The sequence below is a fragment of the Gorilla gorilla genome, chromosome 9, assembly GCF_029281585.2.
Source record: "Gorilla gorilla gorilla isolate KB3781 chromosome 9, NHGRI_mGorGor1-v2.1_pri, whole genome shotgun sequence".
NCBI lineage: Eukaryota > Metazoa > Chordata > Mammalia > Primates > Hominidae > Gorilla > Gorilla gorilla.
The window spans coordinates 126,937,989-127,059,884 of record NC_073233.2 but is presented as its reverse complement, the minus strand read 5'-3'; the positions used below and the strand labels follow the sequence as shown (position 1 = coordinate 127,059,884).

At 50.4% G+C, this 121,896-nt stretch overlaps 10 protein-coding genes and 1 long non-coding RNA gene across 45 annotated transcripts; 6 read left to right on the top strand and 5 right to left on the bottom strand.

Annotated features, from left to right (window-relative positions):
* Positions 1 to 527: 527 nt before the first annotated feature.
* On the bottom strand, positions 528 to 16,854 carry C2CD2L (C2CD2 like). 3 transcript variants are annotated; one of them, XM_063693599.1, is made up of 16 exons: positions 16,730 to 16,854; positions 11,955 to 12,010; positions 10,978 to 11,706; positions 8,876 to 8,971; positions 8,395 to 8,514; positions 8,117 to 8,227; positions 7,906 to 8,022; positions 7,700 to 7,811; positions 7,445 to 7,553; positions 6,682 to 6,746; positions 6,465 to 6,592; positions 6,200 to 6,374; positions 5,360 to 5,461; positions 5,084 to 5,217; positions 4,707 to 4,992; positions 528 to 3,038 (listed from the first exon to the last, which is right to left on the bottom strand). In XM_063693599.1, the coding sequence occupies exons 3-16, from the start codon at positions 11,329 to 11,331 to the stop codon at positions 2,827 to 2,829; spliced, it is 2,121 nt and encodes a 706-aa protein (XP_063549669.1). In that variant the 5' UTR covers positions 11,332 to 11,706; positions 11,955 to 12,010; positions 16,730 to 16,854; the 3' UTR covers positions 528 to 2,826. The 3 variants fall into 3 exon arrangements, with proteins under 3 accessions (XP_063549669.1, XP_055211064.1, XP_055211068.1); XM_055355089.2 differs by having other exon boundaries at positions 5,084 to 5,220; positions 10,978 to 12,010; XM_055355093.2 differs by lacking the exon at positions 6,200 to 6,374 and having other exon boundaries at positions 5,084 to 5,220; positions 5,360 to 5,435; positions 10,978 to 12,010.
* Positions 16,855 to 17,220: 366 nt separating this feature from the next.
* On the top strand, positions 17,221 to 22,599 carry DPAGT1 (dolichyl-phosphate N-acetylglucosaminephosphotransferase 1). 6 transcript variants are annotated; one of them, XM_004052258.5, is made up of 9 exons: positions 17,221 to 17,610; positions 17,967 to 18,087; positions 18,262 to 18,475; positions 18,697 to 18,843; positions 20,623 to 20,707; positions 21,066 to 21,254; positions 21,558 to 21,645; positions 21,812 to 21,967; positions 22,046 to 22,599. In XM_004052258.5, the coding sequence occupies exons 1-9, from the start codon at positions 17,450 to 17,452 to the stop codon at positions 22,109 to 22,111; spliced, it is 1,227 nt and encodes a 408-aa protein (XP_004052306.1). In that variant the 5' UTR covers positions 17,221 to 17,449; the 3' UTR covers positions 22,112 to 22,599. The 6 variants fall into 6 exon arrangements, with proteins under 6 accessions (XP_004052306.1, XP_018892360.1, XP_055211071.1 ...); XM_019036815.4 differs by having other exon boundaries at positions 17,226 to 17,610; positions 21,812 to 22,599; XM_055355096.2 differs by lacking the exon at positions 22,046 to 22,599 and having other exon boundaries at positions 17,226 to 17,610; positions 21,558 to 21,664; positions 21,812 to 21,924.
* A 496-nt stretch (positions 22,600 to 23,095) lies between these two features.
* H2AX (H2A.X variant histone) lies at positions 23,096 to 25,233 on the top strand. Its single transcript, XM_031016517.3, has 2 exons — positions 23,096 to 24,649; positions 24,848 to 25,233. The coding sequence occupies exon 1, from the start codon at positions 23,713 to 23,715 to the stop codon at positions 24,142 to 24,144; it is 432 nt and encodes a 143-aa protein (XP_030872377.1). The 5' UTR covers positions 23,096 to 23,712; the 3' UTR covers positions 24,145 to 24,649; positions 24,848 to 25,233.
* Positions 25,234 to 25,571: 338 nt separating this feature from the next.
* On the bottom strand, positions 25,572 to 34,254 carry HMBS (hydroxymethylbilane synthase). Of its 6 annotated transcripts, none has more exons than XM_063693600.1 (14): positions 33,983 to 34,254; positions 30,819 to 30,872; positions 30,279 to 30,492; positions 29,995 to 30,044; positions 29,854 to 29,909; positions 29,366 to 29,443; positions 29,059 to 29,136; positions 28,861 to 28,936; positions 27,600 to 27,713; positions 26,959 to 26,997; positions 26,599 to 26,718; positions 26,311 to 26,364; positions 26,101 to 26,187; positions 25,572 to 26,010 (listed from the first exon to the last, which is right to left on the bottom strand). In XM_063693600.1, exons 2-14 carry the CDS (start codon positions 30,852 to 30,854, stop codon positions 25,837 to 25,839), a joined length of 1,176 nt encoding a protein of 391 aa, XP_063549670.1. In that variant the 5' UTR covers positions 30,855 to 30,872; positions 33,983 to 34,254; the 3' UTR covers positions 25,572 to 25,836. The 6 variants fall into 6 exon arrangements, with proteins under 6 accessions (XP_063549670.1, XP_055211075.1, XP_018892355.1 ...); XM_055355100.2 differs by having other exon boundaries at positions 34,050 to 34,254; XM_019036810.4 differs by having other exon boundaries at positions 30,420 to 30,492; positions 34,050 to 34,253.
* A 2,899-nt stretch (positions 34,255 to 37,153) lies between these two features.
* Positions 37,154 to 52,138, bottom strand: VPS11 (VPS11 core subunit of CORVET and HOPS complexes). 2 transcript variants are annotated; one of them, XM_004052253.4, is made up of 16 exons: positions 51,670 to 52,138; positions 50,334 to 50,482; positions 50,100 to 50,235; positions 49,270 to 49,433; positions 47,816 to 48,063; positions 46,256 to 46,457; positions 45,705 to 45,856; positions 42,566 to 42,752; positions 41,499 to 41,645; positions 41,079 to 41,267; positions 40,811 to 40,972; positions 40,441 to 40,580; positions 40,148 to 40,350; positions 39,846 to 40,017; positions 37,810 to 38,032; positions 37,154 to 37,665 (listed from the first exon to the last, which is right to left on the bottom strand). In XM_004052253.4, exons 1-16 carry the CDS (start codon positions 51,854 to 51,856, stop codon positions 37,501 to 37,503), a joined length of 2,826 nt encoding a protein of 941 aa, XP_004052301.1. In that variant the 5' UTR covers positions 51,857 to 52,138; the 3' UTR covers positions 37,154 to 37,500. The 2 variants fall into 2 exon arrangements, with proteins under 2 accessions (XP_004052301.1, XP_055211061.1); XM_055355086.2 differs by having other exon boundaries at positions 50,334 to 50,505; positions 51,478 to 51,925.
* Positions 52,012 to 57,344, top strand: LOC129525306 (uncharacterized). Its single transcript, XR_010129205.1, has 2 exons — positions 52,012 to 52,183; positions 53,142 to 57,344. It is a non-coding gene; the product is annotated as an uncharacterized lncRNA (long non-coding RNA).
* A 5,063-nt stretch (positions 57,345 to 62,407) lies between these two features.
* HYOU1 (hypoxia up-regulated 1) lies at positions 62,408 to 75,420 on the top strand. Of its 10 annotated transcripts, none has more exons than XM_055355079.1 (27): positions 62,454 to 62,501; positions 63,236 to 63,375; positions 63,487 to 63,584; positions 63,811 to 63,904; positions 64,083 to 64,161; positions 64,306 to 64,460; positions 64,585 to 64,661; positions 64,972 to 65,153; positions 65,411 to 65,526; positions 66,812 to 67,004; positions 67,212 to 67,346; positions 67,469 to 67,551; positions 67,690 to 67,822; positions 68,005 to 68,192; positions 68,457 to 68,595; positions 69,777 to 69,837; positions 69,979 to 70,058; positions 70,411 to 70,596; positions 70,728 to 70,900; positions 71,051 to 71,138; positions 71,244 to 71,366; positions 71,534 to 71,667; positions 71,796 to 71,880; positions 72,801 to 73,041; positions 73,136 to 73,186; positions 73,770 to 73,820; positions 73,947 to 75,420. In XM_055355079.1, exons 2-27 carry the CDS (start codon positions 63,251 to 63,253, stop codon positions 74,006 to 74,008), a joined length of 3,132 nt encoding a protein of 1,043 aa, XP_055211054.1. In that variant the 5' UTR covers positions 62,454 to 62,501; positions 63,236 to 63,250; the 3' UTR covers positions 74,009 to 75,420. The 10 variants fall into 10 exon arrangements, with proteins under 10 accessions (XP_018891677.1, XP_018891675.1, XP_055211054.1 ...); XM_055355082.2 differs by having other exon boundaries at positions 62,480 to 62,501; positions 63,236 to 63,386; XM_063693596.1 differs by lacking the exon at positions 62,454 to 62,501 and adding an exon at positions 62,730 to 62,849.
* An 11,561-nt stretch (positions 75,421 to 86,981) lies between these two features.
* SLC37A4 (solute carrier family 37 member 4) lies at positions 86,982 to 93,607 on the top strand. 11 transcript variants are annotated; one of them, XM_063693592.1, is made up of 11 exons: positions 87,043 to 87,071; positions 87,185 to 87,777; positions 88,383 to 88,724; positions 89,534 to 89,766; positions 90,088 to 90,331; positions 90,868 to 91,026; positions 91,275 to 91,360; positions 91,883 to 91,996; positions 92,203 to 92,268; positions 92,631 to 92,769; positions 92,884 to 93,607. In XM_063693592.1, exons 3-11 carry the CDS (start codon positions 88,577 to 88,579, stop codon positions 93,048 to 93,050), a joined length of 1,356 nt encoding a protein of 451 aa, XP_063549662.1. In that variant the 5' UTR covers positions 87,043 to 87,071; positions 87,185 to 87,777; positions 88,383 to 88,576; the 3' UTR covers positions 93,051 to 93,607. The 11 variants fall into 11 exon arrangements, with proteins under 11 accessions (XP_018891667.1, XP_004052292.1, XP_063549664.1 ...); XM_019036122.3 differs by lacking the exon at positions 87,185 to 87,777 and having other exon boundaries at positions 86,982 to 87,071; XM_063693594.1 differs by lacking the exon at positions 92,203 to 92,268 and having other exon boundaries at positions 87,012 to 87,071.
* Positions 93,608 to 94,283: 676 nt separating this feature from the next.
* On the bottom strand, positions 94,284 to 99,205 carry TRAPPC4 (trafficking protein particle complex subunit 4). 3 transcript variants are annotated; one of them, XM_004052247.5, is made up of 5 exons: positions 98,964 to 99,205; positions 98,617 to 98,791; positions 97,678 to 97,781; positions 96,048 to 96,174; positions 94,284 to 94,637 (listed from the first exon to the last, which is right to left on the bottom strand). In XM_004052247.5, the coding sequence occupies exons 1-5, from the start codon at positions 99,136 to 99,138 to the stop codon at positions 94,559 to 94,561; spliced, it is 660 nt and encodes a 219-aa protein (XP_004052295.1). In that variant the 5' UTR covers positions 99,139 to 99,205; the 3' UTR covers positions 94,284 to 94,558. The 3 variants fall into 3 exon arrangements, with proteins under 3 accessions (XP_004052295.1, XP_030872324.1, XP_055211052.1); XM_031016464.3 differs by lacking the exons at positions 98,617 to 98,791; positions 98,964 to 99,205 and adding an exon at positions 98,510 to 98,614; XM_055355077.2 differs by lacking the exons at positions 97,678 to 97,781; positions 98,964 to 99,205 and having other exon boundaries at positions 98,617 to 98,790.
* Positions 99,206 to 99,511: 306 nt separating this feature from the next.
* Positions 99,512 to 102,234, top strand: RPS25 (ribosomal protein S25). The gene is made up of 5 exons (XM_019036121.2): positions 99,512 to 99,660; positions 99,889 to 99,984; positions 100,394 to 100,577; positions 102,007 to 102,105; positions 102,188 to 102,234. The coding sequence occupies exons 1-4, from the start codon at positions 99,658 to 99,660 to the stop codon at positions 102,099 to 102,101; spliced, it is 378 nt and encodes a 125-aa protein (XP_018891666.1). The 5' UTR covers positions 99,512 to 99,657; the 3' UTR covers positions 102,102 to 102,105; positions 102,188 to 102,234.
* Positions 102,153 to 112,969, bottom strand: CENATAC (centrosomal AT-AC splicing factor). The gene is made up of 11 exons (XM_004052251.4): positions 112,691 to 112,969; positions 112,415 to 112,578; positions 111,899 to 111,997; positions 106,973 to 107,039; positions 106,520 to 106,582; positions 105,802 to 105,866; positions 105,551 to 105,656; positions 104,540 to 104,570; positions 102,865 to 102,954; positions 102,507 to 102,639; positions 102,153 to 102,408 (listed from the first exon to the last, which is right to left on the bottom strand). The coding sequence occupies exons 1-11, from the start codon at positions 112,808 to 112,810 to the stop codon at positions 102,348 to 102,350; spliced, it is 999 nt and encodes a 332-aa protein (XP_004052299.2). The 5' UTR covers positions 112,811 to 112,969; the 3' UTR covers positions 102,153 to 102,347.
* Positions 112,970 to 121,896: the final 8,927 nt, after the last annotated feature.

The window sequence follows — 121,896 nt, the reverse complement described above, 5'->3', positions numbered from 1 at the left end:
CACAAAAACTGAAAGCATAATTCATACTCATTAAAAGCTGTGGATCTCTTCTGAAAGTGTGAAATGGATTAAGTTGATGAAAATATGTTTCGTATTTTTTTCATTCATTTAAAAATTCCCTATTTTTGAAACGTGATCAGGCTCTTCTTCACTAAAATATGTGATTCCATGGAACTCTGGGCAGCTCAGTACTGGAAGCTCAGTACAGATTCCAGTTACCATCTACTCATTCCCCAGGTCCTGTAGAACTCTGAATACCTGTTCTCCCATCAACAAAAGTTTCTTGTGCAATCACAAGTTCACTGTGTTTGGTTGTCGTGGCATACTGGTAGAAAAACTGTTCCTCTGTGAGCCACTAAGAGTTACATTTCTTAGACTGGGGAAACAGCTTGAAAAATCTCTTTGAATTTTCATGACCTAGAATTGAACATTTCACTACATAAAAATCAACCAAATCGATGTGTCCATCAATGGAGGATTGGATAAAGAAAACGTAGTGAATGTAGTGAGTGATAAAGAAAATGCAGTTTATAAACTCCAATTTGACTTTAATAAATTAAATTCCAAGCTGTCACACAGCAATGGACATCATTATCATCGCCCAACACACACACACACAGTGGAATACTACTCAGCCATAAAAAAGAATGAAATCATGTGTTTTCCAGCAACATGGGTGGAACTGGAGGCCATTATCCTCGGTGAAATAACTCAGAAACAGAAAGTCAAATATGGCATATTCTCATTTATAAGTGGGAGCTAAATAATGGGTATACATGGACATATAGAGTGGAATAAAAGACATCAGAGACTATGAAAGGTGAGAAGGTGGGAGGAGGGTGAGGGTTGAAAAACTACCTATTGGGTATGATGTTCACTATTTGGGCGATGCGTACACTAAAAAAAAGCCCAGACTTCACCTCTATGCATGCAATATATGCATGTAAGAAACCTGCACTTGTCCCCCCAAATATATAAAACTAAATTATCTAATTGAAAAAAAAAAATCTATACCCTCCATTCTTCCCAGATATCTCGTATTTGGTGAGTAGTGTGGACAGGAGCATGGGGAATAGTAACAATTTCCACATGCTATCTACCCAAAGGCATGTGCCCTAAACACCCTGAGATATAGGTAGTCATAGAATGTCAAGGCTGGAAGTGACCTGAATGTTTATCCAGGTCACCCTTATTTTAGATATGAGGAAATTGAGGTCCCCAAAGGAGAAGTTGCCTGCTCAAGATCACTTGGTTTGTCTGTGGCAGACTCAGTTTTCTTGCTTCCTGGTCCTGCATTCTGCCCAATATCCTGTAGCAGCTTACCTGGTTCAAGTCCTGTATAAGATCTCAAGCACCGGAACCAGGGACACAGTTTGCTAGGACCTATCAATCCCTGAAATTTGCCCACATTTCAGAATGAGAGAGCTTTTATTATGTTGAAACACTTCTAAGACTTCCCCCTCCCAGTTTCTTCTGAGGCAACAGTTAACACTTACTCAGCACTTCATTTACTTCTCATCCACAACCAAATGATAGCCATGATGATTGAAGTTCCCATTTTACAGATGAGAAAACTGAGGCACTTAGAGGTTACATAACTTGCCCAAGGTCACACAAGTAATTAGAAGAGCTGGGACTCAAACCCAGGCAGGCAGTCTAGTTACAGGGTCCAAACTTTGATCTCCATTACATCCTAGAAGGAGCAGCCTGTTCCAGAAAGGGGAATGAAGACTAACCTGTACTAGTTGATTGAGTTTTTTGCTACAATTTCATACTCCAGAGCCTCCTGTCTCTTCCATCCTTTCTCTGCACACCCCTTCTTCCCTGCAGGAACTTCTTAGCAGATCCACAATGTGTGTCATCACCCAACCTCATTATCCGGGCCCCTGTCTCATCCTCCCACACCATCCATGTCACAGCCTGGCTGCCTACTGCCTTTCAAAGGATAACCAGTTGTCCAGTTTATAAACTCCAATTTGACTTTAATAAATTAAATTCCAAGCCATCACACAGCAATGGACATCATCATCGTCTCCCAACACACAGAGGTGCAGCCTTGCGTGGCTCCATCATCACAGTCTTTAAATAAAGCCCCTAAAGCCATCTCTCTGGGGAAGGCTTCCCACCAGGCTCCCGGCTCCCTCCTTCCCACAGAGCCACTGCTCACAGAGAAGGCATCAAGTACAAAAAACGGTAATAAAGGGGGAGGGAGGGATGAGGAGCAGGAGGGGAGGCAAGAAGGTGGGGAGTACCTGCCCCCCATCCCGGGCCGGCCCTGCTCTCTGTGAGCTGCCAACATTCTCAGAGGCAGACACTGGTGCTGGTCTGAGTGGGGACCTGAGGGAGGTGTGGGAGCCCCATCCCAAAGGGAATTACCCACCCTCCTGGGACAGAAAAGAAGGGTCACCTGGGAGAGATGCCCTCTATCATCTGTTCACGGAGGGTCCTAAGCCACACATATAAATAGAAAAGAGAATAAATAAGGGAAGAAGGGTCAGCTGAAGAGCTGAGCACCCTGGGACTCCGCTCAGGGACCAGGCTCAGCAGGAGGCAAATGCTTCTGGGGAATACCCACACATGCCGGACAGGGCCCTCCTCTCCCTCCCAGCCACCAGTCCCTCGTCCATGTCCTCGGCAACGGGTGCCCACCTCTCATGTGCTTCCCGTTCCAAGTATCCTTCCAACCGGCCCCATGGCCCAGGGTGGACAGGGCTTCCGGGAACCCAGAGGGCTTTCCTGGCCCAGGCACTGGAGATCCAGGAAGGGGTATGGAAGGGGAGGTGGGGAATGGGCTGAGAGAACTCGTGCCCTTTCAGAGCTGGGTCCTCAGAGCTGGGGGCTGGGGTTACCATTGGCCTTGGGTTTGGATTTGAAGGAAAAGCGCTTGATAAGGCGGCGAGAAAAGCTGCCGGCCTTCTTTCGGACACTGGGCGTGGCCGTTGCATTGGAGAGGTCATCGTGTGATTGGCTCAGGCCAGCTTCCTTCTGCCTAGGCCTCCGGCGGAAGATGAGCTTAGTGCCGCTGCGCAGGAAACTCACTGCAGGGGAAGAGGGGAAGCTGAGGCAGAGAGGGGCACGGGGTGGGGTGAGACGGGGGCAGAGACACGATGGAGAATGGAGGGAAAGAGGATGTGGACAGGATCAGTCCTGTGGCCCAGAAGCCAGGCTTCCTCAGGAAAGAAAGCAGAAACATACTTCTCCATAAGGCTTCGTGAAAAAAAGAAAAAAGAAAACGAAAGCAGAAACAAACATGTGCTTTATCCTTCCTGAGGCAAAAATCGTGGTACTTGTGGGGATCTGTGTACAATCCTAACTCTGCCCGCAAAAGAGATATCACGGAGCTGGCTGCTTTGTGAGGACAAACTGGGATTGGGCCTCTTTCCTATGGGAAGACAAAAGCTACCAGAAGGTACTCCCAAAAGTCTATAAATCATGAAGGGAAAGGCAGGTTGACACTGACTTGTTAACCGAATTCCAGGCTGTGAGCAGGAAGTGGTGCATCTAGAAACTTCAAAGAGGTAAATTCAGAACCAGTATAATGAGCAAGGTGCTCACCCAGCAGGCTTTGGAGGTAGAAACCTCATTATCTCAAGAAGTGATGCAGGCTTAAAAAATAGATAGATCGATCCATGGTTGATAGTCTCACTGGTAGAGGAATGAAGATGTTTTAGGGTGAGCCTCTCATCTTTTAAAGTTAGAAGAACTACCACCACTGGTCACTGCCTGTCTTGCTGCCAGATGGATAATCCAAGGGTAGGATTTCTTATACTCATGGGGGAGAGGGTGCAGATTGAAAGGGAAGAATTTTTTTTTTTTGAGACAGAGTCTCACTCTGTCACCCAGGCTGGAGTGCAGTGTCATGATCTGGGCTCACTGCAACCTCCAACCCCCCAGTTCAAGCGATCCTCCTGCCTCAGCCTCCCAAGTAGCTTGGATTACAGGCGCCTGCCACCATGTCTGGCTAATGTTTGTATTTTTAGTAGAGATGGGGTTTACCCATGTTGGCCAGGCTGGTCTTGAACTCCTGACCTTGTGATCCACCCGCTTTGGCCTCCCAAAGTGCTAGGATTACAGGCATTAACCACCGTGCCCAGCCATGGAAAAAAAAATTTTTTTTTTGAGACAGGGTCTCACTCTGTCACCCAGGCTGGAGTGCAGTGGCACAATCACGGCTCACTGCTTCAACCTCCTTGAACCTCAACCTCCCAGGCTCAAGGAATCCTCCCTCCTCAGCCCCCTGAGTAGCTGAGATTACAGGTGTGTGCCACTATGCCCGGCCAATTTATTGTATTTTTAGTAGAGATGGGGTCTCGCCATGTTGCCCAGGCTAGTCTTGAACTCCTGGACTCAGGTAATCCACCCGCCTTGGCCTCCCAAAGTGCCGGCGTGAGCCACCACACCCTGCCTAGGAATAAATTTTTATAATTTTTTTTTAAAGGGCAGGAAAACTGGCACTTAGACTCAGGAAGAAAGAACAATGGAGGTAAAGGGAAATAATTTGGCATCCCTTCCTATCACAAGCACGTCAGATCTAGGCCAGGAACCAAGGCACCAAGATCCCCCTCTGGGCTAGCTTGGCTGAACTAGGCTGGGAATCCAGCTATCTCTTAGGGGAGGAAGGAGAAGGCACGCTGGCTTGAGGTCCCCCAGGTCATGATATGTGTATAAAAGAAGAGATGAGGGGCACCCTGCCAACGTCCCCCTACCTTTGTGATCCTTGAGGCTGCGGGTCTCCAGGGCACCAGTGGACCCCGTTTCCGACTCAATGTCATCCACAGATGGCCTCTCAGAAATATCCGAACGGGTTGTCTCGTCTGCTTCCTGGACACTTGTGGGACTAGAAAGGGCATCTAGCGGTCCTGGAGACATGGCTGGTGGGTCTGAGGGAGGTGAAGAGGGGCCTCCGCTGGTCCCTGCATCATCCTGCACTGAGGCTTCCAGGGATGCCGCATAGCCCAGGGATAGCGCCAACTCGTCCTGAGCAATGGGCACCTGGCAGGAGGGACGGGTTTTAATGGGCAGGAATGACCGACCCATTAGGGCTTTCTCCCCATCCCAGCTCCTCTCCCCAGAGCCCTGTTACCTTGGAAACACCAGAGATGATGAGAGTGCTGCGCTTGGTGGGTGTCTTCTTGGCCACCCGCCCACTGGGCTCTGTCAGCTGGCGAATCGCTGTCTCTGCTACAGGGTCCAAGCCGTTGGAAAGGTGGCTGTCCCCTGCTAGGGGTGCAGAGAATGAATAACCTGACTTCTCCCTGGCTCTTTCTTGGATTGGAACTCCTCCTATCCCACCCAGAGTACTTTTTGATGCTGGGGCACCAGGGCCAACCCACACTCATGCACCCCATTCCCCACTCACGGCTGCTGCTATGGGAAGTATTGCTGGGGCCACTGCTCTCACTCAGCACAGTTGTCGTCTTCTCGGTCACCTCCACCTTGGACGGGGAGCGGGAGGGGGAGTCTGGTGGGTGGGGGAGGGTCAGTGAGCTGGGAGGTGCTTCAGAGTGGCCCCCACCCCTACTGTCTTTGTTGAGATGCAGACTTTGGGTGACTCAGAGGGCAAGAATGATTAAAGGGTGATTAATCACAAGGGTGATTAAGAAGATGCCGTGGGGACTAAAAGACACCCCAGGAGCTAATGGGAGTGTAGGAAAGTGCCATGGGGCCTGCTGAAGGTGTGGGGAGATGCTATGAAAATATGGAGGGGGGACAGAAGGGGTACTGGGGCTCCCTGAAGTTGGGGCAATTCAATGGGGCCCCTATAATGGCAGAAGTGCCATGGGGGCCCACTGAGTGGGGTAGAAATGCCACAGAGGCCTCTGGGTTTGTTGGAGGACCCCAGGGGGTGCTGGAGGGCTGAGGGTAGCAGGATGGACAATTATAGTCAGCTGGGGCTAAGGACACCTGTAAAAAGCCAGAGGGGAAGCTGGAAGGTAGGAGTGCAACAGTCCTGTGTGAGGAGGGGCAGGAGGATCCAGAAGGGTGGCAGAGTGAGAGGAATTGCTGGGGAAATGGCAGGAGGTAAGGGAAAGTTTGAAAGAGACAAAGATTGGGAGGAAGATGCGGTAGGACTGGAATGGAATGTCTGAAAACAGGGGGAGTTGGAATTAAGGCTTTCTCTCCTCTTTCACTGTCCTGCCTTGGGTCTGCAGTCCCGGGCCCCTGGCTAGAGCTGGGCTCCCAGGCTCCTTCTCTTTACCTAATTTGCCGTCTATACGGGGCCGGGACTGGACAGTGGTGACTGTGGTGACAATGGTGCCATCGGGCATGATGGTCCGGTCAAGCTCAATCTTCTTGGTAGGTGTGATGCTGGGGCGTGGAGTGGAGGAGGTGGGAGTACCCAGGTTCCGGGGAGAGCCCTCCTCATACTGAAGCTGCCCAGGGGTGGGAGAGAGAAGAGACAGAGCCTCGGAGACTGCCCATCCCCTGTGTCCTCCCACCTATCCCAGGGGTCAGCTTCTCACCTCCACTGCCATGGTGGCTGCTGGTCCCAGGGCTTTCCCTGGCCCTGGGGTGAGTGGGCACAACTGTCTTCGAGACAGTGGTCTGGAGGGGGAGCCCACAGGCAGTGTGGCCTGGCCTAGGAGTTCGGCTGGGGAAAGGGATGGCACTGTGAGCTGGGCCCATGGCCAGACCCCACTCTGTACCCACCCAGGGGTGCTCCTCCCACCCCTCACTTACTGTCTCCACAGCTGCTGCTCCTCAGCACTTTGAGGGTCAGCTCCCGGCTCTGGGGGCCCAGATCCCTGTGGGACAAGAGGAGATGGGGCAGGAAGGAGAAAATTAGCAAGCTGAACCCACACTTGAGTGGATCACAGGCCAGAGGCAGAGAGCTGTGTACATAAATAAAACGGCACAAATGCTCCAATCAGATTCTCCTGGCCTCCAAATTCTCTCTTGTCCCAGGAGAAAGGGACAGGGCCTGAGTGGAAACCATGCTTCTCAGCTATGCATTCAAATCCTCCCTGGTCCTGCTCTTCCTGTCTTGCCAGTCTCTCAGTTGCAAGCCTCCCTCTTTCATTTGCTCCAGCTCTTCCCTCTGCCGAGAATACTTTCACACTCTGATGAAATCCTACTCTTGCTCTAAAGTGTGGTTTAAATGTCATCTCCTCCATGAAGCCTACTCTGATCCTTATTCCCTCATGGGAATTAATCTCCCCCCCACCTAGGCACTCTGACGGCACATTACATAAACCTCAACTGGAGCGGTTTTACCATCTTCTTTATGTACACCTGTCTCTGCCTCAAGCTTGTCATTGACCCAGGGGTGGGGGCTGTATCTTGGTCAAGTCTGTATCCCTAAGACCCACGCCAGGGCCTGGCATACAATAGGGGCTCACACCAAAGGCTACTGAAAACAGAGCTGATTGCTGCAAGGACTGTGCTGGAAGGGTTTGATCCTCTCTGCTCTGGAGCATGGGGTCGGGGCAGGGTTACTCCTTACAGTGCCAGGTCTTCTGTCCACTCCACCTCGGATCCAGCCCTCGCGGGCTTGGTCCACTTCTGCTGCATGGGGTTGTCGAGTTCAGCTACACAGCACAGTTCCTCGGTGCCTGTGATGAACCAGAAGTTAGAAGATGCTCAGATCAGAGATGGGAAGTCACTGCAGAATAAAGAGGCTGTACCCTTGGCAGAGGGGCAGAGAGCATCTGCAACCAACCATAGCCTTGGCAGTCCCGCAGCTACTTCCAGCTCTCACCTTCCAGCTCATTTCCCAAGTGAGATGCCCGAAGCTGCCGTAGGAATAACCGGTTAGGTCTGGGGATGGCTGGCTGAGCCTGGGGCATCATGGGTGGCTTCTCACTGGGTACCTAAGAGCAGAAGAAGGTCCAAAGAGCAAGAATCCTGACATAGCACCCTAGGAACAAGGTGCATGCAAATCTTTTGCTTTGGGTGCCAACTCACCAGGCCTCCTGGGGCAGAGCAAGCCCTGAGGTTGACCATCATGGCTGGCTGGGTGCTGACTATGGCATCCTTGATCAGTTCCTCAATTGTGGAGAGCTCCACTTGTTCTTCACCTCTCTGCAGAGAGAAGAAGGGAACAACAAGCAGGTGCATCCCCCACCTCTGCCTCCCTCCCCGTTCTGCCTCTTCTCTGCCAGCTCTGCCTCCTTACCTCCCTGGCCTGAAGCTTGGGAAGCACCGTTAGGCTGAGATCTGGGCGATCAGTGAAGGCCCAGGATATGAGCAGCCCCTCACCAGGGACTTCCTCCAGGTTGACTTCCAACTACAGACAGGAAAAAAGTGACTGGGCTGACTTGCCCCATTTCCCCAAGGACTCCTAATTCAAGGACCCTCCCTTCCTGAATTCCATCCCAGAGAGGAAACAAATGGAAGAAGCTGAGCCAATGGAACCGCCCCCTGCCCAACTCAGTTTCCCACATCCCCTTCTACCTGTGTTGGTGGCAGTGTCAGAGTGACGTGGTAGGTCTCCATGGAGACGGCAGCGGGGGACTGCTGGGTCACAGAGACTGGGAACTGCACCTCCTCAGCAGAGAGCTGGCAACGCAGCACCTGAGACCGGCGAGGTGGGTCAGATGTGGGGGAAGGGTGCTCACCCTGCTTTGAACTGCCCTGTAATAGTTCAGCAGACCCCTCCCCACTTCCGTTTTCCTAAGGACTTCATGTTTTCAGGATCATAAATCCCTAAAAGAATCAGATAAATGCCAAAGACTCCTCTCCCCAGAAAAATGCATATAAACACACATCCAACATTTTGCACATAACTTCAATGGGATTCTCAGACTTCCTGAAGCCAATCCTTAGATCCATAAGGCATTCACAGACTCCAGGTTAAGAACCTCTGGACTAAAGGGAGCCCTTGGGGTCAGTCCTTCTTGGACCCCAAAGAGGGCAGTGCCCATCAGACCCTTACCATGGTATGCTCAGATTGGTCTACGCAGGTCACATGACTGATGCTGGCTCTGGGTGGGAGTTGGGGCACCTCCTCAAAGGCGATTTGGATGGAGCTCTGAGGGAGTAATGTGGGCATTGGATCAGGTCTCTGGAGCTGCCCCCCACAGGGTTGGCCTGCTCAGTTGCTGGCTGGACTCTGCCACTGCGGAGGCCTCAGCTGCAGGCTGGCTTCTGGCCCCTCCTTGGCTCAGGGCTTTAAGACAGGAGGTAGTCCCCTCAAGGCCTGCCTCTCCAGGGGCCTGTAGCTGCTAGGAGCCACTGAGCAATGGGGAGTTAGTCCACCTCAGAGACTAGATCACCTTAAGCTGAAGACCCTGGCTTCCTCCTGGAATACCAAGAGCTTCCTTCTTCTTCTCCCTGCAATCCCTTTCAACCCCTACCCTACCCCCTAAAAAAACAAATAACAAACAAACAAAAAATCCTACATAGAAAAAAGTTAAGGTGCTGGTTGCCACCTATATATAATAGCTGGGCAGAGGGAAAGGGCTAAGCCCCGGTAAAGGTGGTAGAGCCACCTTGTTCAAGATAAGAGCTGCAGAAATGAAGCTAAGCCTTCTTCCAAATAAATAAGATGTGGAGGCTTCAAGAGTATGATGCTTCATATTCTTGGAGATGAAGATGAGCATGGCCTTGGGGATCTGTACCAGGGGGACTGGGAAGAGATACAAGCTCAGAGGACCCAAGAGTCCAGGGGCCTGGCTAATTCCTCAAGGCAGATAGCAGGACGGTATTAGAGAGCAGAAAGCTGCTTAGATCTCAAAAGAGCTGCTCCCTAATTCGTCCACAGTAATGGAAGCAACCTACCGCAGCCCCACCTGGAGAGCAGTGCGGACACAGAATTGAGGAAGGGGCACAGAATTGGCTGGCAACTCTTCCTTGGGTCTTGAGATGGAGGAAACAAATCCATAGGGTTCATTTGCTTGGCAAATCAGGGGAAGCCAACTCCTTTGCTCTGGTAGCTGTCTCATTCAAAGGCTAGGCCAAGGAAGATGGGGAGATGGATGCTTGAAACCTCAATCTCCCCACCCTCTGCAAGGGAGGCCAATGTCCAGTTGAGTCAGCTATCCTGGGGAGTTGCTTCTGACCGAGGGACAAGGTACAGGGAGAGTTGGATGAAGAGGTGGGTTCAAGGTGTAAACTGACAGATGCCATCTGGCTTTTAGCCAGCCAGCTGGACAGAGTAAATAGAGCAATTTCTTGTGGACATTTCTGTTTCTGGCATCTGGGGAACTAGTAAGGTAAAGCCTCCAAACTCAGTGGCTGGAAATAGAGAACCCTCTGAGCAAGGAGCTGATGGACTGTGAGAGCAAGGAGAGATTGCTGGGTCAGGATGGGAGGGAGCTCCAGAAAAGAGAGACTTCTACCTCCCACCTTATCTCCATCTCATGACCACGCTTCCTGCCCCACTTCCTGGGAGGCCAGATGCCCATGGTGCAATGGGAGGAAGTAGGCTGGACTGGTTTGTGACTGACCCTCAAGGGGCAGTTCCAAGCTCATCTACTGGTAGGGGCACTGTCAATCTGCTCTCCACCTGAACACTCCCCAACCCCCAGTGAACCACAGGCCAGCATGGAGGAGAAGGATGTGTTTGACTGTAGCAGTGAAATTACTGTCGGGTAGGGGGGTGATTCAGGCTCCTTGGGGATCTGCCTGACCACACCAGGGATTTGGGGCATGAAATGTTAAATGGGTGTGGTGGCATGAGAAGCAGGCATATTCCTTCTGCAGGTGCACCTGTCTCCCATGCCCCAACACAACCAGCACCCAGGCAAGGCGGAAGTGCCCTCAGGCACAGGGATTAGCGTTGCTATGAGAACAGCAACTTGTGCATGGGTTTGGAGCCAGAGTACCTTGCCCACAGAAATGGAAGTCTGGGGACCCAGTTGGATTTCTACAACCCCCAGCCTTAGCGGCACCCTTTTCTCTGATCCGGGAGAGGAAGAGAAGCCATAGGGTTCCCCAGTTTATGCCCACCCTCGTCTGGCCTCCTAGCACGAGCAGTCAGTCCCTCCCCTGGAAGGAAAGGCTGAAGGGACCACCCAAGCGCTTGGTCCAACTCACCCCGTCTCTGCAGGCCTGCTCGTTCAGCGCTCGCACCCAAGCCCGCTGCCAGTTCTCCCGGAAAGACTTGAAGGCGAAGAGTGACGCCAGGAGGCCCCGGACTCCTGGCTCCTCGGCGGCGCCAGCCCGAATCGCCCGCAGCCGCAGCAGCGAGCGCCACACGCCCAGCTCCCGCAGGGAACCCGCGGGTTCCCCGGCTAAGGCGGGTCCCGGGCCCCGGTCCCCGCGGCCCCGCGCCAGCCACAAGCCCCGGGCATATTGCAGCAGCCAGGCGAACACCGTGAGCAGCGAGGCGGCGAAGAGGATCAGCAAGGCCGCCCAGCCCACGTCCCTCTGCCCCCAGCCCGGATCCATGCTCCGCGCGGGCTCCGGTCCCGGTCCCGGTCCCGGCTGGGGCTCAGCCGCTGCCCCGGGGGAGCATGGCCCGGGCGGGCCGCGGGGCGGAGGTGGGCTCCCCCGGGGCTGGGCGCGCGGGGTCGGGGGCTCTCCGCGGCTGAGTGCCCAGGACTAGTGGGTGCCACAGGGCGAGGAGAGGAGGTCCTCGGGGGTCGCGATGCCGGGGTCTCTGTCTCCGTGGTCCGGGTCCCTCCTAGCTTGGTCAGCAGTCGGACCCCAGTTAGTCGCCGGCCAGTGCCCGACTCTTCCCACCGCGCGGGCCCCGCCGGACCCTGGAGGGGACTGGTCTGCAGAGACGCTGGGGCTCGCGGGCCGGCACCGGCTCCGGGAGGGCTGCGTGCGCAGAGCTGACACTGACAACACCGCCGGCGCCCCGCCCCCACCCGCCCTTAAAGGAGCCGCACCCGCGCCGGGCGGGGCCAGGACAGCCTGGCGCTCCCTCGCTGGAGGAGGGCGGGAGGGCTAGCAGCGAGCGGAGGAGGTTCCGGGGTTGAAAATAGGCGGGATCTTTGATCACCTCGCCCCATCTTGCAATCGCGGTGCTCCCACACTCAGCTCAAGGCAAGAGTAACTTCACTTACCTAAGATGCTGCCTTTGCTTTCCCCTATGCTTGTTAGATTTCCACAGGTCGGACGCCTGTGAGGTTAAGAAGGAGGTGACCCCTGTGGAAATCACCGCCCCCTTCTCCCAACACCCCCAGACTCAGCGACTTCTAGCTTCCCATTTCCTGGGGGAAGCTAGGCCCAGGGTAAGGAGACGCAGAGCGTCCCTCCCAGATAGAAGTGTCTGGCAGAGGTCCAGCTGATGTCAACAGAGAGAAAGCAGAACCTGAAGCTGGGAGAGGTTGAGAGTAGAACACCGAATTTGAATTCCCCCCACCATCATCACCCTCCTTCCTCTTGGAGCTTGGACCCAGAAACAGCCCCATTAACCTCCTTGCTCGTGTAGGTTTGTTCTGGAGATTCCCAAGCCCAGGCTGTGTGTCTGTTTTTAAAAATAATGTATTTCCATAGTAACAGCTCCTGCCTATGGAGCACGTGTAGAGGGGGTGGTAATGACAGGGGAGCTGGCAATGTAGCACTGGACTATCAATAGATTCAGCCACAAGACCTTGCCACTCTAAGTATATGATATCCCAAGAAGCTCCCAAGAAATGGTGCTGTAGGTACACTGCCCAACCTCTGGCCTCAGGAGCCATCTTTTCCTAGACTCAAGGAGTTGATTCAACCTCTACAGGACTGGGGCTCATCAATGCTTGCTGAGGACAGGGGAAGGAAATACCTGCAAAAGGATTCAAAGGAATCCTGGGGGAATTCACATTCTCCCAAGAGCCCCTTCTTCATACATGTGGGAAGGTCTTTGGCACACAGTCCGTGTCTTAAAGAGGTAGGATGGAAAGGTGTTAAGTATCTTTCTCCCAAACCCAAGTAGTTGTCTGAGGAATGAGCACATGAGAATAAGAGAATAAACAATGCCTTCTGAAGTGTGGGGTTGCAGGGCTAGACAGAAACTGACAGGTCAGCAACAGGTTTGTCTGAGCCAGAGGAGGTGGTGGGGTAGCCTGGGCCTCCCTAGATTTCCCTGTAAGGAATGATGGGGAGAGGTGGGGGTGAATGAGGTAACCTCCTGTGGCCCTGCCCATGCATTGTCACTGGACTGCCAAATCAGTGGAGATTCCTAGAGTCTGGGTTTCTAATCTCAAAGGGAGGAGAAGACATGAAATCAAGGGAGGAGAGAACTCAGGGCCAGAACCAGGGATGCAAGAGGAAGCTGTCAGTGGGAAGAGCAGCTAGGGTTTAGGGGAGCAGGTTATGCAGGAAGTTGTCCAGGTAGAAGCTTTCCCTATGAAGCCCCTCTTCCCCCAAGAATCCTTCAGGAACCCTCAGACCCCCCAGTGATCTCCATTCTCTGACTTCTTTGATTTATTCCCTCAACTTCTCCACTGAGTGCTTGGTCCTATGCTGCCAGATACTGCTTCACAATTCAGTATCTGAATTGTGAGTCTCCCTAGTTACATGAGTCTCCCTAGTTACATGAGTCTCCCTAGTTACATGAGTCTCCCTAGTTAGTCCTCCCTCTTTTTTTTTTTTTTTTTTTCTCTCTTCTTGAGACAGAAAGTCACTGTTGCCCAGGCTGGAGTGCAGTAGCGAGATCTGGGCTCACTGCAACCTCCACCTCCCAGGTTTGAGTGATTCTCCTGCCTCAGCCTACCAAGTAGTTGGGACTATAGGCATGCGCCATCATGCCTGGCTAATTTTTGTTATTTTTAGTAGAGACAGGGTTTCACCATGTTGGCCAGGCTGATCTTGAACTCCTGACCTCAGGTGATCCTCCCGCCTCGGCCTCCCAAAGTGCTGGGATTACAGGTGAGAGCCACTGTGCCCAGCCTAGTCCTCCCTCTTTCTTCCATTACTTAGCCCTCTAGCACTTACATTCTGCCTTAGAGTCTAGCTGATTGTTTATATGTCTGCTTTTTCCATGCATCAGGAAGCTGCCTAGGGGTGGGAACCATGTCTTAGTCATCTCTCTTCCCTCAAATTCAACCAAGATACTCTAAATATGCTGAAGTAGACTCCCTGGGGGCAAGCAACTGCAATTATATTAGTTTGTATCCTCCACAGTACTGAAGAGCTTCCTATGCACATAGTAGGGATTAACAAACTTTGTAATTTTAAGAAGTCTAACAGAAAATACTCAAGTATGCTTTGAGAATTTCTATGCCATTTCTGTCTTTTGAAATATCATTCATGCCATACCAGTGGAATGGGAAATCCTGGGGCTTGCTTTTAATTAACAACTTTTTTCTAGACTAAGAGGGGAGAGGTGGGAGGAAAAGGAAAAAGAGTGATTCAGCTGCCTGGACAGAGCCACAGATAGAGTCCTGCAAGTATCACAGCCCCGGACTATCCAGAGGGGTCTCATTGTCTTTGTGGCACTATGAAACGTTTTTGGGACAGGCTTTGTCTAGCAATCAGATTTAGTGGATTGGCCTTGCTCATTGGGAGCCACTCACGGCTACTTAGAAGACGTGTGCATCTCAAACACTGTCTGCTCAGTCCAGGGCCACTGACAAGTCAACTGGTCTGTGAATCCTAGAGCCGGCTTCAGCATTCAGGAAAATGCTTTGAACTTTTACCAGGAAAGGCACACAATTTCAAGTGAAGCCAAAAGTCATGTGTTTGTTTCTCCTTCTGATTAGTCTGATCATCAACTGGGACTTTATCATCATGGGAACAAAAATACTCAGATTATCTGACAAGTATCTTAGTAACCATTTTCTGATAGTAACATGTATATGTGGATGATGAATCCTTAGTATCTCTTGTCTTTGATTACGTCCTCCCACCCTCCCCAGGAGGGTGGTGGTAGGGAGGGCTAATGATCTCTGGAGAAGAAAGAGACAAAGCTTCCCAATACCAGGCTGGGAAGGAAGATTTATTAGGATTGGCCTCCTAATAAAAAAGGAAATAGATACAGACTGGCTCTCAGACCTCCAGGGAGTCTCAGGATACTCGTCATCAACAAGATAACTGAATGCTGCCTCCTCTGGGATCCCACAAGCTCCTCCTTTCCACCTGCTTCTGGCGTCCCACTGTCGCTGCCTGTGAAAAGTCCTTCTACTCTTATAATCTACTGAAATGATACTTCTCTTCCTCAAGACCACTTACTCTGGTCACAACTAATTGCTCCCTCCATATGCACCTATTGCCCTCAGTCCTCCTTTCAGCCTCAGCCTCATTATGTGTGATGATGCCTTCCTTGTACACAGATGTCTGTGTTCCTAGCCCCATGGGGACACCCTGTGGAAGAGAAAACACTTGCCTCCTGGGAGTTTCTAGTTTAAAAGGGGCACACGTGCATACACACAACACACACAGAAAAATAATAGCAGTGGGATAAGTACTGAAAATCTGGTGGAATACTAGCAAGTAAATTACGAAAATTTATGTATTTTATACATATCTGGGTTTTTGTTGTTGTTAATTAGAGCCATTTTCAAGTAGAAAAGCCATTTCACATCTGATTTAGTTTGTTTGTTTGTTTTGAGACAGTTTCCCCTCTGTTGCCCAGGCTGGGGTGCAGTGGCATGATCACGGCTCACTGCAACCTCCACATCCCAGGTTCAAGCGATCCTCCTGCCTCAGTCTCCTGAGTAGCTGAGATTACAGGCATGTGCCACCACACCCGGCTAATTTTTGTATTTTCAGTAGAGACGGGGTTTCACCATGTTGGCCAGGCTGGTCTCGAACTCCTGACCTCAAGTGAGCCACCCACCTTCGCCTACCAAAGTGCTGGGATTACAGACGTTAGCCACTGCGCCCGGCCTCACATCTGATTTTGAGGGAAAGAAGAAACTATCTTCGGCTTAAAAACAGTCAACATGACCCTGACTCCTTGAACATGCCATAGAGGGAAGAGTGGACAAAGCGCTAGGCTATTGGAGTCCTTTCCCTAACTCACTGGTGGTGACTTCCTCTCTGACAAATGGAAATCATTTGCCGCCTAAGAGCCTGTCGGGGAATGAAAGGTAATAAAGATGCTGGTGAACTGGCTGGGCGTGGTGGCTCACGCCTGTACTCCCAGCATTTTGGGAGGCCAAGGCGGGCAGATCACCTGAGGTCGGGAGTCCCAAACCAGCCTGACCAACATAGAGAAATCCCGTCTCTACTAAAAATACAAAATTAGCCGGGCGTGGTGGCGCATGCCTGTAATCCCAGCTACTGCCTGTAATCCCAGCTACTCGGGAGGCTGAGGCAGGAGAATCGCTTGAACCTGGGAGGTGGAGGTTGCGGTGAGCCGAGATCGCGCCATTGTACTCCAGCCTGGGCAACAAGAGCGAAACTCTGTCTCAAAAAAAAAAAAAAAAAAAGCTGGTGAATTGTTGTTTGCAGGGGAACAGGCCAAGCAAAATGCACAGCGACCTGCAGGAGGCCAAGCAAAATGCACAGTGACCTACAGGAAGAAACCTGACTGGGAGTTCCTCAGACTCACAGGAAGTCAGTTGTGGGTCTGATTCCTCTCCCTCCTCAGCTCTTTCCAGAGCCTCAGCCTGGAAATCTCCATCTCCTCCTTGTGGGAGCTAGGTACAATGCAGTGATCCACGGCCAAGCTGAAGTCTCGAGTTAAATCCAAGACCTGAGGGTACTCCCAATCCCTCAGTGAAGTGCTGCGCTGGGTTGCCGGGCAACTAACTGCTACAGCTGGGGCAGAAGGTGGGTGGGATGCTGAGAAAAAAATACCAGAATCGAGGACAAGAAAAACAGAGTGCGAGGGGCTTTTCAAGGATCTACGCTTTAGAATTTACACCGTCCTTCCAAATCGTGGCTGCGTTTCCGGGAACTGAGTTGTGTTTACCTTGGCTTCCGACTATGTTGGCAACAGGTTTCCTGCAAGAAACAGGCGCGTCTCCACACCCTCGTCCCTCCTCTCCACCCCCTGCCTTTCAATAGCCATCTTCCTGGAGCCGGAGGCATCCCAGATTAAGGGAGAGGTACGGGCCCTTTAAGCTTGACCTATGGAGGCGGACGGAGCTAAAACTGACGTGGAACCGGAATGTGAGCGGTGTCAGACACGTGGTACAAGGAGGCACTCATCTTGGAACCGGGCAATTGGCATTTCCGCTCTGGGTAGTACATGTTTAACATAATGTTAGGGAAGTATCCGTTCTTGGCTGCCTTTCTTTAATTGCGTTTCCAGTACTCTCTCGGTGATTCTACTCTTGAACATAGGATGAAATTTGGAATCACACTTCTCTTCCACTTCCATCCCCACCCTCTAATGCCCATATTAAAAATGGCGGCCGCCGCCTTCCGCAGTAATGGTTGTTCAGCGAACAAGATCCGGGCGGAAACAGTAGATAGGCGGGTGCAGCGGGGCAGAACCTAGGTTGCCTTAGAGAGGTTCTCCGGTGTCCCGAGGGCGGCTCAAGTCAGAGTTGTTGGGTTTTGCTCAGATTGGTGTGGGAAGAGCCTGCCTGTGGGGAGCGGCCACTCCATACTGCTGAGGCCTCAGGACTGCTGCTCAGCTTGCCCGTTACCTGAAGAGGCGGCGGAGCCGGGCCCCTGACCGGTCACCATGTGGGCCTTCTCGGAATTGCCCATGCCGCTGCTGATCAATTTGATCGTCTCGCTGCTGGGATTTGTGGCCACAGTCACCCTCATCCCGGCCTTCCGGGGCCACTTCATTGCTGCGCGCCTCTGTGGTCAGGACCTCAACAAAACCAGCCGACAGCAGATGTGAGCAGCGGCACAAGGGTCCGGGCAGGGGGCAAGGGCTAAGGAAGGAGTGGCTAGGGCAGGGGCGGGGACCGGGGTGCTTGACCACACGTGAAGACTCAGAACTAACCCAGGCAGCCTGGAACTCGGAGAGGTGATGAGCAGAACTTACTCGCATTGGGGAAAGGATGGGTAGGGACCCTTGGGTATATCTGGGACTCTGGCAGTGGTGCTTTCCTCCCTCCGCCCCCCTCACCACTTACCAGAATAAAAAACCGGGAATGAGAAGACCACTTTGGGTTATTGTAACACCTGCACTAGTGAGTGACCACGCCCCCTTTCCTCTTCCCCCTCGCCCCCTTGCTGCTGGGCCACAGCCCAGAATCCCAGGGAGTGATCAGCGGTGCTGTTTTCCTTATCATCCTCTTCTGCTTCATCCCTTTCCCCTTCCTGAACTGCTTTGTGAAGGAGCAGTGTAAGGCATTCCCCCACCATGAAGTAAGTGGGTTCGTGGGGGTGATTGCCTGTGGCTGGGACCTGGGAGGTACCTGAGAGAATTGGGGTTATTTGGGCTTGTGGGGAGGGGCTAAGAAATGGTCAGAAAAGACAGGAATTCTTAAAAGGTGGAATGGGAGCAGGCTTGAGTCATGGACCTGCCCGAGCCTCCCCCAGTTTGTGGCCCTGATAGGTGCCCTCCTTGCCATCTGCTGCATGATCTTCCTGGGCTTTGCGGATGATGTACTGAATCTGCGCTGGCGCCATAAGCTGCTGCTACCCACAGCTGCCTCACTACCTCTCCTCATGGTCTATTTCACCAACTTTGGCAACACGACCATTGTGGTGCCCAAGCCCTTCCGCCCGATACTTGGCCTGCATCTGGACTTGGGTAGGTAGTCCTACCACTGCTGCCCCTATGGCACCTACTTCAGGGAACCCTTCCTGGTGCTCCACATTCTCCTCCAAGTGTTCCTTTTCTGTCTCTGTGTCTTCCCAGATCCTTTCTGGTAGCCCTTCATCCTATCGTACGTCCTCACCACTTTTCTAAAAATTCTTAAATCCTCCTCCCCTAGGTGGCACTACTTCTTTTCCTACCATCTCTCCCCGCAGGAATCCTGTACTATGTCTACATGGGGCTGCTGGCAGTGTTCTGTACCAATGCCATCAACATCCTAGCAGGAATTAACGGCCTAGAGGCTGGCCAGTCACTAGTCATTTCTGCTTCCATCATTGTCTTCAACCTGGTAGAGTTGGAAGGTAGGTGGGATTGGGGGTGGGGAGAGAGAAGTCTGAGTGTTAAAGGTGTGGCCTGATATATGACTTTGGGAAATTCAGGGAAAAAAAGCAATATGCGTAGTAATTATAGAAGATAAGGGACGCTACTTACTTTGCAAATAACAATGCAGATTTATTAAAAGTGAGAAAGAAAAATAGCAGCCCTGTCATTTATAGCTGGATTGGCACTAATAGCTAGGCCATGATCTTCTCCCATTGAATATAAACAGTTTCACAGAACCCCAACGTTACACAGGGTCATTCTGTGACCATGATGGAGCAAGACTAAAACTAGACCCCTCCCTCTGTAATCATGTTTGAGCACAGGCAAAACCACAAGAACACTGAGCAACCCACAAAATGGCCAAGATCCCCTCTCTCGGCTAACATGAGCGACTGCTGCTGCCCTCCAATAACAACTCAGTTCCTACCACTTCTTTTTTTTTTTTTTTTTTTTTTTGAGACACAGTCTCCCTCTGTCATGCAGGCTGGAGAGCAGTGGCACGATCTTAGCTCACTGCATCCTCTGACTCAAACGATCCTCCTGCCCCAGCCTCCCAAGTAGCTGGGGCTACAGGCATGCGCCACCACACCTGGCAAATTTTTGTATTTTTTGTAGAGACAGGGTTTCACCATGTTGCCGAGGCTGGTCTTGAACTCCTGGGCTCAAGTGATCTGCCAGGCCTCCCAAAGTGCTGGGATTACACTCTTGAGCCACTGTGCCCAGCCAGTTCGTACCACTTCTTAGATAAACATTAAAATGCTTGATCATAGAATTACTCTTGCTTTCTTTTCTTTTCTCTCTTTTTTTTTTTTTTTTTTTTTTTTGAGACGGAGTTTTGCTCTTGCCCAGGCTGGAGTACAATGGTGCGATCTCGGCTCACCGCAACCTCCGCCTCCCAGGTTCAAGTGATTCTCCTGCCTCAGCCTCCCTAGTAGCTGGGATTACAGGCATGTGCCACCACACCCAGCTAATTTTGTATTTCTAGTAGAGACGGGGTTTCTCCATGTTGGTCAGGCTGGTCTCGAACTCCTGACCTCAGGTGATCTGCCTGCTTCAGCCTCCCAAAGTGCTGGGATTACAGGCGTGAGTCACCGCACCCGGCTATGAATTACTCCTGCTTTCTAACAGCACCCAGTCCAGAGCAAAACTACTTTCTTTCACCCTCTCCCAAAATACCCACAACAAACGCTACTACAAGCCCCTCCTAACACCCTCTTACTGATACATTCCGTGGTTCCCAATGGTGTGTGGTTTCTGAAGTCTCCCTTTTTACAACAAGTCATTAAACCTAGCTTTGAACTATAGATGTGTTTCTGATGGTCTTTGGCTGATGAATGTCAACAAGTGTTTATTAAAGCTAAGTACTTTTTAAACACTATCTTATTTAAATCTTGTAATGGTTTTATGTGGCAGATGTTATAATCAGCCCTGTTTTACAGATGAGAAAACAGGCTTAGGGAAGTTAAATGTGTCATGATCAAGATCAAGGTCACAAAGCTAAGAAGTAAAGTTGGTATCCAAACTTACATCAGAATGGGCTAAACCAAATTTAAGATAGTAACTAGTTTGGAAGGCTGCACGAAAGAGGTGGAATATTGGGAATTGCCTTGGGTGACATAAAAGGAGTATTGAGTTCTTAAAAGTGACTTGGGTGAGGTGGATGATACAGCTGTAAACAGAACTTAGACAAAAATAGGACCAAGGTTTGCAGAGGAAGTGGGTATTAACTTTTCCTTCTTTCTTCCTTGCTTCCAAAGGTGATTGTCGGGATGATCATGTCTTTTCCCTCTACTTCATGATACCGTTTTTTTTCACCACTTTGGGGTTGCTCTACCACAATTGGTAAGTAGGCCTGTGGATAAGGGGACAACTACCTGAACACATGGCAAAGATGGCCCTTATCATAACCCACCTTGTGGTGGTGAAGCTAAACCTGCGCATACCTCTATGGAGTTTTCTGCGTCTTCAGTTGGTCATATTCTGAAATTTCTCTCTACCCAGTAGTAGTTAGGGATGAGTGCGTGGAGGCCCCAGGAATAGATGAATTCAGGGCCTTGGATCCTGCAGAGTTGCTGCACAACTGGAGTCTCCTCTGAGTCAGAACTAGGGTCAGGGGTAGTCCAGTGCCCATAGGGTGTGATGTGAGAGAAAGGATTGGTAATGCCTCTTGCCACTGGCTCGGATCCTCTCCCCCACACAGGTACCCATCACGGGTGTTTGTGGGAGATACCTTCTGTTACTTTGCTGGCATGACCTTTGCCGTGGTGGGCATCTTGGGACACTTCAGCAAGACCATGCTACTATTCTTCATGCCCCAGGTGTTCAACTTCCTCTACTCACTGCCTCAGCTCCTGCATATCATCCCCTGCCCTCGCCACCGCATACCCAGGTAGCCGCTTTGGGGCTTGAAATGGACATCATAGCCTTTTCACTTGGGATATCTAATGCCAGCCTATACATTTGCTGTGCAAAGGGAGTGGGCCCAAAGAAGGGCTATTTCCATGTGCGTAGCCCTTTATAACTTACAAAGCACATTTATTTGCATAATCTGCTACAGTGGTTCTGATAACAGTAAGCAGCAGAGCCAGAAATAGATCTCAGGTTGACTCCACATTCAATGCTCTTCCTATTAGCCACAGGGAGGAGGGTTCAAATAGTGGCCCAGTCACATGAAGCTATCTTCCCCCCGCAGACTCAATATCAAGACAGGCAAACTGGAGATGAGCTATTCCAAGTTCAAGACCAAGAGCCTCTCTTTCTTGGGCACCTTTATTTTAAAGGTAACAGGGTAACAAGGAGGTAAGGCCCTAGGCTGCCATCCTGACCTTGAGGAATGGGGAACCTAGTCCTACATCAGATCCAAGGGGAACTTGAAAGCATTAAATAGATCCACATTCCTAAAGCATAGGTATTAGCTGAGGTTCTCTTCACCTCTGGTCCCTCCAGGTGGCAGAGAGCCTCCAGCTGGTGACAGTACACCAGAGTGAGACTGAAGATGGTGAATTCACTGAATGTAACAACATGACCCTCATCAACTTGCTACTTAAAATCCTTGGGCCCATACATGAGAGAAACCTCACATTGCTCCTGCTGCTGCTGCAGGTGAGGATGGGGATCGAGTTTATACCTCCGTGTCTCCCTTTCTGCGTGATTCTTACTCCAGTCCATTTCTCCTTGCAGATCCTGGGCAGTGCCATCACCTTCTCCATTCGATATCAGCTCGTTCGACTCTTCTATGATGTCTGAGTCCCTTGATCATTGTCCTTTACCTCACAGTCTCTAAGATTCCTGACTCAGGCTGACCTCTCTCTCTGGTCCCAGACTGCCTCCTTGCCCAGGCCTCTCTCACTCTTCATACTCCTACAGATTTTGTTCTCAGCATTTTCCTTTCTCTGTGATCATTGGCATCCTGGGCGTTTCTTGCCCTCTACTGACTACTGATTGGATTTTACCCATGGCTTTCTGCAACTTGCTACTCTCTCCCTCTCCATCCCATCTTTGCAGCCTCATAGGGTGGGATACAGCAGCTTTTTTTGCAGTTATCCACACTCACATTTCAGAGTCCTGACTCTCAAGGAACCACTGGTTTTTGGGATAGAACTTGGGCCAGGGCTAGGAACACAGGCTCCACGGTGACATGTCATTTGATTGTAAATTAAGTGTTCTGATTAGTAAGAACTAAGCAGGGGGCCACATGCTCTCAATGGAGACAATAAAGTGTTGTCTTTTTCCTATTGTTTATGTAGGTATATTTCCTATATGGGCATTTTGGGGTAGATGGGGAGGGGTGTTGGGGGTACTTCCTCCAACAGGATGCCTATCTCTGCCCCATCAGACCCCGTCTAACAAGAAGTGAACAGAACTGAGACCAAACAGAACATATTGAATAAATATTTAAATCCTGATACTTCAGGTGGCATGGAGGGCCACAAAATTGAAGTTATCCTGTTTCCTGGCATGGGATCAAACTTTCAAAGAGTCACCGGGTGCAGTGGCTCATGCCTGTAATCCCAGCACCTTAGGAGGCTGAGGCGGGAGGATTGCCTGAGCCCAGGAATTCAAGACAGCCTGGGCAACAAAACGAGACTCCATCTCTACAAAAATAAAATAATTAGCCAAGTGTGGTGGAGCACTTGTAGTACCAGCTATGAGGGAGGTTTAGCAGGGAGGATTCCTTGAGCCCAGGAGTTCGAGGCTGCAGTGAGCTGAGATCACACTACTGCACTCCAGCCTGGGTTACAGAGCCAGTGAGACCCGGTCTATTAAAAAAAGAAAGAAAGAAAAAAAAGAAAACTTTTAAGGGGTCTAATTTCTTCCCTTTTCCATTCTCCCTTTGTCAGGTAGGAGAAGGGAGTAGGGAGTGACTGGACCTGGAAAGGAGGGCTGCAGTAGCTATAATATTGACCCCTTTCCTTTAAAAATCCTACGCCAGCGCAGATTTCCCAGACGCTCTCTAGGTGGCCTCAGACTCCACCCCTTTGGTCTTCCGGTTCTGGTTTCCGATTGTAGTGTTTAAATCTCGCGCGCTTTACAAGGATTGGCTACGTCAGCGGATAGTTGGCAGTCTGTGTGCTACCCCTCCTCCTCGCCTTTTCTCCCCGGGCAAAAGGTTTTCAAATTCGACCAATCAGCGGGCGCGCTCCCTCAGCCGAGCCGCGACACCCAAGGGTTAACCGCAACCAACCGGAGGCGGGTATTGGAGAAAAGAGCCAATCAGGAGGGCGCGGAGGTGTGTCCTGGGGGCTTATAAAGGCGGCCTCGCGGCGCGCGCGCGACAGCAGTTACACTGCGGCGGGCGTCTGGTCTAGTGTTTGAGCCGTCGTGCTTCACCGGTCTACCTCGCTAGCATGTCGGGCCGCGGCAAGACTGGCGGCAAGGCCCGCGCCAAGGCCAAGTCGCGCTCGTCGCGCGCCGGCCTCCAGTTCCCAGTGGGCCGTGTACACCGGCTGCTGCGGAAGGGCCACTACGCCGAGCGCGTTGGCGCCGGCGCGCCAGTGTACCTGGCGGCAGTGCTGGAGTACCTCACCGCTGAGATCCTGGAGCTGGCGGGCAATGCGGCCCGCGACAACAAGAAGACGCGAATCATCCCCCGCCACCTGCAGCTGGCCATCCGCAACGACGAGGAGCTCAACAAGCTGCTGGGCGGCGTGACGATCGCCCAGGGAGGCGTCCTGCCCAACATCCAGGCCGTGCTGCTGCCCAAGAAGACCAGCGCCACCGTGGGGCCGAAGGCGCCCTCGGGCGGCAAGAAGGCCACCCAGGCCTCCCAGGAGTACTAAGAGGGCCCGCGCCGCGGCCGGCCGCCAGGCCTCCCCATGCCACCACAAAGGCCCTTTTAAGGGCCACCACCGCCCTCATGGAAAGAGCTGAGCCACTTCAGACTGCGGGGCAAGCGGGCCGCGGCTCCCGGCTCCCTTCCCCTCCCCTCGCCCGCCTTCGCCGCCCGGCCTCGAGTCCCCGCCCGCCCCCGCTCCTGTCCCGCACCGCCTGCCGCGTCGGCCTCGGGCCCTGCCCTGTCCGCCGTCCGCCCTCCGGTAGGGTTCGGGCCTTCCGGATGCGGCTTGGGCGCTCTTCGGGGACCTCCGTGGCGCGGAAGACCCGAGCCTGCCGGGGGGAGGCCGGCGGCGCCGCACCTGCCCGCCTCGGCGTTCGTGACTCAGCCGCCCCATCCCGAGTCGCTAAGGGGCTGCGGGGAGGCCGCAGCACCTTCTGGAAGACTTGGCCTTCCGCTCTGACGCAGGGCCGAGGTGGGCAGTCCAGGCCGAGAGGCCGGCGGCCCTGAAGGTGAGTGAGGCCCTCGGCAGCTGCAGCCGGGGTGTCTGGTACTCCCCCGGCGTGGTGCTTAGCCCAGGACTTTCAGACGTGGCCGCTGGCCTGGAGGCTTTGGTGGGAGAGACGCGATCGCTGATTTCGGTCTGGCGCCCCTTCTGCGGCCGGGACCCAGGCCTTTCACATCAGCTCTCCCTCCATCTTCATTCATAGGTCTGCGCTGGGGCCGGGACGAAGCACTTGGTGACAGACACATCTTCCTCCCGAGTGACTGCCTCCTAGGAGGACATTTAGGGGTGGGCAGAGGCCTGCAGTTTGGCTTCACGGCTGGCTATGTGGACAGCAAGAGTCGTTTTCGCGGAAGCCGACTGGCAGCCAGGCCTGTCGGGCCCCCCGACGCCGCCCCATTTCCCTTCCAGCAAACTCAACTCGGCAATCCAAGCACCTAGATACCAGCACAAGCCGGTTAATCCCTGTCTGGACTGAGCCTCCGTTGGCTTCCGAACTGGAATTTTGCAGCTAACCCTTCCACGACTAGAACCTTAGGCATTGGGGAGTTTTAGATGGACTAATTTTATTAAAGGATTGTTTTTTTTAAATGGAGCATTTGTTTTCATTTTGCAAGAGAGTTGTAGGATTAGTGACTTTCTTTACTTTCCTGATAATAGGGGTGGGAGGGGCCATGCAATATAAATAGGCTCTACTGTTAACTGAAGAAGGGGCAAACCATAGGAATTTAAGATTGTGGCTCAGTTTCTTGGTGTTTCTGGGAGACAGTTTATTCTGTGTGAAATGAAAACTATTGAGGCAGAAGCAGAAAGCAGGTACCAGGAGAACTCCGAGCAAAAGTCCCAGCCTCTGAGGTAAGGATGAAAGGGCTTTGTGTTTGTTCCTATCTTCCCGCCAACCCCACACGCGCGCACACACACACACACAACACCTTCAGAACTGGTTTATTAGTAGAGTTGGTTACATTCAAAGGCTGTTGCTTGGACTTCTCTAAAGAGATGAAGCCCCCACATACTGAGGAGGCAAGGCAGTCATCAAGGCCCCAAGGTGAGGCAAATCCCTGGAAGGCTTGAACCCTGCAGTTCAGTCTCCTGGGGTAATCACTCCCCGGATAGCAGTGAGAATGGGGCACTGAGGCCCGGGATGTAGGCACTGGACAGCAGCAACCCAGGCATCTGTGCCCCACAAACCAGTTAATGGGCATCGTTAAGCTGCCGTGCAACATCCAGGATGTTTTTGGCTCCTTTGCTCAGCAACAAGTTGGCCAGGCTGATGCCCAAGTTCTGGGCAGCCAACTGGGGCCCTCGTGGAATGTTACGAGCAGTGATGCCTACCAACTGTGGGTCATCCTCAGGGCCATCTTCATGCTGTATGAGGGAAGGAGGTGGGATTTGGTGAGAACAAAAGAGATTATATGCACTCTTGTTTATTACCCCCTCGCTCTCCAGCTTTGGTACCTGGGCAGGGACATGGATGGTAGCCTGCATGGTCTCTTGTATGCTATCTGAGCCGTCTAGACTCCAGACTCCTCCAGTCAGGTACAGCTGGGGAAGAAAACAGTTGCCTCAGCACAGTCTGAGAGGGGACTACTTAGAAACCTGGGATGCACAGGAAGAAATGCCACAGTCCTCCTTTTCCTGGCTTCCCACCCATTTCCCCCCACTTACTTGCCCATCCTTCATAGCTGTATGCACGGCTACTGGCACACTGCAGCCTCCTTCCTGTAACAAGAAGTTCTTGTGAGCTGTAAGGGCTCTTAACACCACCCTGTGACCACAGACCTGAGGACATCACTGAAAAGGCAACTGTGGGCCCAGACCTGGTCCTATCCATACACAACATTCAACAAGAATGAGTTAGCACTGTATACAGAGCATTCATGTGAGAAATCTTCCCTACCACCTTTCCCAGCTCTCCAAGTCCCCAGCCCTCCACAGGTGGAGCACAGGCCCTACCAGGTGCCTCAGGAAGGCCCTTTCAGCGATGCAGCGAAGCAGAGTCTCGGGATCGTGCAGCACACCCACCAGATCCAAGATGTCCTGGTCCTTGGCTCGGACCTCCACGCCCAAGGCCCCCTGGTGGAAAAACATCCTAGGACATCAGGCCTGATCTTTCCCCAACCAATGGCGCAAAGCATGGGACCACCTCTATCTACTTGCTCCCCAGCGCCTTTTGGACCGGTAGCATCCCAAGGCCTGCCCCTCCCTGAGAATGCTATTCTGGGGAAGCAGATGCAGAAGGTTGTGAGACCAGCTTCTTGGTTGAGAACAAAGGGAAGGCATATGTCACCATGTGGCTTCCCTGGTCAAGTGTACCTGGCCCACAGCATACATGCATTCCTCAGGGTGCAGGATCTGTGGAGGCGGAACAGGTAGTCAAAAGGGTGGACACGGGGGTGTCTAAAAACACCTGGCAGTGAGATGGGGGTTCCCTATCATCTAGAAAGCCTGGGTAGGCCTAAGTGTGAGTCTGGCCTCTTTTTTTTTTTTTTTTTGTAAATTTTCTCCATGAAAGCCTAGAGTCTGGCCTCTGATTCACAATCTTCCCAGCCTACGGTGATAGAGGTGGGGTGGTCAAGAAGTGAAGACAGATGGTCCTTGACTTACAATAGGGTTACATCCTGATAAACCCATTATTAAGTTGAAAACATAAGCTGAAAATGCATTTAATACACCTAGCCTACCTTACATGTGCTCAGAACACTTAAGATTAGCCTATTATAGTTGGACAAAATCATCTAACACCAAGCCTGTTTTACAATAAAGTGAATATCTCATGTAATGAATACTGTACTGAAAGTCAAAAACAGAATGGCTGTATGGGTACTAAGTACAGTTTCTACTGAGCGTATATCGCTTTCACACAATCATAAAGTCTAAAAATCCTAAATTGGGGATGACTGTAAGGCAGAAAGGAGATGCAGATGAGCTGGGGAGAAGATAGGGGCAGGCCCTACCTGCCCCACCCGGTTGTGCCAGCCCATGCGCTGCAGGCCAGCTGTTGCCAGGATGATGGCACTGAACTCCTGCTGCTCGTCCAGCTTCCGAAGCCGGGTGTTGAGGTTTCCCCGCTGTGGAGAGTTGCTAAGGACCACAGTGTCGGGCAATCTGGGGCCTCATGCGGTTCCCTCTGCCCGAGTCTGTCTTTCCCTCTCTAGCTGGCTGACTTTCAGTCATCTTCCAGCTCTCAGCTTAATGGCAACAGCTAACAGTTACATCATACTTACTACATGCCAGACACTGCTCTAAAAGTACTTTCCATATGTCAGCTCATTTCATCTTCACAACAACCCTGTGAGGAAGGTAGTATTATTATCCCCACTTTACAGATAAGGAAAATGACATAGGGAGGCTAAATAACTTGCCAAGGTTACAAGACCTCTGAGAAACCTTCCCTGACACCCCAGACTTCTGTGTTTAGATGTTCCAACTAGAAGTTTCCAGAAAATTCCCAACTTCACTTATTGGAGCACTTAGCACATACTATTTTTAAATTTAGTTTTATGAAATGTACTACATATTCATTGTAAAAGTCAAGACAATATAGTAGCATATAAAAATGGAAGTACTGACTGGGTGCGGGGCTCAAGCCTGTAATCCCAGCCCTTTGGGAGGCCGAGGCTGGTGGATCACCTGAGGTCAGGAGTTTGAGACCAGCCTGACTAACATGGTGAAACCCAGTCTCTACTAAAAATACAAAAATTAGCCAAGTGTGGTGGCACCTGTAATCCCAACTACTTAGGAGGCTGAGGCAGGAAGATTGCTTGAACTCAGGAGGCAGAAGTTGCAGTGAGCCTAGATTGCACCACTGCACTCCAACCTGGGCAACAGAGCAAGACTCCATCTCCAAAAAAAAAAAAAAAAAAAAAGGAAGTACTCCCTATCCCTCCAGAAGTAGTCACTGTTCAGTTCAGTATAACTGCATTATCCCTAAGTAAGACGTAAACTCTACATATGCAGGGGAATGTTTATCTTGCTCACCATTATCCCCAATGCCTTGCACTCCGAACACTTGTCTGGGGCTAAGAAAACATTAGACTATAAATGAGTGGACGGATGAGTGCATGGAAAGACAGACAGGCCACTGACCCCACGGGCTGCTTGCTGGAAGCCCCTTCCACTCTCCGGACTCCCAGAGCCCTCTAGACCTTGTCTTTTTCCTTGGCTGCTGTCTCCGTCACTCTTCTAAAAGGATCCGTCACTCTTCTAAAAGGATACAATACTCCTGAACTCCAGATGCGGGAACTTTCTCTGCAGCTGGGCTGCTCTTCGCAGGGAGCTGGTTCCCACCACACTGCCCAGAGAGAAGTTACAATGAGATTTTAACACTAGGCGGTCACTGTTCCTTTCCTCCTCCTCCCATCCCTGCATCTTCTGGGCACATCCCACCAAGCTGCCTAACCAGGCCCCACTTACCTCTTCTCTGGCAGGGTTTCTAGGGTCTTCCCAACAAATTTTGGGTGAAAGACAACAGCATCATGAGGGTTTTCCCGCCTGGGGGAGGAGGGAAAGGCACAGAATGAGGGAAGAGATTTAAGTTCAGATCACTTCTATTCTCTCTCAATTGCCAACTCACTGGTATTTCTTGAGTTTTCTGCCACCAGTCAACACTCCTCAGGGCAGAGGAGATAACCCTGAAGCAGAGGGTCAGGTCCCAAAGGGAAAGGCAAAGGTTCACATGATGCCTACCCCTGCCCAAGCCCCTTACTTGCAAGACTCTTACTTGCAGATGGCTCCGATGGTGAAGCCAGGAGGAAGCACAGTGGGCAGGTCCTTCAAGGAGTGAACAACCAGGTCCACTCTATAGAGATGGGAGAGGGGGGCAAAGAAAAAGGGTATGAGCAGCCAGCCTTCACCCCTTCTCCACCCACCCCTGCCTCTACTTCAGTGGTGGAGCCTAGGGCAGTTCAGGAAGCACGCCTTCTCAAGATCTCAGGAGCATGAAAACTGCTCTCCTCTCACTCTCCCTCCTACTCTCCCTCCTACCCTCCCTCCCCCGGCCATTCTTGCAGTCCAGGCAGCCAGATGGCTCAGAACCAGACACTCTCCTTTTCTGAAGCCTGAAAAAACCCACCTATGAGCCGCCTTCAGCCTCTCTGAGGGTTTAAGCCCAGCAGCCTATCTGACACCCGGGGTCCCAGCAAGAGACCTAGCATACTAGGGTCCCAGCAAGAGACTGGGAGGGCACCACACTCTCCTATCTTTACTTACTCATTCTTCTCCAGGGCATGTTCAAGCTCCTTGGTAAACAGACTTTTCTCTCCAATCTGCCGGGCAGAAAGAGCCTGAGTGAATCCCTTCAGGGAAGGAAAGAAGAGTGGGGACAAGAACCGGGGAGGAAGATGTTGTTACCTTAGAGAGTGCAGTATCAAGAATCTTGTCCCCTGTGGTGGACATAGCAACTGAGGAGAGAGTCAATCAATCAGGTGCTCATTATTGATCAGCATTTACTGGGCCTAGCACTGTGCTACGATTCATGATGGGGACAGAGGCACATAATCCCTGGTTCCTGCCCTCTGAGTATATACAATCGAGCAGGAAGACCAGAAACACTCATAAAAAAGACCCAAAGCTCAAGATGTTAAATGCCAGGCTAATCCAGGTAGTCAGAGCTGGAGGTATTCAGAGGAAAGCACCTTCGGAAGTGGGAGCAGCCCAGAAGGAATCTTGGGGCAGCGGGACGGGCTTTAGGTATAGGCAAAGCCAGAAATGTTGTGTTCTCTCCTCTCGGGGTACTGGGCTTCCCATTAGCTTCCACTCCTTTCCAGAAAACTCACTGATTTCAAACTGCAGGCCAGGGTACGAGGCTTTCAATGTTGCCACCACACTGTCCGTCTGTATGCGAGCAAGCTGCGGGTAGAGATTTGGATTAGTCCTGCCCTTCCCAGCCACGGCTCAGACTCTTTAGACTGTCACAGGTTAGGCAGATCCTGAAGGGACTGGAATTTCCATCTGAGAATGAGAAGGGGCTTGGGAGCCCTCTGCACTCCAACAATTTTCCCAGCCTAGGGATGATCTTGTGATAGAATGTAATCTGCCATTCCCCGGGGAACTTAACACCCAGCCACCCCATCTCCTTCATACTAGGAACTAACCCTCTGAGTCCCCCAATTTGTGATGCTGTGAGCATCATAACTGTTCTGACAAACCTCCTCCACCCCGGCTCCTGCACCCACCTGGCTCTTGCGGGTACCCACGCGAATCACTCTCATCTTTGGGCTGTTTTCTTCCTGCAGAAAAAGTCCCCAGGTCACAGTCCCCTCTGTTTCTAGTGTTCCTCAACACCTTGTCCAAGAACCAGAATCACTGGCTTGGAAGAAAGGAACTTCAGAACCTGGCCTGTGGCCAGCTGAGTCTCAGAGTGGGGAAATACTCCAAGGCTGGTCCCTTTAACCTTCCTCAGTACCTTCTGCCCTCCTCAGGGATCCAGAGAAGCAGAGACTAGAGGGAGGCGATAGTAGGACCTGCTGTTGCTGCCGCTGCAGTAACCAGGACACTGAGCCCTGAAGCCCACCTTGACCAAGGCAGTTGTCAGTGGGAGTGCTGTGCACAGCCAGGTGGGTAAAGAGATAAGGCCCATCAGCCTGGCCACAGGAAGGGTGGGGCCTGCAGCTGGCAGGGGCAGGGCAGCCAGGACCACACTGGGGAACCTGTGCTGAGTCACTGGAGGATAGATTCATTATCTACAACAGACGAGGCACTTGAGAAAATTTCAGTGCCATCCAGATGCCACATGGAGTAGACTAGAGTCTAAGAGCAGCAAGCTGCCACCTTCTCCAGCAAGAGGCCCAGATGTCTGGCTACAAAAGAAGTCAAGAGGATGAAGATCCCACAGTGGGGAAAGCTGACAGTATTAAGGGTCCCTTAATCTGGCTGGACTGCATTCATTAAGGACTGAGGTAAACAGATCTGATATACAGTCCTGCTCAGCCTCTTGGCTGCGTGACCTTGGGTACACTGTCCCATCAGGATCTGTTTGTTCATCTATAAAATTAAGAGGTTGGACTCAGGTTTCTTCTGCCTCAGATGTTCCATAAGACTAGGAGGCTGCGCTGCCTAAAGTTCGTTCACCTAGAGTGCTGCCTCTGGTTTCACCAACATGGAAATATTAACAGGCCAGAGCCCAAGTCAAGAACTCAAGAGGACACGCCTCTTCCTCCTGCCAGAGTACCTTGGACAAAAGTATTCACTGCTAAGCACGTAGAACTGAATTCTTCAGTTTAAGACGGAGGTCCCATTTCTCTTTTTTTTTTTTTTTTTGAGACAGAGTCTCACTGTTTTGCTCAGGCTGGAGTACAGTGGCATGATCTAGGCTCACTACAACCTCCACCCCTGGGTTCAAGCTGGAACTACAGGCATGTTCCACCATGCCCAGCTAATTTTCGCATTTTTAGTAGAGACGGGGTTTCACTGTGTTGGCCAGGCTGGTCTCGAACTTGTGATCCTCCTGCCCCAGCCTCCCAAAGTGCTGGGATTACAGGCGTGAGCCACCACGCCTAGCCTGATCCCATTTCTTTCTACATCAGACAGTAGCCACTGTAGATACTGATACTGTCAACAGTCGACATTCCCTGATCTGGGATGTTCATCCTATGTAGTTCCTTTTTTTTTTTTTTTTTGAGACAGAGTCTCCCTCTGTTGCCCAGGCTAGAGTGCAGTGGCATGTTCTCAGCTAACTACAACCACTGCCTTCCAGGTTCAAGCGATTCTCCTGACTCAGCCTCCCAAGTAGCTGGGACTACTACAGACGCACACCACCATGCCCAGCTAAATTATATATATATATATATATATATTTTTTTTTTTTTTTTTTTTTTTTTTTTGAGGTGGAGTCACGCTCTGTCACCCAGGCTGGAGTGCAATGGCGCGGTCTCGGCTCAGTGCAACCTCCACCTCCCAGGTTCAAGCGATTCTCCTGTCTTAGCCTCCCAAGTAGCTGGGACTACAGGCGCACGCCACCACGTCGGCTAATTTTTTGTATTTTTAGTAGAAACGGGGTTTCACTGTGTTCCCCTAGGCTGGTCTCGAACTCCTGAGCTCAGGCAATCCACCTGCCTCGGCCTCCCAAAGTGCTAGGATTACAGGCATGAGCCACTGTGCCCGGCCTAATTTTTATATTTTTAGTAGAGACGGGGTTTCACCATGTTGGCTGGGGTGCTATGGAGTTCTTTTGCACCCAGACATCTGGGGCCTCTATTGCCGGAGCAGGTGACAGCTTGCTGCCCTCAGACTCTGGTCTACTCCATGTGATCACTCCAATAAATTAACCCTGGGAGACCCTTTGCAAATTAGGCTAGGCTTGATATTAAACGTGGCCACCAAAATTCTGGGCCACAGGGAGCCCACAGAAAGGACTCTAAGGTCCCAGAACTACTAGGTTCAAACAATTCCTTAAGTTCATTGAATGTGCACAGCATATCCAAGTCAAACCGTTTCATTAAAAAATAAAACACTGAGAACTTCTATGTTGAAGCTATTGCTTTTGCATATTGTTGTCCTCTCAAAAATCGTATCAGGTGGACAAGACAGGCACCTTTGGGACCATGTTACAGAAGCAACGGGTGGCATCAAGGGATGAGGTGACTTGCCTAGGGTCACAGAGCTAATAACCGAGAGAGAGTTGGGGCTACAATTCAGATCTTCCTACTCCTAGTCCAGGGCTCTGGAATGACTGCAAGAGCAAAGATCCCAGCCCTCACCAACAGGCTGGACAGGGGGAGATTAGCAGCTCCCCATCTCTTTCTTATCTCGGCCTGGCAGTGGCCTCCACCAGCTCTGCAGTTTGTCTGTGCACAAGCCCAGGGCTCGGCAAGCAGGCTCGTAATGAAAAGGCCCACGGCGGCCTCCCACCCACGGTAGTAATTCAGTAGGTGTGTCACAGCTGGGGACTTGGAGCGTTGGCTGTGGCTGGGAGACCACTATAACACAAAAAGAAGGCGCACTTCTAAGACGTTTGTGTGCAGTTCGGAGGCTTGGCTGATACTCTCTCCTATGAATCAAAAGTGGAACGTGTCTTCCCAAAGGGGCCGTATCTGCATCCGCCTCGGCCCAGCCTCGAATGAAAGGACCCCGTCTGTGTAGACGAACGTTCTTGGTCTGGGTCACTAAATCTAGAGCCGTGCATCCCAGGCCTGATGGGAATCCCACCCAGATGCCCGCAGGGACCGGAGTTCCGTTCCAAACAATCCTGCCACTCTTAACCCAGCATCACCGCTCTCTGATTTCCCCATTCCTTCCGGAGGGCAACCGAGCTACTGGCCCTTTAAAAGCTACTCGGACCAAAAAAAAAAAAAAAAAAATAGATAGCCGTTCTGACCAATAGACGACTGAGGATGGCAACCTGGGGCCAATCGCTGCACGGCTCGTCCAGAAGCCCAAAGTGTGCTGGTCACCGGCTCAGCACTCACCGCCGTTGCAGCCGCATTGCCGTTACCAGACATGGCTCCGCTTGGAAAGTAGGCTGTGTGTGGGTGCCGCTAAGGTCCCCCGGCCCCGGGAAGCCGGGGGCTCCGGCCGGCGAGTACCGGGGACACGTGGGGCCCGAGGTCGTCCTACAGTCTGACTCCTGGTCTCCGCAGAGCCTCGCGTCACTTCCGGCGCCCTCCCTCGAAGGGGAGGTCCCTCCCTCTGGGCGGGAATTGGAACATTGCGACAGTGGACCTCCCCATTCGACCTCCGCATTCCCCAGCTGTGACATGAGCAAGTAGTGCAGCTTCTATGGCGCTTCCTTTGCTCTGTTCAAACTTAGCTTTGCTACAACCTTGAAATAGGCAGCATTTTTCTTTTTGATACGGGGTCTCACTGTGTCCCCAGACTAGAGTGCAGCGGCATGACCACGGGTCACTGCAGCCTTGACCTCCCGGCTTCAGCGATCCCCCCCATCTCAGCCTCCCAAGCAGCTGGGACTACAGGCGCACATCACCACGTGGGACTAATTTCTAGATTTTTTATAGAGACAGCGGGGAGGTGGCCTCACTATGTTGCCCAGGCTAGTCTCGAACTCCTGGACTCAAGCAGTCATCTCGCCTTGGCCTCCCAAAGTGCTGGGATTACAGGCGTGAGCCACTGGCCCAGCCAGCATTTCAGTTCTTAAAATGAGGAAACTGGTTCAGAGAGATTAAAGGTCATGCCTAAAGACAAGTAACTGAAGTGGGAGCACAAACGCTACATACTTGTAGTGAGAAAAGGGCTTGTTAGGAAAAGTGCTTTCCCATGAACATAGTTTTTTTTTTTTTGAGACGGAGTTTCGCTCTTGTTGCCCAGGCTGGAGTGCAATGGCACGATCTCAGCTCACTGCAACCTCCGCCTCCCGGGTTCAAGCAATTCTCCTGCCTCAGCCCCCCGAGTAGCTGGGATTACAGGCATGCACCACCACACCCGGCTAATTCTGTATTTTTAGTAGAGATGAGGTTTCTCCATGTTAGTCAGGCAGGTCTTGAACTCCTGACCTCAGGTGATTCGCCCACTTCGGCCTCCCAAAGTGCTGGGAGTACAGGCGTGAGCCACCGCGCCTGTAATCATGAACATAATTAACAATCATGATTATTAATAATCACCCAGCTGGGTGCAGTGGCTCACACCTATATTCCCAGCACTTTAGGAAGCCAAGGCAGGAGGATTGCTTGAGCCCAGGAGTTTGAGACCACCCTGGGCAACATGGTGAAAACCTCATCTCTACAAAAAATACAAAAATAGACAGGTGTGGCAGCACACACCTGTAGTCCCAGCTATTCAGGAGGCTGAGGTGTGAGGATCGCTTGAGCCCAGGAGGTCAAGGTAGCTGTGAGCTGTGGTGGTGCCACTGCACTCTAGCCTGGATGACAGAGTGAGACGCCCATTTTTTTTTTTTTTTTTTGAGATGGAGTTTCACTCTTGTTGCCCAGGCTGGAGTGCAATGGCGCAATCTCAGCTCACCGCAACCTCCGCCTCCCGGGTTCAAGCAATTCTCCTGCCTCACCCTCCTGAGTAGCTAGGATTACAGGCACCTGCCACCACACCCAGCTGGTTTTTGTATTTTCAGTAGAGACAGAGTTTCACCATGTTGGTCAGGCTGGTCTTGAACTCCTGACCTCAGGTGATCCGCCCACCTCAGCCTCCCAGAGTGCTGGGAATACAGGCATGAGCCACCGCGCCCGGTGAGACCCTGTCTTAAGAAGAAAAAAAAAATCACCCATGTGCTCAGCACTGTACAAAGAACTGAACACCTATTTGATCCTTAGGCTTTCATAATAGCCACACGGCGTAGGTGTTATAATCCCTAATGTACAGATGAAGACACAGGTTGAGGGGGAAAGGGTGGGAGTAGGGTGAGGGATAAGAGACTACACATTGTGTACAGTGTACACTGCTTGGGTGATGGGCACCAAATCTCAGAAATCACTACTAAAGAACTTATTCACATAGCCAAATACCAACTGTTCCCCAAAAACCCACTGAAAAAAAATACATCTCAAAAAAAAAAAAAGAAAACAGGTTGAGAAGGTAAGATGTGCCTTAAGTCAAACAGCACAACTTTGCATCAAACCCAGCTCAGTAGATGCAAAGTCTACTCATAGCATAGCAGCTACAATACTGCCACTGTTTTTTTTCTTTTTTACTTTTTGAGACAGGGTGTCTGTCACCCAGGCTGGAGTGCAGTGGTGTGATCAAGGCTCACTGCAGCCTCAACTTCCTGGGCTCAAGCAATCCTCCCACCTCAGCCTCCTGAGTAGCTGGGACCACAGGTAAGCGCCACCAGGCTGGGCTAGTTTATTTTTATTTCTTGCACAGACGGGGTCTCACTATGTTGCCTGGGTGGCTGGTCTTGAACTCCTGGACTCAAGCGATCCTCTCACCTCAGCCCCGCAAAGTGTTGGGATTACAGGCATGAACCACCGCGCCCAGCCCATGGCAATCCTAAATACTACCTAAACCACAGTGTCAAACTTACTTCCTCCAATTAAACAACATAGAAGATGAAATTAGGTGAGGCTGTGGGGAAAACAACAACATAGGAGCAATTTTCAGACAGGCAGCAAGGCAGCACCACCCAAATTACACAGGGACACCTAGCAACATAAACTTTAGCTGAAAATTTCAGAGAGGGAAAGGTGTTTCCAGAAAGGACCTTTTATCCTGTTTATCAGCTGGTATTAAGTATAGCAAGACACCAACCTACCCATTATTTAAGGTAGGTTAAGCCCAAAGCTCCCTACCAGAATCTGCCTCCTGCTTGAATATTTTGCCCAAACTACAGCCATAGAGACCAGGAAGAGGAAAGAGTAAGAGCTGTTTTGGGGGTCTTGGTCCAGGCTGCTCCTGGAGCTCAGTCATTAGGTCTTTTGCAGAGGTTCTTCAGTAAATTGAACTGTATGCGACGCCACAGGCCCCACCCATTACCAGAACGAGACTGAGTCAACATGGTCTCCAAGAAAACCGTAGGAGGGAAGTGGAATGCCAGGAGAGCAGAGGGAAGGAAGTCCATCATGCAGTTAAGAATCACCAGGAAGTCCCCAGAAAAAAATCCTTAAGCTCCCAAATCATTATATTCTTTTATTTATAGACTGAGAGCAAGGACCCAAGCACAGCCTGGTGCTCTTGGATAGAGAAGAAAGCAGCTATTGTCCACACTCAGAGGTTGCTGAGGTGCCCTCCCCCACTGATCTGGAATGATCTACACTGCTAGTGAAGAGGAGGGATGGCAAGCTGACTAAATAAGAAGGCAGGGAAAGAAAGTCCGCTTTAGTTCTGAGGGCTGTGACATTAGATGAGAGTGGAGCCCTGGGCATGTCAGCCAGCCTTCTGTGTAACGCCCGCCCAGGTCCCATTGTGTCTGTTCTCTCGGTCCTCCACTGTTGCCCACATCTTTCTCCAGGCTGCTTAAGTGCCCCTCCTGGAGTGCATGAGCAGGTCGCGTTGCAGCCCAGCCTCCAGGCTGGAGGTCAGTCTGGCTGTGGGAGGGTCGGTCAGCAGAGTCAATTTGTTGAAAACACCTCTGCCAAAGTAGTCAGCAATCACAGAAAAGCTGTCATTGGAGCACTTGAGCTGCAGGAGAAGAGGAGGGAAGGAGTACAAATCAGAATCAAAGTGCTTGTTTCTTAAATGAGGAGGAGATAAGGAAACAAGCCCTCCAGTGACTCTGTGACACTAGTGGGAATCCCCTGGCCCATCTAGCCCACTCATCCCCACCTGATGCTGGAATTGATCATGGAGATCTCGTTTCTGTTCCTGGGCCCGGATCATATCCATGACCTTCCGGTTTTCAGGGAGGCAGGTGGGGCAGTCAGCATCACTTTCCGAGTAACTTTCAAAGCAGTGTTGGTGGAAGGAGTGGCCACACAGGAAGTGGACTGAGGGCAACTCCAAGGCACTGTTACAGATGCTGCACTTGGTCTTTTGGAAAATCTTAGGACTACAGGGAAGAAAGACCAGAAGTGAGTGGCAAAAGTGAGGGCAAGGCCAGGAGTCAAGGATGAGAAAGAAGGCAGCTGAAGTGCACAGGGCAAGGTCCCTGGTAAGGCCCCTGAAGGCCCTGCCCTGCTCTTCTTATCGCCTTAAGGGAGTCAAATGATTACAACAGCCCTGGACCTGCAGTGAGTCTCAGCATGCTCCCAACAAGGCCAACTCAGCCTGGGGATTGTTTCCTCTGTCTCCATTTTCACAACTGCCACTAAATTAACTTTCAGGTCTGTACTCAGATGTGACCCTTTCACTGAGGCCTTTCCTGGCCACCTTCTCTAAACTTGTTAACACACTTCTCCCACTCCCCTTGCTCAATTCATTTGCCACTCAGAACTTATCACCACCTAACATACTACAAAAGTTTGTCTATTTGGCTGGGCACAGTGGCTCACACCTGTTATCCCAGCACTTTGGGAGGCCGAGGCAGGTGGATCACCTGACGTCAGGAGTTCTAGACCAGCCTGGCCAATATGGTGAAACCCAGTCTCTACTAAAAATATAAAGATTAGCCGGGCATGATGGCAGGCACCTGTAATCCCAGGTACTCGGGGGGCCGAGGCAGGAGAATCGCTTGAACCCAGGAGGCAGAAGTTGCAGTGAGCCAAGATCGCGCCATCACACTCCAGCCTGGGGGACAAGAGCGAGACTTCGTCTCAAAAAAGAAAAAAAAAAAAAAGAAAAGAAAAATTTGCCTATTTGGCCGGGTGCGGTGGCTCACGCACGTAATCCCAGCACTTTGGGAGGCCAAGGCAGGCAGATCCCCTGAAGTCAGGAGTTCAAGACCAGCCTGGCCAACATAGTGAAACCCTGTCTCTACAAAAATACAAAAATTAGCCAGGCATGGTGGCAGGCGCCTGTAATCCCATCTACTCAGGAGGCTGAGGCAGGAGAATCGCTTGAACCCAGGAGGTAGAGGTTGCTGTGAGCTGAGATCGCGCCATTGCACTCTAGCCTGGGTGACAGAGTGAGACTCTATCTCAAAAGAAAAAAAAAAAAAAGTTTGCCTATTTAACATGTTTGCTGTCTGTCTCTTCTACAACATAAAGCTCCATGAAGGCAAGGCTTTTTGTCTGTGCTGTTCAGAACAGTGTCTGGGACATCACAGAGGCTCAATATTTGTAGAATGAAGAAACTGTTGTTCTCTAATAAATACTTCACAGAATGTTAAGGGCAGGTAAGATTTCAGAGTTGGGATTATGGCCGGGCACCATGGCTCATCCGAGCACTTTGGGAGGTCAAGGCGGGAGGATCACTTGAGGCCAGGAGTTCGAGACCAGCCTGGCCAACATTATAAACCCCATCTCTACTAAAAATCCAAAAATTAGCTGGGCTTGGTGGCACACGCCTGTAATCCCAGCTACTTGGGAGGCTGAGGCGGGAGAATCACTTGAGCCCAGGAGATCAAAGCTGCAGTGAGCCGTGATCACACTCCTCCACTCCAGCCTCAGTGACAAGATCCTGTCTCAAAAAAGAAAAACACCAGAACGGCTTCCAACCACAATACGGATGTGTTTAGAAATGGTAGAATACAGGCATATAAAGAACAAAAAGTACCTGCTACAAAATAATATCATCCAAAGCCCAATAAATAATGATCTATGTAATAAACCATTTTTTGGAATTCCTCAATTAAAACACATCTTGAAGAATCAAAATGCTCAAAAGCACTCCACAGAATCCTCTACAGAAAGTACTTAGTAATGAATACCCTGTGAAGGGCAAGTTATCCCCTGGACTCCTCCACATATCCACGCCCCGGGTACCTGGCCTTGAGCTCTTGGATCTCCTGGCGGATACGGGTGGTCTCCTCCCGGTACCGCCGCACCCGCAGCTCATCCTGTGCAATCTGCTGGCTCTGTTTCTGTAGTTTTTGGACCAGGTAGTCCCTGATGACGGAGAGTGTGGCTGTGGAGTTGTGGGCCAGGGTCTGCACCACTGAGATTGGGGTCCAAGAGGAAACAAGACAATCAGCCACGTGTGGCACTCTCTGGATGAAGTTGAAGGGCCCCTGCACAGAGCCCAGCTGTCAGCAGCTTGTCACCCACCCATCTGTCTTCCCAAGTACCTAGAAGAGGCGGCATGAGGTTCTTGTTCTCGATATGCTTGAGGACAGCTGCCACGTACTCCTTGCAGTCCTCCTCCTTGCGAGCGAAGTAGCTGAGGGCCTGCTCCCACAAGGAGGGGTCCTGCTCCCCATGGCGCTCACACACGCTGATGACCTGCCGGTACTGCTCGTGCTGCATGTGGTAGTGCATGATCTGCTGGAACCTGCGGCCGGGGCAAGGGCACACCTCAGTAGCTGTCTCTGGAAAATGACTTGGATTCTTCCCCTTTCCCTGAAATTCCCCAAACTCTTACAGCTTCCCCTGCTCATAAAGGTAAAGGACACCATCCTGGAAGTCGTGCATCTGGCACAGGACCAGGGCCTTGTCAAAGACGTCGCAGAAGCGACCACTCTTCAGCAGGGAAATGGCCTCTGAGTGAAGCTTCTCTTTGACCTGGAGAGGAAGGAGGGCAGAGCTGCTGGACAAAAGGGGAAAATCACAAGGTCTCTTGGGATAAAGCCAGTCAACTCTTTCCCTCAGTCCGTTCCCTCTTCACAGAGGACCACTGAGCCCCGAGGTAAGGTGTTACTGGCCTAAGGAATGCAGTGAAAGGCAGCCACCAAGACGGAAGAATGGAGACGGCACGAAGTGTCTTTTCTCATGAAGCCCTGGCCAGGCCTCACCTGTGGATCCTTCTCGTGGGCCCAGTTCTGCAGTCGCAGCTCAAGGAGTGTGTCGTAGATCCCCTGGGGTGAGTCTGGCTGCACTTCACTCATGTGCTCTAGGAAGGCTTTCAGCTCTCGCGGGTTATTGGCAAAGATGGGGATGAACTCCTCAGAGTTGGCCTAGGATGGCAAGGGAGGAAAAAGGAGGCTGAATGAGTGGGCGTGATATACAGCAAGGCCTTAAGGTGATCCCCACAGTCTGAAGCTCTTTTCCCTGCAGCCTCACCCTGCAGCCTGGGGCCTCCCTATCGCTGCGGCCTTCGAGGCTGGGCCGATAATCAGTACAAAGTCCCTTCAGCAACTGAGTTGTCTGCTCTGGTATGTGGTGCATGAGGATCTTGCCGTAGCGCTTCATGTTGCTCTCTGCCTGCTCAAAAGGCAGCTTGCCGATGTATCGAAGGGCTTCCTGATAATTCTGTGGAAAAGTAAAGCGCAGAATAGTGTATACTCCTGCCTCAGCCACCAGGAAGCACTTTCGTCATTCTGGGGATGTCTTCAAAAACAACAGGGCTCTGCCCAAGTTGAGAGTCTCACCTCTACTCAGGAGGATGGGGTGGGAGGATCACCTGAGCCCAGGAATTCAACTCCAGCCTGGGCAACATAGTGAGACCCTGTCTCTTGGGGAAAAAAAGACAGTCTCACCTACCTTAATGTCTTCTAGCTGGATCTTCAGGTACCACTCATGATGTGCATGGTTCTCCGCCAGATACAGGGCATGGGAGTAGTAGCCAGCCTGCCGGAGGACCTTGATGGCTGTCTCCACATCAAAGTGGACTTCACTCTCACTCTTTGTCTGCCAGGGAGACATGAGACAAAATCATTTACACAGAGGGAGATAGAGAAGGGAGAGGAAACAGGCACCTGACTTTCAGATTCCTAAGGTGATATCATAAAGTTCACGCTTTGAAAATATTATGCTACTCAGCCTGTGGGAGTTTCTGACTAAAGTTTTCCTCTGCCCCTACCATTAGAGGGACACCGCTAGGGACAGGACTTCCCCAGTGCCACCACCCTGGGCTTAGATACCATGGGGATTTCTAGAATCATAAAACAGGCTGGGCGCAGTGGCTCACGCCTATAATCCCAGCACTTTGGGAGGCCGAGGTGGGTGGATCACCTGAGGTCAGTAGTTCGAGACTAGCCTGATCAATAGGGTGAAACCTCGTCTCTACTAAAAATACAAAAATTAGCTGGGCATGGTGGCTCATGCCTGTAATCCCAGCTACTTGGGAGGCTGAAGCAGGAGAATCACTTGAACAGGGGAGGCAGAGGATTCAGTGAGCTGAGATGGTGCCACTGCACTCCAGCCTCTGTGTTAACAAAAAAAAAAAAACAACAAAAAAGTCTTTCTTAAGCCGGGCGCGGTGGCTCACGCCTGTAATCCCAGCACTTTGGGAGGCCGAGGCGGGCGGATCACGAGGTCAGGAGATCGAGACCACGGTGAAACCCCGTCTCTACTAAAAGCTTGCGGTGAGCCGAGATCGCACCACAGCACTCCAGCCTGGGCGACAGAGAGAGATTCTGTCTAAAAAATAAATAAATAAATAAATAAAACAAGAGGGGAGATGGCACAGAACTAACAGGAACAGCCACTCCTCTAAATAAGGTCAGCCCTTTCCTCTCCCTATGTCTTGCTGAAACGAACAAGTCCCAGTGGAGCCACCTCATGCTCAGTGGGGCCTCCAAGACTTCCCCACCAACAACATCCTGCACCTTGATGAACTCCTCCAGCTTCGAGCTGTCCTTGAGCTTGGTATAGCAGTTGAGGAGCAGGGTGGTATGGTCGGCATTGGCCAGGGATTGTCGGTGCAGGGTCTGCAGGTAGGCAGTCAGGTTGTGAATGCGCTGGGCATCCAGAAACTTGCGGATCACGTAGGATGGCTCCAACTTTCCAATGGTTCTAGGGAGACATGTGCACCAGATAGCATCTGAATCAGTGTACTTCTCCAGCTCATGTACACAGGAATCACTTGCAGATCTTCTCAAAATGCAAATTCTATTTCAGTGGATCTGGAGTGGGGCCTGAGATTCTACATTTCTAACAAAGTCCCAGGTAATATCAGTGCTACTAGACTGTTGACCACACTGGGTAACAAGGCTCCAGAGCACTGCTTCTTAAATTTGGCTAAAAATAGGAATTCTAAAGAGAACGGGGAAGAGGCTAAACAGGTTTCTTTTTATATTATTACTATTTTGTTGTTGTTTTATTGTTGTATTTTTGTTCTTTTTCTTTTACATTCTTTTTAAATGTAATTAATTTTTTTTTTTTTTTTGAGATGGAGGTTCGCTCTTGTTGCCCAGGCTGGAGTGCAGTGGCACGATCTCAGCCCACCCCAACCTCCGCCTCCCAGGTTCAAGTGATTCTTCTGCCTCAGCCTCCTGAGTAGCTGGGATTACAGGCATGTGCCACCATGCCCAGCTAGTTTTGTATTTTTAGTAGAGGCAGGGTTTCTCCATGTTGGTCAGGCTAGTTTCGAACTCCCGACCTCAGGTGATCCACTCACCTCAGCCTCCCAAAGTGCTGGGATTACAGGCGTGAGCCACCACGCCCGGCCTTTTTTTAATTATTATTTTTTTGAGACGAAGTCTCGCTATTTTGCCAGGCTGGAGTGCAGGGCACAATCTTGGCTCACTGCAACCTCCGCCTCCTGGGTTCAAGCTATTCTCCTGCCTCAGCCTCCCGAGTAGCTGGGACTACAGGTGCGTGCCACCACACCCAGCTAATTTTTGTATTTTTAGTAGAAACAGGGTTTCACCATGTTGGCCAGGATGGTCTCAATCTCTTGACCTCGTGATCCGCCCACCTCAGCCTCCCAAAGTGTTTGGATTACAGGCGTGAGTCACTGCCCCTGGCAATTTATTTATTTATTATTATTATTATTATCTACTATTATTTTTTTGAGATAGAGTCTTGCTCTGTTGCCCAGGCTGGAGTGCAGTGGCACGATCTTGGCTCACTATAGCCTCTGCTTCCCAGGTTCAAGTGAATCTCCTGCCTCAGCTTTGCGAGTGGCTGGGATTACAGGCATATGCCACCACACCCAGCTAATTTTTTTTTTAAGATGGGATTACAGGTGCACGCCACCATGCCCAGCTAATTTTTGTATTTTTAGTAGAGATGGGGTTTCACCATGTTGGCCAGGCTGGTCTTGAACTCTTGACCTCAGGTGATCCACCTGCCTCAGCCTCCCAAAGTGCTGAGATTACAGGCGTGAGCCACCACGCCTGGCCTTGTATTTTTTTTTTTTTTTTAGTGGAGACAGGGTTTCACCATGTTGGCCAGGCTGGTCTCAAACTCCTAACCTCAAGTGATCCACCCGCCTTGGCCTCCCAAAGTGCTGGGATTACAGGAATGAGCCACGGCGCCCAGCCATATTTTTAAATTTTATTTATTTATTGTTAGAAATGAGGTCTTGCTATGTTGCTCAGACTGGGCTCATGCATTCCTCCCACCTCGGTCTCCCAAAGGGATAGGATCACAGGCACATGCCACTGCACCCCAGCCTTAGACAAACTTTTTTTTTTTTTTTTTTTTTTTTGAGACAGTCTTGCTCTGATACCCAGGCTGGAGTGCAGTGGTGGGATCTCGGCTCACTGCAAGCTCCGCCTCTGGGGTTCAGGCCATTCTCCTGCCTCAGCCTCCCAAGTAGCTGGGACTACAGGCGCCCGCCACCACGCCTGGCTAATTTTTTGTATTTTTTAGTAGAGATGGGGTTTCACCATGTTAGCCAGGATGGTCTCGATCTCCTGACCTCATGATCCACCCTCCTCAGCCTCCCAAAGTGCTGGGATTACAGGCGTGAGCCACCGTGCCCGGCCACCTTAGACAGATTTCTAAAACCCCTTCTTAAGGCAGAAAATTCCAAGAATTAGTACTGATGGAAGGAATTATGGAAGCAAGAGATGAATACCTTTTCCCCCTTAAAGAACCAGGTCAAAGTGAATATTTACAAAGGCCAAGCTAAAGGTTAAAATGAGAGGTAATCATCGGCTCAACTGCATACTGGTCATATAATATTTGACCCTAAAATTCCCTTTTCAACAAGGAATCTTGTCCTCTCATTTAAGGCATCATAGTTCTTGTAAAGAAAATTAAAAAGGCCGGGCACTGTGGCTCACACCTGTAATCCTAACACTTTGGGAGGCCGAGGCAGGCGGATTGCCTGAGCTCAGGAGTTCGAGACCAGCCTAGAGAACGTGGTGAAACCCCGTCTCTACTAAAAACACAAAAAATTAGCCAGGCATGGCAGCATGAGCCTGTAATCCCAGCTACTTGGGAGGCTGAGACAGGAGAATTGCTTGAACCCGAGGCAGAGGTTGCAGTGAGCCGAGATCACACCATTGCACTCCAGCCTGGGTGAAAGAGCGAGAATCCGTCTCAAAAACAAACAAACAAAAAAAGCAAAGAAAAAAACGCCGGGCGCAGTGGCTCATGCCTGTAATCCCAGCACTTTGGGAGGCTGAAGCGGGCAGATCACCTGAGGTCAAGAGTTCATGACCAGCCTGGCTAACATGGTGAAACCCCGTTTCTACTAAAAATACAAAAAATTAGCCAGGTGTGGTGGCACGCGCCTGTAATCCCAGCTACTCGGGAGACTGAGGCAGGAGAATCATGTGAACCCAGGAGGGAAGGTTGCAGTAAGTCGAGATCGCGCCATTGCACTCCAGCTTGGACAACAAGAGCGAAACTCCATCTCAAAAAAAAACTAACAAAAACAAACAAAAAACCAAAACCAAAAACAGTTCCTGGTAGAATTCTAGCCCCTACCTGGAGCATGGATGGGCTTTAGCTATCTAGCTGCCTGTCCCTGCATTCACTTTGGGCTATATCCCAAAGTGCCTCCACACTGACCGGATATACTGCTGGACAGCCCCATCATGGTTGCCCTTGCTGTAGAGATGGTCTCCATACTGCATGAAAATCTGGGCCAGCCCATCACTGTCCAGATGCTGGCTCTTGGCAAGGTTAATCGCCATCTCAAATAGGTTCTTCTTAAACAGCATCTAGAAGGGAAGAAAGATTAGAAAATTGGTAGAAGTGGTCCTGGGAAGACACTTTCCCAAAATGTGCGCACAACACACAAAACAGAAAGTCCTGGATTTCTGATCTGCCTAGATCCTAGACAAACCAAGAGCTACCAGATATCCCCAAGATCAGTATCATCTTATTTCTAAGGTTCTCTGGAAACAAAGTGAACCCTTAGAGTGGGCTCAGGCTCCCAGCCACTACTTCCCTCTAAAGCCCCATCCCAGGCCATTTACCTTATAATCCTACCCTAAGGAAGCTGAGTAAGGCTGTGACCCACAAGGAGGGAAACACCCTGGCCAATATGACTTGGGGAACCTGCTCCTGCAGCTGCTTCTAGGTGCCTGTGGCCAGCTCTGCGAGCCTGGTGGCCTTGCCTCCAGTTTGGTCTGTGTGTCCTTCTCCTGCAGTGCGTGGACCCGCCCATCCCGCGTCAGCACGTACAGGGAGCCCCACTCAGCAAGCACATCCACTACATCCTCAAAGACGGTGCTATAGGCTATGAACTTGTTGCACAGGTCATAGATGTTTAGAATCTGCTTGTCGGAGCTCTGTGAATCCCTGCTGGTAAACTCTGACCTGCATAGGAAAGAAAAAGCACCAGATGTTTGGACATCTCTGTCTTATCTCCCCTATTTCCTTTCCCATGATAACTTTGGTGCACATTTCACCCAGCACAAATCACCTCTCTGGTCCCTCTCATCCCATAACATGCAGCGCTGTGCCGGTAGTTGTACATAGAGAACACATAAACCTGATCTTACCCTTTAGGATCCTACAATTAACCCAAGTAACAGATTAGAAAATTAAGTACACTAACATATCCATTCATTTAGAAAATAATAATCCAATACATGGTATATGTAAAACATTGTGCCTGGAACTGAATGAAAGCAAAACAAACCAGTATCTAACAGGGAGTACTTTCATCATGCAGACGACCCCACTTACCCCTTAAAAAAACAAAACCAAAACAAAACAGAAAACTTGCATCCTACATTTCCCAGCACTTTCTAATTTCTCCACTGCTGAATCCCTTGTTCCTCTGCCCAACTTATTTTGACAAAAGAGTTAGAAAAACAAAACAAGGCCGGGCGCAGTGGCTCACGCCTGTAATCCCAGCACTTTGGGAGGACGAGGCGGGCGGATCACGAGGTCAGGAGATTGAGACCATCCTGGCTAACACGGTAAAACCCCGTCTGTACTAAAAATACAAAAAATTAGCCGGGCATGGGGGCGGGCACCTGTAGTCCCAGTTGCTCGGGAGGCTGAGGCAGGAGAATGGCGTGAACCCGGGAGGCGGAGCTTGCAGTGAGCCGAGATCGCGCCATTGCACTCCAGCCTGGGCAATAGAGCGAGACTCCATCTCAAACAAAACAGAACAAAAAAAGCAGGTCCAAATTCCCTGGAGCATTCTAGTATGCTAGAGCTATGTAGCAAACACCTGCAGTAAAAACATCCATTTTTCAGTTAAAAAAAGCATTATAACCAACTCTAGCTATAAGTGTCACCGGCTGGGTGCAGTGGCTCACACCTGTAATCCCAGCACTTTGGGAGGCCGAGGCGGGCAGATCACTTGAGGTCAGGAGTCTGACACCAGCCTGGCCAACATGGTGAAACCCCGTCTCTACTGAAAATACAAAAAGTAGCTGGGCGTGGTGGCACATGCCTGTAATCCCAGCTATTCAGGAGGCTGAGGCAGGAGTATCACTGGAACCCAGGAGGCGAGGCTGCAGTGAGCCGAGATCACACCACTGCACTCCTGGGTGACAGAGCGAGACTCCATCTCAAAAAAAAAAAAAACCAGAAATGTTACCTACATAACACCGGAGTAGGAGTAGGAGATTGGCAGGATACAGGCATTAGGATTTTAAAATCAGGCAGATTCTGGGGAACGAGTCCAGCCCTCTCCCTGTCCCTTCTCACTGAGTCCTTACTTGGGAGAAACCTTCCGGTCACGGGAGACAATGATAAGGTAGCCTCTAAACCAGTGGGCAATGAGCTTATGGCCCTCAAAGGCGAAGCAGGGCCCACGTTCATCAGGCTGGTACAAGTAGACACACTCATCCCCGGCCACAATGAACTGCAGGTCCTGAGAAGGGTCACTTAGGGCTGAGCAGCGCAGGCCACAACCATGGGTGTCCAACTCCACGCGAGGGTAGTCTTTTCCAGAAACTATATAGGACTGCCAGAAGTAACAAAGGGGTTAACAGGCTCCTTTGAGGAGGTAACACTAAGCCTTTTCACAAAGATATTCCCATCTCCATACTGGCTCTTTTTTCCCTCTTGGCATTCTAAAGTCTTTCTCTTGGCTGCTGGCCTTCTTCATTAACCATTACCCATCTATTAAATATATAACCAGAGATCACAATTTCTTTCTCTGTATATATTATCACTATCTAGCACAGAAATTCTGCAAGTAAGAGAAATGTAATAATCTACTGTTTTATCAAGAGTATTCCTGAGAGAGTAGACTGTTGTAAATCTGGGGCACCAGGAACAAGAAAGGTAAAGATACTTGTCCAATGTCATTTAAAAAGTTAGTTAGAAAATAGGCCGGTGCAGTGGCTCATGCCTGTAATTCCAGCACTTTGGGAGGTTGAGGCAGGTGGATTGCTTGGGCCCAGGAGTTCGAGATCAGCCTGGGCAACATGGTGAAACCCCCATATCTAGAAAAAATACAAAAATTAGCCAGGCATGGTGACACGTGCCTGTAATCCCACGTACTCAGGAGGCTGAGGTGGGAGGATCACTTGAGCCCAGGAGGCAGAGGTTGCAGTGAGCTGAGACAGCGCCATTGCACTCCAGCCTGGGTTACACAGCAAGATCCTGTCTCAAAGGAAAAAAAAAAAAAAAAGCTAGTTAGAAATAAAATTCAAGGCCAGGTGCGGTGGCTCACGCCTGTAATCTCAGCACTTTGGAAGGCCAAGGTGGGTGGATCACCTGAGGTCAGGAGTTCGAGACCAGACTGGCCAACATGGTGAAACCCTGTCTCTACTAAAAATACAAAAATTAGCTGGACATGCTGGTGTGTGCCTGTAATCCCGGCTACTCAGGAGGCTGAGGCAGGAGAATTGCTTGAACCTGGGAGACAGAGGTTACAGTGAGTCAAGATCTCGCCATCACTGCACTCCAGCCTGAGCAACACAGTGAGACTGTGTCTCAAAAAAAAAAGAAGAAAGAAAATTCACATCTTTTTACTACAAGCCCAGAGTCTAACTCTTTCCAGCTTCCTAGGCAAAAAAACAAAATACAAAGCTAGGCAAGTGATTCGAATTATATGATTAAAACTTTAACACTCCCACTTTTCCTGTCACTTCATTACCCTATCCCCCTGAACAATGGAGAAGCCCTCCCTGCCTGCTCCTAAGAGTGGAGGCCTTGGTCATACCTGGACGTTCTCTGTTGTCACAACAAACAAGTGAGTGGTCTTTCCTGCTTGGCGAAAGGCCAATCCAGTTACAGGATAGTTGCCCTTGTGCAAAATCTGGGTCTTGCTATGCCGGTCCCGGGTGATGTCTCCTTTGTTCAATGTAACACTGCCATCTGTGAAACCTGTAAGAAAACAAGAAAATTACTTCAGTGAGGCTGAAAAGATCAGGAAGTGGAGAGGGGAAAAAAGACCACTTGAGGCACTCAGAAGTGACAAGCTTTCTCCATATACCCAACCTCTCTAATGGTTAACCTGAATATTGGTACTCACTGACACATTTTCAAAGAACAAAATTAAATGCCTTCCCATTCCAAACTTTATTTTATTTATTTATTTATTTATTTATTTATGTATGTATTTATTTATTCTGAGACAGAGTTTCGCTCGTTGCCCAGGCTACAGTGCAATGGCGTGATCTTGGCTCACTGCAAACTCCGCCTCCCAGGTTCAAGTGATTTTCCTGCCGCAGCCTCCCTAGTAGCTGGGATTACAGGCATGTGCCACTACGCCCAACTAATTTTGTATTTTTAGTAGAGATGGGGTTTCTCCATGTTGGTCAGGCTGATCTCAAACTCCCAATCTCAGGTGACCCGCCCGCCTCAGCCTCCCAAGGTGCTGGGATTACAGGCATGAGCCACCGCGCCTGGCCCCCATTCCAAAATTTAATATCTCAAAGGCCTCAGTTCAGTACAAAGTGGTCTCCTGAAAACAGTAAAGATGAGAGGCAGAAGCAACTCTGAAGAAAATCTATAACAAATCTAGGAGTGTTAGTTTTGCCTTCTGTTTACCAATGGCCATAAAGTTGAGATTTTCATGGACAGTCAAACAAGATACAACAGTTGGCTCTGTTCCTGGAATAGCAGGGAAGATTCGAGTGCAGAGTGGATTGCCACCATCTCTCTTCTCCAGGTTCCAGATCTTAACCTGTGGACAGACCTCAGAAGTGTAAATGCTAGTCATCCTCCAACAAAAAAATCATTCCTAGGCTTCTGGATCTTTCCCATTTCCCTGCTGGGACTCACCAAGGGGTTGATGCCCTCTTCATCTTCTCCAACAGATGCCAGAATATTGTGCTGCTTCAGTTGGTACAGGTGTGTCACCCGTAGTTTGTAGGCTTGGAAGCCTGTAAGCTGTAGGGAACGTGGCAAGAACCAGATCTGGCCTTCCATATGTGCAGGGTAGTCAAGGAACCTCCTTTCCAAGGAGAGATAGTTACATTCAGACCAGAACTCAGATAACAATTACATGTATATAACTCTAAAATTTTCAAGGATTTTCCCACATACTCCTTATCTTAAAAAGAGTGAGGCCAGGCGCGGTGACTCACACCTGTAATCCCAGCACTTTGGGAGGCCGGGGGGGGGGGGGGGGGGGGCAGATCACCTGAGGTCAGGAGTTCGAGACCAGCCTGGCCAACATGGTGAAACCCTGTCTCTACTAAAAATACAAAAATTAGCCAGGTATAATGGTGCGTGCCTGTAATCTCAGCTACTCAGGAGGTTGAGGCAGGAGAATTGCTTGAACCCGGGAGGCGGAGGTTGCAGTGTGCCCGGATCATGCCATTGCACTCCAGCCTGTGTGACAAGAGTGAAACTCCGTCTCAAAAAAAAGAAAAAAAATTAGTGCGCCGGGCGCGGTGGCTCACTCCTGTAATCCCAGCACTTTGGGAGGCCGAGGCGGGTGGATCACGAGGTCAGGAGTTCGAGACCAGCCTGGCCAATATGGTGAAACCCCGTCTCTACTGAAAATGTAAAAAATTAGCCGGGTGTGGTGGCAAGCGCCTGTAGTCCCAGCTACTCGGGAGGCTGTGGCAGGAGAATCGCTTGAACTCAGGAGACGGTTACAGTGAGCCCAGATCCCGCCACTGCACTCCAGCCTGGGCAACAGAGTAAGACTCCGTATCAAAAAAAAAAAAAAAAAAAAAGTGAAAAAGGCCAGAATTTAGTAGCAGCAACATGAAGATGAAAGCAACAAACCGCTAGGCTCATTTACCTCCTCGCCAACGATAATATTAGGGCAGGAGAAATCATGTCACTTTACATATTCATCTTTTAAAGCCAACTTGCATTCTTTTTCTTATTGATCTCAAATTAACCTCGTCAAATTGGCATGCACACTTCTCTTACAGATAAGGAAATTAAAACCCAGACAGGTTAAATGACTTGCCCAGGATTGCTCAGCTGATAACAAGTTAGGAAATGGACTTCCTTCTTTCTTCCCGTAGACCACAGAACAACTCTGGATGACCAGCTAAACCAAAGAGGCGCGCGGCACGGACCCCTACGACAAACAGATTTCATCCTAACTCGATCTCTTCGGGATCCCGGGAGGGAAAAGACAGCTCCAAACGAAGGATATCTCCAAAGACCAGGCTCCCTCGGCCTGAGTCGCAGACAGTGATGCCAGGAGGGAGGCAAAGGAACTTGGAAGCAGCGGATCCAGAAGCAGGTGTGGCCCCGGGAGCGGCCCCATCATTGCTCAGCGGCTCCTTCACCAGCTCCTTGTCGAAGAAAACGAAGCGCCGCCACTGCAGGTAGGCCGCCATTTTGGCCGAGGGCTCCCACCTCCGGGAGCTTTGTCACGTGAGCTGAGCCAGCGAATCACGTGGTCGGCAGCTTCCGGGAGCCCGCGGGCCCAGGAGCTCTTGAGTCGGGGTGAGAGCGTCCCGCTGCTGGGAAAGTGGGCGGGGCCGCGCGCGGTAGTTCTAGTTCTGCAGTGTGCGACTTTGCCGGATGTGACTGTAACTTCGCTAGCTAAAATGCTTGAGAGCGGACCCTTCATCCCTTTGAGCATGTTTCTTCCTAAGATGCGCGGGTACTGGGAGATCAAGATGAGGGATGTCATGTGCCTTGTGAACTGTCACCCGCCGTGCGTAAGTGAATGACGTTTTGACCTCACAGGACTGTTTTGGGGCATAAATGAAACAGTGTATGTTAAACCAGGTTTTCGGCTGTATGAGAGGAGAAATAAAATTAGAAGTTTGTGTCTGCCACCACGCGGATTGTGAACCATAGTCAATGTTTTATATTCGTTTTTGTTTCCCCCGTCAGAGCGTATGACACCTAACAGACGCTCAAAACGTTTCTTAAGGAAACGGGCTGGGCGCGATGGCTCATGCCTGTCTGTAATCCCAGCACTTTGGGAGGCCGAGGTGGGGGAATCACTTGAGCCCAGGTGTTCGAGACCAGCCTGGGCAACATGGTGAAACCCCATCTCTACAAAAAATACAAAAATGAGCCTGGCATGGTGGTGGACACCTGTGGTCCCAGCTACTTGGGAGGCTGAAGTGGGAGGATCGATTGAGCCCGGAGTTGGAAGCTGCAGTGAGCTGTGATCGAGCCGCCGCACTCCAGCATGGGCGACAGAGCAAGACCTTGTCTCAAAAAAAAAAAAAAAAGGAAACTGGGAAATACTGGTGGGGCAGGAATTCCCAAGGCCCTGGGCTTTCTCCCCCTTTCCATAGTGGCAGGGTAGGGGACATAGAACTGAGCAAAAACCTGGAAGTGGCAGCTTTGAGAGCTGAGTGTTTTAATGAGAAGTGGCAGGTGTCCAAGATATTACATGGTCATTCTCCACTCCCAACTCTGGCTAAACCATCTTTGAGTCCAAGCAAGATCTATCCTCATGGACAACTACTGTAGGTTTACTGTTTGTGTGCCATGAGAAGCTATAGACAGAAGTGACATAGCATCATTTTGAGATGGTAGGGACATATGGAAAAGTGACCCTGTGGTATTTGTGAAGTTTATTTTTGCACTCCCCCAACTTCCTTTTTTTTTCTTTTTTCTTTTTTTCTTTTTTTTGAGACAGAGTCTCTCTCTATCCCCCAGGCTGAAGCGCAGTGGCACAATCTCAGCTGACTGCAACCTCCGCCTCCCGAGTTCAAGCGATTCTCATGCCTCAGCCTCCTGAGTAGCTGGGATTACAGGCGCCTGCCACCACGCCTGGCTAATTTTTGTATTTTTAGTAGAGATGGGGTTTTGCCATTTTGGCCAGGCTGGTCTCGAACTCCTGACCTCGGGTGATCCACCTGCCTCGGCCTCCCAAAGTACTGGAATTACAGGCGTGAGCCACCGCACCCGGCCCTCCCCCAACTTATTTCAGAATATTTGATGCTGAATTTCCACCAGCCAGAGTTCCCTGAGAGCGGGGGCTACATCTTGTACTGTGACTGTGAACGAGGCCTAGCAGAGCCTGGTAGAAGTTCCATGTTTGGTTGAAGGAATGAATGTGGATGCCTCTCCTCTTATCCACTCCTCTCCTCAATCTGGTTGATGGGCAGGTGGCGTCCATTTGTCTGAAGAGGTAAATGATAGGAAGAAACTCTAGCCACCACCATGCACACAGATTTCCTGACTTCCAACTCAAGTTTCTTTCCTCTTCATCACACAGGATATCTCCAATTCATTGCAACTGTTTCAGGATACCAACTCTTGGGCAGAAGCACAAATGGGAGCAGGTTGAACCCACTTTCACCTACTGAGCATATTCCATACTAGTCATCAGAATGTTTAGATAGTATGTTAATATGTCAGTTGTTAAGCCTATGAAGAATATATGTTAAAAGAAGCAATGTGGCCAGGCAAGCTGGCTCACTCTTGTAATCCCAGCGCTTTAAGAGGCTGAGGCAGGAGGATCCCTTGAGGCCAGGAGTTCAAGACCAGCGTGGGCAACAGGCTTCAAAAAAGAAGAAATGTAAAAGCAGAGATGTGAACAAGAGATAGAGTGCATCTTTGTTGCTTGGGTGCTCCCCCTGTTGTCCAATGGCAGAAGCTCCACGTCTTCCTCTGAGGGCTGAATCTGGTTCTACTTGTGCCCATTGGATCCTCTTATTGATGAGGGTTACAAAGGCCGAGATTGGCCTGCCAGAGAGACCCACAGCACCTCTTCAGACTTACTACCTTCTTTCCTTTCCTTCTTTTGACAAATATGTATTGAGCACTCCTAGTCCAGGAATTGTACCAAATGCCCAGAATATAAATGAACAAGACATGGTCCTCAACCACCACCCTAGAGACAGGCATAAAAAGAACTGACAGTAACAAGCCCCTAATTTCATGTAGTAAATTATATCTAATAAAGTGCCTTCGCTTTTCATGGAATCTTCATAGCAACCATCTGCAGAAGAGGTATCATTATCCCTGATGAGAAATGGAGTCTCAAAGCGTTTAACTTAAAGTGGCTCTCTCTGGGCAAAAACTTCAAAGTTCTTTGGAAACAAAATGAGTAATTCAGTCCCCTACCCTCTAATTAGATAGTTTGATGGGTGTAAAGCTAGATTATGCTTGTCAGAACATACACCAGGGTTTGTCTCTTAGTTACACTGGTCTGAACCCAGGAATTTCAGGATAGTGAGGAATATAACCAAGCAAATTACACAGAAAATGACTGTTCACTTACAGTTAGTTCTGCATACTGAGAACTCGAATTCTGAATGGACTAAAGATAAAGAAGAAATACAAGTCTTTAGTTTCGAATTAGAGAGGTCATAACTCAGAATCAAGAATGCAAGAATTGTCTTGCAGTGTTTTCTTTTCCCTTTAGCAAACTGCTGCCCATGGTATAAAACAGTTATATCCACTGGAACAAAACAGGAACACTTCTTGTCCCAAATGCAGACTTTAATTTATTTTTATTTTATTTTATTTTATTTTTGAGACAGAGTCTCGCTCTGTCGCCAGTCGTCAGGCTTGAGTGCAGTGGCGCGATCTCGGCTCACTGCAACGTCCGCCTCCCGGGTTCAAGTGATTCTCCTGCCTCAGCCTCCTGTGTAGTTACCTCAGCAAACTTTAATTTTCCGTTTTTCTCATCTGGCTCTCCAGGTAGAAACTACCTTCTTTTCTTTTTGAGATAGAGTCTCCCTCCATTGCCCAGGCTGGAGTGCAGTGGCACGATCTCGACTCACTGCAACCTCTGTCTCGTTTCCCAGGTTCAAGCGATTCTTGTGCCTCAGCCACCCAAGTAGCTGAGACTACAGGCGCACGCCATCATGCCCGGCTAGTTTTTGTATTTTTTATAGAGACGTGGTTTTGACATGTTTCCCCGGTTGGTCTCAAACTCCTGGCCTCAAGTGATCCACTCGCCTCTGCCTCCCAAAGTGCTAGGATTACAGGCATGAGCCACCACGCCCGGCCTGTTGTTGTTTTAATGTTCTTCCAGTTTTCATCAATAACCACATATTTCTTTCATTCTTTTTTGTTTTCTTTTGTTTTTTGAGACACGGCTAGAGTGCAGTGGCACAATCATGGCTCACCACAGTCTCCACCTCCTAGGCTCACGAGATTCTCCCACCTCAGCCTCCCCAGTAGCTGAGACTACAGGCTCATGCCACCATGCCCAGTTAATTTTGTTGTTGTTGTACTTTTAGTAGAGACAGTGTTCCGCCCTGTTTCCCAGGCTAGTCACAAACTGCTAGGCTCAAGCAATCCACATGCCTCAGCCTTCCAAAGTGCTAGGATTACAAGTGTGAGCCACCATATTTCTTTCTTTTTTTTGGAGGCGGGGGCCGGGGATACAGGGTCTCACTCTGTCGCCCAGGCTGGAGTGCAATGGCAGGATCTCGGCTCACCCCAACCTCCGCCTCCCAGGTTCAAGTGATTCTCCTGCCTCAGCCTCTCAAGTATCTGGGATTACAGGCACACACCACTACCACCCAGTTAATTTTTGTATTTTTACTAGAGACAGGGTTTCACCATGTTGTCCAGGCTGGTCTCAAACTCCTGACCACAAATGACCCACCCGCCTGGGCCTCCCAAAGTACTGTGAGCCACCGTGCCCGGCCCTAGCCACATATTTCTTTTGTAATTCTAAAAATATTGTTATAGAAGTAGGAAAAAATTTATCTTGGTTTATCTCCTGCTGAAAATGGGCTCTCTCCTGCCTGGGGTTACAGCAAAGTCAAACCTAGAGTCTCTTGAGGCCAGGCAAGGTGGCTTATGCCTATAATCCAGCACTTTGGGGGGCCAAGGTGGGAGGATTACTTGAGGCCTGGAGTTCAAGACCAGCTTGGGCAACATAGGCAGACCTCATCTCTACTAAAAATAAATAAATAAATAAGTAGCCAGGTGTGGTGATGTGCACCTGTAGTTCCAGCTACTTGAGAGGCTGAGGAGGGAGAATTGCTTAAGCCCAGGAGATGGAGGCTGCAGTGAGCTGTGATCACACCACTGCACTGGGCAAGAGAGTGAGCACCCTGTCTCAAAACAACAACAACAACAAACCCTAGAGTTGTTTGTATGACAGACAAAATAATTTTTAAATGTTTTATTGAAGTAACAACATACAAAAAAGTTGTAGAGTAGTACAACCCACTGAAATTCTACAAACTAACTGGACACTCCCATTGTAATCAGCAATGAGAACATGGCTAGCAGCCAGGCACAGTGACTCAGGCATGAAATCCCAGTATTTTGGGAGGCCGAAGCAGGCAGATCACCTGAGGTCAGGAGTTCGAGACCAGCGTGGGCAACATGGTGAAACCCTGTCCCTACTAAAAATACAAAAATTAGCTGGACATGGTGTTGCACGCCTACAGTCCCAGCTACTTGGGAGGCTGAGGCTGGAGAATGGCTTGAACCCCAGAGGCAGAGGTTGCAGTGAGCTGAGATTGTGCCACTGCACACAAGCCTGGGTGACAGAGTGAGACTCTCTCTCAAAAAAAAGGAGTGGGGGGAACATATCTAGCACCCCCAGAAACTTGCCTTATGTCCTCTTCTGAACCCTCCAGCTTGGGCAACAGAGCAAGACCCTGTATCTAAAGGATAGCAGCATCCTGACTTCTATCCCTGTAGCTTAGTTTTGCCAGCTTTTAAACTTGATATGTTAAATCATACAGTATGTACTTGGGCTTCTTTCACTCAGTATTATGTTTGTAGAATTCATCTAAGTTGTCCTATGTAATAATAGTCCACTCATTCTTATTGCTGTATAGAATTCCACTGTATGAATCTCTGATTCATTTATCTATCCAATTGTTGATGAGCATTTGGATAGTTTTCAGCCCAGGGCTGTTATAAATAAAGCTATTACCAACAGCCTCTGGGTGAACATATGTTTACTTTTTTTGTGTGTGTGTGACAGAGTCTCACTGTGTCACCCAGGCTGGAGTGCAGTGGCACGATCTTGGCGCACTACAACCTCCACCTCTCGGGTTCAAGCAATTCTCCTGCCTCAGACTCCCCAGTATCTAGGATTACAGGTGCGTGCCACCACGCCGGGCCAATTTTTTTTTTTTTTTTTTTTTTTTTTGAGATGGAGTCTGGCTCAGTCACCCAGACTGGAGTGCAGTGGCGTGATCTCGGCTCACTGCAACCTCCACCTCCTGGGTTCAAGCGATTCTCCTGGCTCAGCCTCCTGAGTAGCTGGGACTACAGGCACGTGCCACCACCAATTTTTGTATTTTTAGTGGAGATGGGGTTTCACCGTGTTAGGATGGTCTTGATTTCCTGACCTCATGATCTGCCTGCCTCAGCCTCCCAAAGTGCAGGGATTACAGGCGGGAGCCACCCCCAGCCGACAATTAATTTTTAAAAATTCTTCTGGTGTAGGATATTCTCTCTGATCAACACTGCCCTCAGCCCATCATGTAATTTGCATGGTTTATGTGCATATATACCCTCACCAATGTGTCTATTTTACACCTCTGTCAGTTTGGCACATGTTCTGCAAGATGGCAACTTTCTTCCCTTGGGTTTCTGCAGTGTTGGGGAAGGGATATAGTCCTCAAATGTTAACAAGTTATTCTGGAGAAGAACCAATGAGTTCACCTAGTCCTCAAATGTTAACAAGTTATCCTGGAGAAGAACCAATGAGTTCACCTGCCTAGGTCAATCTAAATCAGGTGTTTTACATTAAAAATTTCCCATTGTTCTTCAGCTTGTTCTTGTGAAATACTATTCTACCCTCTGGTCCCAGAACAAAACAGCTGACTCCTCAGAGCACTTGCACCTGCTTCACTACCCAGGGGGACAGACACCCAGGCTGAGAACTGTAGCTGTGGCAGAACCATGCTCCCACCAGGGGTATTCATGGTTGGAGCTCTCTTAGGAGCTTCGAGAGCTTTCTTCTTCTTCTTCTTCTTCTTTTTTTTTGAGACAGGGTCTCACTCTGTCGCCCAGCCTGGAGTACAGTGGTACAATCTCGGCTCACTGCAGCCTCTGCCTCCTGGGTTCAAGCAATTCTCCTGCCTCAGCCTCCTGAGTAGCTGGGATGACAGGCATGCACCACCACATTGGGCTAATTTTTTTGTATTTTAGTAGAGATGGGGTTTCACCATGTTGCCCAGGCTGGTCTTGAACTCCTAAGCTCAGGCAATCTGCCTGCCTCGGCCTCCCAAAGTGCTAGGATTACAAGCGTGAGCCACTGTGCCCAGCCCCCCAAATAGATTTTTAATAAGCACATGAAATGATGAACATATTTGTTTCCCAACACATTATGACTTCTTTGAGGGTAAGGACAAGCTCATACCCATCTCTGGATTAGCAGCACCTAGCCCAGTGTTTGCATATCAGAGTGGCCCAATAAATATTAAAACGCATACTCTCTGTTTGAAATGGATGGAAAGGCTGGGTGTGGTGGCTCACGCTGTAATCCTAGCACTTTGAGAGGCTGAGGCAGGCGGATCACCTGAGGTCAGGAGTTCGAGACCAGCCTGGCCAACATGGTGAAACCCTGACTCTACTAAAAATACAAAAATTAGCCAGGCATGGTGGTGTGTGCCTGTAGTCCCAGCTACTTGGGAGGCTGAGCCAGGAGAATCGCTTGAACCCGGGAGGTGGAGGTTGCAGTGAGCCAAGACTGCACCACTGCACTCCAGCCTGGATGACACAGACTCTGTAGCAAAAAAAAAAAAAAGAAATGGACGGAAAGACTCTACTGGATAGTTGGCCAAAAGTGGAGTCTATTACTGAGAAACAAAATCTTTCCCTGTGGAATTGAACTGACAGCTTATATGTCTATCATTATGGCAGAACGAACCCCATGCTATGGAATGTTCTACAGCAGTAAACGAGGAAGTGAACCACAGTTACATGGAAAATGCTCCACACTTTATTATTAGTTTAAAAAAATTGCAAACAATATAATTGTGTAACATTTTATGGTTTTAAAAAAGATAAAAGGCAAACAAGGTGTTGGTTGCAAAAAATAAAAAATGTATATTATGAAAAGATAAAAGCTACATGTTTCTAGGATATCTATATGTGTAAAAGAGGGAAAGACCTGGAAACTTATACACCACACTGACAATAGCAGGTGCCTCCACAAGAGAGAGTGGGGGTTTGGGTAGGCATCAAGGAAATTTACCTTTATGTAGAATGAATTTTTTAAAGATTACATTTGTGTATTATTTGTGTAATTAAATTCTGTTAAAATTTTAAGTGAATTTCTATTTCTACCAATTTGTCTACTGCCTGAATACATAACTATTCTTAAAAGGAAGAATAGCTCTCCCTCCCCCTCCCCCTCTCCCTCTCCCCACAGTCTCCCTCTCCCTCTCTTTCCACGATCTCCCTCTGATGCCCAGCCGAAGCTGGACTGTACTGCTGCCATCTCGGCTTACTGCAACCTCCCTGCCTGATTCTCCTGCCTCAGCCTGCCGAGTGCCTGCGATTGCGGGCGCGCGCCGCCACGCCTGACTGTGTTTTTTTGGTGGAGATGGGGTTTCGCTGTGTTGGCCGGGCTGGTCTCCAGCTCCTAACCGTGAGTGATCCGCCAGCCTCGGCCTCCCGAGGTGCCGGGATTGCAGACGGAGTCTCGTTCACTCAGTGCTCAATGTTGCCCAGGCTGGAGTGCAGTGGCGTGATCTCGGCTAGCTACAACCTCCACCTCCCAGCTGCCTGCCTTGGCTTCCCAAAGTGCCAAGATTACAGCCTCTGCCCGGCCGCCACCCCGTCTGGGAAGTGAGGAGCGTCTCTGCCTGGCCGCCCATCATCTGGGATGTGAGGAGCCCCTCTGCCCAGCTGCCCAGTCTGGGAAGTGAGGAGCGCCTCTTCCAGGCCGCCATCCCGTCTAAGAAGTGAGGAGCTTCTCTGCCCAGCAGCCCATCGTCTGAGATGTGGGGAGCGCCTCTGCCCCGCTGCAGCCACCCCGTCCGGGAGGGAGGTGGGGGGGGCGCCTCCGCCCGGCCGCCGCCCCGTCCGGGAGGTGGGGGGGGGGGGCGCCTCTGCCCGGCCGCCCCTTCTGGGAGGTGAGGAGCCCCTCTGCCCGGCCACCACCCCGTCTGGGAGGTGTACCCAACAGCTCTTTGAGAACGGGCCATGATGACGATGGCGGTTTTGTGGAATAGAAAAGGGGAAAAGATAGAGAGATCGGATTGTTGCTGTGTCTGTGTGGAAAGAAGTAGACATGGGAGACTTCATTTTGTTCTGTACTAAGAAAAATTCTTCTGCCTTGGGATGCTGTTGATCTATGACCTTACCCCCAACCCTGTGCTCTCTGAAACAAGTGCTGTGTCCACTCAGGGTTAAATGGATTAAGGGCGGTGCAAGATGTGCTTTGTTAAACAGATGCTTGAAGGCAGCATGCTCGTTAAGAGTCATCACCACTCCCTAATCTCAAGTACCCAGGGACACAAACACTGCGAAAGGCCGCAGCGTCCTCTGCCTAGGAAAGCCAGAGACCTTCGTTCACTTGTTTATCTGCTGACCTTCCCTCCACTATTGTCCTATGACCCTGCCAAATCCCCCTCTGCCAGAAACACCCAAGAATGATCAATTAAAAAAAAAAAAAGGAAGAATAGACTCTCTCTGGGACTGCCAATAATTTTTCCTTCTAAGCATAGACACCGGACCACTCTCCACCTAAGCATCACGAAAAATGTAGAGAAAGGAAGAGCTAAGAGCTCCTTAAACAAGTTCAGGCTTGACACAGCCCTGGCCCTGACAGCCAGGGTCTTCAAGCAGGCCTTTCTGTGAAGGGTGGCCAGGCATCAACTTAGTAGGAGAGAAAACAGATGACTTATTTCCATCCACACTTAAGGAAAATGCACTCTCCAAGGACTGCGCACATTTCTTTTTCGAGAAGGAGTCTCGCTGTTGTCGCCCAGGCTGGAGTGCAGTGGCACAGTCTGGGCTCACTGCAACCTCCCCCTCCCGGATTCAAGCAATTCTCCTGCCTCAGCCTCCTGAGTAGCTGGGATTACAGGGGCCCGCCACCACGCCTGGCTAATTTTTGTAGTTTTGGTAGAGACGGGGTTTCACCATGTTGGCCAGGCTGGTCTCGAACTCCTGACATCAAGTGATTCGCCCGCCTCGGCCTCCCAAAATGCTGGGATTACAGGTGTGAGCCACCGCGCCCGGGCGACTGCGCACATTTCTATGGAGCTGTAAGTTAAAAGAGAAGGCAGTGAGGTGCTTCTATCATTCTATGACAGAAACAGCTAAAGAGGAGAGAAATGTTCACGAGATTTAATAGAACAGAAATAGGAGAAGGTGCACACAAGCTCAACCAACTATAGCCTCACAAATAAAAGTGTCTTTTGTGTGTAGCACTTAAGTTTGGAATATTCTTTCTTATACAAATGAGTGGGGCTTAACCTAAGAAATCCAGGCCAGATTCTGCGACGAAGCATCGGTTATCTCTGACCCATCAGCAAACATCTTTTTCTGTGGCTTCAGTTTCCTCAGTAAAACAGAGGGGGTTGCGGCGGACTCAGTCCGAGGCACAGCCATTCTCCAACGTCTATCCAAAGCCTAGGGCACCTCAATACCAACCGGCAGGCCAGCGCCCCCTCCGCGGGGCTGCGGACAGGACGCCTGTCATTCCATTCCTCGGCCGGGCTCTACAGGTGACCGGAAGAAGAGCCCCGAGTGCGGGACTGCAGTGCGCCCGACCTGCTCCAGGCGCAGGTCACTCCTGAACCCCGGCAGCAAAGCATCCAGCGCCGGAAAAGGTCCCGCGGTCGCCCCGGGGCCGGCGCTGAGGAGGAAGGAGTGGAGCGCGCTGGCCCTGTGACGTGGTCCAATCCCAGGCCGACGCCGGCGGCTTCTGCCCAACCGGTGGCTGGTCCCCTCCGCCGCCCCCATTACAAGGCTGGCAAAGGGAAGGGGCGGGGCCTGTGACGTGGTCCAATGAATACGCGCGCCGGGGCGGCGGGGGCGGGGCCGGGCGCGCAGCGCAGGGCCGGGCGGCCGAGGCTCCAATGAGCGCGCGCCGCGTTCGGGGCCGGCTGGTGCGCGAGACGCCGCGGAGAGGTTGGTGGCTAATGTAACAGTTTGCAAACCGAGGGGAGTTGTGAAGGGCGCGGGTGGGGGGCGCTGCCGGCCTCGTGGGTACGTTCGTGCCGCGTCTGTCCCAGAGCTGGGGCCGCAGGAGCGGAGGCAAGAGGTAGCGGGGGTGGATGGAGGTGCGGGCCGGCCACCCCTCCTAGGGGAGACAGCGTGCGAGCTCCGGGGGCGGGTCGGGAGCGCAAGGGAGGGCCGCGCGGACGCCGGGCGCTCGGCCTCGCACCGGGGGGCACGCAGCTCGGCCCCCGGTCTGTCCCCACGCGCTGGGGCGGGCCGGGATCCGTTTCCGGGAGTGGGAGCCGCTGCCTTCGTCAGGTGGGGTTTAGGTGAACACCGGGTACCGGCTACCCGCCGGGCGGGGAACCTTACCGCCCCTGGTACTGCGTCTGTGGGCACAGCGGGGCCGGGGAGTGAGCTGGGAAAGGGGAGGGGGCGGGACAACCCGCAGGGATGCCGAGGAGGAGATAGGCCTTTCCTTCATCCTAGCCACCCCCAACGTCATTACCTTTCTCTTCCCGTCCAGGCCCAGATGGCTCTCCCCGTCAGCGGGGGAGCTCCAGGTGTGGGGAGGTGGTTGAGCCCTGGGCGGGGATCCCTGGCCGCACCCCAGGTGTCTGACAACAGGCACAGTGCTGCGGTGCGCCACTCACTGCCTGTGTGGTGGACAAAAGGCTCGGGTCTCCTTTCTCTTGTCCTGTTAGCTTCTCTGTTTAGGGATGTGGCAAAGCCGAGGACCCATGCTCTTTCACTTGGGCCTTTGTGTGGGCGCTGCTGGGATGATTAGAGAATGGTTTGTACCCATCAGGAGGGAGAAGGGGAGAAGTAGGCTGCTCTGCCCTGGGTAAGAATGAAGTAGGTATGAATCTTACAGCCTCTCCGTTCTGGGATGTGATTCTGTCTCCTTCACTCTGGGTATCCAGTTTTAAGTGTTTTCTTTCTTCGCCTCCCCCAGGGGCACTATGGCAGTCAAAGTTAGGAGGCAGAGGCCGAGGAGGCGAGTCTGTTGGGCCTTGGTGGCTGTGCTCTTGGCAGACCTGTTGGCACTGAGTGGTATGTACCCCAGTAGAGGGAGCAAATGGATAAATGATGACTGAAGGATGCATGATGGGAAGTGGGCTTGGGGCTGTTGGTCAGAAGTCTCTTGAGTTGTTAGGTCCAGGTCTTTTTGTCTTTTGCCATCTTCGTTTACCCACGGAAAGTGGTATGCTTTGATTAGAGGGAGTCCCAGGAAGGTGGGCGAAGGGAGAGCTAACTGACAAACCTCTTTTCCCTTCAGATACACTGGCAGTGATGTCTGTGGACCTGGGCAGTGAGTCCATGAAGGTGGCCATCGTCAAACCTGGAGTGCCCATGGAAATTGTCTTGAATAAGTGAGGGTGGCCCCCGTGTTAAGGGTGGGGAACGAGGGAGTCTGGGCTCCAGGTGTGAATGTGTTAGTCATAGTGCCTACAGCAGACTTCGGCATCTGAGTGGTTAAATGTGTGTGAGTGTCGAGGCTTCTGAGTCCTTCTGCTGCAGGCACCTGGGCCCAAAATCTCTTTTCGTCAGGGAATCTCGGAGGAAAACGCCGGTGATCGTGACCCTGAAAGAAAATGAAAGATTCTTTGGAGACAGTGCAGCAAGCATGGTGAGCTAGCAGTCCCCCTTCCCAGAGTGGTGGGCAGAGGAGAGGAGATGGCAGCCCCCAGAGTCTGTTGCCTCTGTGATATAAGAGGTAGGTAATGGTGGACTTGGGAGCCTAATACTAGTCTGCTCCTTCTTCACCCCTCAGGCGATTAAGAATCCAAAGGCTACGCTACGTTACTTCCAACACCTCCTGGGGAAGCAGGCAGATAACCCCCATGTAGCTCTTTACCAGGCCCGCTTCCCGGAGCACGAGCTGACTTTCGACCCACAGAGGCAGACTGTGCACTTTCAGATCAGCTCGTGAGTGCTCTGTTGGGGAAGGTGGTCTCGGCAGCGCTGCTGGGCTCCTCATTGGTGTGTGTTCCTGATTGTCCTGCCTTAATGCCTGGCTTTCCTTGGCTCCAACTACCTTCCTTCCCCTCAGGCAGCTGCAGTTCTCACCTGAGGAAGTGTTGGGCATGGTTCTCAATTATTCTCGTTCTCTAGCTGAAGATTTTGCAGGTGAGTGGTCAAGGTGGGGCCCTTGGTGGCCAGGCTCCCCAGGATCTAGGGCAGTGATTCTCCAACAGGGGCAAGTTTGCCTCCCAGGGAACATTTAGCAACATCTGAAGATATATTTTGGTTGTCACATCTGAGGGGTGCAACTGGTATCTAGTGGGTAGAGGCCAGGGATGCTGCTAAACATCCTACAGTGCACAGGACAGCACCCACAACAAAGAATTACCTAGTCCAAAATGTCATTAGTGACGAGATTAGAAGCCCTCATCTAAGGTATGGAGCCGGCGGGACCCTTTTCTGTTGTCATCTGTAGAGCAGCCCATCAAGGATGCAGTGATCACCGTGCCAGTCTTCTTCAACCAGGCCGAGCGCCGAGCTGTGCTGCAGGCTGCTCGTATGGCTGGCCTCAAAGTGCTGCAGCTCATCAATGACAACACCGCCACTGCCCTCAGCTATGGTGTCTTCCGCCGGAAAGATATTAACACCACTGCCCAGGTGAGCCAGGGGATCGTCGACCAGACATGCCGGGTGACTGAATCTAAGGATGGAGGCCACTTGGTCCCTTTTGCATCTGGTTTGCATGGCTGGGCTGACCCTTGGCAAAATGCACCAATAGCCTCCTCCCAGCCCCTGTTGGAGCTGTTTAGTTTTGTGTTAAGAGTCAGACAGCCCCTTGGAAGCAGGTGGGTGGGCAGGCAGGCCCCCTGGAGTTTGAAAAGGTTCCTGTGACAGTTGCCTTGATATCTCTACAGAATATCATGTTCTATGACATGGGCTCAGGCAGCACCGTATGCACCATTGTGACCTACCAGATGGTGAAGACTAAGGAAGCTGGGATGCAGCCACAGCTGCAGATCCGGGGAGTAGGGTAAGTGGATACTTGGCAGGGAGGGCTGCTTGTGAAGACCCTCAAGTCAGGGGTTTCTTCTTGGAGGAGACACACTGCTTTGCTTTCCTGCATGCTGCAGGAATGGTCTCCTGATTGAGGCATCAGTCATTGTAGGGACCACTCACAAAGAGTAAGGGGAAGCTGAGGCTCAGGGGAGGACAGTTTGGGAAAATTGGAAGACATGGAACTTTCAAAATGTATTCTAAGGAAATGCATGAAGCCGCAGGCAATATGTTGGGTGTCAGATTCAATCATGTTTTTGTTCTCTTGTCATTTCCAGTTAAATAATTTACCATTCTTGTTGTCTTACCTTTTTTTAAATTTTTTTTTATGGCCTGTGACATAGCCCTCAGGAGATCCTGAGAACATGTGCCCTGTTGTCTTATTTCTTGAAATCATCTTTTTCCGTCTTCACCATTACCACCCAGCCCAAGTTACCATCACCTCTTATTTGAAGAATTAAAAACATCTCCCTGTTCCTAGTGACATCTCCTTTCAGTTCTTTCTTCATATTGCAGCCAGAGGGTTCTTCTTAAAATCCAACCTAATCATTACCTGTTTCTTTAAAAACCTGTCACTGGCTCCATAACTTTCCCTGCGCCTATCTCAACCCTGCCTTCCGCAGCCTGTCTGAGCCCTGAGCCCTCTCGCTTTTTGAGCCCCAGTGATGCTTGCCCTCCTCTGGAACTTGCCATGCACTCTCCCACTTCAAGGTCTTTATGAACGTTGTTGGCTCTGTCTAGAATGTTCTTTCCCCTCCAGCTAGTGAACTCTGAACTCTTCAAGTGATGCTTACACTGAACTCATCCTTCAGGTTTCAGTTCAAGCATCACTTCTTAGGGGACATGTTCCTGGGTCTCCCTCAGTAGCCTGAATCTCCCCCCATGCATGTTCTGCAGGCATTGTCCCCTCACCTTTACAACATGTGACGTAGTGATAATTTCACATTTGTGTGATTATTCAACTTTTCCATAGCAGGGACCCTGTCTCTCTCCCCACCGCCACATTTGTATTCCCAGAGGGAAGTATATAAGTAATGCTCAGTAAACACTGTCGAATGAATGAGTGGAAGAAGGGTCACTGCGAGGTGTCAGCTGTGCTGTAGAGAGTTGAGGGCAGAGTGTGTGTCCACACATGGGGCACTGGAGATGAACAAGGTCCCCTGAGATGAAGGAAAGGTACCATGTGGGGATGAGAGGCTCCTGTGCAGATGCGGGGACTCCATGTGTTCTTCACTTTTTTCCCTGCTCCCTTTTCTCAACAGATTTGACCGTACCCTGGGGGGCCTGGAGATGGAGCTCCGGCTTCGAGAACGCCTGGCTGGGCTTTTCAATGAGCAGCGCAAGGGTCAGAGAGCAAAGGATGTGCGGGAGAACCCGCGTGCCATGGCCAAGCTGCTGCGTGAGGCTAATCGGCTCAAAACTGTCCTCAGTGCCAACGCTGACCACATGGCACAGGTGCCCAAAAGTGGCTGGTTGAGGCTATATTTTGTCCCACGTAGAGGGTGGGGGATCCTGCCACTGAACTGGGCTGCTCGTGCCTGGCATGGCCCATGCTCCTCCCGCTACCATCCTCCCAAAGACCTATTCTTTTTGTTTCTGTCCTACTCACCAAGAGAGCGGGACCTGGGCAAGAACCCCCTGACAGTCCCCATCCTCTCCCAGATTGAAGGCCTGATGGATGATGTGGACTTCAAGGCAAAAGTGACTCGTGTGGAATTTGAGGAGTTGTGTGCAGACTTGTTTGAGCGGGTGCCTGGGCCTGTACAGCAGGCCCTCCAGAGTGCCGAAATGAGTCTGGTGAGTGAGTAGGGGAAGGCGGGAATGCCCCGTAGGAAAGGGCATAGGAAACCCATGGGACGTCAAGGGACGAGTCAGTGCTAACTGCATGCTGTTCCATCTCTCATTCTTACCCACTGCAGGATGAGATTGAGCAGGTGATCCTGGTGGGTGGGGCCACTCGGGTCCCCAAAGTTCAGGAGGTGCTGCTGAAGGCTGTGGGCAAGTGAGTGTGGGGGCTAGAGCGCTGGGCTGAGTTCTGCCTGGGGCAGGGCTTTGGGCTGAGCAGCTGGAGGGCTGAGGGGAGGGAAGTCCCGGTTGCATGCTCCAGGGTAGACCATGCTGAGGCTTGGGGCTTTCCCAGGGAGGAGCTGGGGAAGAACATCAATGCAGATGAAGCAGCCGCCATGGGGGCAGTGTACCAGGCAGCTGCGCTCAGCAAAGCCTTTAAAGTGAAGCCATTTGTCGTCCGAGATGCAGTGGTCTACCCCATCCTGGTGAGTGAGCCTGACTGAGCAGGTGACAAGCTCCCTTTACCTCTCCCAAGTAGGGTTTCCCCTTCTGTCTGCTCTGGCTCATCCCTGTGTCTTTCTGCTAAGAGGTATCCCCCATCCTTACCCCAGAACCTACTCGGGTTCTCTAGTGTGCAACAATGTGCCTCTGTCTGCCTGCTGTGTAGGTGGAGTTCACGAGGGAGGTGGAGGAGGAGCCTGGGATTCACAGCCTGAAGCACAATAAACGGGTACTCTTCTCTCGGATGGGGCCCTACCCTCAACGCAAAGTCATCACCTTTAACCGCTACAGCCATGATTTCAACTTCCACATCAACTACGGTGACCTGGGCTTCCTGGGGCCTGAAGATCTTCGGTGAGGGGCGGGGTTGCAGGATGGGAGCTCCAGGGAGGGGGAGGCGTGGCTGCTGGATAATCTGAGGACTGGGGGTGAGGGAGGATGTGGGCCTGCGGGGCTGAAACAGGGCAGCTATGATCAGCTTCGCTGGAGAATGCATCCGTCCTCCTGAGTGTGCCCTTGGGGAGTGCCCCTGATACCTTGTGCCAGGAGGCCATGTAGTCTAGAGGGCGAGATGGGCTGGGGTGGGTCCCCCTGAACTCCTCTTTCCTTCCCAACCAGGGTATTTGGCTCCCAGAATCTGACCACAGTGAAGCTAAAAGGGGTGGGTGACAGCTTCAAGAAGTATCCTGACTACGAGTCCAAGGGCATCAAGGCTCACTTCAACCTGGATGAGAGTGGCGTGCTCAGTCTAGACAGGGTGAGAGCTAAAGGAGACCCTGTGTGCAGAGCAGGGGCTCAGGCCCTGCCAGCCATTTCCAAAGTGGGTTCCACATGGCATTAGGATAAGATAACCAAAAAAGGTTTAGGAATCAGAAAAATGTTGGCTCTGAACAGAGCTAACTGATGATCTGGTGCAGACCTCCTTATAGCCTATAAATGCTTATAGGCATTGTAAATTTCTTGGAACTATTGAATGGTTTGATATAGGTATTGTAAATTTCTTGGAACAATTGAATGATTTGAAGAATCCACTCTTTTTTTTTTTTTTTTTTTTTGAGAGGGTCTTGGCTCTGTCAGTTAAGCTGGAATATAATGGCATGGTCATAGCTCATTCCAGCCTTGAACACTTGGGCTTAAATGATCCTCCCATCTCAGCCTCTTGAGTAGCTGGGATGATACGCATGTGCCACCATATCCTGCGAAATTTTTTTGTACTTTATTTATAGAGACAGGGTCTCACTATGTTGTCCAGACTGGTCTCTAACTCCTGGGATCAAGCGATCATCCTGCCTCAGCCTCCCAAAGTACAGGGATTACAGGTGGGAGCCACTCTGCCTGGCCTCAGGAATCCACTTATTATTACTTTTTTTGAGACAGAGTCTTGCTCTGTTGTCCAGGCTGGAGTACAGTGACGTGATCTTGCAACCTCCGCCTCCTGGGTTCAAGTGATTCTCCTGTCTCAGCCTCCTGAGTAGCTGGGATTACAGGCGCCTGCCACCACACCTGGCTAGTTTTTGTTATTTGGAGTAGAGATAGGGTTTCACCATGTTGGCCAGTCTGGTCTCAAACCCCTGACCTCAAGTGATCCACCTGCCTTGGCCTCCCAAAGTGTTGAGATTACAGGCATAAGCCACTGCACTCGGCCAGGAATCCATTTTTGAAGAACAAATCTGGGGGTAATATGGATGTAATGGCCAATACAGTTATTGAGTGGAGAAGTAGGGGGCTCTTTGGAGAAAGAGGAGCTGGGACCCTATTCATGGAGGGCTCTTAATCAAAGGAGATGGGCAGCCATCTCCAAGTCCTTAGAAAAGGCAGGTGAGAGACTAGGCCTGTGATGGCATGGAGTGTGCATAAGCAGACACCCACTTTGGCAGGATGTTTGTGGAGAAAAGGTGGATTAGCCTGTGTATTTTTTCATTTTGAACCTGTTTTCAGGTGGAGTCTGTATTTGAGACACTGGTAGAGGACAGCCCAGAAGAGGAATCTACTCTCACCAGTAAGATGAGCATGCATGTGTGTATGGGAGAGAATGTACTTGTGTGAAGGTTGGGGAGGTGGACAGGGCATGGCCCTTGGGTTAGAAGGTGGAGTCACTGCTGTGGTCTCCTTTTGAGTCTTTGGGTTTTACTCCCCCTAGAACTTGGCAACACCATTTCCAGCCTGTTTGGAGGCGGTACCACACCAGATGCCAAGGAGAACGGTACTGATACTGTCCAGGTGAGTTCAGGATGGAGCCAGGGAAGCATGGAGGACGGTGGGGGATGCAGGTAGTAGCAGCAGAGGAAGGGGGTGAGGGTAGGCCACCCCTGCCCCTGTTGTGTTAACCATTCACTCCCCAGGATCCTCTGGGCTCTGAGCTGTTTCTTGACTGGCGCTCCCAAGGCCCATTCCCCTCATTGCAGATGCTCTTCCTTTGTCCAGCTAGATTGCCACAGTCCAAGCAGGCCATTGACCGTTTCCATACAGCAGTCACCTGTGTGGAACCCCCATGGGGTCGGCAGTGCTGAGCCAGGCCTGCCTGGAGGCTCTGCTCCTGATCGTTCCCTGGGGCGCCTGTGGTGTTTCCCAGGAGGAAGAGGAGAGCCCTGCAGAGGGGAACAAGGACGAGCCTGGGGAGCAGGTGGAGCTCAAGGAGGAAGCTGAGGCCCCAGTGGAGGATGGCTCTCAGCCCCCACCCCCTGAACCTAAGGGAGATGCAACCCCTGAGGGAGAAAAGGCCACAGAAAAAGAAAATGGGGACAAGTCTGAGGCCCAGGTGAGCTGTGGCAGAGGAAGGCCAGTGTGGATCCAGAGGCTAAGGGAGCGGGCGCCTGCCTCGTTTCTGGCCTTGTGGAGAATGTAGGAGGGCAGAGGCTTTTCCTGACACCCCTGACTCTTCCCACCCAGAAACCAAGTGAGAAGGCAGAGGCAGGGCCTGAGGGCGTCGCTCCAGCCCCAGAGGGAGAGAAGAAGCAGAAGCCCGCCAGGAAGCGGCGAATGGTAGAGGAGATCGGGGTGGAGCTGGTTGTTCTGGACCTGCCTGACTTGCCAGAGGATAAGCTGGCTCAGTCGGTGCAGAAGTAAGTGAGGACAGCTGGTGTGTGTGTGTACATGTGTGTGCAAGGTGGGCAGGATGTGGGATGGTGCCCTGGGAGGGAGGGCTGTCTGACCCAGAGTCTCAAGTTCTCACTTGTCCTCTCCCTCATCCCTACCCCTCCTTTGTCCCATAGACTTCAGGACTTGACACTCCGAGACCTGGAGAAGCAGGAACGGGAAAAAGCTGCCAACAGCTTGGAAGCGTTCATATTTGAGACCCAGGTCAGTGGGCAGGAGGCAGCAGCCCCCCCACTGGGCTTATGCCTGGCTCTGTGGGCCTTGCCTCTGGGCTTGTGGGTGCATGTGTTTACATGTCCCCCTCCCCAGGACAAGCTGTACCAGCCCGAGTACCAGGAAGTGTCCACAGAGGAGCAGCGTGAGGAGATCTCTGGGAAGCTCAGCGCCGCATCCACCTGGCTGGAGGATGAGGGTGTTGGAGCCACCACAGTGGTGAGGGGCCTCTCAGGACATGGCAGGTGGAATGGGAGCTCTCCTTCCTCTCCCAGGGTCAGAGAGAGAGAAGAGCTGGGGCTTGAGCCCATAAAGAAGGACATGGGGCTGACTCCAGGCTCTGCTGTCGTCCCTTCCACCCCTCTGCCCAATCGCACATCCATCAGATGTTGAAGGAGAAGCTGGCTGAGCTGAGGAAGCTGTGCCAAGGGCTATTTTTTCGGGTAGAGGAGCGCAAGAAGTGGCCCGAACGGCTGTCTGCCCTCGATAATCTCCTCAACCATTCCAGCATGTTCCTCAAGTGAGCAGCCCCTGAACCCTTTTTGCAGTCCTGCCAAGGCCACTGGTTTTCATTCCTACCAGCTTCCCACTCCCCACACTCCAGGCCCCTCTCCCTCTGGGGCTAATGGTCTCCTTTCTGGCTTCCAGGGGGGCCCGGCTCATCCCAGAGATGGACCAGATCTTCACTGAGGTGGAGATGACAACGTTAGAGAAAGTCATCAATGAGACCTGGGTAATCACTTTGTAAATACTTAACCAGATACTTAGCTGCCATCCTAGGTACTGTGGGAGAGGCGGAGAGATGAAGCCACAGCAGCCCCTGCCTCCTGGCTTAGCATCTAACCTGAAGACAAAAGATGTTTGTATTTGAGCCCACATCTGATTAGTCCCAAGCAAGGGCCATGGCCATAAGAGTCATCAGCCTGGAGGAGCAAAAAAGCCCATCCCATGAGGACAGAGAAAGCTGCTTTGAGGGGCTGGGATTTGAGCTAGGTTCAGAACATGGGCCAGGGTTTGGGTAGGTGAAACTGATGTGTCATGTGAAGCAGAAACTGTTTTGGATGTGTGGGGACTCTTGAGCCAGAGTGGAGAGTCAAGAAATGAGTATTCAGCTGGGTGCAGTGGCTCACGCCTGTAATCCCAGCACTTTGTAAGGCTGAGGTGGGTGAATCACCAGGTCAAGAGATTGAGACCATCCTGGTCAACATGGTGAAACCCCGTCTCTACTAAATATACAGAAATTAGCTGGGCGTGGTCGCCTGTAGTCCTAGCTACTCAGGAGGCTGAGGCAGGAGAATCCTTTGAACCCAGGAGTCGGAGGTTGCAGTGAGTCGAGATCGCGCCACTGCACTCCAGCCTGGCAACAGAGCGAGACTCCGTCTCAAAAAAAAAAAGGAGTATTCAAGGGGTTTGTTCAGTTGTAGTCACTCCAGAGTAGTAGGATGTAAACCAGAAACATGCAGGTTGGGACTTCATTGTGGAGAACCTTTAATACCCTTCTGAAGAGTCTGTTAGCCTCTTGGGGCTGAGGCCAGGGGTGGCAGTGATTTGCAGTCTGAGGGAAGAGGCTGGTTGGGGGTGTGATTCCATCTGGGACAGAGATGTCTGCTCTCTCCATGGCTAGCTTGGAGCCTCTCCTGGTCTCACCCACAGGCCTGGAAGAATGCAACTCTGGCCGAGCAGGCCAAGCTGCCCGCCACAGAGAAGCCTGTGTTGCTCTCAAAAGACATTGAAGCTAAGATGATGGCCCTGGACCGAGAGGTGCAGTATCTGCTCAATAAGGCCAAGTTTACCAAGCCCCGGCCCCGGCCCAAGGACAAGAATGGGACCCGGGCAGAGCCACCCCTCAATGCCAGTGCCAGTGACCAGGGGGAGAAGGTCATCCCTCCAGCAGGTGAGAACAGGGTACCTGGCTGCATGTTCTGCTGGACAGGGAGACAGCCTCCTTTCCTTCCTGAGGCTATGTCTTACCCCTGGTTTCCTTCCAGGCCAGACTGAAGATGCAGAGCCCATTTCAGAACCTGAGAAAGTAGAGACTGGTGAGTTGGAGCAACCATGGTTGAGCACGTGGATGTTGCATTAGCCCAGGGGTAGGCAAACTGGCAGGCTTAGCCTGTTTCTAGACAGCCCATGAGCTTGAATGGCCTTTGCGTTTTTAAAGGGTTGTTTAAAAAAAAAAAAAAAAGGCCGGGCACGGTGGCTCACGCCTGTAATCCCAGCACTTTGGAAGGCTGAGGCGGGTAGATCACCTGAGGTCAGGAGTTCGAGACCAGCCTGCCCAACATGGTGAAACCCCATCTTTACTAAAAAAATACAAAAAAAAAAGTCAGGCGTGGTGGCGCACACCTTTAATCCCAGCTACTCGGGAGGCTGAGGCAGGAGAACACTTGAACCTGGGAGGCAGAGGTTGCAGTAAGCCGAGATGGCACCACTGCACTCTGCACTCCAGCCTGGGCAACAGAGACTCTGTCTCAAAAAAAAAAAAGAGTAGGCAAAGAGACTAAATGTGGTTCATGCATCCTAAAATATTTACTAGCTGGCTCTTCATGGAAAAACTGGCCCAGCCTTCCCTTAGCCTCTTCCTCCCTTCTGAGGAGACTAACCTGTTCCTTCCCAAAGCAGGATCCGAGCCAGGAGACACTGAGCCTTTGGAGTTAGGAGGTCCTGAAGCAGGTGAGGGTGGAGCCTGGGCTACAGTGGGAAGCCTGGTGGGGTCTCAGGAAATCCTTTGCAAAGAACTGGGGTTGGTTCCTCTGTTTCACCTGCGGTGATTCCTTTGCTCCCCCAAACTCCCAACAGAACCTGAACAAAAAGAACAATCGACAGGACAGAAGCAGCCTTTGAAGAACGACGAACTATAACCCCCACCTCTGTTTTCCCCATTCATCTCCACCCCCTTCCCCCACCACTTCTATTTATTTAACATCGAGGGTTGGGGGAGGGGTTGGTCCTGCCCTCGGCTGGGAGTTCCTTTCTCACCCCTGTGATTTGGAGGTGTGGAGAAGGGGAAGGGAGGGACAGCTCACTGTTTCCTTCTGCAGTACCTCTGTGGTTAAAAATGGAAACTGTTCTCTTCCCCAGCCCCACTCCCTGTTCCCTACCCATATAGGCCCTAAATTTGGGAAAAATCACTATTAATTTCTGAATCCTTTGCCTGTGGGTAGGAAGAGAATGGCTGCCAGTGGCTGATGGGTCCTGGTGATGGGAAGGGTATCAGGTTGCTGGGGAGTTTCCACTCTTCTCTGGTGATCGTTCCTTCCCTCCCTTCCTCTCCCACCATGCGATGAGCATCCTTTCAGGCCAGTGTCTGCAGAGCCTCAGTTACCAGGTTTGGTTTCTGAGTGCCTATCTGTGCTCTTTCCTCCCTCTGTGGGCTTCTCTTGCCCTGAGCCTCCCTTCCCCATTCCCATCCAGCTCCTTTCCCCCTGGGTTTCCTTGGCTTCCTGCTGCAAATTGGGCAGTTCTCTGCCCCTTGCCTAAAAGCCTGTACCTCTGGATTGGCGGAAGTAAACCTGGAAGGATTCTCACTCGTATTTCCCACCCCTAGTGGCCAGAGGAGGGAGGGGCACAGTGAAGAAGGGAGCCCACCACCTCTCCGAAGAGGAAAGCCACGTAGAGTGGTTGGCATGGGGTGCCAGCATCGTGCAAGCTCTGTCATAATCTGCATCTTCCCAGCAGCCTGGTACCCCGGGTTCCTGTAACTCCCTGCCTCCTCCTCTCTTCTGCTGTTCTGCTCCTCCCAGACAGAGCCTTTCCCTCACCCCCTGACCCCCTGGGCTGACCAAAATGTGCTTTCTACTGTGAGCCCCTATCCCAAGATCCTGGGGAAAGGAGAGACCATGGTGTGAATGTAGAGATGCCACCTCCCTCTCTCTGAGGCAGGCCTGTGGATGAAGGACGAGGGTTAGGGCTGGCCTTCCTCTGTGCATCGCTCTGCTAGGTTGGGGGCCCCTGACACACCATGCCTACGCCTAGGGAGCCCGTCCTCCAGTATTCCGTCTGTAGCAGGAGCTAGGGCTGCTGCCTCAGCTCCAAGACAAGAATGAACCTGGCTGTGTCAGTCATTTTGTCTTTTCCTTTTTTTTTTTTTTTTTTTTTTGCCACATTGGCAGAGATGGGACCTAAGGGTCCCACCCCTCACCCCACCCCCACCTCTTCTGTATGTTTGAATTCTTTCAGTAGCAGTTGATGCTGGTTGGACAGGTTTGAGTCAAATTGTACTTTGCTCCATTGTTAATTGAGAAACTGTTTCAATAAAATATTCTTTTCTACAGTTTTTGTGCTGTGAGTTTTTAAAAATAGAAAAATTTTGGGCCAGGCATGGTGGCTCATACCTGTCATCTTAACATTTTGGGAGGGTGGGTCCCTTGGGCCCAGGACTTCAAGCCTTCAGTGAGCTATGATCGTGCGCCACTGCACTCCAGCATGTGTGACAGTGAAAACCTCAAAAAGTTTGAATAATTATATCATCAAAATGTTATTGACACTTTGGACTTAGTTGAGATTTGTATATGTATTTTTTTCAAGGAAACAAAATACTGGTTTTATTTTACTGCTAACATTATTTGGACTCCTATATCCCAGGCATTTTTAGGTAACGTACTTTTTTTTTTTTCTTTTTTTTGAGACTGGGTCCTGCTCTGTTGCCCAGGCTCGAGTACAGTAATGTGATCCAGGCTCACTGCAACCTCTGCCTCCCAGGTTCAAGTGATTCTACTGCCTCAGCCTCCTGAGTAGCTGGGATTACAGGCACCTGCCACCATGCCCAGCTAAATTTTTTTTGTATTTTAGTAGAGACGGGGTTTCACCATGTTGGCTAAGCTGGTCTGGAACTGACCTCAAGCGATCCACCTGCCTTGGGCTCCCAAAGTGCTGGGTTTACAGGCCTGAGCCACTGGGCCCAGCTGGTAACATTAATTTTTAAAATAGCAACCTCATTGTACAAATAAGATACCAGTTCATAGAGATTTAGCAAGTAATTGGTCCAAGGAATGAATCAATGTTGAGTGCTTCAGCTAGGTTTGAGCTTAATTCTGACCATTCGCCCTTGTTCTTCGTACTTAGACGTGGTAATGTGTTGGTAGAGACTCACCATTTGTAGCAGTTTCGGTTCATCAGTTTGGGATGCAGCATGCCTAGCCCAAATTTTCTATTACCAAGGGAGGATCCCTCTTGTCACTAATCGTGTACATATCTAAGCAGTTGTATACGGTATACAGGGTGTTGCTCTGTCACCCAGGCTGGAGTGCAATGGTGCCATCTTGGCCCACTGCAGCCGCGACCTCCCAGGCTCAAGCAATCCTCCCACCTCAGCCCTGTAGCAGGGACTACCTGGCTAATTTTTGTATTTTCTGGTCGAGACGGGGTTTCACTATGTTGCCCAGGCTGGTCTTGAACTCCTGGACTCAAATGATCTGCTTGCCTTGGCCTCCCAAAGTGCTGGGATTACAGGCATGAGCCACTGAGCTTGGCCCCGTTGTATTTACATTTAATAACCATGAAGGCCCAGCCGGGTGTAGTAGCTCACACCTGTAGTCCCAGCACTTTGGGAGGCCAAGGCAGGCAGATCATGAGGTCAGGAGATCGAGACCATCCTGGCTAACACAGTGAAACTCCGTCTCTACTAAAAATACAAAAAATCAGCCGGACGTGGTGGCACCCGCCTGTAGTCCCAGCTACTCAGGAGGCTGAGACAGGAAAATCAATTGAACCTGGGAGGATGAGGTTGCAGTGAGCTGAGATTGTGCCACTACACTCAAGCCTGGGTGACAGCTAGACTCCGTCACAAAAAAAAAATAATAACCACGAAGGGTTGTCTTTTTTCTCTAAAAGTTGAACAAGTCAGGTAAGTTTTGAATGTGGAAGTTTTGGGGTTTTTTTTTTTTTTTTTTTTGGATGACTTTTAGTTTCAGATTCACAGCAGAATTGAGCAGGAGGTACAGAGTTGCCATATACCTCCTGTCCCCACATACTCAATCTCCCCCAGAGTGGTACATTTGTTACAATCACCCAAAGTTCTGTATGACACCATAATGGTGGGTACATATACATTTGTCAAAACCTATAGAATGTGCAACACCAAGACAACTGAAAGTATAGACTTTGGGCAAATATGATGAGTCAATGTAGGTTCCTCAGATGTAACACCTGTAGACCTCTGGTGTGAAATGTTTATTATGGGGGAAGCTGTGAGTGTATGGAGGAAGGGAATATACGGGAACTCTGTATTTTCCCCTCAATTTTGCTGTGAACCTAAAAGTGCTCTAAAAAAAAAAGGCGGGGCTAAGTGCAGTGACTCATGGCTGTAATACCAGTGTTTGGGGAGGCAGGAGTGGGAGGATCGCTTGAGGCCAGGAGTTTGAGACAACATAGCCAGACCTCATCTCTACAAAAAATAGTAGTCCTAGCTACTCAGGAGGCAGAGGCAGGAGGATCACTTGAGACTAGGAGTTCAAAGCTGCAGTAAACTATGATCGCACCACTGCACTGCAGCCTGGGAGGGAGAGACCCCGACTCAAAAAAAAAAAAAAAAAAGGCCCGGTGCGCCTTGCCTCAAGCCTGTAATCCCAACACTTTGGGCGGCTGAGGCAGGCGGATCACCTGAAGTCAACAGTTTGAGACCAGCCTGGGCGACAAGAGCGAAACTCTGTCTCAATAAAAAAAAAGCGGGGGGGTGGTGGGCAGGCACGGTGGCTCGGGCTTATAATCCCAGCACCTTGGGAGGCTGAGGCAGGCAGATCACAAGGTCAGAAGTTTGAGACTAGCCTGGCTAACACAGTGAAACCCTGTCTGTACTAAAAATACAAAAATTAGCTTGGCGTGGTGGTGGGCGCCTGTAATCCCAGCTACTCAGGAGGCCGAGGAAGGAGAATCACTTGAACCCAGGAGACAGAAGTTGCAGTGCGCCAAGACTGGGCCACGGCACTCCAACCTGGCAACAGAGCAAGACTCCGTCTCAAAAAAAAAAAAAAAAAAAAAAAAATCGGGACTAGATGGCTTCACTGGTGAATTCTACCAAATATTTTTAAAATATTTATTTTGGCCAGGGATGGTGGCTCACATCTGTAATCCTAGCACTTTGGGAAGCCGAGGTGAGTGGATTGCCTGAGCTCTGAAGTTTGAGACCACCCTGGGCAACATGGCGAAACATCATGTCTACTAAAATACAAAAAATTAGCCGGGTGTGGTGGTGTGTGCCCGTAGTCCCAGCTACTTAGGAGGCTGAGGCTTGAGAATTACTTGAACCCGGGAGGCAGAAGTTGCAGTGAGCTGAGGTCATGCCACTGCACTCCAGCCTGGGCAACAGAGCGAGACTCTGCCTCAAAAATAAAAATAAAAAATAGCCAGGCCCGGCCGGGCGCAGTGGCTCACACCTGTAATCCCAGCACTTTGGGAGGCCGAGGCGGGCGGATCACCTGAAGTCAGCAGTTCGAGACCAGCCTGGCCGACATGGTGAAACCCAGTCTCTACTAAAAAATACAAAAATTAGCCGGGCTTGGTGGCAGGCGATTTAATCCCAGCTATTTGGGAAGCAGAGGCAGGAGAATCATTTGAACCTGGGAGGCAGAGGTTGCAGTGAGTGGAGATCGAGCCATTGCACTCAAACCTGGGGGATAAGAGCAAGACTTCTCTCAAAAAAAACAAATAGCCAGGCCCAGTGGCTCATGCCTGTAATCCCAGTCAGGAGACCTCAGGTCAAGACCAGCCTGGCCAACATGGCAAAACCCCATTTCTACTAAAAATACAAAAAATAGCTGGGCGTAGTGGGGCTGGGCACAGTGGCTCATGCCTGAAATCCTAGCACTTTGGGAGGCTGAGGCAGGCAGATCACCAGGTCAGGAGATCGAGACCATCCTATCTAACACAGTGAAACCCCATCTCTACTAAAAATACAAAAAAAATTAGCCGGGCATGGTGGCAGGTGCCTGTAGTCCCAGCTACTTGGGAGGCTGAGGCAGGAGAATGGCGTGAACTCGGGAGGCGGAGCTTGCAGCAAGTGGAGATCACTCACTGCACTCCAGCCTGGGTGACAGAGCAAGACTCCATCTCAAAAAAAAAAAAAAAAAAAATCCTCCTGCCTCTGCCTCCCAGTGTTGGAATTACAAGCATGAGCCATCCTGTTCAGCCAGGGGCTAATTTTGAAACAAGCCAGGAATAAAGACCCAGCTACCTGTGGGGAAAAGAAAGAGAGATCAGATTGGTAATGTGTCTGTATAGAAAGTAGACATAAGAGACTCCATTTTAATCTGTAACCCCACCCCCAACCCTGTGCTCCCTGAGACATGTGCTGTGTCAACTCAGGGTTAAATGGATTAAGGGCTGTGCAAGATGTGCTTTGCTAAACAAATGCTTGAAGGAATCTCAAGTACCCAGGGACACAAAACACCGCGGAAGGCCGCAGGGACCCCTGCCTAGGAAAGCCAGGTACTGTCCAAGGTTTCTCCCCATGTGATAGCCTGAGATACGGCCTCGTGGGAAGGGAAAGACCTGACCGTCCCCCAGCCCGACACCCGCAAAGGGTCTGTGCTGAGGAGGATTAGTAAAAGAGGAAGGAACGCCTCGTTGCATTTGAGACAAGAGGAAGGCATCTGTCTCCTGCTCGTCCCTGGGCAATGGAATGTCTGGGTGTAAAACCCGATTGTATATTCCATCTACTGAGATAGGGGAAAACCGCCTTAGGGCTGCAGGTGGGACCTGCGGGCAGCATACTGCTCTGTAAGGCATTGAGACGTTTATGTGTATACATATCTAAAGCACAGCACTTAATTCTTTACCTTGTTTATGATGCAGAGACCTTTGTTCACGTGTTTACCTGCTGACCTTCTCTCCACTATTATCTTATGATCCTGCCACATCCCCCTCTCCGAGAAACACCCAATAATGATCAATAAATACTAAGGGAACTCAGAGGCCGGCGGGATCCTCCATATGCTGAGCGCCGGTCCCCTGGTCCCCCGATTTCTTTCTCTGTACTTTGTCTGTGTCTCTTTCTTTTCCAAGTCTCTCGTTCCACCTAACAGGGAACACCCACAGGTGTGGAGGAGCAACCCACCCCTTCAGCTACCGAATCCTCCTGTTTAGGGGGAGTTACGAACAATTAATCCAAAACCACCAGGTAGAAGTCAAGATGATGCCAACTGGGCTTCCAGACAAGAAATTACTCAAGAGAGCTATCGGAACAAGACACATAGATACCCTCCTGTACCACTCCCATATGTTTCCCATGCCAAGTTTTTCTTATGAAATCTCTTCACTGAGCCCAAAAAGCTGGAACAGTCTTTTAAAGGCATGAGTCTGGCCATATCTCAACTGTTAGCATTTGATTAATAAAACTGCTCTCTGTAGGCCGGGGGCAGTGGTTCACATCTGTAATCCCAGCACTTTCGGAGGCCAAAGTGGGTGGATCACTTGAGGCCAGGAGTTTGAGACCAGCCTGGCCAACATGGCAAAACTCTGTCTCTACTAAAAATACACAAATTGGCTGGGCGCAGTAGCTCACAACTGTAATCCCAACACTTTGGGAGGCCGAGGCGGGCGGATTACCCGAGGTCAGGAGTTCAAGACCAGTCTGGCCAATATGGTGAAACCCCATCTCTACTAAAAATACAAAAATTAGCCGGGTGTGGTGGCACACGCTTGTAATCCCAGCTACATGGGAGGCTGAGGCAGGAGAATCACTTGAACCCGGGAGGAGGAGGTTGCAGTGAGCCAAGATCTCGCCACTGCACTCCAGCCTGGCAACAGAGCGAGACTCTGTCTCAAAATAAATAAATAAATAAATAAATAAATAAATAAATAAATAAATAAAAGAAAAAAGAAAAAAAAAAGAAAACTAGTGTTGATGAGGCTATAGAGGAATTAAAACTCTCACATGGCTGGGCGTGGTTGCTCACGCCTGTAATCCCAGCACTATGGGAGGCTGAGGCGAGAGGATTACTTGAGCCCAAGAGCTCGAGACCAGTCTGGGCAACAATAGTGAGACCCCCATCTCTACAAAAAATAAAAATAAAAAATTAGCCAAGCATGGCAGCTGGGATTATTCTGGTGGTTCCTCTTTAATTATTAAGACCTATTCTTATGTTTATTTTTCTGTCAATTCTTTAAGCTTTCAAAATTGATATTATCCCCCTTTACCAAGTAAATTCCTCAGTGTTAATTTATCAAGTTACCTCTCCCATGTTGATACCATCTCTAATTTTCTTTTTTTTTTTTTTTGAGATGGAGTTTTGCTCTTGTTGCCCAGGCTGGAGTGCAATGGTGTGATCTTGGCTCACTGCAACCTCCGCCTCCCAGGTTCAAGCAATTCTCCTACCTCGGCCTCCCGAGTAGCTGGGATTACAGGCATGCACCAGCACACCTGGCTAATTTTGTATTTTTAGTAGAGACGGGGTTTCACTGTGTTAGCCAGGATTGTCTCGATCTCCTGACCTCGTGATCCACCCACTTCGGCCTTCCAAAGTGCTGGGATTACAGGCGTGAGCCTCCGCGCCCGGCCTAATTTTCTTTCTTTTCTTTTTTTTTTTTTTTTGAGACGGAGTCTCACTCTGTCGTCCAGGCTTTAGTGCAGTGGTGCGATCTTGGCTCACTGCAAGCTCCGCCTCCCAGGTTCATGCCATTCTTCTGCCTCAGCCTCCCGAGTAGCTGGGATTACAGGTGCCTGCCACCAAGCCCGGCTAATTTTTATTTTTATTTTTTGTATTTTTAGTAGAGACGGGGTTTCACCGTGTTAGGATGGTCTCGATCTCCTGACCTCGTGATCCACATGCTTCAGCCTCCCAAAGTGCTGGGATTACAGGCGTGAGTCACCACGCCCAGCAGTTTTATTTTCTTAAATGACATTTTCTTTTTTCTTTTCTTTCTTTTCTTTCTTTTTTTTTTTTTTTTGAGATGAAGTCTCGCTCTTGTCCCCCAGGCTGGAGTGCAATGCTGCGATCTCAGCTTACTGCAACCTCCGCCTCCCGGGTCCAAGCGATTCTCCTGCCTCAGCCCCAAGTAGCTGGGATTACAGGCACCTGCCACCACACCCGGCTAATTTTTGTATTTTTAGTAGAAATGAGGTTTCACCGTGTTGGCTGGGCTGGTCTCAAACTCCTGACGTCAGGTGATCTGCCTGCCTCGGCCTCCCAAAGTGCTGGGATTACAGGTGTGAGCCACTGCGCCCAGCCTCTTTATTTATTTATTTATTTATTTGAGACGGAGTCTCTCTCTGTCGCCCAGGCTGGAGTGCAGTGGTGCAATCTCAGCTCACTGAAACTTCCACCTCCTGAGTTTGAGCGATTCCCCTGCCTCAGCCTCCTAAGTAGCTAGGACTACAGGCATGTGCCATCACGCTCAAGTAATTTTTGTAATTTTAGTAGAGACAGAGTTTCACCATGTTGGTCAGGCTGGTCTTGAACTCCTGACCTCAGGTGATCTGCCCTCCTCAGCCTCCCAAAGTGCTGGAATTACAGGCGTGAACCACTGTGCCAGGTCTTAAATGGCATTTTTAAATCTATCTGGGATTTATTTTGTGTGGAGTGTGCAATAGAGATCTAAGTTGATTTTTTCTAAATACCTAGAACAATTTATTCATTTATCTATTTATTATTTATTTATTTTGAGGCAGGGTCTCACTCTGGCACCCAGGAGGGAGTGCAGTGGCGTGATCACAGCTCATTGCAGCCTCAACCTTTTCGGCTCAAGCAATTCTCCTGCCTTGGCCTTCCAAAGTGTTTCAATTACAGGCATGAGCCACTGTGCCTGGCATTATTTATTAGTTAATCCACTCCACTCTATTGATTTGGGATGGCTTCCTTTTTTTTTTTTTTTTTTTTACTTTTTCGGAGACAAGGTCTCACTCGGTTGCCCAGGCAGGAGTGCAGTAGCACAATCACTGCTCAGTGCAACCTTGACCACCCAGGCTTAAGCAATCCTCCCACCTCAGCCTCCTGAGTAGCTGGGACTATCAGCATGAGCCACCACGCCTGGTTAATAAAAAAAAAAAAATTATTTATTTATTTTAAATTTTGAGACGGAGTCTTGCTCTGTCACCCAGGCTCAAGTGCAGTGGCATGATCTCAGCTCACTGCAACCCCCGCCTCCCTGGTTCAAGTGATTCTCCTGCCTCAGCCTCCCTAGTAGCTGGAATTACAGGTGTGTGCCACCATGCCCGCCTAATTTTTGTGTTTTTTTTTTTGAGACTGAGTCTCACCCTATTGCCCAGGCTGGAGTGCAATGGTGCCATCTTGGCTCACTGCAACCTCTGCCTTTCAGATTCAAGCGATTCTCCTCCCTCAGCCTCCTGAATAGCTGTGATTACAGGTGCACGCCTCCACACCTGGCTAATTTTTGTATTTTTAGTAGACAGGGTTTCACCATGTTGGTCAGGCTGGTCTCGAACTCCTGACCTCATGATCCACGCGCCTCAACCTCCCAAAGTGCTGGGATTACGGGAGTAAGCCACCGTGCCCGGCCTATCTTCTCATTTCTTAACATTCTTTGGAAATACAGTGAGCAAACTAGCATTTGAGTCTTTACTATCCTGATCATAAAGTGCTTTGAAATGTTTTTCCATTTAATTCCCACTAACTGGGTGCGATGGATCATGCTTGTAATCGCCGCACTTTGGGAGCCTGAGGCAGGTGGATCACCTAAACTCAGGAGTTTGAGACTAGCCTGGCCAACATGGCGAAACCCCCTCTGTACGCCGGGTGCAGTGGCTCACGCCTGTAATCTAGCACTTTGGGAGGCCGAGGCGGGTGGATCACGAGGTCAGGATCGAGACCATCCTGGCTAACACAGTGAAACCCCGTCTCTACTAAAAATACAAAAAATTAGCTGACCGTGGTGGCGGGTGTCTGTAGCCCCAGCTACTCGGGAGGCTGAGGCAGGAGAATGGCGTGAACCTGGGAGGCGGAGCTTGCAGTGAGCCGAGATGGTGCCACTGCACTCCAGCCTGGGCGAGAGGGCGAGACTCTGTCTCAAAAAAAAAAAAAAAAAAAAAAAAAAAGAAAGAAAGAAACCCCGTCTGTACTAAAAATACAAAAATTAGCCAGGCGTGTTTGCGGGCACCTATAATACCAACTACTCAGGAAGCTGAGGCAGAAGAATCGCTTGAACCCAGGTGGCCTGGTCCTGTAGTCTTAGCTACTTGGGAGGATCGCTCAATGCTCAGGAATTTGAGGTTAGAGTGGGCTAAGATACCATTGCACTCCAGCCTGGGCAACAGAGCAAGCCTGTCTCAAAAAAAAAAAAAAAAAAAAAAAAAAAAAACAGACCGGGCGCGGTGGCTCATGCCTGTAATCCTAGCACTTTGGGAGGCCGAGGTGGGCGGATTACCTGAGGTCAGGAGTTCGAGACCAGCCTGGCCAACAGGGTGAACCCCTGTCTCTACTAAAAATACAAAAATTAGCTGGGCGTGGTGGCACATGCTTGTAATCCCAGCTACTCAGGAGGCTCAGGCAGGAGAATGGCTTGAGCCCGGGAGGCGGAGGTTGCAGTGAGCCGAGATCCTGCCACTGCACTTCAGCCTGGCCGACAGAGCAAGACTCTGTCTCAAAAACAAACAAACAAACAAACAAACAAATAAACACCATCGACCGGGCACAGTGGCTCATGCCTGTAATTCCAGGATATTGGAAGACCAAGGCAGGTGGATCCCTTGAGCTCAGGATTTCGAGGCCAGCCTGGCCAATATGGTGAAACTCTTGTCTCTACGAAAAATAGAAAAATTAACCGGGTTGGCTGGGTGCAGTTGTTCATGCCTGTAATCCCAGCACTTTGGGAGGCCAAGGGGGGCAGATCACCTGAAGTCAGGAGTTTGAGACCAGCCTGACCAACATGGAGAAACCCTATCCCTACTAAAATTACAAAATTAGCCGGGCATGGTGGGGCATGCCTGTAATCCCAGCTACTCGGGAGGCTGAGGCAGGAGAATCGCTTGAACCGCAGAGAAGGAGGTTGCAGTGAGCTGAGATCACTCCACTTCCAAAACAAAATGATAGGGCTGTTAATTTAGGTGGTGGTTACAGGGGTATTAACATGTGTAAAAAATCATTGAGTTGTACATGTAAGATTCCTGCACTTTTTGTATTTTATTATGTGTATGTTAAATCTTAAAAATAAAAGCGGAGAAAAACCTGATGACTTCCTACTCCTCTATTAGGTAAAGTAAGAATCTGCTCTGGTTTGGTTTCGGAGGAACTGTTTCCTGGTCCTCGGATCTACCTGGCTGAAAGCACAGTGCCTGGTACAAACTAGGCTCCTCCCCAGTTTTGAATTAACGAAGTTCAGTGACATCGTCATCCTATTTTTTTTTTTTTTTTTGAGACAGGCTCTCGCTCTGTCACCCAGGCTGGAGTGCAGTGGCATGATCTCGGCTCACTGCAACCTCTGCTTCCCAGGTCCAAGAAATTCTCCTGCCTCAGCCTCCCCAGTAACTGGGATTACAGGCGTGTGCCACCAAGCCTGGCTAATTTTGGTATTTTTAGTAGAGACAGGGTTTCACCATGTTGGCCAGGCTGGTCTCGAACTCCTGACCTCAAGTGATCTGCCCGCCTTGGCCTCCCAAAGTGCTGGGATTACAAGCATGAGCCATCGCGTCCGGCCTGTCATCCTATTTTATCTCATCTCCTCCTCCTCCCTTCCCTGACCACCTTCTCTAGAGTAAAAGACCTTTGCTCTCAATTTTGGAACACTTACAATTCCTTCAGCCACTCTTGTTAGGAAGATATAAGGGAACAGAGCGAGAGACAGGAGGCAACTCAACGGCCAAACAGGTTTATTCACAGGAATAAGCCTGCAAGGAGTTCCAGTCAGGAGTCTGGCTGAGACCCTGATCGCTTACAAGCTGAGGCTTTTATAATATCGTTTCTATTGGGGAGAGGTCGGGAAGTGCTGGCTGATTGGGACTGTTGGGGACTTTGTTAGGCTATGTTACCTTCTGTTGAAGCTATGGGCAGGGTTAACATTTGCTCTGTTTCTGAGAACACAGTCATCATTGTTGTAAAATAGCATCACTACTGTTACTCCTCACAACTCTTACCTGGGATCAGTGAAAACCATTGTTGTTGAGAACTCTTGTAGAATTTCTGAGCTCTTATCTAAATCATCTGTTGAGTCTTCACAATGATCTACCAGGCTGGTAGGAAACGGGAGCTCATAGAGATTAACCAAGGTCATACAGTTAGAATGCTGTGGGTCTAGGACTAGAATTTGATATTTACTCCGGGCCCCGTCTCTGTCCCCAACAATCTAACCACAAGTTAAAATTCCAAATTGTGGGCTGGGCGCGGTGGCTCACGCCTGTAATCCCAGCACTTTGGGAGGCCGAGGTGAGCAGATCACGAGGTCAGGAGATCGAGACCATCCTGGCAAACACGGTGAAACCCCGTCTCTACTAAAAATACAAAAAATTATACGGGCGTGGTGGTGGGCGCCCGTAGTCCCAGCTACTCGGGAGGCTGAGGCAGGAGAATGGTGTGAACCCGGGAGGAGGAGCTTGCAGTGAGCCGAAATCGCGCCACTGCACTCCAGCCTGGGCGACAGAGCGAGTCTGTCTCAAAAAAAAAAAAAAAAGAAAAAAAGAAAATACTGTGTTTTCCTACAACACCTTTCCCAGACTGTGAGCAGCTTGGGAACAATGATTATCACCTTAGTGTTCGGTGTGTTTTGTAGAGGAGGGCACTCACTAAAAACTGGTTTGTTGAATGCAACCACTTAAGAATTGGACATGCCGTGCCCAGCCCCTAAGGGGCGCTATGCTCGTTCGTTCAAGGAGCAGCGTGACCAGCGGGAGGGAGTAAGTCGACGTCCCCGGCATGTGGGGCGGGGAACTCCACTGGCCGGCAAGCGAAGCAGCAGGCGAAGACCACGCCCCCGCCCGCCGCGCATGCGCAGCCTTCGCTTGCCCCGCCCCGTCCTATTCGGGCTCCCGCCTCTGTTCAGGTAGGAGGCGGTATGCGGGGGAGGGGAGTCACCTGAGGGCGGGGATCTCAGGTCTTGGGGAGCCATTGTTGGCGAACCCCAACTTCCGATACGACCCGGAGCTGTTCCTGCAGTTCCAGAGACAATTCATGGGTCTTGGGGCCACCGAGGCGCTGTCCCTGACCACCAGCACGAGACCCCTTTCTATCGCGCCAGTCCTGTGGTCTCCGCACATCTCCAGCTCCTGCACCCCCGGCCCCCGTGGTTCCCAGCCGCACAGTAGCGTGTCCTGGGTAGCGTGAGGACCCATGGGGCTGGGCAGGTGCCACGAGCCCGCCGCCTCTTCTCCGCCTCCCGCCGCCTCTCCTCCTCCCCCGCCCGCCGCCTCTCCTCCTCCCCCGCCCGCCGCCTGGCCCTCCCCTACCAGGCTGAGCCTCTGGGTGCCAGAAGCGCGGGGCCTCCGGGAGAATACGTGCGGTCGCCCGCTCCGCGTGCGCCTACGCCTTCTGCTCCAGTTGCTTTCCCAATTGAGCGGAAAAGCCGGGGCATGTTGCCGGGGCCCTGGGCGGGACGGTTGTGCCCTGCAGCCGGAAGCCCGCCGGGGCACCTTCCCGCCCACGAGCTGCCCAGTCCTTCTGCTTGCGGCCCCTGCCAACGTCCCACAGGTTGGAAACCAGACCCTGCAGCCCCCAGCTAGCCCGAAGGAAGCCCAGACTGACGTCGCAGGGTAATGGGGACCCAGAGGTAGCTCTGTGGGGCCCCATCAGGACCTCAGCCCTTAGCGGGGCTTTCTGTGTGACACCGTGGGACCTGAACTGGGGAGGTCCCCCTTGCATAGAATTACAAGGGGCAACTGTAGGAAACAATTAAATCTATTATGTGCTAAGGATTGAGAGTTCCACGGATTGAGGCCCTCTCTAGAAGGCTTAGAAGTGGGGTAGCCGGGGTATGTGTCTGACTTTGTGTTTTGGTGGGGTGGTGGTGAGTGGGTGTAGAAACTAATAGTGCCAAGTGCAGTGCCTGTCAACTAGTAAGTTAATAAACCTTCCGTGAATGAATGAGAAGGTTCTGTGACTGAGGGAGCAGGGCTAGAGAGGGCATCTCTGCTCATCCCACCCCTGCCTCCCCTGGGCTCATGCAGACAAAAGTAATTAGGTTGAACCTTTAATCAAAGCTGGTTTCACAGGCAAGCAGACATGATAGAGGAGGTAAAGGCAGAAATCCTGGGGACACAGGGTGCTGGCCTGGCTCACAGGCATGCCTCCTTCTGGGACCTCCTCCACCCCCTACAGTTTGGCGCTCAGTAATCTCTTGTTTTCTTGTCTCCCTCAGGACACTGGGTCCCCTAGGAGCCTCCCCAGGCTTAATGATTGTCCAGAGGCGGCTATAAAGGGAGCCTGGAAGGCTGGGTGGAGGAGGGAGCAGAAAAAACCCAACTCAGCAGATCTGGGAACTGTGAGAGCGGCAAGCAGGAACTGTGGTCAGAGGCTGTGCGTCTTGGCTGGTAGGGCCTGCTCTTTTCTACCATGGCAGCCCAGGGCTATGGCTATTATCGCACTGTGATCTTCTCAGCCATGTTTGGGGGCTACAGCCTGTATTACTTCAATCGCAAGACCTTCTCCTTTGTCATGCCATCATTGGTGGAAGAGATCCCTTTGGACAAGGATGATTTGGGTGAGCCCTGAAACAGCAGGATGGTGGACCTGGGGACACAGAACCAGCCAGACACACTGGGTGTTTGTGTACAGGCATGTCGTGTGGGTGGAGTGTCTGCACAGTAGAGGCCAGGGGCCAGTCTGCATATGCCAGATAAAGAAGCTCTGAGATCCATGGACGTGGGTGCATGCGGGGCTAAGGAGGGCTGCTTATTTGATGTGTGTGTGCATGCCCCTGGAGGCACTGTTTATTCCGAGAGTGTTTGAGGGGTTTCTGAGCATGGTTTTCACACCTGTGTGGGTGCATGTGGAGGCTTCAGGGTGAGTGCTGGCTACTGACACTGTGAGCACTGGGAACTAAAAAGTTGGCACAACGACTTCATGTGGCCTGGCATGCTACCCTTCAGGAGGGACAAGGTCCCTGACTCCAATCCTGAGCCCTTTGCCCCATGTTGGGTGGTGGAGCAACAGAACTGCTAGAGGCCCGGGACTGGCATCCAGGGTGAGGTGGGAAATCCCGTATGCGAATCCCAGGGAGGGGGAACTGCCATGTCCTGCTCCCTTTTTGTTCCCTGACAACTGTAGCTGAGAATCATGGGTCAGTCTGGGGCTAGTGCTGATGGTGAGGCAGGAGAAGTGGCCGAAGTAGTAGGGCCCCATGAGTGTCAGATTGCAGCACAGGCTCCTCCTGTTCCTCTGGGAAGTAACCTGTCTCACCCCACTGGGCACCCCTACACACCTGACCCCATGCCTTCTTTCATTGCTCCTGTGTTTCTCCCCTGGTCCCTAACCCCTAAGTGTAATGTTCCCTGCTCCCCTCCCCTGCAGGGTTCATCACCAGCAGCCAGTCGGCAGCTTATGCTATCAGCAAGTTTGTCAGTGGGGTGCTGTCTGACCAGATGAGTGCTCGCTGGCTCTTCTCTTCTGGGCTGCTCCTGGTTGGCCTGCTCAACATATTCTTTTCCTGGAGCTCCACAGTACCTGTCTTTGCTGCCCTCTGGTTCCTTAATGGCCTGGCCCAGGGGCTGGGCTGGCCCCCATGTGGGAAGGTCCTGCGGAAGGTGAGTGCTTCCAAAGAGCCTGTTTGGATTGTCATAGAGGATGCCTAAAGAGCATGTGGGAGCGCCCTTTCTTACCCACCACCTCCACACCCAACCCAGAGCAGGTTCCTGAGCAGTTCCTGGCCATCTCCTATTGCTTGTCAAGATATTTTAGGAGGCTGAGAGTGGTGGGATCAGGTGGCAGAGGAGGAAACTGCCCTGCCAAACAGAAGCGCCCTCTCCCTCTTCCCTGTAATGTGAGCTTCTGGGGCTCCCCCATCTGACCCCACCCTCAACATGGGCAGTAGGCTGGACACCTACGTGTCGCCCTCTGCCCCACAGTGGTTTGAGCCATCTCAGTTTGGCACTTGGTGGGCCATTCTGTCAACCAGCATGAACCTGGCTGGAGGGCTGGGCCCTATCCTGGCAACCGTCCTCGCCCAGAGCTACAGCTGGCGCAGCACGCTGGCCCTGTCTGGGGCACTGTGTGTGGTTGTCTCCTTCCTCTGTCTCCTGCTCATCCACGATGAACCTGCTGATGTTGGACTCCGCAACCTGGACCCCATGCCCTCTAAGGGCAAGAAGGGTGAGCCCCCACCCAAACCGACCACTGGGGCCCTCATTTAGCAGGCAGATTTTTGTTGAAGACTAGGCGTTTGCCCGGTCCTGTGCTAGTCAGTGGATGTGGGGGAAGAGGTGGTAATGTAGGCTGCATGGGTAGTAAACACAAATCCATCCCAAGAGGCAGTTAACTACTGGACAAGTGGCAGAGCCAACAAGTGCTGTGACTCGTTATTTTCTGGCCCTTCCTCACAATAGCACAGACTTCCCTGTCCTGGATAGATAGAATCATGAGCTTTAGTGGCTTGGTCCTGTTTGTCTTTCATTCATTGAGCTTGGTCCTTAAGTGGCTTGGTCCTCCCTGGTCCTGTTTCTCTTTCATTCATTGACCTTGCAGCGGAGAGGGGGAGAGGAGAGCAGTGGGGTGAGGGAATACCCTTCATGCTGATCCTGGCTGTGCAGATGGACTCTGCCCCTGTGGCTGGTTAATGAATGTTGGGGGCTCAGGTTGGGGAGAGCAGTCAGGGCAGAGCCTGACGCCCAGCCTTTTCCCACCTCCAGGCTCCTTGAAGGAGGAGAGCACCCTACAAGAGCTGCTGCTGTCCCCTTACCTGTGGGTGCTCTCCACTGGTTACCTTGTGGTGTTTGGAGTAAAGACCTGCTGTACTGACTGGGGCCAGTTCTTCCTTATCCAGGAGAAAGGACAGTCAGCCCTTGTAGGTAAGATGAGCATGGGGACAAGGGTGGGCATAAGGAGCAGGAACCAATGCAGGGGATGCAAATTCAGGCCTTGCTTCCATTTATCCTCTTCATTCGTTCCTTGAGGCCGGGCGCTACTCAGGCAGCTATGGCCAGTCACCCATGGGAACCCTGTACCTTTCCAGGTTTAAGCCATTGTGGGACAACCCCAGTGTGTAACACCCTCCCACCCTTCCCTTCCCTCTTCCCACCACAACTCCCCACTGCAGGTAGCTCCTACATGAGTGCCCTGGAAGTTGGGGGCCTTGTAGGCAGCATCGCAGCTGGCTACCTGTCAGACCGGGCCATGGCAAAGGTGAGCGGGCAGAAGGGACAGGAAGGAGAAGGGTTCCTTTCAGTCTTCACAGCGTGGCTGGGACAGGCACTGGAGAGATGGGAGTCCCAGGGCACAGGCAGGTTGGCATCTGCTGGTTTAGACCGGGTGAAGAGGGAATGATTCCGGGCTGGTCTTAGCTTTCCTACGGTTGTGGAGGTAAGGCTCTTGGGGAGAGTTTTAACTGATGTGAAGGACAGCCAGAATATTTCTTAGCTTAGTTGTAGGTTTCTCCACAGCCCCAGGAAAATGGGCTGGGAACAGACTAGGTGCCCTCCCCAGCACGTGTCCTAGTCCTGCCTGACGGGGGAGGAGGGGATGTTGTAGAGTTTGGCCTCAGAATGTAATAAGCAGGTTCCAGGGCCTCCCAGAGCTGCCCAGGGCCAAGAACTGTGGTGGGATTGCCAAAGACATGTCAGCAGAGGCCCTGCTGTATCAGAGTCCAGGGGTGGGTGTTCTCTGCCCTGTTCTGAGGACGTGACATTGCCGGGACTGTATCCATAGGCGGGACTGTCCAACTACGGGAACCCTCGCCATGGCCTGTTGCTGTTCATGATGGCTGGCATGACAGTGTCCATGTACCTCTTCCGGGTAACAGTGACCAGTGACTCCCCCAAGGTAATTAAGAAAGGCCTGGCTCACGGCAGGGCACAAGGAGAGAAGGCAAGGGCCACTGACTCTGTCTCCCTCTCCTGGCTTCAGCCTGGGCCAATCTTTTCTTCGCCTCTCAGATACCCTTTTCAGTTCTGATTGGACCGCTCCTCTGTGTCTGGGTTCTCCTCCTCCACTCTGGGCCTGGTTTTTTCTTCCCTGTGCTCCTCTAGGATGTTGCTTTCTGGACTCTGGCTCTTCACCCTCTCGCGGAGCTCACAGGCTTTACAGAGCATGAGGTGCCTTAAAGATATCTCTGGTTTTTCTCCTGGTCTGTCTCACCTTTGTCCTACCCTTCTGCCTTACCCCTAGCCAATCCAGTTTGTGTAAATCCTGAGGACAGCCTCTAGCTCAGAGGGATGACTTCTGTACCTCCTTTCCTTGCCCACCTAGGTCCCTGGGTTTGCTCAATGTGGCATCTACTACTCTAGCTCTGTATTGTCAGTTGTGTTGGGGAGTGGAAGGAAAAGAATCACTTACTTACTGTCCCTTTATGACTACTGTTTGTTCCTGGGGACCAAGCCTTCTTCTTGCTTTGGCAGGGGTGGGTAGGCAGGTCGGCTTTCTGACTCTGAATGCCACTCCACTCTGCCCTTGGCAGCTCTGGATCCTGGTATTGGGAGCTGTATTTGGTTTCTCCTCGTATGGCCCCATTGCCCTGTTTGGAGTCATAGCCAACGAGAGTGCCCCTCCCAACTTGTGTGGCACCTCCCACGCCATTGTGGGACTCATGGCCAATGGTAAGTGTTACCTTCTAGAGTCTCTCCCTCACCCCCACCCATGCTTTGCATATAGACCAGTGAGAAGCTGGAGCTAGCACCACTGGCTTAGGTTCTTCCCTTTCCCCCTGACAGTGGGCGGCTTTCTGGCTGGGCTGCCCTTCAGCACCATTGCCAAGCACTACAGTTGGAGCACAGCCTTCTGGGTGGCTGAAGTGATTTGTGCAGCCAGCACAGCTGCCTTCTTCCTCCTACGAAACATCTGCACCAAGATGGGCCGAGTGTCCAAGAAGGCTGAGTGAAGAGAGTCCAGGTTCCGGAGCACCATCCCACGGTGGCCTTCCCCCTGCACGCTCTGTGGGGAGAAAAGGAGGGGCCTGCCTGGCTAGCCCTGAACCTTTCACTGTCCATTTCTGCGCCTTTTCTCTCACCCGGGTGGTGCTGGAAGTTACTAGTGGCTAGTGAGGTCCCAGCTCCCTGATCCTATGCTCTATTTAAAAGATAACCTTTGGCCTTAGACTCCGTTAGCTCCTCTTTCCTGCCTTCAGACAAACAGGAAACTTCTGCAGTCAAGAAGGCTCCTGTACCCTTCTTCTTTTCCTAGGCCCTGTCCTGCCCGCATCCTGCCCCATCCCCACCTGAAGTGAGGCTATCCCTGCAGCTGCAGGGCACTAATGACCCTTGACTTCTGCTGGGCCCTAAGTCCTCTCAGCAGTGGGGCGACTGCTGTTGCCAATACCTCAGACTCCAGGGAAAGAGAGGAGGCCATCATTCTCACTGTACCACTAGGCGCAGTTGGATATAGGTGGGAAGAAAAGGTGACTTGTTATAGAAGATTAAAACTAGATTTGATACTGAACACTGTCAGTGATTCATTTTTTCAAAGTGAGACAGCTTCCTTGGGAAATATTGTCAATACCTGCTCTTTCCACCCCAAAATGGGAAGACTTCATTTCCCTGGAATGGGGAAGCTGAAGTGTAGATGGACTCCTTTAAAACTCATGCCGCCTCTGCCTTCACCTGAACATTGAATAGTTCAATGATTATTTTAGAGATAAAGCTATTGGGTTGTGGACAGATTAAATAAGTTGATGGAGGGAAGAAGTGTAACAGTGGTTTACTGAGTGTGTAGCCAGAAAGCCTGGTTCAAACCCAGACTGTCAGTAACTAGCTTGGAAACTTTGAGGCAGAAAGTCTGCTAAATCTCTTATCTGTAACAGAATGTACCCCCTGGAGTTAGGGTGAAGATCAAGTGAGGTAAAGCAGGAATGCCTGGCTGTAAGTGCTTGAAATATGTTCCATCATCATCATCATCATAACAGCCACCACCACTGCTGCCACCACCCCAGGACCCCAGGAAATCAGCAATTCTGGGACTAGATCCAATGCTCATGCTTCAAAATCTTATGTTCATTTATTTAATGAACACATATTTGTTATGTTTTTTACTAGCACATAATCATCTTCCCAGAATTCTCTAACCATTTTTGACTCACTTCCTGTATCTTTTCCCCAAAACCATCGATTAAGACAGATTGCAAACACCAAGATAAAAGGAATATTTATTACAACATTTATGGACCTAGCTCCTCCATAAATAAATCTGTACAGAGTTGGAAAGTAAGACCATGGTATATACAGAAGGAAAGAGCACAGTGTTAAGGCTCAGGAATCAGTACAAGTCATCAGGGTCAGCATTCTCCCACTTTCAAGTGCACTAACAAGGCTGCTGGGATTTCCACTGGAGTGTCAACAGCAGTATTCTTGTTGCAGGAACTCTCAGAATTTGGGGGTCCATAACAGGTTCAGCCTATGACCCAGGTCCAAAAGTTCCAGCCTTCTCTGCCACCTCCAGAGCTAGCTTCAGGTTCTGGTCAAAGAGCTCACACCTAAGCCGGGCCCAGAGTGAGGAAAAAAAGTGTGAGGCCTGAGGCTTTCTCCCCACTTAAGCCAGGGGAAACTGCTTGAAGAACATATATCATGGAAGGCCGAGGTGGGCGGATCAGCTGAGGTCAGGACTTTGAGACTAGCCTAGCCTGGCCAATACGGTGAAAACCTGTCTCTACTAAAAATACAAAAATTAGCCGGGCATGGTGGCAGGTGCCTGTAATCCCAGCTACTCCAGAGGCTGAGACAAAAGAATAGCCTGAACCCGGAAGGCAAAGGTTGCGGTGAGCCGTGATGGCACCATTGCATTCCAGCCTGGGTGGTTAAGAGTGAAACTCAGTCTCAAACAAACAAACAAACAAACAAACCCACAAACAAACAAACAAAAATGACATAAACACCAAGGAAAGTCTGTTTTCTCTAGTCACCCAGGCTGGAATCAGTGGCACAATCTCAGCTCACTGCAACCTCTGCCTCCCAGATTGAAGCGATTCTCTTGCCTCAGCCTCCTGAGTAGCTGGGATTGCAGGTGCACACGACCACACCCGGCTAATTTTTGTATTTTCAGTATTTTTAGCAGAGATGGGGTTTCACCATGTTGACCAGGCTGGTCTTAAACTCCTGACCTCAAGTGATCTGCCCGCCTCAGCCTGCCAAAGTGCTGGGATTACAGGCGTGAGCCACTGCACCCAGCTACTGTTGTCTTATTTATTTAGAGACACGGTCTTGTTCTGTTGCCCAGGCTGGAATGCAGTGGCACGAGCATGGTTCACTGCTGCCTTGACCTTCCAGGTTTAAGCAATCCTCCCGCCTCAGCTTCCTTAATAGCTGGCACTACAGGTGTCCGCCACCACACCAGGCTAATTTTTTTTTTTTGTAAAGATGGGGTTCTATGTTGTCCAGGCTGATCTCAAACTCCTGGGCTGAAGTGATCCTACCCTCTCCGTCTTCGAAAGTGCTGAGATTACACACGTGAGCCAACGGCCTGTCCTTTTGTCTTACTTAAAAGTAATACTCGGCCAGGCGCAGTGGCTCACGCCTGTAATCCCAGCACTGTGGGAGGCCAAGGCGGGTGGATCACCTGAGGCTGGGAGTTTGAGACCAGCCTGACCAACGTGGTGAAACCTTGTCTTTACTAAAAATATGAAATTAGCAGCAGGCGTGGTGGCACATGCATGTAATCCCAGCTACTCAGGAGGCTGAGCCAGGAGAATCGCTTCAACCCGGGAGGCAGAGGTTACAGCGAGCCAAGATCGCACCATTGCACTCCAGCCTGGGCAACAAGAGTGAAACTCTGTCTCAAAAACAAACAAAAAAAGTAATACTCTACTATGCTTCAACTAACTTTGGACAGAGCAAACAGGGAGGGGCAAGGAGGCTTTAAACAGTATCTGGGAAGTGGGGCCACTTACCTGATGGGCATTTCTAAGGAATAGAATGGATTCTTGAGGGCAAAGTCTGAGTAAATCTCATAAATCTTTCGGAGAAGAGAATCTATTCCAGCTTGCCTAGGATCTGCTAGAACCACAAACTTGATCCCTGGAGAGAGACCAAGAATGGTTACCAAAGTGTAGACACTGGAGCAAATAGTGTCATCCTGTATTTGTACAGCACTTTCAATTTTGCAAAACACTTTTATAAGCCTATTTTAATTTTATTCTTTTTACCACATAATGCAGGAAAGGCAAGACTTTGAATCTACCGATGAGACCAGAGAAGTGAAGTAACTTTATTATGTCACCCACCTGATTAAGACCAGGCTTTGAGTTCTAGCTCTGCCACTTACTAACAGTTTTGGAGTCCCTCAGCAGAAACATTGCCAGGCAGGGGACAAACTCAGGCAGTTTTCAATAAATAAAGGGGGTGAAGCAATGACACTTGCAATCCAAAGGTCATCTCCATTTGGCTTTCAAATTTCATTTTGGAAAAACACTTAACACCTTCCAAAGTACACGCAACAGGAAATAGCATTAAGGTGAGTTTTATCTGAACACAAGATAACCTGTGCTGAACATGCTGGGTGGCATGGACAAAATCAGTTTCAGATTAAATATTGGTTTTGTATTCACAAAACAAACAAACAAACAGATGTGTCTATAAAATTGTGCCAGGAAGGCCGGGCGCGGTGGCTCATGCCTGTAATCCCAGCACTGTGGGAGGCAGAGGCAGGTGGATCACCTGAGGTCAGGAGTTCGAGACCAGCCTGGCCAACATGGTGAAACCCCATCTCTCCTAAAAAATACAAAAATTAGCTGGGTGTGTGGCGGATGCCTGTAATCCCAGCTACTCAGGAGGCTGAGGCAGGAGAATTGCTTGAACCCGGGTAGTGGAGGCTGCAGTGAGCCAACATCACGCCACTGCACTCTAGCCTGGGTGACAGAGCAATACTCCATCTCAAAACAAGACAAAACAAACCCCACAAAAAATTAGCTGGGTGTGGTGGCGGGCATCTGTAGTCTCAGCTACTTGGGAGGCTGAGGCAGGAGAATTGCTTGAACCCAGGAGGTGGGCTGCAGTGAGCCAAGATCATGCCACTGCACTCCAGCCTGAGTGGCAGAGTGAAACTCCATCTCAAAAAAAAAAAAAAAAAAGAACTGTGGGCCGGGTGCAGTGGCTCACGCCTGTAATCCCAACACTTTGGGAGGCGGGCAATCACCTGCGGTCGGGAGTTTGAGACCACCATGACCAATATGGAGAAACACCATCTCTAATAAAAACAGAAAAATTAGCCGGGTGTGGTGACACATGCCTGTAATCCCAGCTATTTGGGAGCCTGAGGCAGGAGAATCGCTTGAACCCAGGGGGCGGATCATGCCACTGCATTCCAGCCTGGGCAACAAGAGTGAAACATTTAAAAAAAAAAAAAGAATTGTGCCAGGAAAAGCACACCCCCTCTTCTTGCTTACCAAAGGTGTCTTTGGTCAACCCCCTCCTCCCACCTTCTCCACCACACTCCTCTGGCCCACCTGGAGATGCAAACTTATCAGTGTCTCTTCCCCACCTTCTCCATCACACTCCTCTGGCCTCCGTGGAGATGCATACCTGTCAGTGTCTGGTAGCAGTGCAATTTGAATGTGTCTGTCTCCAGCATCTCAATGCCTGAGCTTCCCTGTTCAGGAGACAGCTGGGAGCCGATGGCAAAGAGCCTATATGTAAAGGAGGCAAAGTTGCTCTAAGGAAGGAGTGCTTCTCAAACTTCCACTGAAGTGTCCCTATTTGCTGAGGAGTTCACATTACAGCCGGGGACAGTCAGGAGAAGTAGTGTGAACTGTCTGGCAGTAGTGTCAAAATTTCTAAGTTCATTTAAATTCTGTGAATATTTTACATTCATACTTTGTTACAAGACATTTTACATCTAAAACTTTGGGTAAAATGAATACTCTAGGAATATGTGCCACACTTACTAAGCTTGTGTTTAAGCAAAGGCTGGCACATCTGATACCACAATTGAGAGCAGAAAAAGATTTTTAAAGGTCATTTAGTTAAACTGGCTTTCTTTAAATATGAAGAAACTAAGGTTCAGAGAAGAGAAGTTGACTTTAAGTAAGATGACACCTCGGCCGGGCGCGGTGGCTCACTCCTGTAATCCCAGCACTTTGGGAAGCCGAGGCAGGTGGATCACCTGAGGTCAGGAGTTTGAGACCAGCCTGGCCAACATGGCAAAACCCCTCTCTACTAAAAATACAAAAATTAGCTGGTCGTGGTGGCACGCGCCTGTAATCCCAGCTACTCGGGAGGCTGAGGCAGGAGAATCGCTTGAACCTGGGAGGCAGAGGCTGCAGTGAGCCGAGATCCCGCCACTGCACTCCAGCCTGGGTAACTCCGCGGCCCCTCCCCACCCAGCAAAAAAAGATGACACCACTGCCATTATTACCTAAAATCTAGATCTGGATCGGTTGCGTTTTTCATAACACCAGAACGACGATTTAAGAAAAGGTAGACAAATTACAAGCGCTGCCGTTCAGGAGACGGGGGACTTACGAGTGGAACATGGAGGCCAGCATGAGCTTCTCATTAGAAGTGAGGCGGGGCCGGCCAAATCGAATGGACACCGGGTAATTAGCAGGGTTACCCAGATACTCCAGCACCTCTTTCCCGTCGGCCGTGTACCTGCCATTCACGTCCATGCCATTGATGGCCAGCACTGCATGACCCACTGCAGAGGTGAAGCTAACGGTCAGCGAAGCTGCAGCCCCGGGATTCCGCCGAGGGTACAAGGGACCCCACACCACCCCTTTTCCCCCAACCCCGCACCTACAACCAGCCCACTTCTACAGCACTGGGGCCCTCCCACCCCCGCACCCGCCACGGGCCCGAGCCTAGCCCACCTCGGATGCCGTCCCGCTGGCCGAAAGCAACCAACACACGCTCATCGTGTAGCTTGAGCAGCAGATCCAGCGGGTAACTGAAAGTTTTCTCAGCCTCAGCCCGTGGCGCGTAGCTGTCCAACTGGTAAATCAAGCCGCCAGCTTTGTTCACCACATACACACTAAAAATCGCCATCGCTGCCGCTGCCGCTCGGAAACTGGTATTCAGCCTCTACCCGACGGCCCCTCCCCGGAACCGCATCACAGCACTTGCCGCCGGCCCCACCCCAGCCACCTCCTCCTCCTTCTTCTCCTCCTCCTCCCGCGCCCTGCATGCAGCTACCTGCGGTACGTGCGCACTGGGAGCTACACGCTTGGGCATAAGTAGTGCCGGAAAGTTAGCTGCCGAGACCTGGTGGATTGCTTTTCGTTTATCAGTGCAGGAAAACAGTGCTATAGTACTGCGTCACAACTAGCGCAGACTCCGGCAGTATTTACGCGGTGCGGCTTGGAAACTAGAATCCGCTTCCTGTCTTCCGCCTCAGGCTAGAGGGCGAGCGCTTCGCCGTGGGACTTCCTCTGCCTGGCTCCGCCTCTTGCCCCGGAAGTACTCACAGAGGACGGTGGTTTTTGGGCCCGTTTCTGAGCAGCGCTTCCTTTTAGTCCGACATCTTGGCGAGGCTGTGGTGTCTGTTGCTACTCTCCGAGCTTCGCAATGGTAAGCTTCAGGGATGTGAAGTCGCCGGGGTTCTTGGGTTTGAGGACTCAGTGGGGAGAGCCTTCGGCGGGAGCGCTCCTTGGCCTGCCGGCCTCGGTTGCAGGGCGGGCGCGGTTATTGCTTCGCCCATGTGCTGTGGTGGTGGAGTTTGCGGGGGCTGGGGGCGCAGTATTAGGGGACTTTGGCGCTATTTGAGGATCTGGTTGCATTCCCGCTGCCCTCCTACAGCCGCCCAAGGACGACAAGAAGAAGAAGGACGCTGGAAAGTCGGCCAAGAAAGACAAAGACCCAGTGAACAAATCCGGGGGCAAGGCCAAAAAGAAGGTAGAAATAAGATCTTTCTGAGAGAGACTAGGGGTAACCCTCTCGTAACCTTCTAGTAATATGTAACTTGTATAGTAAGTGGTTTTTCAGGTGTAGATTTCTAGAGTCAAAATGTGAGAGTTTATCTTCCCGTCACCACTCGTTCTTTTTCCCATTAGGATCATGAAATTGAGTCTGTTGTGCGAAGTGTCTGCCGCTGTGCCTGCTGTGTTATTTTTAACTGATCTAGTGGGGCTCGGCCCCTGTTCTGAAGGCCAAAAACGTGTCGGCGTTTTTGTTTTTTTTTTTAGTAATGTGTAATTTATCTTTGATAACGGTGGAACAGATTTCTCTGACGCAGATTACTCGAGAGGGAAAGGGTGCTTCTGCCAGAAATACTAACTTGTTTCTGTTTTGTTTTGGTGAGCAGAAGTGGTCCAAAGGCAAAGTTCGGGACAAGCTCAATAACTTAGTCTTGTTTGACAAAGCTACCTATGACAAACTCTGTAAGGAAGTTCCCAACTATAAACTTATAACCCCAGCTGTGGTCTCTGAGAGACTGAAGATTCGAGGCTCCCTGGCCAGGGCAGCCCTTCAGGAGCTCCTTAGTAAAGGTGAGGGGTGTATCCTACATGTGTGTTTTTGTAGGTTAAATTGTCTTGACCATGTTAAGCATCTTCAGTGGTTTTGCTGGAAAAGCAGAATTAAAAAAAAAAAAAAAAAAAAAGCATGGCTTGACCATTGGCTGTTAGTAATGTAATTCTGACGTCTTACTCCTGAGATGAATTCTCAGGGTTCTTAGCCACTTCTGTGCCGTGGACCCTGTGGCAGTTTAGTGAAGCCCAAGGATCTTTTATGTTTCAAGTAAATGGATGCATAGAATTACAGGGACAACCATTTTTGAAATAATTAGGTTACTATTTTGAAACAACTTTGAAAATGTTTAAAACCTTTATGGTAAATATTTTGTTGATGTATTAAATTTTAAAACCAGAAATTTAGTACGGTCTATTCAGTAGTATGGTCTGATTACCATAATTCCACAATAATAAGGCTCAGCTAACTATAGTGACTGAACGTCTGTAATTCTAGCACTTTGGGAGGCCAAGGTGGGTGAATCACCGGAGGTCAGGAGTTAAAGACCAGCCTGGCCAATATGGTGAAAACCTGCTCTATTGAAAGTTAGCTGGACGTGGGGGCACACGTCTGTAATCCCAGCTACTCAGGATGCTGAGGCATGAGGATCCCTTGAACCCAGGAGATGGAGGTGGCAGTGAGCCGAGATGACACCACTGCACTCCAGCCTTAGTGACAGAGCAAAAGACTGTCTCAGAAAGGGGGGCGGGGTGGAAGATAATGGGCCCCTAATTTAAAGGAAAAGTAAGGATAGATGATCGTTAAAAGCTAGGATTCTCTGTTACCGAACGTCAGATTAAGCAATTCTGGAGCCAGGTGGGTGGTACCCTTGTATTTCTAGCTACTTGGGAGGCCAAAGCAGGAGGATCATTTGAGCCAAGGAATTTTAAGACCATTCTGGGCACCTCTGAGAGAACTCTGTCGTTTTGTTTTCCTTTTCTTTAAATAGAGATGCGGTTTTGCCATGTTGCCCAGGCTGGTCTCCTGGGCTTAAGAGATCCACTTGTCCAAAGTGCTGGGATTACAGGCATGAGCCACTGCACCCGGCCAAAACAAACCTTACTAGAGTCTCACTCTGTTGCCCAGGTTGGAGTGCGGAGGGGCAGTCTTGGCTCAGTGCAACCACCAATTCCTGGGTTCAGGTGGTCCTCACACCTCAGCTTCCCAAGTAGCTGGGATTACAAGCATGTGCCACCATGCCCAGCTAATTTTTGTATTTTTGGTAGAGATGGGGTTTCACCATGTTGGCCAGGCTGGTGTGCAACTCCTTACCTCAAGCTATCTGCCCGCCTCCACCTCCCAAAGCAGTGGGATTATAAGCATGAGCCACTGCGCCCAGCCAAAAACCTTACTAGTTTCTATTGTAGCATCTATTAAGCATCTCATCGTGCTATTCTCTCCCCCTAGGACTTATCAAACTGGTTTCAAAGCACAGAGCTCAAGTAATTTACACCAGAAATACCAAGGGTGGAGATGCTCCAGCTGCTGGTGAAGATGCATGAATAGGTGGGTAGGAATGTGTGGGCTCATGGTGTAGGAGGTAGATACAAAGCTTTATGGTTCTGATTCTTTTAATTTTTTTTTACAGGTCCAACCAGCTGTACATTTGGAAAAATAAAACTTTATTAAATCAAATCAATGAGTATGTCTGTTTCCTAAGAAAGACAATGATAAAGAATTTGGTGGAAAGTATAATAGGGGTTTGTTGACTTTGCTTTTAGCCTCATGGTAGTTGGTAGAGAGCATGATTAGCTTTTTTCTGTATGTGACTGCTTCTTCATTGCTGCAGCTTCAGTTTTGAATTGATGTCTGAAAGGAAATAAAGGGTTAACACGATGATGAAGGGTGACATCTCCAAAAAGGAGGTTGGATGGGTAGGTTGGAGACCCGGCACTGAACACACATACCTGGACTGCCAGCGGCGTCCATTATTCCAGACGCGGCCAAAAGAGGGCAGCCAGCCTGCACTGGTCCTGGAGCTGTGATCAAAGTTGGCCCCAACTCGGTCTGGGGGGAGTTTTTTCAACTTCTGTTTTTCCTCTGTGCAATGATAGGGAAACTTTTTTATTTTTCTTTATTGAAGAATATAGAGATGGGGTCTCACTATGTTGTCCAGGATGTTTTCAAACTTCTGGGCTCAAGTGACCCTCCCACCTCAGCCTCCAAAAATGCTAGGATTACAGCCATGAGCCACCACACACAGGCAAGGAAACCATTTTTGAGTGTGAAGATTTAGACGATCCTCTCTTGAATTAGTTTACTTACTTTCTTTAAGAAATTCTTCATAGGATGGTCCTATTTCTTGGTTCCCAGCAATGTATTCTTCATCTTGGATCATCCAGGGAGGTGTGGCACCTGAAAAAAAAAATTAAGGCTTTTTTTTTTTTTTTTTTAAGTCTTCAGGCTATTGTGAAACATGTCCTAGCTGTTAGCTTACCTCTCCTCATTAAGAGCTAGAAATGTCTAAAAGAAATGCCCAGGAATTTCTCATTAAGAGCTAGAAATGCCCAGGAATTCTGGAGCTTTAGAAGGCCCTAGGCTAATTTAAAGCAACATACCCCATATGTGATAGTCATTTTAAAATGGCTTTGAGGCATAACTGACATAAACGATACACACTTAAATTTGGTGACTTTTGAGCGAAGCCATTACAATCTAGACCCCAAACATCCCCCTGTAAGTATCACTGCCCCCATTAAAATATTTTCCTGTCCAGGCAATCAGTGATCTTTCAGTTGCTTTATTGGTTTGTATTTTTTAGGATTTTCTGTGTGTGGACATTGAGGTGGGGTCTGGCTTTTTGTTTTTTTGAGAGGAGTCTCGCTCTAATCCAGGCTGGACACAATCTCAGCTCACTGCAACCTCCGCCTCCCGGGTCTCGGTTCAAACAATTCTGCCTCAGCCTCCCAAGTAGCTGGGATTACAGGCGCGCGCCGCAATGCCCAGCTAATTTTTGAATTTTTAGTAGAGATGGGGTTTCACCATGTTGGCCAGACTGGTCTTGAACTCCTGACCTCGTGATCCGCCTGCCTTGGCCTCCCAAAGTGCTGGGATTACAGGCATGAGCCACCACGCCGGCCAGGTCTGGACTTCTGAGATTCATCTGTGTCATACGTATCAATAATTCTGTCTTCATCCTGGAATACTATTCCATTGTTAATCCATTTGCCTGTTGATAGACATCTGAATTGTTTCCAATTTGGAGCTGCTACAAGTGAAGCTGTTCTGAAGATTTGTGTACAAGTCTATGTAGACAGGCTTTCTTTTCTCTAGTTAGGGGTGGAACGGTTGGATAATATGGTAGGTGTATCCCGAACTGTTTTCCAAAGTGACTGTACCAGTTTACGTTCTAAGAGCAGTGTATGAGGGTTTGGTTTTTCTACATTGCCAAACACTTGGCATGATCAGTCTTTAATTTCTGCCATTCCAATACATATATAGTGGTATTTCACTGTGGTTTTAATTTGCATTTCTCTAATGACTAATGTTGAACATTATTCTTTTATTGGGTTGTTTCCTTATCAAGTTGACAGTTCTTCATATATTCTGGATATACGGCTTTTACCAGATACATATGCTTTATCTTGGCCAACTTTATTTAAAAAAAAAAAAAAAGTCTGGGCACAGTGGCTCACACCTGTAATCCCAGCACTTTGGGAGGCCCAGATGGGCGGATCATGAGGTCAGGAGATCGAGGCCAACATGGTGAAACCCCATCTCTACTAAAAATATAAAAATTAGCTGGGTGTGGTGGTGCACACCTGTAACCCCAGCTACTTGGGAGGCTGAGGCAGAAGAATCACTTGAACCTGAGAGGCAGAGGTTGCAGCGAGCTGAGATTGCGCCACTGCACTCCAGCCTGGCGACAGAACAAGACTCCATCTCAAAAAAAAAAAAAAAAAATCTCCCAGGGTTTTAAAAACACTGCCCTGGACCTTACCTGAGTGGATGTTACCAACTCCTGGTATATCCTGTAGTTGGAAATGGGAAAAAAAGTGCTAGTTAAAGTCTAGGCATGATTAAAAAAAAAAAATCCTAGAAACGATAGACAAAGCACACTTTAAAAGAGGTGGGTGTGACTGCTGCCACAATGCTAATTCTGCACCCCAGCTGATGTTAAACTTTGAAAGCACAGTAAGTCACTCTATGACAGCCCTGTCCTCAGGAAGCTCACAGTCATAACAGTGGAGATGTCTGTAAGTAGAGTGGCTGTTACATGCCAGGGGAGCAAAACCTTGCCCTCACAGCATACACATAATTGGGGAAGAGCATTAAGCACAAGTTACATAAATTACATTTGCAACTTTACATGGTGCTACATCCACTTGAAATAGAGATAACCTGTTCAGATAAGCCTTTTATGAAAAAGTGACATTTGAGCTAACAGTTGAAGGTAAACTTTAGGTGATGAGGGAAGGAAAGCATGTTTTAGACAATGGCAACTGTAAAAGCCCGAAGCAACACAATACAGCTGAAGTGTAGAGTAAAATCATAAGTGGTACAATGATTTTCTGTTTGTGAGGCAGGATTGAAGGGGGAGTAGAAATTGCCCAAAGGCTGAATGGAGGCAGACAGGTTAAAACTGATCGCTTGTTGACAGGATATGGGAGATGGAAAAGGAAAGGATCTGCATCTAGTGATTGGAAATACAGGAGTGGTGGGGGTTAGTTTCAGATGCCTGTGGGATATTTAATGTCCTGTGTTGAGTTGGAACTGTGAGTTCTACAGAGGACAAGATTTAGGAGTTGGCACTCCTAAGTGTCAATACATGTGAATAGGATCGCTTTGGAGAGTGAGAAGAGGTCTGAGAACACTACTAGGGAACAGTGAAGGAAGAAGGAAAAGCCTGCAGTGGAGGCAGCAGTGGCTTGAATAGGTAGAAAATCAGGAGAAAGGGGTCCTGAGACCTGAGGGACCATTGGCCCTCTTCTGGCTTGCTTATCCTTTGTACCTGATGGCCAATGAATGTCAGAGATGGTCCTGTCTCCATCCAGTCAAGCTCTGGAGCTGGTGGCAGGTCCAAATTTGAGGGCTGCTGTAAGCTGGAAGCTACTTGGCTGAAAAACATGAGCCAGGCTGCCAGATGAGGTCCTTGAGCCATGAGGGTGGTAAAGATTAGATCTGTTTCCATTTCCCAGCCAAAAGGTTGCAGAATGTTCTAAGATGTCAAATTCCCAACAAGAGATTCCCTAATAGTCTTACCTGTTCATCCCTTTCCAGCTTCTAGGTGCTGAAGAGCCCTCTTCTGGGTCTGGCACTGCCTGAGGCTGAGTTTGATTCAGGAAAAATAAATGTGTCTGGGATGCTTAAGAGCCTGCCTAGGCCATGCCTCCACCCTCCAGACCCCAGTATCACAGGAAGGAAACAAATTAGCATATGGAAGGTACTGCCCATCTTTTACAGACTCTTCCCTCCCTCCCTCCCAGTCCTGTCCACATATTCACTGACTAGGCCTGCCCCCTGGCACACAGGTAAGGGAATTCAAGCCAAGCAGATGAGAATGCAGTCAGAGTTCTCTTAGAAGCACTGGTTCATGGCCGGGCACAGTGGCTCATGCCTGTAATCCCAGCAGGCTGAGGCGGGTGGATCACCTGAGGTCAGGAGTTCAAGACCAGCCTGGCCAACATGGTGAAACACCATCTCTATTAAAAATATAAAAATTAGCCAGGCGTGGTGGCGGCACCTGTAATCCCAGCTACTCGGGAGCCTGAGGCAGGAGAATCGCTTGAACCTGAACCTGGGAGGTGGAGGTTGCAGTGAGCCGAGATCGTGCCACTGCACTCCAGCCTGGGTGACACAGTGAAACTCTGTCTCCAAAAAAAAAAAGAAGAAGAAGCACTAGTCCATGAAATGCTGGACCTGGGAATGCCAGGGATCAGTGGATTTGGATACTGGTCTGGATCCTCCGAGGGAAACCAACCTCTAAGACAGACCGAACCACCTCCTGTCGGCTCTGCTCCACCTCACGGATCTGAGCTGCCATCTGTGGGAGAGAGGCTGCTTAGACAGGTACAGGATCATGGGGGCCAGTTTCTTCAGAGGCCTTTCCTTTAACTTGGGCCCTCCACCCCCAGGCGTGGACCAGTACTGGTCTGTGGCCTGTCAGGAAGCAGGCTGCAACAGCACTGCCGCCTGAGCTCCTGTCAGATCAGTGGTGGTGTTACATTCTCATAGGAGCACAAACACTATTGTGAACTGGGCATGCAAGGTATCTAGGTTGCGTGCTCCTTATGAGAATCTAATGCCTGATGATCTGAGGTGGAGCAGTCTCATTCTGAAACCATCCCCTGCCTGGGTCCATCTGTGGAAAAACCGTCTTCCACGAAACCAGCCCCTGGTGCAAAAAGGGTGAGGGACTGCTACTTTAACTTACCTCCTTGATCACTTCATCCTCCTTTTCTTCATAGGAATCCAAACCTTTCACCATGGATTTCTTGAATCTAAAAAGAAAAGGGGCAAAACCGCCCAGAACCCATTCCCCACCAGTTAAAACGAAAAGCTCCTCAGTAGATATTTTTTTAATTTTGAGAAATTTCAAATTCAGAAACAAAACAGTATAGTAAGCACCTATGTACCTCTCACCCAGAGTCCTGGTAAACATTTTGCCATACTGGCTCCACTTCTTTTGTACAGACACATGTCCTTTTTGCCAAAACAAATATAGGTTTATACGTCAAACCCTATTTTCAACACACATCTCCCAAGAGGAGGAACATTCTATACAACCATGATACCATTACCACATTAAAAAAATTCTTCCTTTTAGTGTTCAAATATTTGGCTGGTTAGTATAGACATGGTTTATATGTCTTCAGACTTGAGTGTAGGCATACAGGCTATATTCACATTTCCCTCGTCTCAAAAACGTGCATTATGCCTTCTCTCACCTCCAATCCCAAAGTCCAACAAAAGATCACATGGAATTCAGCTATTAGGTCTCTAGTCTTCCCCTAGTCTGGAACAGTCTTACTGTTTCCATTACTTCACATCCTCAGAAGAATCCAGGCCAAATCTTGCATACTGTCCTAAATTTCTTTGTCTTTTTTTTGAGACAGGTTCGCTCTGTTGCCTAGGCTGGAGTGCAGTGGCACAACCTCAGCTCGCTGCAACCTCTGCTCAAGAGGCTCCCAGGCTCAAGAGATCCTCCTGCCTTAGCTTCCTGAGTAGGTGGGACTACAGGACTGCACCACTATGCCTGGCTAATTTTTGTGTTTTTTGTAGAAACAGGGTTTTGCCATGTCACCCATGCTGGTCTCGAACTCCTGGGCTCAAGCAATTCTCCTGCCTTCGCCTCCCAAAGAACTGGGATTACAGGCATCAGCCACTATGCCTGGCCTTAAATCAGTAATTTGTACTGTCACCTCCCTATTCAAATGCCTCCATTCCTTACTTGTATCTTCCTTTTGCCATAGTGAAAACCCTGGTTCTCAAAACCCTGGTTCTCAACACAAAGTTTCAGTATAATACCAATACCACTATCAACAGTGTTCCCTGAGAGCCTTGAATATATCCAAGGAGACAATGGCTTGAGCCACACCTTACCGAAGTGTGGCTGAAAGGCTTGTTTAATCCTCCTGGAACACGAGGATGGGAGGTCTGCCAGAAGCTGCTATGAGGCCATCTCCCACTTCCCTCCCCATCTCCCCTAGGAGGTTGTCATCAAATGGTTTCTCATCAACTCCCAGGTTCTGATGAGGTATGGGGCTTTCTGTCCCACCCCTCTCAGATTAAAATTGCAGAATATTAAGCCACTTAGTTTTAAAAAATCATTTAAGCCAGGCGTGGTGTGGCCCACGCCTGTAATCCCAGCACTTTGGGAGGCCGAGACGGGTGGATCAAGAGGCCAGGAGTTCAAGACCAGCCTGGCCAACATAGTGGAACCCTGTCTCTACAAAAATACAAAAAATTAGCCAGATGTGGTGACAGGTGCCTGTAATCCCAGCTACTTGGGAGGCTGAGACAGGAGAATTGCTTGAACCTCGGAGGTGGAGGTTGTAGTGAGCCGAGATCGGGCCACTGCACTCCAGGCCAGTGACAGAGCAAGACTCTGTCTCAAAAATAATAAGTTGTAGGGAAAAGAAAGAGAGATCAGACTGTCACTGTGTCTATGTAGGAAGGAAAGACATAAGAGACTCCATTTTGAAAAAGACCTGTACTTTAAACAGTTGCTTTGCTGAGATGTTGTTGATTTGTAGCTTTGACCCAGCCACTTTGACCCAACTTGGAGCTCACAAAAACATGTGTTGTATAAAATCAAGGTTTAAGGGACCTAGGGCTGTGTAGGACGTGCCTTGTTAACAAAATACTTACAAGCAGTACATCTGGTAAAGGTCATTGCCATTCTCTAGTCTCAATAAACCAGGGGCACAATGCACTGTGGAAAGCCACAGGGACCTCTGCCCTTGAAAGTGGGGTATTGTCCAAGGTTTCTCCCCATGTGATAGTCTGAAATATGGCCTCGTGGGATGAGAAAGACCTGACTGTCCCCCAGCCCGACACCCGTAAAGGGTCTGTGCTGAGGTGGATTAGTAAAAGAGGAAAGCCTCTTGCAGGTGAGATGGAGGAAGGCCACTATCTCCTGCTTGCCCCTGGGAACTGAATGTCTCGGTGTAAAACCCGACTGTACATTTGTTCAACTCTGAGATGGGAGAAAAGCTGCCCTGTGGCGGGAGGCGAGACATGTTTACAGTAATACTGCCTTGTAGTCTTTACTCCACTGAGATGTTTGGGTGGAGAGGAACATAAGTCTGGCCTACATGCACGTCTAGGCATAGTACTTTCCCTTGAACTTAATCATGATATAGATTCTTTTGCTCACATGTAATTTGTTGACCTTCTCCTTATTATCACCCTGTTGTCCTACTACATTCCTTTTTGCTGAAATAATGAAAAATAATAATCAATAAAAACTGAGGGAACTCAGAGGCTGGTGCCGGTGCAGGTCCTTGGTGTGCTGAGCACCGGTCCCCTGGACCCACTGTTGTTTCTTTATACTTTGTCTCTGTGTCTTATTTCTTTTCTCCGTCTCTCATCCCACCCGACTAGAAATACCCACAGGTGTGGAGGGGCAGGCCACCCCTTCAATAAGTAAAATTTAAAAACAACAAAAAAGCTACTTAGCTACTACAGTCTAGATTTGATTCCCCAGCAACAGAATATCCCACAACTCACACTGGGGTCATCCAGTCCTTTTTGTTTCAGTGTTGTCCTTTTTGGTGTATGAAACAAGGACCTGAGAAGCTGGCTCTTTGGTCTTCCTTTTCTTTTCACTGTCTATGTAAGAAACCATCTAAATCTAAAAGTGCCTCCTATCTTTACCAGTCAAACAACCAAACCTTGGAATTGCCTTGTGTGTGTATGTTTGACAATTTACAAGGTTCAAAAGTAAAAATTAGGCTGGGCACAGTGGCTCATGCCTGTAATCTCAACACTTTGGGATGCCAAAGTGGAAGGACTGCTTGAGCCCAGGAGTTTGAGACCAGCTCAGGCAACATAGCGACCCTGTCTCTACAAAAAATACGGAAATAGCCAGGTGTGATGGTGCACACTTATAGCCCTAGATACTTGGAAGGCTGGGGTGGGAGGATTGCTTGAGCCTGGGAGGTTGAGGCTGTAGTGAGCTGTCATTGTATCATGGCACTCCAGCTTGGACAACAGAGCAAGACTCCATCTCAAAATAAATAAATAAATAAATAAATAAAAAGGCCAGATTAGGTGGTTCACATCTGTAATCCCAGCACTTTGGGAGGCCGAGGTGGGCGGATCATGAGGTCAGGAGTTTGAGACCAGCCTGACCAACATGCTGAAACCCCATCTCTATTGAAAGTACAAAAATGAGCCGGGCATGGTGGCGCGTGCCTGTAATCCCAGCTACTTAGCAGGCTGAGGCAGGAGAATCACTTGAACCTGGGAGGCGGAGGTTGCAGTGAGCCAAGATCATGTCATTGCATTCCAGCCTGGGTGACAGAGCGAGACTCTGTCTCCAAAAAAAAAGAAATGAAAAGAAAACTATATTTAGGTTGCCCGTATCTCCTGGCCACTGGCTGCCACTACAGTTCATTTATCTGGAACCTGGGCTCCTGAAGATGCAGCGCTGGAGCAGAGATGATGTTGACAGGGTGTATTAGTCCATTTTCACACTGTTGATAAAGACATACTCAAGACTGGGTAATTTACAAAGAAAAAGAGGTTTAATAGACTCACACAGTTCCATGTGGCTGGGGAGGCCTTACAATCACAGCAGAAGGTGAAAGGCATGTCTCATGGTGGCAGGCGAGAGAGAATGAAAACCAAGTGAAAGGGGAAACCCCTTATAAAATCATCAGATCATGTGAGACTTATTACCATGAGAACAGCATGGGGGAAAACGCCCCCATGATTCAGTTATCTCCCACTGGGTCCCTCCCACAACGTGGGAATTATGGGAACTACAGTCAAAAAATTTTGGGTGGGGACACAGCTAAACCATATCACAGAGGTTGATGACTGACCCAGTCACATTAGAAATAGGTGGACTAAGCCAGGCGCAGTGGCTCACGCCTGTAATCCCAGCACTTTGGGAGGCCGAGGCGGGTGGATCACGAGGTCAAGAGATCGAGACCATCCTGGCCAACACGGTGAAACCCCGTCTCTACTAAAAATACAAAAATTAGGCCGGGCACGGTGGCTTACGCCTGTAATCCCAGACTTTGGGAGGCCGAGGCAGGCGGATCACGAGGTCAGGAGATCAAGACCATCCTGGCTAACAAGGTGAAACCCCGTCTCTACTAAAAATACAAAAAATTAGCCAGGCATGGTGGCGGGCGCCTGTAATCCCAGCTACTTGGGAGGCTGAGGCAGGAGAATCATTTGAATCCAGGAGGCTGAAGTTGCAGTGGGCTGAGATTGTGCCATTGCACTCCAGCCTGGGCTAAAAGAGCAAAACTCTGTCTCAAAAGAAAAGATAAAATAAAATAGAGTCCAAAACTATTAAAAGTAGGTACTGGCTGTGCAGCAGTTTCTTACAAACTATAAACAGCCTCTTCTAACGTTAGTATTCTCTGTGCCTCATATTTAAGTAGTTGATAACAGTCAACTTTTAGTATTGTTCTTTACTTGCTAAATCCTATCCCCCAACTAAACCTCAAGAACTGTTAACATTTCTGTGTCCAATATAGTACCTAGAATAAGAAGTGCTATGAAAACAGCAGATTCTTCGGAAGTCCCTCCTGAACTTTCCAGTTAATAGAGTAAGCTCCCATACCTGACAAAGATCCAGAGAATTCACTCTTCTACTTCACGTTCAATACCAGTGACTCACCGCGCATAATCCTGGGGAGTGACCACAAACTTCTCTTTCATCTGGACCTCAGCTTTGTTCTCCCACCAGAATTTGTTGGTTGCTTTCTTGTGCTCTGGGCTGAAAATGGAGAGGATAAGTAATCTCAGCTATAGATTATAAAATATTACTCAGATATTAAGCATTAGGTTTGTAATGCAAACTGACATCTGGGTTTCTGCCTGGGGCACGGCTGAGAGAGGAACACTGTTACCATCTCTTCAAAATCTCGTGTCTCTTCTTCCCATAAAATTGTGAGAATCTGAGGGGAGGTTAGGGGCGGTAACCAAGCGGGCTCTCGCAGCCAGACCACCAGCACCACTTGGGACCGTGGCAGCATACGACCCCTACCCTAACAAGGCTGGCAAAACCTGTGAAGTGACTCAATCCATCCTTCTTGATCAAATCACAAAAGCGTCCTTTTTCTCACCCACCCCAAACCCTCCTCCCGTATATGTATGCGTCTGTGCTGGAGCAGGCTCCTAGCTCGGCTCTCACCTGGCCAGATGCTCCAGCAGCCCCCCGTACAGCACCGTCAGGTTTCCATGGCTCAGGTGTTGCCGCACCTCACAGCCGCAGCACAGGCACCAGCAGCATCGCTCGTGTTCGGGCACATAGCGCTCCACCTGAGCGGCGCGGATGGCCTTGCGGGCCGCCTCCACCTGCGGCAGAGAGGCCAAGTAGAACCCCGAGGGGGACCCCCAAATCACACCCGCTCTGGCCTTCACTGACCTGCCCCGCACTCCCATCCCATCTCTAGCCTTGCCTCCGCACCTGGGGCAGGAGCCTCTCCAAAGCCTCCTTCAGCTGCCGCTGGTGCTTGCGGCTGTAAACGTGCCCGCGACCACAGAAGAAAGTCTGGCGGCACAGAGGGCAGCGCTGCGCCGGCGCCATAGCCCGGGTACCCGGTATCACCACCACCAGCGGCCGATCCTACGCCATCCGGCGGCCTCTGACCCCTGACCCCTCGGGGTGGGGCTAACCCGGCGGCTCCCGCGGCCCTCAGCGCCCGGCAGGCGCCACTGCAAGCCCTTCTGCGGCTGCGCAGACTCCTCCCAGGCCTCTAGTCCCGCCCAGGCACCAACATCCCAGAGCTGGGCGGGTTAAAGAGGAGGATGGCGCCGTCCTGCAGATGTGCGGGGACGCGCGCCCGCCGCAACGTGAGGCTCCTAGGCCACACGCAACTCTGAGCATTGGCCAGGACCTGTAGTAGCCAACAGGACACTTAATAACTGATGTATAGGTGCGCACTGTGTGTCCAGAGCTTTGCGTTAACCACCTCACTGTGTCATCTCGCTGAGGTTGTGTGGTTTACTATTACTGTTATTAGCGTATTTTTAAGCGGGAAACCTGAGGCATGAGGAGGTAAGGAGCTTTGAGGAGGGTTGCACGGGTGTTAAGTAGCGTGGTCAGCACCTGATCCCCGTCACTCATCAGTACGGCGGTTGGAGGGGAATGCCTGCTGGAGGGGACCACGAACTAAACTCAATCGCCCCCACAGGGTGTGCTCGCCGTGGTTCCTATAAAGCTGTAAGGGAGGCTACACAGCGTGCAGCGTTGTTGCTGAGGGATCGCACACTTCCCGTAGATTTTGTTGCTAGTTCTGGTGCACTAACCTGGATGGGCTGCTGTCTGTAGGGCCTGCACAGGGTCAGCGCTACAGAATTCAGGCCCGGCGTAGCTACTTCCCCCTTCAGATCTTCACTTCCTGTTGGAACTGTCCTCTAGACTGTAGCCTCTGCCAGAAATAATTCATTTTGAATACCCTTGTAATACCCAATTCCTTGATCTCCTATCATTCCCCTGGCAGGGTCAGTCCTCGACCTTGTCCCCCCAGATTGCTTCATCTCTGAATCCAGACTCTGGAGTTCGGCTCTGCCTACCACCTTAAGTTATCCGATGTGGCCTTACCGTCAGCCTAGTCTTTGACTACAGGAAGACCTCTCTTCCTGAAAAAGACGCCTCTTTTCATCCATTCACTCTGGAAATGATTCAACGTCTGCCTGCTGCTGATGCTTTGCTCTCCACCAGGGGTTTTCGAAGTGTGCTTCCCCATTCCCCCTGGGCCTATAGCATCAGCATCAGGGAACTTGTCAGTAACGCACATTCTTGGGCCCCAACCCAGAACTACTGAATCAGAAACTTGGGGTGAGGGCCGGTCGCGGTGGCTCACGCCTGTAATCCCAACACTTTGGGAAGCAGAGGAGGGTGGATCACCTGAGGTCAGGAGTTGAGGACCAGCCTGGCTAACATGGTGAAACCGTGTCTCTACTAAAAATAGAAAAATTAGCCAGATGTGGTGGCGTGTGCCCATAATCCTAGCTACTCGGGAGACTGAGGCAGGAGACTCGCTTGAACCCAAGAGGCGGAGGTTGCAGTGAGCCAAGATTGCACCACTGCACTCTAGCCTGGGTGACAGAGTGAGACTCCGTCTCAAAAAAAAAAAAGAACTCAGGGTGAGGCCCAGCCGGCTGTGGTTTTAAGACCTTTTCAGGGGATACTGATGCGGGATCAAATTTGAGAAGCACTGGTCTAGGTCTTAGATCCTCTTGCTTCAGTTTCCTCATTGGATCTCAGGAATGTTCAGCTACACTCTCAAGGCAACTTCTTACTTCACTTGACCTTCCAAGACCTCTCGTTCTGTCAAACCCCAATTTTGGATCAACCCAGGCATGCTTCCCTCATGTGTTCCAAAGCTGGTCAGAGTAGTCTACACCACTATCTGCTTCAACTTCTAGTAACGTCTAAGCCTTCAGCAGTTTGCTTATGAAACTGCTTCACTGAAGTTCTCCACCACCAAGTAGTCAGCTGGCATCGGAATTCAGCTTGTGTCAAATGGAACTCAACATCTTCCTCTTCAGGACATCCCCTATTTTCATCCTCCCAGTGAATGACACCACCAAGTTAAAGCCTGGAGGCTGGGTGTAGTGGTTCATGCCTGTAATCCCAGTAGTTTAGGAAACCGAGGTGGGCAGATGGCTTGCGCCCAGGTGTTTGAGAGCAGCCTGGCCAACATGGCGAAACCCTGTCTCTACAAAAAAGTACTGCCGGGCGCGGTGGCTTACGCCTGTAATCCCAGCACTTTGGGAGGCTAAGCAGGCAGATCACCTCAGGTCGGGAGTTCAAGACCAGGCTGGGCCAACATGGCAAAACCCCATCTCTACTAAAAATACAAAAATTAGCCTGGTGTGGTGGCACGTGTCTGTAGTCCCAGCTACTCGAGAGGCTGAGGCAGGGGAACTGCTTGAACCCAGGAGGCAGGGGTTGCACTGAGCCTGTTGCACCACTGCACTCCAGCCTGGGTGGCAGAGCAAGACTCTTATCTCAGAAACAACCAAACACAAAACAAAAATTAGCTGGGCCTGGTGACATGTGCCTGTAGTCCCAGCTACTAGGGGGGCTGAGGCAGGAGGATTGCTTGAGCCTGGGAGGTTGAGGCTGCAGCAATGAGCTGTGTTTGTGCCACTGCACTCTAGCCTGGACAACAAAATAAGACCTCGTCTCAAAAAGAAAAAAAAAAAAAAAAAGCCGGGTGCGGTGGCTGACGCCTGTAATCCCAGCACTTTGGGAGGCCAAGGCGGGCGGATCAGAAGGTCAGGAGATCGAGACCATCCTGGCTAACACGGTGAAACCCTATCTTAACTAAAAATACAAAAACTTAGTCGGGTGTGGTGGCACGCACCTGTAGTACCAACTACTCAGGAGGCTTAGGCTGGAGAATCGCTTGAACCCAGGAGGCGGAGGTTGCAGTGAGCCGAGATTGCGCCACTGCACTCCAGCCTGCCAGCCTGGGCAACAGAGCGAGATTCTATCCCAAAAAACAAAAACAAAAAATCCCAGAATAACTCACCCCAAACTTCCAGGTTTTTTTTTTTTTGAGATGGAGTCTTGCTGTCGCCCAGGCTGGAGTGCAGTGGTTAGATCTCGGCTCACTGCAACCTCCGCTTCCTGGGTTCAAGTGATTCTTCTGTCTCGGCCTCCTGAGTAGCTGGGATTACAGGTGTGCGCCACCATGCCTGGCTAAATTTTGTATTTTTAGTAGAGATAGGGTTTCACCATGTTGGTCAGGCTGGTCTCAAGCTCCTGACCTCAGATGATCCACCCGCCTCGGCCTCCCAGAGTGCCAGGATTACAGGCGTAAAACTCCCATGCTGGGCTGGTCAAAGTGCTGGGATTACAGGCATAAGACAACGCACCTGGAACTTGGCTTGTGTCAAATGGAACTCAACATCTTCCCTTTTACTAAACCCCACCCAACATCCACTGCGCACAAGTTGTCTTATTCACTGGACTTCTAATATGTTTAAGGGGTCTGTCCCCATTTATTTTTTGAAACAGGGTCTTTCTGTGTTGCCCAGGCTGGAGTGCAGTGGTTGTTCACAGGTGCCAACCTACTATTGATCAGCATGGGAGCTTTGGGGTTTTAAAAAAAAATTTTTAAGCCAGTCATATTTAGCAGTGGGGGGTTGTATACCAACTTTAGTGACACTAATGTTATTAAATTCTAATAACCCACTACCATCAGACCAGCCCAGCTTGGGAGTTTTGACCTGCTCCATTTCCGACCTGGGCTGTTTCACCCCTCCATAGACAACCTGGATAGTCCCCTGTCCTGGGAGGTCACCATATTGAAGCTGAACTTAGTGTGGACACCCAAACTGCATAATGCATTACAGTCTAGAACTCCTGGGCTCAAGGGATCCTCCCACCTCAGCCTCCTGAGTAGCTAGGACCACAGGGTGCACCACCGCGCCCATCTGTCTTCCTTTTTTTTTCTGAGACTGAGCCTCACTCAGCTGTCCAAGCTAGAGTGCAGTGGTGTGATCTCCATTCACTGCAACCACTGTCTCCTGGGTTCAAGCGATTCTCCTGTCTCAGCCTCCTGAGTAGCTGGGATTACAGGAACCCACCATCATGCCCGGCTAATTTTTGTATTTTAGTAGAGGTGGGGTTTTACTATGTTGGCCAAGCTAGTCTTGAACTCCTGACCTCAGGTGATCTGCCCACTTTGGCCTCCCAAAGTGCTAGGATTACAGGCATGAGCCACCACGCCCAGCCCTCTACCCTTAAAAAAAAATTATATATATATATATATATATATATATATATATATATATATATATATATATATATAAAATAGAGACAGGGTTGCGCTATGTTGCCCAGGCTGGTCTTGAACTCCTGGGCTCAAGGGATCCTCCTGCCTTGGCCTCCAAAAGTGCTGGGATTACAGGCATGGGCCACCGCACCCAGCCTATCTTACATTTTTTTTAAACTCAGAGCATACGTCATTTCAATTTTCCTCCTCTCTTGCTTGGGTTCACGTAAAATCTTTCTAACTGGTTTCCAAGTGTCTGCTCTATTATGCTCCGTATATCCTCCATACTCTAGTCTGCTCCTACGAACTTCAGCATCTTCGGACCCTCTGCCTGGAATTTACATCTTTCCAATCCTGCCTCACAAATTTTCTATTATATAAGGCTCTGAAATATGAACTAGAAGTAATTTCCATGAAGCTGATGACTTTATCTGGCATATGGTAAGCTCTGAATCAATGTTTATTGAAAGAATGAAATGTCACCCCTTTGTGAAGCCTTCCAGAGTTGTCCCTGAAGAATTAATTTCTCAACTCCAAGGTCCTTTGCTCATCCTGTCATCATTTTTGTCTAGTAGTCAGTTGAAAACCAATAATTGAAAAGCTCCTTGGCCGGGCACGGTGGCTCACGCCTGTAATCCCAGCACTCTGGGAGGCCGAGGCAGGCGGATCACAAGGTCAGGAGATCGAGACCATCCTGGCTAACACGGTAAAACCCCGTCTCTACTAAAAATGCAAAAAATTAGCCAGGCATGGTGGTGGGCACCTGTAGTCCCAGCTACTCAGGAGGTGAGGCAAGAGAATGGGGTGAACCCGGGAGGCGGGGTTTGCAGTGAGCTGAGATCGCGCCACTGCATTCCAGCCTGGGTGACAGAGCTAGACTCTGTCTCAAAAAAAAAAAGAAAGAAAAAGGCTCCTCAAGTGCAGGGATTGTGTTCTATTCATGCCTGACTCTTAATTAACAGATGGCGGCTCTCTAGGTACGCTTGTCAAATTAAGTAAAAAACATCAAAACCCAGGCACCCTGAGGTTAAGATGCCCTTTAGTGGTGGGAGTTAGTGCATGGAAGGAGCCCAGGAAGCATGCAGCTAACAGCCTGCTAATTAGTAGTATCAAGCTACCAAATGGGCTCATGGGTAGCTTTCCTTAAAAATTGTTAAAAAATGGGCTGGGCATGGTGGCTCACGCCTGTAATCCCAGCACTTTGGGAGGCCAAGGCAGGTGGATCACGAGGTCCAGAGTTTGAGACCAGCCTGACCAACATGGTGAAACCGTGTCTCTACTAAAAATACAAAAATTAGCTGGCGCGCACCTGTAATCCCAGCTACTCAGGAAGCTGACGCAAAAGAATCGCTTGAACCCAGAGGCAGAGGTTGCAATGAGCTGAGATTGCACCATTGCACTCCGGCCTGAGTGACAGAGTGGGACTTCATCTCAAAAAAAAAAAAAAAAAAAATTGTACAAAATTTCCTTTATTAAAAATTGTAGCTCCCTCTCCCTCTCCCCCTCCCCCTCCCTCTCCACGGTCTCCCTCTGATGCCACCAAAGTTGTGAAAGCCGAGGCTGGACTGTACTGCTGCCATCTCGGCTCACTGCAACCTCCCTGCCTGATTCTCCTGCCTCAGCCTGCAGAGTGCCTGGGATTGCAGGCGCGCACCGCCACGCCTGACTGGTTTTTGCATTTTTTGGTGGAGATGGGGTTTCGCCGTGTTTGCCGGGCTGGTCTCCAGCTCCTGACCGCGAGTGATCTGCCTGCCTCGGCCTCCCGAGGTGCGGGGATTGCAGACGGAGTCTTGCTCACTCAGTGCTCAATGTTGCCCAGGCTGGAGTGCAGTGGCGTGATCTCGGCTCGCTACAACCTCCACCTCCCAGCCGCCTGCCTTGGCCTCCCAAAGTGCCGAGATTGCAGCCTCTGCCCGGCTGCCACCCCGTCTGGGAAGTGAGGAGCGTCTCTGCCTGGCCGCCCATCGTCTGGGATGTGAGGAGCCCCTCTGCCTGGCTGCCCAGTCTGGGAAGTGAGGAGCGCCTCTTCCCGGCCGCCATCCCGTCTAGGAAGTGAGGAGCGTCTCTGCCCGGCCGCCCATCGTCTGAGATGTGGGGAGTGCCGCTGCCCCACCGCCCCGTCTCGGATGTGAGGAGCGCCTCTGCCCGGCCGCGACCCCGTCTGGGAACTGAGGAATGTCTCTGCCCGACCGCCACCCAGTCTGGGAGGTGAGGAGCGTCTCTGCCCGGCTGTCCCGTCTGAGAAGTGAGGAGCCCCTCCGCCCGGCAGCCGCCCCGTCTGGGAAGTGAGGAGCCCCTCCGCCCGGCAGCCGCCCCGTCTGGGAAGTGAGGAGCCCCTCCGCCCGGCAGCCGCCCCATCCGGGAAGTGAGGAGCATCTCCACCCGGCAGCCGCCCCGTCCGGGAGGTGGGGGGCAGCCCCCGCCCGGCCAGCCGCCCCATCCGGGAGGGAGGTGGGGGGCGCCTCTGCTCGGCCGCCCCGTCTGGGAAGTGAGGAGCCCCTCTGCCCGGCCGCCACCCCGTCTGGGAGATGTACGCGACAGCTCATTGAGAACGGGCCATGATGATGATGGCGGTTTTGTCGAATAGAAAAGGGGGAAATGTGGGGAAAAGAAAGAGAGATCAGATTGTTACTGTGTCTGTGTAGAAAGAAGTAGACATGGGAGACTTCATTTTGTTCTGTACTAAGAAAAATTCTTCTGCCTTGGGATGCTGTTAATCTGTAACCTTACCTCCAACCCCGTGCTCTCTGAAACATGTGCTGTATCCACTCAGGGTTAAATGGATTAAGGGCGGTGCAAGATGTGCTTTGTTAAACAGATGCTTGAAGGCAGCATGCTCCTTAAGAGTCATCGCCACTCCCTAATCTCAAGTACCCAGGGACACAAACATGGTGGAAGGCCGCAGGGTCCTCTGCCTAGGAAAACCAGAGACGCTTGTTCACATGTTTATCTGCTGACCTTCCCTCCACTATTGTCCTATGACCCTGCCAAATCCCCCTCTGCCAGAAACACCCAAGAATGATCAATAAATACTAAAAGAACAAAAAAACCCCAAAAAACACAAAACAAACAAACAAAAACAACAACAACAACAACAAAAATTGTAGCCCAGGTGCGGTAGTTCATGCCTGTAATCCCAGCACTTTGGGAGGCCAAGGTAGGTGAATCACTTGAGATCAGGAGTTCGAAACCAGCCTAGCCAACATGTGGCCAACATAGCGAAACCTGGTCTCTACTAAAAACACAAAAAGCCAGGTGTGTTGGTGCTCACCTATAGTCCCAGCTACTCAGGAGGTTGAGGCACGAGAATCACTTGAAACCAGGAGGCTGAGGTTGCAGTGAGCTGAGATCATGCCACCGCACTCAAGCCTGGGTGACAGAGCTAGACTGTCTCAAAAAACAGACAAACAAATACTATAGGCTGGACACGGTGGCTCATGCCTGTAATCCCAACAGGCAGATTGCTTGAGCTCGGGAGTTTGAGACCAGCCTGGGCAACATGGCAAAACCTCTTCTCTACTAAAAATATAAAAAATTAGCCAGGCAGGATTGTGTGTGTCTGTGGTCCCAGCTACCAGGGAGGCTGAGATAGGACGATTACTTGAGCCCGGGAGGCAGAGGTTGCAGTGAGCTGAGATCTTACCACTGCATTCCAGCCTAGGTAATAGAGCAAGACTCAGTCTCAAAAAAAAAAAAAAAGAAAAGAAAAATTGTAAAAAGCAATTTCTTGTAAAAAACAAAAACTGTACAGAGGCTACAAACAATTGCCCCGTTTATGTTGCCTACCCAGTCCTCAAAGATGGCCATTGCTCTTTGACACCTATATTGATCAAGATGTTTTCTCTGTTTAGACTTCGTATATATGTGAACATAATTTCTGCCATATTTGGAGTAATTTTGAACACACTGTTCTCCTACTCTTTTTTAATTCCTCAAAATGTATTTTGGTTATCTTTCTTTTTTTTTTCTTTTGAGATGGAGTTTCACTCTTGTTGCCCAGGCTGGAGTGCAATGGTGTTATCTCAGCTCACAACAACCTCCGCCTCCTGGGTTTGAGCGATTCTCCTGCCTCAGCCTCCCGAGTAGCTGGGATTACAGGCATGCACCACCACGCCTGGCTAATTTTGTATTTTTAGTAGAGGCAGGGTTTCTCCATGTTGGTCAGGCTGGTCTCGACCTCTCGAACTCAAGTGATCCACCCGCCTTGGCCTCCCAAAGTGCTGGGATTGCAGGCGTGAGTCACCGTACCTGGCCTTGTGGATATCTTTCTATGTCAGTACATAGAACTTGATATTAAGTGCTATCTATATACTGATGACTCTCAGTGTATTTACATTTTCAGCTCAGACTTCTCTTCTGAACTCCCGACTTATAACTATCTACTTGACATTGACATAACCACCCTGATGTCTCACAGATTCCTTTTTTTTTTTTTTTTGAGATGGAGTTTTGCTTTTGTTGCCTAGGCTGGAGTGCAATGGCGTGATCTCAACTCACCACAACCTCCGCCTCCTGGGTTCAAGCTCAAGCAATTCTCCTGCCTCAGCCTCCCAAGTAGCTGGGATTACAGGCATGTGCCACCACACCCAGCTAATTTTGTATTTTATTTTTATTTTTTTAGTAGAGACGGGGTTTCTCCATGTTGGTCAGGCTGGTCTCGAACTCCCCACCTCAGGTGATCCACCCACCTCGGCCTCCCAAAGTGCTAGGATTACAGGCGTGAGCCACTGTGCCCGGCCCCACCCCCCCGCTTTTTTTTTTGAGATGGAGTCTTGCTCTGTCACCCAGGCTGGAGTGCAGCGGTGTGATCTCAGCTCAGGGCAACTTCTGCCTCCTGGGTTCATGCAATTCTCTTGTCTCAGTCTTCTGTGTAGCTGGGATT

Coding starts and splice junctions, on each gene's coding strand:
- C2CD2L (XM_055355089.2), bottom strand. CDS start 11,331: ATGGATCCGGGCTGGGGGCAGAGGGACGTGGGCTGGGCGGCCTTGCTG. Junction 6,747..7,444: donor TGGACAGAAGACCTGGCACT/GTAAGGAGTAAC, acceptor CTTGTCCCACAG/GGATCTGGGCCCCCAGAGCC. Junction 6,593..6,681: donor GAGCAGCAGCTGTGGAGACA/GTAAGTGAGGGG, acceptor CCCTTTCCCCAG/CCGAACTCCTAGGCCAGGCC.
- DPAGT1 (XM_019036815.4), top strand. CDS start 17,450: ATGTGGGCCTTCTCGGAATTGCCCATGCCGCTGCTGATCAATTTGATC. Junction 18,844..20,622: donor CAACCTGGTAGAGTTGGAAG/GTAGGTGGGATT, acceptor TTGCTTCCAAAG/GTGATTGTCGGGATGATCAT. Junction 20,708..21,065: donor GGGTTGCTCTACCACAATTG/GTAAGTAGGCCT, acceptor TCCCCCACACAG/GTACCCATCACGGGTGTTTG.
- H2AX (XM_031016517.3), top strand. CDS start 23,713: ATGTCGGGCCGCGGCAAGACTGGCGGCAAGGCCCGCGCCAAGGCCAAG.
- HMBS (XM_055355100.2), bottom strand. CDS start 34,082: ATGTCTGGTAACGGCAATGCGGCTGCAACGGCG. Junction 26,188..26,310: donor CAGCTATGAAGGATGGGCAA/GTAAGTGGGGGG, acceptor TTTCTTCCCCAG/CTGTACCTGACTGGAGGAGT. Junction 26,011..26,100: donor CCATCCATGTCCCTGCCCAG/GTACCAAAGCTG, acceptor TCCCTCATACAG/CATGAAGATGGCCCTGAGGA.
- VPS11 (XM_004052253.4), bottom strand. CDS start 51,856: ATGGCGGCCTACCTGCAGTGGCGGCGCTTCGTTTTCTTCGACAAGGAG. Junction 42,753..45,704: donor GCTGTCCAGCAGTATATCCG/GTCAGTGTGGAG, acceptor ATGTCTCCCTAG/AACCATTGGAAAGTTGGAGC. Junction 37,666..37,809: donor ATGATCAATTCCAGCATCAG/GTGGGGATGAGT, acceptor CTTCTCCTGCAG/CTCAAGTGCTCCAATGACAG.
- HYOU1 (XM_063693598.1), top strand. CDS start 63,251: ATGTGGCAAAGCCGAGGACCCATGCTCTTTCACTTGGGCCTTTGTGTG. Junction 63,376..63,486: donor AGTAGGCTGCTCTGCCCTGG/GTAAGAATGAAG, acceptor CGCCTCCCCCAG/GGGCACTATGGCAGTCAAAG. Junction 73,042..73,135: donor GAAGGTCATCCCTCCAGCAG/GTGAGAACAGGG, acceptor GTTTCCTTCCAG/GCCAGACTGAAGATGCAGAG.
- SLC37A4 (XM_019036122.3), top strand. CDS start 88,577: ATGGCAGCCCAGGGCTATGGCTATTATCGCACTGTGATCTTCTCAGCC. Junction 89,767..90,087: donor GTGGGAAGGTCCTGCGGAAG/GTGAGTGCTTCC, acceptor TCTGCCCCACAG/TGGTTTGAGCCATCTCAGTT. Junction 91,361..91,882: donor CAGACCGGGCCATGGCAAAG/GTGAGCGGGCAG, acceptor CTGTATCCATAG/GCGGGACTGTCCAACTACGG.
- TRAPPC4 (XM_004052247.5), bottom strand. CDS start 99,138: ATGGCGATTTTTAGTGTGTATGTGGTGAACAAAGCTGGCGGCTTGATT. Junction 97,782..98,616: donor CTGGCCTCCATGTTCCACTC/GTAAGTCCCCCG, acceptor CTTTACATATAG/GCTCTTTGCCATCGGCTCCC. Junction 94,638..96,047: donor TCCTTAGAAATGCCCATCAG/GTAAGTGGCCCC, acceptor GGCCCGGCTTAG/GTGTGAGCTCTTTGACCAGA.
- RPS25 (XM_019036121.2), top strand. Junction 99,985..100,393: donor GGGGCAAGGCCAAAAAGAAG/GTAGAAATAAGA, acceptor TTTGGTGAGCAG/AAGTGGTCCAAAGGCAAAGT. Junction 100,578..102,006: donor TCAGGAGCTCCTTAGTAAAG/GTGAGGGGTGTA, acceptor CTCTCCCCCTAG/GACTTATCAAACTGGTTTCA.
- CENATAC (XM_004052251.4), bottom strand. CDS start 112,810: ATGGCGCCGGCGCAGCGCTGCCCTCTGTGCCGCCAGACTTTCTTCTGT. Junction 105,867..106,519: donor TGGTTCGGTCTGTCTTAGAG/GTTGGTTTCCCT, acceptor AATCAAACTCAG/CCTCAGGCAGTGCCAGACCC. Junction 105,657..105,801: donor AGCTGGAAAGGGATGAACAG/GTAAGACTATTA, acceptor CATGTTTTTCAG/CCAAGTAGCTTCCAGCTTAC.